The sequence below is a fragment of the Pyrus communis genome, chromosome 9, assembly GCF_963583255.1.
Source record: "Pyrus communis chromosome 9, drPyrComm1.1, whole genome shotgun sequence".
Taxonomy (NCBI): domain Eukaryota; kingdom Viridiplantae; phylum Streptophyta; class Magnoliopsida; order Rosales; family Rosaceae; genus Pyrus; species Pyrus communis.
In genome coordinates, this window is record NC_084811.1 from 22770100 (window position 1) to 22889767 (window position 119668).

The 119668-nt window shown below is 37.1% G+C and overlaps 9 protein-coding genes, 1 non-coding gene and 4 pseudogenes across 10 annotated transcripts; 7 read left to right on the top strand and 7 right to left on the bottom strand.

The window, feature by feature from the left end:
• The first annotated feature begins 5735 nt into the window (after positions 1 to 5735).
• LOC137746258 (carbon catabolite repressor protein 4 homolog 1-like) lies at positions 5736 to 12013 on the top strand. Its single transcript, XM_068486333.1, has 12 exons — positions 5736 to 6400; positions 8274 to 9027; positions 9371 to 9457; positions 9568 to 9651; positions 9735 to 9821; positions 9923 to 10009; positions 10169 to 10222; positions 10321 to 10412; positions 10505 to 10619; positions 10747 to 10894; positions 10988 to 11142; positions 11560 to 12013. Exons 1-11 carry the CDS (start codon positions 6243 to 6245, stop codon positions 11131 to 11133), a joined length of 1812 nt encoding a protein of 603 aa, XP_068342434.1. The 5' UTR covers positions 5736 to 6242; the 3' UTR covers positions 11134 to 11142; positions 11560 to 12013.
• Positions 12014 to 20244: 8231 nt separating this feature from the next.
• On the bottom strand, positions 20245 to 25264 carry LOC137746259 (F-box protein At3g58530-like). Its single transcript, XM_068486334.1, has 13 exons — positions 25007 to 25264; positions 24809 to 24868; positions 24369 to 24452; positions 23476 to 23606; positions 23304 to 23379; positions 22927 to 22997; positions 22494 to 22580; positions 22340 to 22412; positions 22169 to 22236; positions 22002 to 22070; positions 21468 to 21573; positions 21292 to 21383; positions 20245 to 20593 (listed from the first exon to the last, which is right to left on the bottom strand). The coding sequence occupies exons 1-12, from the start codon at positions 25181 to 25183 to the stop codon at positions 21318 to 21320; spliced, it is 1068 nt and encodes a 355-aa protein (XP_068342435.1). The 5' UTR covers positions 25184 to 25264; the 3' UTR covers positions 20245 to 20593; positions 21292 to 21317.
• A 4182-nt stretch (positions 25265 to 29446) lies between these two features.
• On the top strand, positions 29447 to 31093 carry LOC137746336 (protein WHAT'S THIS FACTOR 9, mitochondrial-like; annotated as a pseudogene).
• A 1520-nt stretch (positions 31094 to 32613) lies between these two features.
• On the bottom strand, positions 32614 to 38001 carry LOC137746003 (DEAD-box ATP-dependent RNA helicase 37-like). Its single transcript, XM_068486046.1, has 7 exons — positions 37759 to 38001; positions 36460 to 37260; positions 36293 to 36376; positions 34358 to 34600; positions 34039 to 34206; positions 33816 to 33929; positions 32614 to 33221 (listed from the first exon to the last, which is right to left on the bottom strand). Exons 2-7 carry the CDS (start codon positions 37210 to 37212, stop codon positions 32718 to 32720), a joined length of 1866 nt encoding a protein of 621 aa, XP_068342147.1. The 5' UTR covers positions 37213 to 37260; positions 37759 to 38001; the 3' UTR covers positions 32614 to 32717.
• A 1796-nt stretch (positions 38002 to 39797) lies between these two features.
• LOC137746139 (serine/threonine-protein phosphatase PP2A-4 catalytic subunit) lies at positions 39798 to 46188 on the top strand. Its single transcript, XM_068486219.1, has 11 exons — positions 39798 to 40060; positions 41299 to 41355; positions 41540 to 41623; positions 42336 to 42407; positions 43146 to 43217; positions 43495 to 43535; positions 44534 to 44600; positions 45004 to 45195; positions 45331 to 45420; positions 45516 to 45623; positions 45764 to 46188. Exons 1-11 carry the CDS (start codon positions 39968 to 39970, stop codon positions 45827 to 45829), a joined length of 942 nt encoding a protein of 313 aa, XP_068342320.1. The 5' UTR covers positions 39798 to 39967; the 3' UTR covers positions 45830 to 46188.
• Positions 46189 to 46726: 538 nt separating this feature from the next.
• On the bottom strand, positions 46727 to 49702 carry LOC137746138 (lipid phosphate phosphatase delta-like). The gene is made up of 8 exons (XM_068486218.1): positions 49402 to 49702; positions 49197 to 49292; positions 48982 to 49056; positions 48759 to 48889; positions 48309 to 48412; positions 48094 to 48222; positions 47445 to 47560; positions 46727 to 47241 (listed from the first exon to the last, which is right to left on the bottom strand). Exons 1-8 carry the CDS (start codon positions 49561 to 49563, stop codon positions 46831 to 46833), a joined length of 1224 nt encoding a protein of 407 aa, XP_068342319.1. The 5' UTR covers positions 49564 to 49702; the 3' UTR covers positions 46727 to 46830.
• A 1495-nt stretch (positions 49703 to 51197) lies between these two features.
• On the bottom strand, positions 51198 to 55571 carry LOC137744532 (fatty acyl-CoA reductase 2, chloroplastic-like; annotated as a pseudogene).
• TRNAG-UCC (transfer RNA glycine (anticodon UCC)) lies at positions 55006 to 55077 on the top strand. The gene has a single exon. It is a non-coding gene; the product is annotated as a tRNA-Gly (tRNA).
• An 860-nt stretch (positions 55572 to 56431) lies between the features above and the next one.
• LOC137746119 (histone-lysine N-methyltransferase ATXR4) lies at positions 56432 to 60415 on the bottom strand. Its single transcript, XM_068486188.1, has 7 exons — positions 60030 to 60415; positions 59876 to 59931; positions 59270 to 59396; positions 58766 to 58835; positions 58480 to 58659; positions 57999 to 58070; positions 56432 to 56850 (listed from the first exon to the last, which is right to left on the bottom strand). The coding sequence occupies exons 1-7, from the start codon at positions 60393 to 60395 to the stop codon at positions 56732 to 56734; spliced, it is 990 nt and encodes a 329-aa protein (XP_068342289.1). The 5' UTR covers positions 60396 to 60415; the 3' UTR covers positions 56432 to 56731.
• A 519-nt stretch (positions 60416 to 60934) lies between these two features.
• Positions 60935 to 66509, bottom strand: LOC137746263 (uncharacterized). The gene is made up of 3 exons (XM_068486338.1): positions 66191 to 66509; positions 64900 to 65244; positions 60935 to 61600 (listed from the first exon to the last, which is right to left on the bottom strand). Exons 1-3 carry the CDS (start codon positions 66419 to 66421, stop codon positions 61076 to 61078), a joined length of 1101 nt encoding a protein of 366 aa, XP_068342439.1. The 5' UTR covers positions 66422 to 66509; the 3' UTR covers positions 60935 to 61075.
• A 10307-nt stretch (positions 66510 to 76816) lies between these two features.
• On the top strand, positions 76817 to 79074 carry LOC137744221 (4-coumarate--CoA ligase-like 6; annotated as a pseudogene).
• A 9181-nt stretch (positions 79075 to 88255) lies between these two features.
• Positions 88256 to 89575, top strand: LOC137745781 (F-box/kelch-repeat protein At2g44130-like). Its single transcript, XM_068485793.1, has one exon. It carries the CDS (start codon positions 88348 to 88350, stop codon positions 89371 to 89373), a length of 1026 nt encoding a protein of 341 aa, XP_068341894.1. The 5' UTR covers positions 88256 to 88347; the 3' UTR covers positions 89374 to 89575.
• A 6639-nt stretch (positions 89576 to 96214) lies between these two features.
• LOC137744791 (rRNA biogenesis protein RRP5) lies at positions 96215 to 114887 on the top strand. The gene is made up of 40 exons (XM_068484588.1): positions 96215 to 96560; positions 96665 to 96876; positions 97172 to 97312; positions 97431 to 97604; positions 98060 to 98159; positions 99528 to 99646; positions 99741 to 99863; positions 100008 to 100079; positions 100817 to 100909; positions 101893 to 102006; positions 102107 to 102229; positions 103412 to 103597; positions 103751 to 103825; positions 103933 to 104069; positions 104970 to 105104; positions 105536 to 105675; positions 105752 to 105817; positions 106439 to 106545; positions 106687 to 106767; positions 106859 to 106933; positions 107030 to 107131; positions 107366 to 107534; positions 107632 to 107777; positions 107974 to 108057; positions 108152 to 108252; positions 108398 to 108548; positions 108725 to 108799; positions 108941 to 109088; positions 109735 to 110386; positions 111013 to 111073; positions 111192 to 111337; positions 111433 to 111616; positions 111916 to 112014; positions 112347 to 112714; positions 112818 to 112994; positions 113402 to 113504; positions 113605 to 113760; positions 113873 to 114103; positions 114196 to 114279; positions 114371 to 114887. The coding sequence occupies exons 1-40, from the start codon at positions 96392 to 96394 to the stop codon at positions 114476 to 114478; spliced, it is 5787 nt and encodes a 1928-aa protein (XP_068340689.1). The 5' UTR covers positions 96215 to 96391; the 3' UTR covers positions 114479 to 114887.
• A 967-nt stretch (positions 114888 to 115854) lies between these two features.
• On the bottom strand, positions 115855 to 118346 carry LOC137744534 (cleavage and polyadenylation specificity factor subunit 2-like; annotated as a pseudogene).
• Between the last annotated feature and the right edge of the window lie 1322 nt (positions 118347 to 119668).

Sequence of the window (119668 nt, forward strand, 5' to 3'; positions counted from 1 at the left end):
TACACACTCAAGGGGAAGTGTTGTGAGCTTTCCTAGTTTAAGTGTGTTAATGCACAAAATCGGCGAGGGCTTTGATACAACAGAAAGTGTCAAGTTTGTGACATTCGCTAGGTTGCTCTGGTCATTAGTGTGGATAAGTACGTAAATGAATAGAGACAGGGAAGCAAACAACACAAGATGTACGTGGTTCACCCAGATTGACTACGTCCACGGAGTAGAGGAGTTCTCATTAATTGTGAAGGGTTTACACAAATACATAGGTTCAAGCCCTCTTTTAGTGAGTTCTAGTGAATAGTTTAGTACAAATGACATTATGGATTATTGTGGGAAAATGATCCCCTTTTATATAAGAGAGTTTCTAGTTTTGTTGTGACATTGATACGTGTCGTGTTGTGATTGGCCTCTGATATCAACACGTGTTGCGCTGTGATTGGCCTCTGATACCGACACGTGTTGCATTGTGATTGGCCTCCTAGTTGGAGGAAAAGTCTTGTGGGTCCTTGACGGTATGCTGTTAACCGGTGCTTAGTAGTTTCGGGATTGGTCAAGTATGGTACAAACAGTGCTCCCCTAAGTTCCCGAGTGAGGGAAACTCCTCGGTTGGGGACTTGCAAGATCTAAGCCATTGAGTAATCACGAAACTTCCAAGTACCGAAGTATGGTGTCGCCTTCACTTGCCTTCTCTGTCCTGTAAGTAGATGTGGCATCTTCTCTTGGAAGTACTTTTCCTTCATCCAGGAGTGGTATCTTTGGTTGGCGTTGACGCACAAGGTAATGTATCATTTTCATTTAAAGCTTACTTGTAGTTTCGGGTTTGGTCAAGTGCGATACAAACCATATAGTAGGAGTCCCCCAAGTCTCTAAGCGAGGAGATTTGCCGAAGGAAGTGACAGACAAGGTAAGCAATCAAGGTTCCAAGCAATCAGTCTCAGATCGGTAGGTTGATCTTGGGTTTCGGCTGATTGTACTCATTCTCTCTGTCTCTCATTCAGCAATAAGGATAAAGAGAAGAAACAGGGAGAAGAGATGATATGATGTACTCTTGTTTTTGGAGAAAACAGACTAATCGGCACGTGCTTTGTTGTACTTGACTTTCCACATGTGTATTCTTGAACTGGGCTGGAGGGTTTTCTGGTTTCCTCCAAAAGGAGCGAACCGACTCTAAAATTTGAGGGTCAAAACAAGTCCGTCAGGCCTGGAGTATACTCGATCCTGATGATATGGGATACTTTTGTTGTTTGACAAAGTAGTAGATGTGGTATGGTGAAGCTTTGTTCTTCGACGACGGTACGAGCAAAAGGCTGTTGAGGCTTCTCGATCTCTTGAATTAGAGCAATGATGCCGAGCTTGGATTTGACTTAGACTCTTCTGTCTGGATTGTGTGGTTCCACAAGAAAGACATCGTGCTGTAGTGATCTGTTCTAGCTAGCCGTTGAACCTTCTACTTCAATCTTTTGTATAACAGAAATAGTGCACAACCTTTGCATTTAAATGGTCCTTCAGAGCACGACTTCTCAGTGACTCATTCATGCTTGGTAGCTTCAATGTAAAGAGTCAATATCGTACCAACTGTTCTGAGGTATTTGCCGAAGGATTTCATGACATTGACAACAGTTGAGGATGAGTACTCGAGAGCAATGCTAGGCAAGCGACCAGGCAAAGGTTCCGGGCAATGAGTTCTAGATCGGAAGTTTGATTTCAAGTTTCGACTGATTGCATTCTTTCTCCTTATCCTGTAGGTAAGAGCAAGGGCAAAGGAAAAGACAGGGAAAAAGCATGATATGGGATACTCTTGCTTTCAACCCTGATGATATGAGATATTCTTACTCTGATGTGGCTGGTGGGCATGGCTATTATCGAAGGAGAAGAAAATAGAGTATTTCGAGAGGCTAGACTGGAAGTGCCATTTCGGATGTGAGGAAGGGTTGAGCATTTTTTTTTATTTGGCAGGTATGCCTGGCTGTGAAGGATGGAGGTCGACATATATAGGAATTGTCCCAACAGCGAGTGGTAATGCTGTTCCTTTACCCTTCTCGGTCAAAACAATGTAGTGGTCGCTGCAAAGTTCACGTGTTTTAACTTTGTCATAGCACTTTGAAAAAGTGGTCTGTGGTATCCAAAAAGCTGATGTTGCGTGTAAGGATTGTGGACAAATTTTATTCAATGAAATCCGACTTCTCGAAGTTCGGGGAACGATGCCTCTTCGATTTCTGAGCAGGCAATCTTGTTGGGGATATGGTTCTCGAGATTCAGAGAGCGAGGCCTCTTCGATTTCTGGGCAAGCTATCTTGTTGGGAGTGTTTTCTCAGATGTGAAGAAAAGTTGGGCATTTTTGCAAGTTTGCTTTGCCATAGAGCACAGAGGTTGACACACATAAGGATTTTCCAATAATCAAGTAATGGTGCTGTTCCTTTATCCTTGTGGGTAATAGTAGGGTAACTGGGCCTTCAACATTTACCTGTCTTAACTTTGTTAGAGTTCTTTGGCAAAGTTATCCTCGGTATCTGAGAAACTGATGTCGCGTGTGAAGATTGCTAATAAATTTTAACCTAGGAAATTCGCTTCTTGAAATTTGGAGAGTGGTGCCTCTTCGATTTTTGAACAAGCAGCCCTATTGAATATCTGGCTCTTTCTTTTATAGGAGCACCAATAAAGTTCAAGGAGTTCATTATGAAAGTTATTGCTTGTAGGAATTTTTTTCTTATTTTCATACTTCTGAGATTTATTGTACTTCTTTTTTTCTTTATCTTTTATTAGAATGTTTGGCCCGTCCGACCGTCGTTTAGACTTGAATGTTGTAGAAGATGTAGCCATGTTTCCTCAAGATAACATATGGCGTCCATCCTTCTTATCTCCTACTAGTCTTCTTACTATTGGGGACTCTGTGATGAAGAATGATATGATATCTACGGTGGTGGCCAAGAATCTTCTTACTCCCAAAGACAACAGACTACTTTCCAAACGATCCGATAAGTTGGCTGTTAAGGATTCTCTGGCTTTCAGTGTTCAGTGTGCAGGTTCTATGTCTAATATGGCCCAACGCCTATTTGCTCGAACCCACCAAGTTGAATCGTTGATGGCTGAAGTGATAAGTCTCAAACAGGAGATCAGAGGGCTTAAGCACGAGAATAGACAGTTGCACATGCTCGCACATAGCTATTCTACAACCATGAAGAGAAAGCTTGACCAGTTACGGGAATCCGAGGGTCAGATTTTAAATGATCATCAGAGGTTTGTGAGTTTGTTCGAAAGACATTTATTGCCTTCATCCTCTGGGGCTATACCACATACTGAAGCTCCAAATGATTAACCTCTGGTACCTCCTCTTTCTGGGGTTCTGCCCAGTACTAAGGCTCCAAATAATCACCCTCCGATGCTTCCTATTTTTGGGGCTTTGTCTAGTGTTGAGACTTCTCCTGAGCAGCCTTTGTGAAGGTGCCCTCCTGTTTGTTTTGATTCATGTATATGCACGTATTTGTAATTTATTGAAGATATCAATAAATAAGCTTTACTTCATTCAACGTGCTGTGTTAAATACATTAAGGTATCATTCACTAAGTTCTTTGAATTTTTTCTTTTGTCGAAGTTTGTATGTTGAAACTTCTTGGGTGGATCTTGTGGGTTGAAGTAGTGCTCCCTTAATTTCTTGAGTGAGGAAAACTTCTCGGTTGAGGACTTGAAAAATCCAAGGCACTGAGTAGTCGTGAAATTTCTGAGTACCAAGGTGTAGTGGTATATGGTAGGAGTCCCCCAAGTCTCCGGTCGAGGGAGTTGACGAGGGAGGTGTCTTGCTAGTAGGCAATTTTCCAAACAAAACTTCACCATTTTCCTTTCTAAGTGGTTGCCCAAAACTCCTCATTCATATATATTTAGTATGAAAGTTGTTAGGCCTAAAGAAGGGGAGGCCTAGGCTCATTGTTTTTTTTTTTTTTTTGAATTTTTGAATTTTTGAATTTTCGATATATATTTGGTATGAAGATTTGATGTTGAAGTTTTGTAGGTCAAGCTTTGGTGTTGAAGTTTTTGTGTTGAAACTTTGTAGGTGAAGCTTTTGTTTTGAAGTTTTGTTGGTGAAGCTTTTGTGTTAAAGCTTTGTTGGTGAAACTTTTGTGTTGAAGCTTTGTTGGTGAAGTTTTTGTGTTGAAGCTTTGTTGGTGAAGCTTTTGTGTTGAAGCTTTGTAGGTGAAGCTTTTGTGTTGAAGCTTTGTAGGTTAAGCTTTTATCTTGAAGCTTTGTAAGTGAAGCTTTTGTCTTGATGCTTTGTAGGTGAAGCTTTTGTGTTGAAGCTTTGTAGGTGAAACTCTTGTATTGAAGCTTTTGTCTTGAAACTTTGTAGGTGAAGCTCTTGTATTGAAGCTTTTGTCTTGAAGCTTTGTAGGTGAAGCTCTTGTGTTGAAGTTTTGTAGGTGAAGGTTTTGTGTTGAAGCTTTGTTGGGCACCATAAATTGATTTTGCTTCACACTATCTTGATCAAGAGTGTGTGAAGCTTTTGAGAATTGTAGTTGCCCTTCACTTGTTGAAGCTTTTGTTGACACCATAAAATGATTTTGCTTCACACTATCTTGATCAAGAGTGTGTGAAGCTTTTCAGAATTGTAGTTGCCCTTCACTTGTTGAAGCTTTTGTTTGATGTTGAAACTTTGTAGGTGAAGTTTTTGTGTTGAAATTTTGTTGGGCACCATAAATTGATTTTGCTTCACACTATCTTGATCAAGAGTGTGTGAAGTTTTTGAGAATTGTAGTTGCCATTCACTTGTTGAAGCTTTTGTTGGCACCATAAATTGATTTTGCTTCACGCTATCTTGATCAAGAGTGTGTGAAGCTTTTTGAGAATTGTTGTTGCCCTTCACTTGTTGATGCACAAAATCGGCGAGGACTTTGGTATAACAGAAAGTGTCAAGTTTGTGACCTTCGCCTGGTTACTCTGGTCATTAGTGTGGATAAGTACGTAAATGAATAGAGACAGAGAAGCAAACAACACAAGATGTACGTGGTTCACCCAGATTGGCTATGTCTACGGAGTAGAGGAGTTCTCATTAGTTGTGAAGGGTTTACACAAATACATAGGTTCAAGCTCTCTTTTAGTGAGTTCTAGTAAATAGTTTAGTACAAATGACATTAGGGATTATTGTGGGAGAATGATCCTCTTTTATAGAAGAGAGTTTCTAGTTTTGTTGTGACATTGACACGTGTCGTGTTGTGATTGGCCTTTGATATCGACACATGTTGCGCTGTGATTGACCTCTAATACCAACACGTGTCGCGTTGTGATTGGCCTCCTAGTTGGAGGAAAAGTCTTGTAGGTCCTTGACGGTATGCTTTTGACCGGTGCTTAGTAGTTTCGGGATTGGTCAAGTATGGTACAAACAAAGTGTGATTGTGTAAATCATATATTAGATTTGATTCTAGTTATTTTTTCCTATATAGACTTGTATTTCTTAGGATGAATGATTTTTTCTCTCATTTTACTACTATAAATAAAGACACTACGTAGGAGGATAACACATCCTCAATACACAATTCTCCTACGATTCTACAAACATATCTCTCCTCTCTCTACCCTTGTCGTTGGCCCTCTGTTCCTTATCAGATAAAATAGACTACAACAAAACACACACACACTCAAAAAATGAATAATTAAAAAAAATTAAAAAAAAATAAATAAACAAGAACAAAAACTCGAGAGAGAGAAACCAAAGCCAAAGCCAAAGTCGTAGAGAGAGACTCGTATCGTATGGTATTAAAGAACAGAGCCAGAACCACCTCTCCTCTCTCTCTCTCAATTCAGGAAATGGAGTTGGAGCCAAACAAGATTACTTTCACTTCCTCTTTAAAACCCTAATTATCGATCTCCTCCCTCTCTCTCTCTTTCTTTCTCAAGAAACCCAACGGTCTCTCTCCATAATCTTCGATCCCTCTCCGCCAATCGATCCACTTCAATCACTTCTCAAACGCAGAGGAAGAAGAAGACCCATTCTTTCCCTCTTCGCCCTCACCGGGACCCCACAATTTCCCAATCCAAACCTCTCGATCTGCGGCGCTCGATTTCGGCGACTGATTTTTTCTTTTAGGGTTTTTGGGTTCTCGGGTCCGTCAAGGCTGGCGGGGATTCGGGTCAAGTAAATGGCGGATCCGCCTGGTATCCGCCGCCATCGTTCGTGTGTATTCTCTCGATTGGGTAGGATAGGATTACGTTGCTGTCAAGATTTTTCTGCTGCCTAGAGTGAGAAGCGAAAACAAAGCATGCTGAGCGTGCTACGCGTGCACCTCCCTTCGGACATTCCCATTGTAGGCTGCGAGCTCACGCCATACGTGCTCCTGCGCCGGCCGGACAACGCTGTCACGACAGACGATGTGCCAGAGTCGGCCCCTCTTGATGGCCACTTCTTGAGGTACAAGTGGTAAGTGAAAATTTCCCCAATCAATTTCAGTTTGTTTTTGTCATTTCTTATTTGCTTAATTTGGTTTTTGGGTTCTTTTCAGTTTCTGGTATTGTGGGGGCTTTGAGCTTTGTTTGGGCTTCTGGGTTGGTTTGTTGGTATTGTTGTTACATGGGTTTTCTCAAAGATTGTAGCTTTATTTTCGTTTATAAGGAAAATGTTATAGGTGTGTTGAATTTTAGGGTAATGTATCTTTTGGTGTGTATGTTTTAATTTCATAACATCTTTGGTCAGTTTGTGTATTTGTAGTTCTACATTCACCACTGTTTAATTCTGTTCTTAAATTTGAATTCTGTGTAGTTTTTTGTCAACTGGTGCAGTATTACTATACTAATTTCCTTGAATTACGTAATAGAATTACAAAAATTTAATGTTCTCAATAACATCATTTACTTAAAATGAAAGGTGAATTATTTGTCCCTGACTCAAAGCTCAATTGAAACATTGCAACCAGGCCAAATTGGGTTACGAGCTAGACTTTACAAGTCTAGAATAGTTTGTTATAGCAATAATTAATAGGAGAGTGATGAATGCTGCAACAAATGTAGCAGTGCTAAATGTCAAATTATTGAGACCGGTTTGGAAATCCAGGTTGCATTACTACCTTTTTGGTTGCTAATACTCGTGTTCGGAGCACATATCCGCCCAATGGTATGTAATATAAAAGTATTTAAACCTTTTATTCTGCTTCTGAACTTGGGGTGAAAACTAGTTGCTAGGTTGGGGCTTATAGCTCCACTTATAGATATCCTGCACCGGTATAACGCTTGCCTTGCACCTAAGACCAGAATTTGAATTTTCCCATTCTTTTATTGTCAAAAAAAGAAAGAGAGAAAACCTGACTACAGAATTTTGTCTGACTTTTAGTTATCTATTCGTATTTCCTTCTGGGTTTTTTTTTTTCAATAATAGCCAGTTTTTTTAGGTCCCATTTGAGAACTAACCTTTTAAACAAATTAAAAACTAACCTGTTTTGGGCTGAGTCACAATCAAGATCAAGTTAAGATGTGGGCTGAGATTGGGGTTTATATGTTCAAGATCTCAATCCACATCTTGACTCATATATTGATCACCATTTTGGTGTTCAAGTCCAAAGCACATTAATCTTCTGAGTTTGTTGAAAAAGGGATAGTTTTCCAGTGGGCCAATGCGATAGGTTATTTTACGAAGAAATCCTTGTTTTGTTTTCCATTCGACCTAAATTCTTATTCAAGGGTTGTGCTGTTTTGTGTTATAGTTGTGTCACATGTCAGGGGACAAACTAACTTCTTTTTTTTTTTCGGTCATTGTGTGGATAAATAATGTTACCTACTTCTTTAAGCTTTGTGTTATGCACTTAATGATGAGATTCTATCATTCAATGATAAAATATTGTTTGCTTAATTAATAGTGCATGTATTTACAAGATCTTTCTGTGACGCCCTTTCTTTCTTATACTAAAATTGATGATAATTAGTATTTATTCTCGGATTTCACATACCTATGTCACTTGAGTGCATGTTTGTGTGCTTTTATTTTTTTGGGTGGTGGTGGTTTGAGTTGGGGTGGTTTTTTTTTTTTTTTTTTTTTTTTTTTTTGTGTTAGGGGAGGGTGGGGGGGGGGGGGGGGAGTGCTTTTTAGTGCAGCGAATTAGAGAATGCTTAATCAATTGACAATTTTTTTTTCCTTCTAAGTACTTAATTGACCCCTTCCATCTGTGGAGTGAGGGAACTTAGGGGACTAGTGAATTCAGCACGCTGATTGATGTTGAAGCTTCAAGATGGACTGAATATTTTATTGTATATAATGCCGGCTTCTGTGATTTATGTTCGCCCATTCTTGATCTTGATTGCAGGTATCGTATACAAAGTGATAAAAAAGTTGCTATCTGTAGTGTACATCCATCTGAGCAAGCCACATTGCAGTGTCTAGGTTGTGTTAAGGCCAAAATACCTGTTTCAAAAAGTTACCATTGTTCACCTAAGTGCTTCTCAGATGCATGGCAGCATCACCGTGTTTTGCATGACCGTGCTGCTAGTGCTGTAAATGAAAATGGAAATGAGGAAGAAGAGGTGTTTGGACGCTTCAATAGCTCTGGATCTGGAGTACTTAACACTAGCTTATCTGGTTCCGTGTCAAGCACGAGTTTGACGAATGGTTCAGCACCTTTATATCCTGCAGCTGTTACACAAAGGAGTGGTGGTGAAACATGGTTTGAAGTGGGCCGCTCTAAAACATATACACCAACAGCTGATGATATTGGGCATGTTCTAAAGTTTGAGTGTGTTGTGGTTGATGCTGAATCAAAAGCACCTGTGGGACATGTCAATACCATATTAACTTCCCGTGTCATTCCAGCACCCTCTCCAAGTCCACGCCGTCTGGTTCCTGTCAATGGAGTTGACGTGATGGGGCATTTAGATTCAGATGGCCGTATTTCATCTTCTGGAACTTTTACTGTGCTTTCATACAACATTTTGTCTGATGTGTATGCCACCAGTGAATCATACAGTTACTGCCCTTCATGGGCACTTTCTTGGCCATACCGCAGACAAAATTTGCTGCGGGAAATTGTTGGTTATCGCGCAGATATTGTTTGTCTCCAGGAGGTACACATTCACGCTTTATTAGTTCTCTCACGGTGATATTGATAATTAGAGCATTACGAGAATATCTTGGTATGCTCAAGCCAAATTTTTTATTGAATTCATGACGATCAGGTTATAATTAAGGTTTGAAATACTGGCAAATGACACTTAAGAAAGTGGCAACAATTTTAAAGAACAATGACAAATGTTGCTTTAATTTCTAGCCATATTTGAAGGTATACCTGTCAACTAAATATTTGGAAGCATTGAATGCTACATGTCATAAAGAACTTATTCATTTCAGTGTAAGTTATGAAATAACTATGCATTTTGTATTAATTGAACTGATCATTGTCCCTTTCAGATTCAAAGTGATCATTTCGAGGAATTTTTTGCCCCTGAGCTGGACAAACATGGTTATCAAGCACTATACAAGAGAAAAACAAATGAGGTCTCTTAGCTCATCCTTTATACATATTATGGCTTGAATGAACTTCATTTGCGTTATGCTCATGGTTTTTTAAATTCTTCTGGCCTTTATTTTACATTCTCTGGCTTCAGGTTTACAATGGAAACACACAAACAATTGATGGTTGCGCAACATTTTTCCGTAGAGACAGATTTTCACATGTCAAAAAATATGAGGTTAGGAAAGTGCGATATATAACAGTGGATATGTATTTATGTTTTATTTGGTTCTTAGTGTGAAGCAATTTGTGTTTATGCAGGTTGAGTTTAATAAGGCTGCTCAGTCTTTGACTGATGCCATGATTCCAAGTAATCAGAAGAAAAGTGCTTTAAATCGATTAGTTAAGGTGGGCTTGTTATTTATGGATTATTTTGGGTTGAACCTGATCTTTTTGAATTGGTCTTAATCTAAGAAGCTCATCATACCTGGAACTCAATATGTCTGTAGGATAATGTTGCGCTCATAGTGGTTCTGGAAGCAAAATTCAGCAATCAGGGAGTTGATAATCCTGGGAAACGGCAACTTCTTTGTGTGGTATGACATATTTTTTATACTTTTAATATTTGAATGGTCTTGTATGTTGAATTTGTTTGTACTCTTTGGGATTTGTTATCTTTTCAACTGCCCCAATATCAATGCACGGGCATCTTTCAAGGCATGTTGTAACACGTTTTCTGATGGAATGGAGTACAGGCAAATACACATGTAAATGTCCACCAAGACCTGAAGGATGTCAAACTCTGGCAGGTAACTTGTATTTTTTGTTCTTCCATATACATTAGTGTATTGGTTCAATCATTTTTAAGATGGCATTCAATTGTTTGTTTTCTTGTGTTTCTGACCAGGTTCATACTCTCTTAAAAGGACTAGAAAAAATAGCTGCCAGTGCAGATATCCCGATGCTGGTGTGTGGGGATTTTAATTCAGTTCCTGGAAGGTCTGTTGATTGTTACTGATGATCTTTAGTTGGATTCTAGAATTTATTACCGGTACATTGTTTGCTTAAGCTACTGCTGAACTTTGTTGCAGCGCTCCTCATACACTTCTGGCTATGGGAAAGGTAGATCCATCGCATCCAGATTTACAAGTAGATCCTCTTAATATACTGCGCCCTCTCAGCAAGCTGATACATCAGCTGCCACTGGTAATACGTGCTTTCTGTTGTATTGGCTTCTTGATCATCTTTTTGTTATTATTGTTGGGAGTGTGGAATATGCATATTTTTGGGTTATAGGGCTTGTGTTGATCTGAATTACTAATCCAACTCACAGGTTAGTGCATATTCATCATTCGCAAGATTGGGGGTTGGTCTTGGGATGGAGCAGCAGAGAAGGAGAATGGATCCCACCACAAATGAGCCGTTATTTACAAATTGCACTAGAGATTTCATTGGTACCCTAGATTACATATTCTACACTGGTAAGTTTATGGATTACAAGTTTGTTTGATATGTTCATTTTGATGCCTCACTTTGTTAGAACATTATTCATAAAAGGTAACATGTGGTTGCAGCTGACTCCTTAACGGTGGAGTCCTTGTTGGAGCTCTTGGATGAGGAAAGCTTAAGGAAAGACACAGCTCTTCCTTCTCCAGAGTGGTCATCAGATCACATTGCACTTTTAGCCGAGTTTCGCTGCAAGCCTAGAATTAGACGTTGACACATTCAGGTAGTTATTCAAGTCATTGTTGTTTTATATGCCTGTATGTATATGGTCTTGTTTGAAATTCTTGTTTGTTGGGCTTCATTTGTTTTTGTTTCTATCTTTTCTGTTTTCACGTATGAGTCGTTTTCTCAGAGATCAATTTAGGAAGATTTTTGGCATTTAAAAAGGAGGGGGAGAGATCAGATATATTAATGAAGTACAGCCAATGTAATTATGTATGGCGGTATTACTAATTAAATTTGATGTGGTGGCATCTGCTTAGTTGATTCAGGGCTAAAAGTAACACTTTCTACTTCAAAGAAACCTCTCAATTTGAATTATCAAACATTGTCATTTCTTGTGTTGGCATGAAAGAATGATTGCATAAATGTGCGCCCGCTTATGTGGTTTTTGTGCTGATTGTAACCTCGATGTGTGTAGGAGAGAGCTCCAGAGACATCCATGAAAAAGGCTGAGAGAAGCTGTTGGATGAAGTTAAGTTATTGTAAGAATGGTAGATCATGCCCCACAGTTCTTTCCAGGTATCTCCTTGCGGGATCCTTGCTATGATCTGCTTTGTATTATGCCACCGTTGTCTTTATAGAAAAGCTATTATGATCCCTGCTCAATTGCCGATCTCGTTTTTGCCTATAGAATTTTCTAGATGCTCACTGGTTCAGTATATCTGGTCTTAATCCTGTAACTCTAATCCCTCAAAAGGCAAGTGGTTAGTAGGCCGGCAATTGTTTGCTCCTTTTCTCTTTTATACCTTGGGGTTCTCCTGTACTCCTTAGGATCCGGTCACAGGCGCCCTCTCCCCTTTTTCTTCCATTTTAATTTTTGGTAAGGAAACACAAAGGATAAGGAATAAGATTTTGAATTTTTTTTGTTTTTCTTTCGGGTTCCCTAAAGTAGCTCATCTTGTTTGCAACTGGACTGCATTTTGTTTTCCATTTCAGCACTAGTTTGAGATGAGTTATGCAAAACAGAGGCAGTTATTATAGTCCACCTGAATGCTGGATGCGAACTGTTAAGATCAATCCTTACTGGATAAGAATATGTGCATACTTTACACAAATTGATTGAACCGGAATGCCTGTGCCTGTGTGGTTTATTCGTTTTTTTTTTTTTTTAAATTTTTTATTTATCGCTTTTGGAATCGGAGGGGAATATGAACGTTAATCTGGAATTGAGTTTTGTTTCTGAAAGAATGGGCACGTTTGCTGGCCCGGTTATGGGCTCAAAAGTTGATGGATCAAGCATATGATATTTAGACACGTAAAATTGACACATTCTCTAGTGTAGGTGGGTTTTTCGTGTAAAGGACTTATTTTTGTTTCTAAAAGAATGGGCACGTTTGCTGGCCCGGTTATGGGCTCAAAAGTTGATCGATCAGGCATATGATATTTAGACACGTAAAATTGACACATTCTCTAGTTTAGGCGGGTTTTTCGTGTAAAGGACTTGAATTTTGTTTCTAAAAGAATGGGCACGTTTGCTGGCCCGGTTATGGGCTCAAAAGTTGATCGATCAGGCATATGATATTTAGACACGTAAAATTGATACATTCTCTAGTTTAGGCGGGTTTTTCGTGTAAAGGACTTGAATTTTGTTTCTAAAAGAATGGGCACGTTTGCTGGCCCGGTTATGGGCTCAAAAGTTGATCGATTAGGCATATGATATTTAGACATGCAAAATTGACACATTCTCTAGTGTAGGCGGGTTTTTTGTGTAATTGTCGGGACCATCTTCATCAGAGAGCCAATGTGTTACTATTGTCTAGATGGTATCCCATTGGCAATTCGGTTGCTTGCATTGCGTTATTTCATTGCAAATGGTATCCCATGGGGCCAAAAGAACCTTTTCGAGTAGACTTTCTTCGCAACCAATGCACCGTCGTAATTGTTGCTCACAATTGAGGAAAGACGACACTGACGAGAGAAAGAGGATATGATCTAGGCATGGAACTGTAATCAATGCCGTGCCGGCGATAAGCAGAAGCTCCGGCCAATGAAACTTGACTTTCATCAAGATCTTACTATGAGAATCGTCGCCTTCTCTCCTTCTATCGCCGACGCCTTCCCTCCTTCCTCTTCTGCATCAGCTCTCCTCCTCCTCCATCTTCCGTCAACTCGGTCTTCGACTCGGATTGATCACTTGATCGCTCTCTCACCGAGTCCACCCACCAACTCGGATGAACTTTTCATCTGTGTTTTTTCCAATTTGTCTAATTTCTGAGATCTGCTGGAGAATTGGATCGAATTGGGTTTATTTCCAACTGGGTGTCCTGGATTCGAAGAATTGGCAATAAAGATCGATTCTTTTGATATTAAGGAGCATAATCCAGATCTTGGGATTTTGGAGTGGAAAAAGTTACTGCTCGGATCTTCTTTGCATGTCGATTGGAAATGCATCGCTAGGAAATTTGGTTTTCCTGGGAGTGTGAGTGAGTAGGATACGGGATGAGTTGGCTGGGTTTCAGAGTCGCCGCGCTTCTGCTCTCCTCGCGCTTCTGCTCTCCATCTTCCGTAAACTCGGTCTTCGACTCGGATTGATCACTTGATCGCTCTCTCACCGAGTCCACCCACCAACTTGGATGAACTTTTTCATCTGGGTTTTTTCCAATTTGTCTAAGTTCTGAGATTTGCTGGAGAATTGGATCGATTTGGGTTTATTTTCAATTGGGTGTCCTGGTTTTGAAGAATTGGTGATAAAGATCGATTCTTTTGATCTTAAGGGGAAGGTGGCAATGGAGTCAGAAGGAGAAACTGCCTTGAACCACACCAGAAACTGGTAAAGGGAGCAGCATCCTAGTGGGATAAGATGACATACCGACATTTATCCAGGGATTACAAAGTCGAGCAAAAGGTTTTCATCTTAGAGGTGGAAGATAAGTCTTTTGGTGAAAGGATTATGTTAACAGAGAGAACTAGATACAGAGGGTACCAGATTTCTTTCGATTTGGGCTGCGCTGCTTGGCTCATTGATCAGTTAAAGGAGACGGTAGTTACAAATGGTCAGATTTTCTTCAGAAAATATAGAGGTCATAATTATCAGTTTTGGGTTGAAAGATTCCACAACAAAAACGGGGATTTTCTTGTTCTGTCCAAATCAGAAAAGGATGGTTTTGTCAGGAATATCTTCGTTCCTAAAGGAAGTAATTTTTTCGGCTGGAGAAGTCTGGAGGACCTACTGTCTGAAATTCTCCGAGGGGGAAAGAGAGTCGCGGCTTCTCAGAGGAATGTGAAGAGGGATGGAATTGAGCCTTTGAGCAGCCACTCGGGGTTTGGCCCTCAGGCTTCGTATAGAGACGCAGTTCTTGGAGGCAAGATGTTGACAAATGGGGCATCCCTTCGAAACGTCAGAGAGGAAAGTTGGATTAAGAAAAACTGGAATATGAGAGAGAATTCCACGGAATCCTATAGTTGGGGGAGTGTAATCGTTTGTGAGAGACTTGTTGTGCATCAGCCTTGGAGAGTTGTGGAGGCCTCACTTCAAAATCTGCTGGGAAAGAAAATTTGGCTTTCACCGTTCCAATGCAACAAGGCTTTGTTTGTTTGTCAGAACGAAGAGGAAGCAACAAAAATTGCACAACTTGGAGTTCTAGCCATGAATAAGTTACCAGATGTGGTGCTGTCTGGATGGTGGGACAGTATCAAATCAAACGACAGAAAGGTGGTTAGTTATGGTGGATGGGTTGCTCTGGAAGGATTACCACCGCATCTTTGGACCAATGATTTTTTCCAAAAGATTGGCGATGCATGCGGTGGTCTGGTAGAAGTTGATCGTAGAACAGCTAACTTTGGTTTTTTGATTGAAGCAAAGTTAAAAATCAAACCCAACAACATTGGCTTTATTCCAGAGTTCGTAAATGTGGTAGATGGAGAATCAATATTCAGGGTAAAAATACGTCAACTTTCGCCAGCAAAGAGACCTAATCTTTCGGCTGCAGATTGTGGAGTAACCACAATATCAAATGGCTCTTTGAAGACTGAATCGAAGTTACAAAGGATCACCGGAATTATCCCTCCGGCGAAAGCAGATTTTCAACAGACTGCCCCTATTTCAGGGACACGTGTCTGTTTTCAGATTGGAGATTTTGAATGCCCTGTCACTGTTGGTTCTGAAAGAAAGCAAGGAGAAAGCATGCACGTGACAGAGAGTGTGCGGGTTGAGAAGCCTGTAATTAATGACTCTACTTTTTCTGTAAGAAAGCAAGGTGAACAACAGAGAGTAGGAAAACTAACAGGAGCGGTGGAAATGACAGAAGCGGTGGATGTCACAGAAGGAGCAGAAAAGGCAGTTGCAGGGGATTTTTTTAATAATTCATTAGAGAAAGGAAGTCAGAAAGAAGTGGTCTTTTCGGATGTAGGCAAGGGCTTGGAGTTATGTGGGACAGTTGGTGGCGGTGGTTGGTTGACAAGAGGAAGCAGCACTTCAATGTATTCAACAGTGAACAATTCTCAATATTCTTCGGCTATGAAAGCTCATCACAAGGGTGTTTCAAGTAAAACTCCAATGTGTTTCAATTTGAATTTCCTTGGGAGATTTGGCGATTCTGATATTTGTGGAAAAAGACTGAAGCTTGTTCTTCCAGACGAGTTCGGATCTTATCTGACTCCTTTTGAGAGGCCTAAATTGAAGGAAATTCAATCTCCCAATCTCACCTTCTTAATTAATGATTGTGAACAGATGGATGAAAAGGAAAGTGATGTCGATGATGTTCCAATTAGGCCATCGGGCAGGTTGATTGAAGAGGAATCATCGGAACAAAGGATGAGGTTGACAGAGGATCTTGGTCTGGATTATTCTCAATTATCAGATTTTGGTGAAGACGAATACATGTCACAATCATCAGTTTCAGAGGAGGAGTTTGGTGATTCTTCACAAGACGAAAAAGAAACCTTCGATGTTTTTGATCGCTTTAACGATGTGTTTCACAATCTCTTCACTGATACAACAATGGAAACAAGGACGACGTTGGATGAGGTACCTTCTCAGTCGCATCATATAGCAAATTTAGACACTGTGGAACAAGTTGAATACAAAGATACTGGAAAAAACAAGAAACTGTTAAAGTACAGCAGAAGGAAAAGGTCGGCTAGGGTATCAGTCAAACGTGAAGCACAAACTCGAACTACCAAATTCATGTCAAATATGAAAGTTTCTTTGGTGCCACTGAAAATGTCTTTATTTCTTGAGAGGAATACTGGGAAAGTCATTGCTAGCAAGCCTGTGGGTGGAAACAAGGCAGAAAAGAAAATTCAAGGGGGCATTGTCAGATTTAATGAAGATAATTAGCTGGAATGTTAGAGGATTGGGAAGTAGGCAGAAGAGGTTGATTTTGAAACAGCAATTCAGGCGATTAAAGCCCGATATTATTATCTTACAAGAAACAAAGAAAGAATCAATTGACAGATCGCTTGTGGACAGTGTTTGGGGAAGCAGATTTAAAGAGTGGATTTACGCCCTTGCTCAAGGAAGATCTAGGGGTATAGCTGTGATTTGGAACACCAAACACATCTCGGTTATTGAATCTTTGGTTGGAGGTTTCTCTGTCTCCATAAAAATTAAAGCCCTCAATGGGTTGGATTGGTGGTTATCTGGTGTCTATGGTCCCTGCAAAAATAGAGAGCGAAAGGAGTTCTGGGAAGAAATGGCTGGCCTTTACGGTATTTGCGGACCAAGATGGTGTGTAGGATGAGATTTTAACGTGGTGAGATTTGTAAATGAGAAATCAAATGGGGGAAGAATGACTACAAGCATGAGGAATTTTAATGATTTCATCCAAGATACAGAACTCAAGGATTTGGAGTTGCTCAATGCTCAATTTACTTGGTCAAACTTCAGAGAAGAACCTGTGTGTCGGAGGTTAGACAGATTTTTGATCTCGGTAGGCTGTGAAGAGATTTTTCCAGAGGTAAGACAAATGGCTTTGGCAAGGGTCACTTCTGACCATTGTCCAATCCAACTAGATACTAACAAGGTGAAATGGGGGCCAAGTCCTTTCAGATTTGAAAACATGTGGCTACAGCACCCAGATTTCAGGAACAAGTTCAAACAATGGTGGCAATCTGAGCAGGTGGAGGGTTGGGAAGGTTATAACTTTTCGTACAAGTTAAAAGCTATCAAAAGAAAGTTGCAAAGTTGGAGTAAGGAAAGTTTTGGTGATGTTGAGAAACAAATTAAGGATGCTGAGGCTAGCATAGAGGATTTAGATAGGAGAGAAGGGTTGGAAGGGCTAGATGTTGCTGCTAAAAGAAAGAAGGAAGAGTTACTTTTCCTTGTGGAAGATCTAGCTTATAAGGAAAAAGTGAAGTGGAGACAGAGAGGTAAAGAAGAATGGGCTAAAGAAGGGGATGGTAATACTAAATTTTTCCATAGAATAGCAAGTGGAAGAAGGAAGAGAAACTATATAGAAAGGTTGGAAGTGGATGATAGGGGAGTGGTAGAGGATGCAGAAGAGATAGAAAAACATATCGTTAACTTCTTCAAGTCCCTGTTTAGTAGTAACGAAGAGGTATGTTGGGGCTTGGAAGGCATCAATTGGGCCTCAATAAGTGAATCTGAGGCAGCTTGGCTTGAGAGGCCTTTTGAGGAATCGGAAGTACAAAGAGCAGTCTTTGATTGTGGAAGGGATAAATCGCCAGGACCAGATGGTTATTCCTTGCAAATGTTTCAACACTGTTGGGATTTCTTGAAAGTGGATATTTTGAAGGTCATGGAGGAGTTGTTTGAGACCGGAATAATAAATGCGGTGACAAATGAAACATTTATTTGTCTAATTCCGAAAAAGTCAGATTCTTTGAAAGTGACGGACTATAGGCCAATAAGCCTAGTTACTGGTTTATACAAAATTGTGGCGAAAACCCTAGCTTCAAGATTAAGGGAGGTTATGGGCAGCACAATCTCTCCACATCAAGGAGCCTTTGTTAAAGGCTGACAAATTTTGGATGCTGTCCTTATTGCAAATGAGGTGGTAGAAGAGGTGAGGCAGAAGAAAGAGGAGGGATTGGTGTTTAAAATTGATTTTGAAAAGGCTTATGATCATGTCGAGTGGAGATTTTTGGACGAAGTTTTACAAAGAAAAGGCTTTGGCATTAGATGGAGAAAATGGGTGCAGGGATGTCTAAATTCTGCAAATTTCTCTGTTTTGATCAATGGGAGGCCTAGGGGAAAATTTCATGCTTCAAGAGGTTTGAGACAAGGCGACCCACTGTCACCTTTTCTTTTTACCTAAGTAGTGGACGTCTTGAGTAGATTAATGGAGAAGGCTCAAGAAAATCAGCTAATCAAAGGTTTAGGCATTGGGCAAGAAAGGGTGGAGATCTCTCATCTTCAATTTGCTGATGATACTATTTTCTTCTTGGCGGATGATGAGGAAGTTTGGAACAGTTTATTAGAGGTGCTCAATTTATTTTGTACTGTTTCAGGGTTGAAAATCAACAAAGCAAAGTGTTCTTTGGCTGGAATAAACTCAGATTGTGAGAAATTAAAAAGGTTGGCAGATTCTTGGGGTTGTGAGGTGGGTAGATGGCCAATAAAGTATTTGGGTCTCCCTCTTGGGGGTAGGCCAAGAGCACTTACGTTTTGGGATCCAGTGGTAGAAAAAATGGAAAAAAGACTTCAAAATTGGAAGAAGGCCTTCTTATCCAGAGGAGGCAGATTAACTTTGATTCAATCTGTTTTGGGAAGCTTGCCAATCTACTACATGTCCTTGTTCAAAATTCCTTGCGGGGTGATTGGACGCCTAGAAAAACTAATGAAAGGATTTCTTTGGGAGGGGGTGGAGGAAGGAAAGAAAAACCACCTGGTGAAATGGGAGATAGTTATTAAAAGTAAGGAGGAAGGGGGTTTAGGAGTAGGGAATTTGAGGAATCAGAATGAAGCGTTATTGGCTAAGTGGTTGTGGAGATTCCCAAAGGAACCAAATTCTCTCTGGCACAAGGTGATAAGAAGCAAGTATGGGCTGCAGGATAATGGGTGGAATGCAAACCCTCCAGTGCGGGGTTCAAGTCGAAGCCCCTGGAAAGATATTTCGTGTGGTCTCCAATCATTTCTACAATGTTGCAAGTTTAAGGTGGGCAATGGGGAGAGGGTGAGGTGTTGGGAGGATGTTTGGTTGGAAGGGGGACCATTGAAAGAACAATTTCCTAGATTATTCTTGCTATCGAGAATGCACAACCAGAACATCGCAAGTTTTGTGGATCTTTCTATCAATTCTTTGAGCTGGAATTTTGATTTCAGGAGAAATTTGAACGAGGTGGAGATAGAAGAGGCGGCTAGATTATTACAGAAAGTGGAAAATGTTCGCTTGTCTCAATCAAGAGCGGATGATAGAAGGTGGAAACTGGAATTATCAGGATTGTTCACCTGCAAATCCTATCGCTCTTTCTTGAGCAACAATGGGATTGTGCAACATTTTCCACCCTCTTCTCAGATTTGGAAATCAAAAGTTCCTCCGAAGGTCAAAGTTCTTGTGTGGCTAGTGGCTATTGGGAGGCTCAATACTTGTGATCAAATTCAAAGGAGAAGTCCTTTTATTTGCATCTCTCCCCATTGGTGCAGTTTGTGTAAAGCAAAGGAGGAAAGTGTTAACCACATTTTTCTTCATTGTTCTTACACGATTCAACTGTGGTGGAAACTGTTTCAGGAGGTTAGAGTAAGTTGGGTCATCCCAAAGGGTTGTTTCGAGCTTTTAAGCACTAATTTTGAGGCTCTAGGAATTGGGAGGAAAGCTAAAGCTTTGTGGGGTTGTCTGGTGTCGGCAGTTTTTTGGAACATTTGGTTGGAGCGTAACAAAAGAATTTTTGACGATTATACTGGTGTGGGGGTAGCAGATCTGTGGGGAAGAGTAAGATATTGGGCAGCATTATGGGCTTCAGTTTCAAATGAATTTAAGAATTACTCTCTTTCTCACATACTGTGGGATATGTTAGCAGTGGTAAAATGATTTTGGTTGAGGTTGTCCTACTTGTAATCTGATCCTCTGGAGAGATTTTCTTGTTCTGTTCTTGGTGGATTTCTTATCCACTTCTGTGTATTACATTTTTCTTTTTTAATAAACTGTTATAGTTTCTTCTCAAAAAAAAAAAAATGACGTATACAGCCGCGGGCCTCTATTAGTTTACCGGATCAAACTCTCGTCCAACTTTGATTCATCAAATTCGAATGTCCAATCAGAACGATGCTGCTCGGAAAATCCTAGGTATAAACATAACACAATCACAGTTCATTTGGTTTGTGTTACCCAGACAAACAATATGAACATGAATTATAATGTGATGCACATTGCACCATTCCAAGTAAAGCTCAATTAGCGCAACGCAGACCCGTATCATTCTAAGGTTAAGATTCACCGAAGATCAGAGTATAGTCAAGCTGCATGAAATACCGAAAGTCTGCACTAACTCTTCCACGGTTCCACCCTTGCATGTCTGTCCATTGACTATCAATGCAATTTCGAAGAGTAATCCTGAAAAACATACAAACTGGCAATCATAAGTCCAAAGGGTTTAAAGATATTCAATTGAAAAGAAACGAATGCAATAGATATTGCAGTGAACACAAGTATTTTCCACCAAAACTTGAACTGGCGGGGACTTTCGCGAAACATTGGTGAAGCTCGCTCCTAATTTGCCTCAAACTTACAATCTACGAGAGAATCATTAGCATATAAAGACTGGAAGATGAAAGGGTGAAAGGATGAAAGAAAAAGGGCAGCTATAGACACACCCCACCCCACCCCCCCACCCACCACACCCCCCCCCCCCCCCCCCCCCACCCCTCCCCCCTCCCCCCTCCCCCCTCCCCCCTCTTTTCCCAAACTGTGAAAGCTTCATGTTAAGCATTTTCACCAGAATGACTACGTCGGAAGATATATCTGCCTCAGTAATAAATTATAAAACAGACTCAACGGATAACAAAATGTTGGTACTCGAGCTTTAATAGCTTGATTATCATTCCTTCCTTTTTAAAGTTCATATAAGTATACAAATGCATGAAGTAAACCATAGCAACACTTCAGTAAGTTGTTTGCTCATATGGAGTTCAAGAATCAGACTTCCTTTTTAATGGACAGATTGTGATTTCTTATCTGTTAAAAGTTGAGGTTTGTCCGCTCATAAAGGGTACAGCTCAGAGATAGTATACGTTAATGGAAGAATACCGAACCTGTTCATCTGCAAGTTTCCAGAGCATTAGCTGTGCACTTTGAAGCACCGCAACTTTGGAAACATTTGAAGCAATTCATCACGGCTCCGTTTCTACAAGAGAGTATTGATACAGTAGAAAAATTGGTCAAAGATTTAGTAACTAAAAATTGTACCAAATATTAACTAGATCATTACCTTAATTCCAATACATCCATTAACATCAAGAGTCGTAAGTGTGTTTGAGCAGGTCAGTGAAAGGGACTCCAAGCATTTATCAGTCACCCCAACTATCCCAAATAAGCTGCATTGTTTCATTCATAAGTCAGTAAGATCACTGAAATGCATGCAGGTTTCATTCAACAGCATGGGAACTCCATAGGTTTACTTAAACAAAAAAGTATCAAACAATGTTTCTTTTTCTGTTTCTGTGCATGTACTCTTTTGCCATGGTATCAAAATAAACCGTGACATTTCCTAACTTCAGCTCAATCCAATGTCTTCTTGCTCTCTAAATGGGTTTTAAATAAAGAAATAAAGAAGAAAAACAACAATAGTGACTGCTCTTGCAGACCCGCCAAAAGATTTCCACCCTTGTGATTCCATCCCAGCTGTCAAAGACGTTCCATATATTGTAACGGGATAAGTGACCAGAGTTTGAAATTTCTCAAGCCAAGAATGCACAGGCCAGCATCAAGTAAGTTCTTCAAAAAAATTCTTATCAAGACTTACCTGAGAAATTCAAGCGACGTACAACCCTGCGCAACAGCTATGACCCCCAAATCAGTGACCCGTACACACCTATTAGAAAGTGAAGATTGGTTTTGTAACTGTAGTTAACGTGTCTCCTTTGCTTCATATGCATGTTTAAGATTCAAATGCTTCAGTTACCAAATTACCATGTCAAATTGAGAGACAAAAGGCTCTTGCATCTAGCTATACAAGACACCCCTTCATCCGATAGATTCTGAGACGTGATTTCCATAATTATTTACCATCAGTTTAGTATAGTGTTTAGTAAAGTGTTCCAAAAGAGTTACGTCAGCAAAACTAAGTCTAGTTAATGTTACCTGAGCACCGCATAAATCCAAGAATTGAAGATGGGAAAGAAGTGATATTTTCTTGTAAGCTTCATCAGTGAAGCTGAGCAAACAAAATACAGCCAATAAAAATACAGGAAGAAGAACATAGCTCAACTTTATATATAAAGACGTTATCAAATACCTTGACAGGGCATACAAATTTAGACTATGGAGACAACGACAACCATGCAATATCTGCTGCAAGCCAGAATCTGTTAACTTGACACACCTGCGCATAAAAAGTTATAATATGTAAGTGTGGAAGGGAGCTAATGGCTTTTTCATAGGAGAATCAGTTTCATCCCAGCTTTGTGTAGAAGGTAAAGTGTATTTTAAAGGAAGGATTCAGGATGTCGGGTTATAACTATACATTTCCACTTTAACCAACTCCACTAGCATCACCATGTCATGTCAACTACCAATTTTCAGATAGGTCATAACCCGGAAACCACACAATTGAAAAATCATTGGTGTGATTCCCTGTTGTGAGTGTGACACATAAGCAGATAAAATATTTTAGTTTCTCACAAATGAACTATTCTCCAGATGATATAATGATTCTCAGCGTTTCCTACCTGGTCAGGTTCAACAACTGTAATTCTGGATAATTCTCAGCAACTAATTGCAAGCTTTTGTCTGAAAGATTCTGCAGTTTCCACATCAAAGTAAACAATTGAAATAAATCCTTCACCAAAAAAAATATATATATATATATAAAAACTTAAAAGGTTGACTAGCCAATATAACATATAATAGTAACCTACGCTATCTACGTAAATAAGGGATGCAAATGAAGCATACCATAACGGACCTACTTCAGGACACTAAAACCCAATCTTTGCAGAAGATTGAATAGAAACTATACAGACTCTGCATATATGTTTCAAAGTGTATAGTTTGCAATTCACAAAGAAGTAAGCACTGAAATAGGATGGGACCCAATGACAAGTACCTTACAGCCACTTAAATTCAGATCAACTATATGCTTGCAGTTTTTCACCAGGTGCGTTATACCTATATCTGTTGCCCTGAAATTCAATTCAAGTTCCGAAATTCATTGAAGGAAGAAAACATTTCAACTAGAAATGAGATTTGAAAGACAAATAAACTTAAACTTTAAATACCTCACATTCCAATAGATTGAAAACTCCTTCAGATTGGGGCAAGAACTGGTTATAGCTTCAATTCCCTTATCAGAGATCTTCTGGCAGCCATTAAGATTCAAAACCTCCAGGTTTTGAAGAGAATCACGACACTGTGGAAATGCGTAATTTTCTTTTACATAATCAAAGGTATGCAAAAGCATCTATCTTGAACAATTGAATACTTCATCAAGTACTCATAGTTCTTTGATACCAGAATTATAATAATTATGTTTAGCTAGCTCCTCCAGATTCCATATTTTGAGGGGAAAAGTGAGAATAATAACAGGTGATCTACTGTGTAAGGGATAGAGGTTGTCAAAAGCTAGGTCTCCATTCACAATATCATGTAACACAAACATGTCTTGTGCTGTAAGATCCCACAACTCATGAAACCACAAATAACTTAAAATATAAGGACATAAGCTTAGTTGATTCTACAAGTGGAAAATTTAAAATCATGAGGGTTAGCCCAAAAATTAGACTTAATCACAAGCGTGATTAGTCCTAACCCTGTCATGCTTCTCAATGTTCTCATACTTTACAAATGCTAACAGTACATATGTAAACTGTTTTATAGTATGCTTTCTATGTAGCAAGAATGTTCATAAGAGTGCAAGTGCCCTACATTACTCATTAAACCTATTATAATGCCGTGATGCTGGAAAATAACACCTTCTCTGGTGTTTTTATTAGTTAATATTTTAATGCAAAATGGAGCAAGGAAAAAATTGTTACAATTATTAACCTTCTAATATTCACTAGCTTTATTATTATAATTACAATGTCCTTTCCTCTTACACCCGAAAATCAATATCTTCCTAGTTCTTTGAAATATGAATTTTGCCGCAAGCTCTTACTAGAATGAATGTTACCTTGCTCTTTACGAGTTCAAGATGCTTGTCTTCAATGTCTTGTGAAAATTCAAGGTTTATCTGCTTCACATGCTGATACCTCGCCTTGACACATTGCATCAGGAAACCATATCAATATAACAATGAATACAATCATCCACTTGAAGCATTTTTTAATACTACAAGAAGCAAACTCAATCATTTCAAAAATCCCATTTATTGCATCATTGAAGAACAATTTTTTATTGAACTTCCAATTTAATGGACAAACCAATCATCATTTTCCCCTTCTTAAAACTTGAATTAGGCACAAAATAGCCGCTATTTTGCGCCACATTCGAAGCTATGATCACCTAAACAACATTATTTCGGTATTTTTCCCTAACAATTACCCCTACATCATCGAATGCCGGTATCAAACAAATTAGTTTCAATCAAATTTGCTATATCCAAGCTCTAACCAATGAAAGAGCATCCACAAGGCGATTCCCAGCATTATTCATCTCTCGAAGTTCCAGAAGCTGAAACAAGAACCAAAACCCGGTTACCCATGTCACAGAAACACATACAACACACATCACTCAAAAACCCATCTGAAATTTTGAACTTTTAAGCAGAAAAACAAAGTATTAAAGCGAGAAAAAGGGACAAAACAATACCAGCCAAAGGGAAGGGTAGGAGATGAGAGTTGCGTTGAGCCATGGGTTGACTAGCAAGAGAGAGATGAGGTCCCTCTGAGGCAGCCTTGTGCTAACTATTTTCAGAACTTTGGGAATGGTTTCTCTGCTCCAAGCCACCTCCTCCCCACCTGCTTCTTCTACTTGCTTCTCTTCCATTTTTTTTTTTATTTTTTTTTATTTTTTTTATCAGCAGAGTGTGATTCTGGTTTTGCGTTCGGTGCTTTTTCTGCCAAAAACGTGTTAGCAGGGAGGAAACTTTTGCAGCTATGTCTGCGTTCCATCGGTGTTGGGCTATTGGAAGGGCCCCACTTGGAGAATTTTGTCCACATGGCAATCTAGTATTGGACCGGAACGCCACCTGAATATGATGTTTGCTAATTGGAAGGACTTTGACAGATTAGTATTGGATCCGGACGCCACGTACTTTCAACTTACTCATCAGCCCAAGTAGTAATAAGTAACAACGAATAGGCGAGGTATAACAATATTCTACAAGATTTGAGACCTACAAAGTATAAGTGGAGAAGAATATTGTGTTAAATTTTTTTTCTTAATATACTTCAGAAGTAAGCTTCAACATACTACATAAATTTTAGGATAAATTGTACAAAATTACCTTAATTATTGGGTTAATCACAGTTTCATACCCTATCTTTAAAACATTTCAATATCATACATCATCTTACAAATTTGTTACAATATCATACATCCGTTAGGTTTTCTGTCAATCTCTCTGTTAAATGCTGACGTGACTTAAGACGGGGTCCACTTCCAATTCCAACTAGATTAATTAACTAAATATTAAAAATCAAATCATTTAAATATTTTATAAAACAAATATGGGACCTTCCCCTTATCCCCCTCACACTTCTTCCCCGCTCCTGTCTTCCCCCAACCCAAAACTAGAACCACCCCACCACAACCCTCACTTGCCAATCACCCAGCTCGAACTCGTATCTTGCCTCCAATCCCAAATGATTTTCGCCATCGTCCCTACCTCCTAGACCCCAACCCCAATCGTCCCTACCTCCTCTCCCAAACCCCAAACCCACACCCAGGAATACCTGATCGAACCCGCTCTCATTCAACCCCAGAACCCAAGCACAATTGCCTTCCGTCCCTTGGGCCAAAACCCACAAACCCATGAGCAAAGCCCAAAGCTTTCTCCAAAATGGGTGAATTCAAAATTTAGGACTGGGACCATGGGCGACAACAGTGGTGGTGGAGACTAAGGTCGCGGGAGACGATGGTGGTGGTGTTGTGGACATTGTTATGGGGATGATTAGTGCTAAGAATTTGAAATTTCGGGTTAGGGTTTGGATGGAATTGGGGTATTTTGTTTGAAATTGGTTACATGGATTAATTTGGTGAGGGTGATGGGTGTGTCGGAGGAGGGGGAGGGGGAGCAGCGCCACGGGAGGGAGGTGGAGATGGAGGAAGAGAGGGTGGTTGTGGGGTTCTAGTTTTGGTGGTGAAGGAAGGTTGGGGGGTACACAGGTGGATGGGGAAGAAGGGGTGTTGGGTTTGTAGGGGTGGGTTCCCCATTTTAAAAAAAATTATTAAATGATTTATTTTTTAGTTTTTAATAATTAATTAATTTTTTAATAGGAAGTGAGCCCTGCCTCAAGCTACGTCAGCATTTAATGAAGGAATTGACAGACAAACTGACGGAATGTATGACATTGAAATGTTTTAAAGATGAGACAAGAAACTGTGATTGGTCCAATAGTTGAGGTAATTTTGTAAAATTTATCCTAAATTTTAATATAACAGACGGGAAAATTGAGGACTCTTAAAAGCATTAAGCATCATTTCAAAGGACATTAGTCAATACGACAATAATGTCTTTTTCCTTGGTTGGTAAATGAGAACGTTTCAACCACCTGATTTTGGATTTGAGGGTCATCCATTACGAAAAGAGTTCTCTGAGTGAATATATGGAAGTAAGCTATCATCCAAAGAAATGTGGGTTTCCCAACCTATTGAGATTACTCAAGAATTTCGTTATTTCGATTTTGCTATTCCTTGGGAACAATGTAGCGATGTTACAAGGAAGCCTTGACCAAGTAGGCAAGATGAAGTCTCTTCGTCTCTTGCTCTCTATTGCTGAGGAATCAGAAGGTCTCTGTTACCATTAGATGTTCTAAACGCCTTCTTGAATAGGGATTTACAGCAAGAAGTTTACTTTAGCTTCTGCTACCTCCATCTATACTCTAGCTGGCTCTATATCAATAGAATAATATTATTCTTCATTTATAAATAAGAGATCTTAAATTCGACTATCATATGTCATAGATTTGCATGATACTCAAGGATGAAATTTTGAACTGAAGGGCGTTGGTGGAGACAACAAGAATGCTTAACGATAATAATAAAATGAAACTACAAAAATTAACATGATCAAGTTAGTTTTGTTCCTGACAGGCACATCTCAAATAATATTATGATTGTTCAAGAGATTGTCCATAAATTTAAGTGACCTAAGGGTAAAAGGGTTATTTTAGCTTGGAAAGTGGATTTTGTCTAAAGCATATGACAGGTTGAATTGGTATTTTCATTGAGCAGACTTTGACTAAACTCCTACTCTCATTTTCTCTGTTCAAGCTTATAAAGCATTGTGTTGTAAACTTTATGTGGTTATATAATTAAAACACAAACGAAGGAGTTAGTTGACTTGATCATGAAGCGATAGCCATTGGAGATCAAACGGAGAAGATGAGGGATGCGGCAACACCAAAGTCTTCTACAAAGCACCTAGCCGGATACAACTACTTTATGGGAAGCGTTTGTTGTGTTTTTAGGGTTTGCAAGGACCTTAGTATTTATACTGGCTAAGGTATTAAGGTTCCGTCCATAAAGGAATCCCAAATCCCACCTTTTTAGCCTATCAGTTAGGTATCATAATCACTTAAAATCAAGGATTCCATCAATCTTACTTGTATTACAAGACACCTAATATAAGATTGATATCTTTAGGAAATCAAATCTCAATATCTACATTAATCTCCAATATTACATTCCTATTATATGTTGTAGACCATTTAAGGTTGATTTACATCTGAATAAATCCAACATGTGTAACCTCTACAAGCATTCAAGTTTGTCTTAATGGTGAATTGTCAGACAGTTTTAAACATGGATGGGAGAATCACCCTTATTCAAGCTGTGTTTATCTTCTGTCTATTTATGCTATGTAGACTGCATTGCTTCCTAGTCAGTTCTGTCATAAACTTGATATATTAAATCGTGATTTTCTGTGGTTAGCTCCGTTAAAAAGGTCCATTGCCTTCCTCTTTGGAAGCTGCACGTACCACCAAAGTTAAAGGTCTTTGCTTGGTTGGTCACTCAAGATAAAATTCTAATCAATCAACAAATATTTAAGAGGAAGATGGCATTAGATACTAGTTGTCCCATATGTGGTGGTTTTGTTGAAATTTTTTTGAGGGAGTGCTCTAGCTAGAACTGTTTGAAATGCATTGAAGGTTCCTAGTAATATTCTTTCTACTTTCAATTTAGACTTGGAGGGATGGGTTGTTGCTAAATATACACTATAAAACACTCAGTCATGAGGGTCGGAATGGTGTAATCTTTTCTGGTTTGCATCTTGGCATATTTGGAAGTGGAGAAATTATATATATTGTCCTCCCTATCAACTTCTCTTTGATCTTGTGAAGGCTATTTTGAAGTATGCTTGGGAGTGGACTGATGCTAATAAGGTCAGTCAATCTAAGCCCTGCAGAATTATTGAAAAGTTGACTTGGATTTCTCCAAATGAGGGATGGATGAAATTGAATATTGATGGGGCTTGCTAAGGGCAAAACGGTGTTATGAGTTCTGAAGGAGTACTTAGAGATCATCATGGCTCTTGGATTGCGAGTGTTTCAGCTAATATGGGAGTAGGAGAAGTCCTTGAAGCTGAGCTACGAGGTCTCCTTTTGGATTTGAAATGGCTTTGGATAAGGGTGGTAGGAGGATACTCTTAGAATCTGACTTTGCTATTATAGTTTTACTCTTTAAATGTATTGTGCATGATCTGCATCCCTTGGCTGCTTTGTATATGAGTGTCATCACTTGATTTCTCAATTTGGTCAATGTGATTTAAGCCATATTTATAGAAAGAGGAACATTGTGGCTGATGGTTTGGCAAACTGGATTTTTCTTTGAACTTGAGCTGTATTATGTTGGATGACCTTTCTCGTTAAATTGTTGGTTTAAAACTAGATGATATTTTCGGGACTGCCAAAACTCGAATTATTTGTGCATGCCCGTTGGGCTGATGTCTTTCTTTGTTTAGCAGTTCTGCTTGAATTTTGATCCCCTTTGTATCTGAAAAGAAAATGAAAACGTAGCAAGAAAAATGTACAAACGAATGTGAAAATCCAAATAAACTACGGGGACCGTTGCCTACTGTTGCAATTCATGATGTACTCGGCACTCCAATGCTTCATCGCTCAGAGTCACCAATGGCCCCAAAAGCCCCCAAATAAAACCCAGAGGAAATGAAAGCCTTCCTCTTTTCTCTCCTAAAACCCCAAACCCCGTCCTCCTCACCCACCAACCTCCTCCTCCTCCACTGCCACCGCCACCATCAACGGCGGAGCATAACCAAAGTCCACCTCAAATGGTGAAAAACCGAAGCATCGACCACATAATCGAGACTGAGACCGACCTCAAAGCCGCCTGCCTCCTCAAGGACGCAATCAAGCGCTCCCCCACCGGATTCCTCACCGCCAAGTCCTTCGCCGATTGGCAGAAGCTCCTCGGCCTCACCGTCCCCGTCCTCCGCTTCCTCCGCAGGTACCCAACTCTTTTCCAAGAATTCCCACTCGCCCGTTACGCCAATTTGCCTTGTTTTAAGTTAACAGACACTGCAGTTTTGTTGGATTCATAAGAACAAAGTATTCAAAAAACCCATGAGAGTGACAATGTGGAGAGGTTCTGTAGAGTGCTTATGATGACAAAGTCTAAGACTTTACCTCTCCAGTCATTGTATAATTTGAAATGGGATCATGGGATCTGGGTTTGCCTGATGGTTTTGAGAAAGTGTTGGTTCCGAAATACCCTGATTGTTTTCGGATTGTTAAGGCCTCAAATGGGGTCTGATTTTTGAAGGCCATACAATGGCCTAAAGAGTATGCTGTTTCGGAATTGCAGAGGAGTAGAGAGGGTGGTGATTTAGGGGATGAGTATAGGCAGATCAAGAGGGAGCAGACGGTGTTGGCATTTCCGATGAATTTTCCGAGGGGTTATGGTACGCAGAAGAAGGTGAAGGCATGGATGGAGGAGTTTCAGAAGTTTCCATATATTTCACCATATGAGGATTCTAGACATATTGATCCTAAGAGTGATCTTATGGAGAAAAGGGTGGTTGGGGTTTTGCACGAGTTCTTAAGCTTGACTCTTCATAAGAAGACTAAGAGGAACTACTCGAGAAGCTTGAGGGAGGAATTGAATCTTCCTCATAAGTTTACGAGAATCATCACAAGGTATCCCGGGATTTTCTACCTCTCGTTGAAGTGTAAAAGCACCACTGTTTCCCTCAGGGAAGGGTACCATAGAGGGAAGTTAGTGAACCCACATCTGCTCACACGTTTGAGAGAGAAGTTTTATCACGTCATGAGAACAGGGCTTCTTTATCAGGGTAAAGGTGTGAACTTGCTATCCCCGGATGAGATTTTGCTTAACAGTGTGGAGAGTAAGAGTGGGCAGGAAGCACCTGAAGAGGAAGAGGTTGGAACAGGTGATGAATGTGAGGATGAAGTATTGGATTCAGGTTCGGAACGGTCTTGAGGAAGATTGATGTTTGTATCAGAAGTTAGATAGTTTGCTTACATTCCATATCAATTGCACTCACTTCCAAGTAAGAAACTTGACCAGAAAGATTGATTTCATAGATTTTTCTTAGTCAACAGATTTTTTCTGTCTTATCGCTGTACTAAAAGAGTTTCATTCTCCGGATTGCTGCTAGATGTTTGAATTTTCTGCACAAATATGGTAATGATTATTAAGTTTAGGTCAGCCTTGTGACGAATTGCAACGGTAATGTTTGAAACATTGCAAATTAGCTTTCTGATGGTTTTTTACTTTAAACAAAGTGGAATTATCAAAGAATCCAAGTTTTGTTCAAAATGCTCCCTGTTTGTTTACAGTTTTCTTAATTCATATCTCATTTTCCCATTTGTTTTGTAATGTAACCTTCAATACATTGTTATAATATCAACTTCAAATCGTTGTACGTACTTTCAGTCTCTCAGTTTTCAATCTGGGAGCTTATGAACTGGTAAATGAAATGATTATCAGATATTGGAAACCATAACGGGGAAAATAAAACTATTATTGCATAAAGTTAGGGTGAATGAATTTCGAGTACCCTAGCCTCTACGATGGCGTTGAAATCTTTACAGTAACTTGTAGATTTGGTTGTCTGTTGTTTGAGATAAAACCTAGGATCATCTGGTTCTAATTCTGTTGACCAAAAGACTTTTCCTGTCATCCTCCGGTTCAGTAGCCATCATTACTTGCCCTTAATTTTTGTTCTTGTGAGAGACATCAGATTATGTTATTTCTTCTTGTTTCTTTCGAGTCGTTATGTCTAGATAAGTTGTAAATATATTGATCCAAAATGTGTATGAAGAAGAAACCATTAACATTCTGCACACTTGCTTGAATCTCCCATTTTCTGACTGAAAACTTTTGCTTCTTGTACATGAGCTGGCCTTTAGTTTAGATGAGGGGAAAGAAAAAAAACCTAGGGCGAATCTGGAATGAACGGTTTTGCCTGTATGAAAATATTGCTTCTCTTTTTTGTATACACGAGAAAAACCGTGACATGTGAACTATAGACTAAATGATATTTTCTTTCTAGCGCAATGGCGTTCTAGGATTCATATAGCCGACCCCACTTAGTGGGAAAAGGCTTTATTGTTGTTGTTGTATTCTTCCAGTGGTGCAGCGTTTCAAGTTTAATACGAAGATGATGTCCCAAGGATGTAAGAAGACGACATCTCTTCAAGGTACCTGATTGAATATTTATGTCAGACCATGAAATAATAGTATGGAGTTGTAAAGTTATATACCCACAGAAAAACACTATGATTTCAATAGAGGCTCCGAGGGTGGGTGATGTAACGAATCTCGGTCGCGGTTTTGAACCGAGAAGGTTTTCGAGCAAAGTTTTGTGGATGGCAATTATTAGTTTGATTCCTTTGCATTGCAATGTTCCTTATTCCACTAACGTGACATCATTTCACCGTACATTAAGGATAGTCAAAACCATACATTCTCTTTGTCATCAAAATCCTATGTAAAAATTCTTTCGATTGAATACCGTTTAGTTGTCCAACAAATCAAAAGTTATAATAACAAGTAACATCCTTTATAAGTAATTTTTAAATGATGATAAAAAGAACGAAAATTTTTTATTATAATGTTTGTACGGTAAAATGATGTCAAAACCCTGACAGACAGCAAAACTCTCTATGGTGCTTTCCACCAAACGTAGTTACCTAAGGTCCTCTCCTCAAATATCAACACTTAAGTTCCCACATCAGAAAAAATTAAGAACCACAAAATCAACAACAATGGAAAAGAAAACGAAATGTGTAATCCATTAATTTTCAAGAGAAACAATATATATACTTGGTCAAAAACGAAAAAAACCAGGAACAACATCCAGTATTTAACGGAAGCACTAATCCCAGGCACTGGTCATACCGCCATTACCCGGACCATAACCCCCAGAGCCGCCACCATAGCCACCAGAATTGCCATATCCACCACCACTGTTTCCTCCACCGTAAAAATCTGAACCCCTACTGAAAGAGCCGTCCCTTCTAAAATCACGGCCACCAAACCGAACCCCAGATCGCCGGTTTCTGCCTCCGCCGCCATGAGAAGTCCTTGATGCATAACGAGTAAGCCAAGCAGGTACTTCCTGATTTGCTTCTTGCATTAGATCAGCGAGTGGTTTTGCCAATGAGAGATTGTTCTCGTTAAAGAAAGCAGTCGCCAGTCCTGATTTGCCAGCTCGCCCTGTCCGACCTATCCGGTGAACATAATCATCAACGTCATTTGGAAGATCAAAATTTACCACATGAGCTACATGGGGGATATCAAGACCACGCGCTGCCACATCTGTTGCCACTAATATTGGTGTATTTCCACTCTTGAATGATCTCAATGCATGTTCTCTTTCCTGCATACAAGCACATCGTATCATAACAATATCAGGATTCAGATTAATGCTAAACTTGCATGGCCGTCATAAAACACCAACGGGAAAAAAAAGGATGACAATTTCAACCAAGTGAAGCTTTCTATTAAGAATCGTTATTTCATAATAATGACGTTACTTCCAGTTTGCCCTTGGCATTAGCTTAAGTGGCGGAGGGTGGATAATGAGTTAGGATTAGGATTCGTCTAGTATTCGGGTCCCTCTAATATAACCAAAGAAATTCCTTCCAGTTCTACCCAAGCTGGAAATTTTACATATTTACCAGACATGAGAAGTCTCAAAGGTTCAAAGAATGTTTAAAACATGACTAAAAAGAAAATGGATGGTTCAGAAACACTAAAACTTGCTACAGGTAAAGTACAAGCATAAATCGCTCGGTTATAGCAGCTCAATAGCTCCACAAAGTTCCTTTTAGAGAGAGAGAGAGAGAGAGAGAGAGGGGGTTTAAATTCCTTTTTTCACAACAAATTTTGTCACTAGAAAAAAAAATGACACAACATTAGGAAAAATATCACTTCTCATAGACTATAAGATCAATTTTCCGAACAGTTTTACCTGTTGTGTTCTGTCACCATGAATAGTAGTTGCCGGAAACCCATTCATGCACAACCAGTGTTCCAATGCATCAGCTCCCTTCTTTGTCTCCACAAAAACTAACGTCAGAGATTGCTGCAAATTGAATGACAAACGACTATTAATACAAAGCAGGATACTGATATACCGATTCTTCAAAAAAAATCAACAGAACTTCAACAAAGAGCCTTCCTTTCCATGTTACCTTGCCATGAGCTCCATTTTCCCTCTGTGCATGAAGGAGGTCCATGAGATGACTTCGTTTATCAGACTCATGAACAAATTCAACTCTTTGAACAATTAAATCAGTACTTGAACCAACCCTTCCAACAGCCAAAAATATATAATTTGAAAGAAAATCTGATGCCAGTCGCTGCATTCCAACAAAAATTTGCAAAAGCTATCAGATACTTTCAGTTTGGAATTCCACTATTAGAATGTTCATATTGCATTACTATGACTACATACAAGTCGATAAGTAAAGAAAAATCCAATAGGAAACCCAGCAAACGATTAAAACAAACCTGTATCTCCTTTGGAAACGTAGCACTAAACAGCATGGTCTGTCTCAAACCTGGCCGAGGCATGTCCATCTGTTCCACTATTTTCCTAATTTGAGGCTCAAAACCCATGTCCAGCATCCTATCTGCCTCATCAAGAGCCAAATATCTGATCATCTGCAACGACACTCTTGCCCTCTCAAGCAGATCTACCAATCGTCCCGGAGTTGCCACAAGAATATCAACTCCTCTCTCAAGCTCTCTCAACTGACACAATATAAGAAAACAAAAGAGTGGGAGGTGAATCATCAAAACAAAAACAAAAACAAAGTGAAAGAGGCAGCACGAATAGGCACCAATAATAAATTGTTTGAGGTGACAATATTTTCCACAATAGGATTGAGTCAATCAACATTTTATGCTTTTAAGAAGAGATCAATGAAGAGAGATTTAAGCAAGTGGTATTGACATTAGTTCAAGAGGAAAATTGCTTTATTAACTTCAGTCAAAAAGGGGAATTGCTTTAATTGACCTATGCTAGAAAATGAAATGATCATTGATCTATGCCTATATATGAAATTACTTATTGACCTAAACCAAATTTCCTATAAGTTTAATATTTTGAATGGGATAGAAACCAAATTGAATACAAGTCATCCAAAAACATATCCTACAGTAAAAACCTATAACCACGGCCTCAAAATTATGATCATTGATTTGTTTGCAGACTCACTATTTCCCTCTCTGTTAAAACATATTAACCTAACACCAACCCATCCTATATAACTTGAGCCTTCATTCTATAATAAGGAAATATCATTACTTAAATAAATTCTCTGAAAAATGAACAAATAAATAATAAAAAGTGGAAACGAAGAAGAAGAAAAAGAACGAATGATCTAGCATATAAACCAGAACTAAATAAATTCTGTAATGTAATAAACATTTACTGGTTTGAAAAAGATGTATATCACTCTGTATCATCATCACTAAAAGAAGAAAAAAGTGGTATAACCTCTTTGTCGAGTAATTGCAAAAGATGAAACAGATACATACATACATATAGATATGGGTTAGGATCAAGAGAGAAATATTTTTACACTTCTTTTGAATCATTATATTTCATAACATCTAACGATCCTAATTATGAGTGACGTGGAAGCTTTTTAATCATCTAATGACATGGACACTAATGTGGCATTATATAACTAATGAAGGAAAAAAAGATTGAAAAGAATAAGAAACTGAAATAGGAAGAAAATCATTGCTGCTGCAAATCCTAATTCATCGCAGCTGCAAACTGTAACCTATTGCCGCTGCTTCTTCATCTTCTTAATTTAGACATAATAAAGGACATGACGACCAAGTATGTTCCAATGATGTAAAACCAAGATGGCAATCAACTGGTGGTATATTCATGTTGGGAAAAAAACATTCGATTGGACTGAACGAAGTTAAAATTAAAGAATAAAATAAATAATCTTTAGCCCATTAGGGTGCGATAATCATCAACCGATCTAGGCGGTCAACTAAATGAATGTATTACACCCTGTTTCTAGCATATATGTACTTGATTGATGATGTCTTGTGATACTTCTCTATAAAAGATGCAAGATGAAGCTGCTTGATGATGATGTCCTGTGATACTTCTATTTAAAAGAGATGCAAGATGAAGCAGCATCAATGGAGGGGCAGGACAGGGATAACTTATTAATTTACGTTTGGATTCTTTTCTTAATTTAACTTTCCACGTCAGTTTCCAAGTCATTAGATGATTAAAATGCTTCCACATCACTCTTAATTAGAACCCTTGGATGTCATGTAATCTAATTGCTCAAAAGAGTGTAAAAATATTTGTCAAAATGGTTGTCCCTAAACCTAACACTATATATGTACATATGTAATTAGACATGGATCCAAAGTATCAGTAAGCCACAATCAAAGTCAAGTTATACAAACCTGTTGATTTATTGGTGCACCTCCATAAGCAACCACCACCTTGACACCGGTTTGATAAGCAAACTTTCTAGTTTCTTCATGTATCTGCAAGCCAATCAAAACAGAAACAATAAGCTTTTGCCTTTAAACCACTACACGTTATGTGACTGACATAAGCACAATCTAACCTGGCAAGAGAGTTCTCTGGTAGGGGAGAGAATAAGAGCAAGAGGATACACAGCACGTGATCCACGAGGTCTCTGAGCATACTGCCCTAGCATGATTCCACTAATAATTGGAAAGCAGAAAGCAGCTGTCTTCCCTGAACCCGTCTGAGCACAAGCCATCAAATCCCTACCTCCCAGAGAAATAGGTATTGCATGACGCTGAACAGGAGTTGGCTTCACATACCTGCACCTTCGAATATTTAAATTCAATGCCTCCCCTAAGTCTATCTCTGCAAAAGTATTCACAGCTGGTGGCACATTATCCCCACTAGTTTCCACTGGGATATCCTCATAAGCATCAAAGTTAATGCCTGTGTTTTCTTGATCACTAAATGTCGGTTCTGAGATGTCTTCATCGCCAAAAGGGTTTACTTCCCGCCCCCTCCCACGGTCCCACCCCCCACTTCTATTGTTCCAACCACCACCACCTCGACCACCACTGGAAACATATCCCGGACGCCCAACATCATGCCTAGAACTGCCAGCACCCCAGGCAGGACCAGGTGCAGGCCCATTGTAACCTACGCGGTCATTGGGTGGTAATGGGGCAGGATGTGAAGGAGCCGGGGCATCAGAAGCCGGCGGCCTATTACGAAGATGTGGCGGGACATAACTTGATCGTGCAGGGCGAGATGAGCTGTTATTTGCAGATGAACCAATAGTCGGATTCTCTCCTTGAGAATTTGCGACAGAATCCGCCCATGAAGTTGTCATAATTGTAAAAACGTGACCCCTCCTTTTCCAATAAATTTAATTCGTAACCTAATGCACCAAACACACAAAAAAAAATCAGACTCTAAATAAAAATTTGTCCAATGAATTATCTCTAAATATCTTGCAGATCAAAACCCTGATCATTCTTACCACTATACCATTCGAAAGGGGATTCGTCTACGAAACATATCATTAAAAACTGGTTAACATGAAAATTTTAGTTACAATTTACATAACACTAACAGTGAACTCTATTAATTTTGTTTAAAATAACGCGATTAATTAAACACATAAAAAATTACAAAATTTGGATTTAGCGCAATAAACATCACGCGGAAAACTTCAGCACAAATCTGAGCAAAAATATCAAAGTAAAATCAAGCAAAATAAATTCAAAATTCAAAAAAATAAACAATGTCATACACGAAAAATCGGAAGAAAGAACAGACATCAAAATTCGAAACGAAAACTACAGCATGCATTCGAAAAGCAGATTAACACATGCAAAAACGCTTAATAATTACAGAGACTGAGAGAACTTCGAACCTCGATAAGCAGTGAAAGCAGCAGAATCGGATCGGGAACCAGAAAAAGTTGAGAAACCCTAGCTTTTCTGAGCGCAGGAATGGCAGGATCGGAAGGTAGGCGAAGATATCGCTCTGGCTTTTCGCTTTCTTCGTCGATGAGAAATCCTCTTCTTTTTTTCTCCTGAGATATTTTCTTCTCCTATTCAAATGGGATCAAAACTCTTTCTTCTCCTTTTCGTTTTCCTTTTTCTACGCAGCCGAAACGTGTTACGAGGAAATTATTTTTTCTTTTTGAAATTTGAAAAAAAAAAAAAAAAAATCTTTAAATGCATTGCCGTCCGTACAATCCGGGGGCGAAAGGTGGCAGCCGTCGTATAAATAACCCCGCGGTGAAGCGTGAAATTGTGAGGGTTACAAAATCTGTATGCTTTGATTTTGAGGTCCCTATTATTTCTCTAAAATCATTCTACGATATAGGGACTCAATTTCGTGTAATTAATAATCACTTACGATAGTATTTTACTTTAATTGTAACTAACTTGTCTTACGTTTGATTCTTGTCAAAAGTAAATTTAAACGATTCTCGTCAAAGGTAAATTTGAACCATTTTAATATTGTCGATTGTGAAATTTGCTCACCCCCACTCCATGGTGTAGGTAATATTTTTTTTTCTTTTTTTTTTAATTTTCATGTAATTGATAAATTGATTGTAATTTTTTTTTTTTATGCAAGTGTCATCTCTTGTTAGTAATCATGTTGTACTTATTCATCATCCTTTAGATGTGAACAATACTTGGTTAATCAAATATGAGTAGGAATTTATACTCAAAACTCTTAGTATTAAACACGGAGTTTTATACTTATGATCAGAACTGTTCATACTTTGAATCACACTGTAAAAATCATCTCTGCAAAAAATAAATTAAAACTAAGATCGTTTAGGTAATCGACTGTAGCAAATACATAGACGGTTTGTAACGCTTTTACCAATATCATTCATTTGTTTTTAAACAGTTTAATGACTAAACGACTTTAATTTTAATTGATTTTTTGCAAAGGTGATCTTTATAGGGTGATTTATAATATGAGCGGTTCTGATTATAAACACGAAATTTCATAAATTGACAACGAACAATTTTGATGAATTTTAAGTAGGAGCTTCTACTCATCTTTATGTAACCAAGTATTATTCTTTAGGTGTCGGTTAGTACGGTTTGATTCTAATGTCTAAGTGGATATTTCGACAGGGTGGGTCAGTTTGTTAGGAAAATGGGGAAGCTTAATAATAATTGGTGTTTGTATGTATATCTAATATGCATCTTTCAACCTATTCAAACACTATATATTGAGTTGAAATTGTGTGTTTCAATCAATCCAAACTCGACAAGTTGGGTTGAAAATTGTGTCCCCATTAATATTAATATACTTTCATTAAGCAAAACAATCATTATTAGTTTACATAAAATAAAGTTAATTAGAAAAAAAAATCTCTTTAGGGAATTGGATCCCATGAGGAGAGGATCCTCTTGATCAAAGATCTTGGACCGTTAGATGAATTATTATAACTTTAAAGGATCTCCTGTTTGTAGCTGTTAAATGAAAATCTAACAGTCCAAGATCTTTGGTCAAGAGAATGCTCTCCTTAAGCTCAAGAAAAGATCCAATTCTCTTTATTAGGGTTTAGTCCACTGGAACTTTGCACTCCTGCCCATGAAAAATATATTAAATTGTAATAAAAAAAATTAATTTAGAGATGTGATATCCACACACTTCTTTTTACTTCTCACATACTTTTTTAATTTTCAACCGCTAAATTAAATGAATTTGAAACGATCAAAAAAAATATGTGGATAGCATATCTCTTATTTAAACATATTAGTTGTGCTGATAGCATGGGTTTGGGCAGGGCCTGTCTCAATTCCAAGAGCAAGCCCACACGAACAAAAGCGAATGGCATGAAGTATAAAAATGGAAACTGAAGGGGGACAACTACGTAATTCAACAAATACGTGGCAGTGGATGGTGTGTAATCAGAGCCTTCAAACCCACTCGCTCCCGCCTCACGCGCTCTTTCGTTCGATTTTTGTCTCCGTCCTCTCCACCTCTGCTTTAAGCACGATCAGAGAGTGAGGACCGGAACCAATATCTTAATCTGGGATTAGGGTTATCCCTAATCCGAATACCTGTAAAATCCCCAATTCGATTTTTTAATTCGAAGCCGAGAGAAGATGGGCGTGAATTCGGTATCGACGGACACGAACAGCGATCTCAACGAGCAGATCGAGCAACTCATGCAATGCAAGCCACTCTCAGAGCAACAGGTTTTGCTACATTCTTCGTTTTCTTGAATTGGTTTTTGGTGGGTGATTGAGTGGTGTTTGATTGAGAAATTTGGGGATTAGGGTTGTTTTGGGGTCTGTTTGGTTGCCTGGAAAGTTTGGGAATGAAACTGGGGTCATGGGGTTTCTTGGTATATTGTTGGATTTGTAGGAATTGCAATTTCTAGGTGAAATTTTGGTGTGTATTTTCTTAAGGGAAAAAAAAAAGTTCTTTACTTTTCTTGGTTTTCTTAGCCACCAAATGGGGAATTTTTCATTTTCTTTTATGTGTGTTTGTAGTGATGTAATTCAGGTTCTGTTTATTGTGATTTTAAATCAAATGCCTTACTTTGTCTCAATTTTTTGTGCCTTTCATTTGTTTGCCAATTTTGGGGACAACTCATGAACTCTATTAGTAGTGATACAAAAGTTTCTGAATCATTTTGTCATGATTTGGAGCGAGATGCCCGGTATTTTGAGTTTTAATGGAAAGAGGGGAAACTCTGGAATTGTCACAATTGATACACTTGCGGAGAATGGTAGATTGGCGATTTCTGGAATGACATGAAATTAGTTAGATTGGCATAAAATAAGGGGGTACTTAATAGTCTCATAACTCTATTTCAGTCGAAGAATGTATTTTGGCTAGGGGACCTTTGAGTTGATTACGTGAAGAACCAAATTGTCTTATAACAAGCTTCTCATTTGTTTTAAAAATGGATGGGATTCCTATAAATATTTTAGCGATTGACTATAGATAAGGAAGTTGTAATTTTCAAAATGAATTATCTTATACACATACAAAACTATGTGAAATGGACTAAAGTATAATCTGGGACTTTTACCTCAGTTTTAAACTTGGCTATATGCCAGAATGGTTTATTTATACACCTTTTAAGTTATCTTCCCCTTTTTTTTTTAAACTATCTTGTCTTTTAGTATCAGAACTGCCCCTCGTCAACATCCACTTCCTACTCTTTTCGTTCTGAAGTTTTTGTAATGAGTGTGCAAATAAAGTTCTCAAATTGCTCTCTTCTCCATTTTCTCTTGTAATAAAGTTAGGGTAGTGCTATCCACACACCCATTTTTACTTCTCACACACCCCTCTCAATTTTCAGCCGTTGGATCAAATGAATTGAAGAATATCATTGGCCAAAAGTTAACAAGGGTGTGTGAAGAGCACTATCCTAAAATTAAACAAAGTATCTGTACATGATCATTTTTTCATTGCTTCATTGTAGGTGAGAATGTTATGCGAGAAAGCAAAGGAAATTCTCATGGGAGAAAGCAATGTTCAGGTGAAGATTTTGCTTTCTTTAGTCTCTTATTATATTTGGATTACATTACATATTTCACTGTTTTTGCATTTTGTATGGGGAAAAGGCTTTTATTTTTGTCCTTCATTTGAACTGGTAACTCTGGTGTAGATCTTTCAAATTACATGGGTAGACACTTATATTATTTATTTGCATGTACTTACAGCCTGTGAAAAGCCCAGTGACAATTTGTGGCGATATTCATGGGCAGTTTCACGACCTTGCAGAGCTTTTTCGAATTGGAGGGAAGGTATCAGCTTTGACTATGACCTTTTTGTATTTAACTCTTCTATTTCAGTTGATGGAATAAAATATCTAAATAAACTAATTGAGATCTGCAAATGAAGATTGAAGTCTTGCTGAGGTATTGTAGAGTAAATTGCCTAATGGGAACTGCATCTAATTAACATCAGTTGGATATTATTGACTTTGTCAACACCAGTTAAATACTGACTTTGTCAATGATGCTGCTTGTTATATTAATATAACTTTTTCCCCTGGACCCAATCTGTCATTTTGTGGTATCCAAATTTTTTCAGTTACTAGTTCTGCTTACCCAGTTCTTTTTCCTCCCTTTTTTTCTTTTGATGTTCTATTAACAGTATTTCATCGAGTCATGTCTTTTTGGTGTAGTTTGGTTTGTTTTCATCTTGCATTGTGTTGTTTAGAAAAATATAATAATAATAATAATGGGAAGAAAACTCATATGCCTTGTCAATTGATTTCACAATGATTAATTTTAGGGAAGTGATTTTCACACACCCTTTTTAGCTTCTCACACCCCTCTTTATTTATGGCCATCGGATTGAATAATTCAAACGGAATCAATAGCCAGGATTAAACATGAGTGTGTAAGAGGCTAAAAGGGGTGTGGGATACTCACTTCCCAGGATTATTTTTCTATTTTTGTTGATTTTATTGCCAAAAATCTTATTAAGGGTTGTTATCAATTTCTTTGACAGTGTCCTGATACCAATTACTTGTTTATGGGAGATTATGTGGACCGTGGCTATTACTCTGTTGAAACCGTGACGGTATGTAACTATCAATCTTTTGGATTTTCTTATGGTCATGAAAAAGCATCATGTGTGATTTCCCCAGAGTTTAGCTCCATCAAGTACTGCTGTAGAGTTGTTTTTCAGTTCGCATACTAGCATATGCTCTGACAAGTACAAGCACCAGTACTAAAGAGATATACATGTGGCCTTTTTTACACTTTGGTTCGTATTACTTTGATGTTTAGTTTGTGAAAAACTTGGCACATTTTTCGTTTTGCATAATTTTATTTAGTGTGTGCCTGGGTTAACCAGGGTAAGTTGTTTGCCTCTCTAACTCTTGGGTTTTAAATTCTACTTCTTATGTGCACTGGCTAAAATTCCTGGCATAAAATTAAAAATACTACTGAAATGATTCTTATATGTGGGTGTATATACACTCATGTGAATGCTTTACATTTGATTAAAAGTCACTATCTGTCATTTTGTCAGTCAATCCATTTTCCTTGAAACTTTGAGTGACAATCTATGAAATTCAGGCTAGCATTTGGGGTGATATATCATATAAGTTTGACGGTCACGATTTGGAAAGACAGTTCCTTTAGGGGCCAAAACCAAATTGTTTTAAATGGCAATGTTTGGTACTTTGACTGGCTTCGGATGAAACTGGGTCTTTCCCCCTTTAAAATGCATGGCATCTAAAATTTGTTTAAGCAATTTTATATTGTTTTCATGCTTTCAGATTTATTGCTGATAACGGCTTTTTTATTTATCTAGCTCTTAGTGGCTCTGAAAGTGCGTTATCCTCAGCGAATCACTATTCTCAGAGGAAACCATGAAAGTCGTCAGGTATTTTACCTTTTGCCAATTTATGTTGTTTGATTTTGCTTTCAGCAAATGTCATAAAGCTTGTGTTTTGTATCTTTTGTTACAAAGAATAATGAGCGTGTTGGAAAAAAGAGGACATTCTTTTCAATCTTCAAATTTCTCTCTTTTTGGTTGATTGCTGGTTCCATGCAAAATTGTAATGGACCCTGCATTTATGAATTTCAAATTCTGGTGGAACATTGATCTGGAAGCATTATGGTGGTTTATAACTTCTTACTTGTTTCGTTTTTTTCCGCAGATTACTCAGGTTTATGGATTTTATGATGAATGTCTCCGAAAGTGAGTGTCCTGCACACTAAAGAAGTATTTTGAAAAATTTACTTACCTTGAATGTGTATGACTGTATTGGTTTTCATGTTGGAAGCATAAACACATCCATAATGGGCAAATGATTGGTATCAATTGATGAAGGTGAATTAAATTAGTTAATCCAAATAAAAAAAAGGATTGAAACTTAGGAACTATTGGAGTCGTTATTGCCATTGGACAGTTAGATTCAAACAAACTGAGTATGAAGATGTTTTTGATTTGGATGTAAACTCCATGTGATTCTGAATACTTCTTCTGCCTGAGATTGGAGAAAGTAGAATCAGACTTGAACTGAGGTCAATTGCAGGCAGTACCATTTCATGGTTACAATAGAAGGCATATTAGTACCACTCCAATCAAGGTTTACGAAGCCTTTCATTCTCCTGGTTAGCATAAGATTCATGTATGACAAACAAACCAACTGTTGTGCGAGCTCACAAATTATGCAAGATCTTCTCGAAGATTATTAACAAGTTATCAGACATGTCATTGAGATGTTATTTAGCCATAATATTGCTTGAAACACTCTGTCAGGAACTACTTCTCCTTAAAACATTTGGTTTGTTTCTTATCATCATCTGAACAAGATGTGAAGTCTTGAGTTCTTATAATTACAGGATACTGCAGTTTTTGAAGCTTCTATTAGATTATGCTGAATCATTCCTACTGTAGTCTGTTTGTGTATGTGGCATGGTTCAACACCTGATGCAATAGAGCATGAGGTTATCACTCTCTTTCTCTTAAGGCCTCTTGTTTGTTCGTCATTTGGGTACTGGTTTGGCATTTCTATCTAATATTGTGATTTAAAGACGTACCTTTTGAGTTGTTTTAGTTTTAGTACTTTGGCCTTTTAGATTAAATTGTACTTTTTTATAGTGGTTTCTTACACTCTTATGCAAGTAGAACAATCTGCTTCTAGCTCCTCTGGCAAATCAATGACAGTGCATTGTCTGATAATCTAATTACAGGTATGGAAATGCCAATGTTTGGAAGATCTTCACTGACCTTTTTGACTACTTTCCACTGACAGCATTGGTGAGTAAAAGTTTCCACCAGGTTGACCCGTGTGATACTATTTTGGATACAGATGGAAATAATTTTCTATGGGTTACTTTTGTGGTTTTCTGTAGCTTAAATTCACCTTGCTCATTACCTCACTTTAGCTGTAACGTGATCAGTGAACAACTCTTCACGATGTTTTTCTGTGTGAAGAGAGGAATAACAATGGTTCAAATTCAAAACACTGCAAGTTTTAGCATTCTTGATAAAAGATAAAAGTGAGAAGAGATTTACGTTTTTCAAAATATTTCTTTTGATAATTTGAGCTGATTTCCTTTGTTTCCTGCTTCTTTCAACTCACTTTAATCGTTGATGGGGCTGAAGTACTCCCGTTGATTACCTATTATGATACTCATATGTGCTGATCTCTCCTTTTTAGGTTGAGTCAGAAATATTTTGCCTGCATGGTGGATTGTCCCCTTCAATTGAAAACCTTGATAACATAAGGAATTTTGACCGTGTTCAAGAGGTTCCGCATGAAGGGCCGATGTGTGATCTGTTATGGTCTGACCCAGATGACCGATGTGGTTGGGGTATTTCACCTCGCGGTGCAGGATATACTTTTGGCCAGGTAACTTCAAATATGTTGTTGGACTCTTATTTTTTGAAAATATTACGATGACTTGTGTCTTAATATATACTATATACGATGTTTGCATTGTGTCTATGTAGTCCTTATTGGTCAAATACTCGTTCTTTTTTGCAGGATATATCTGAACAATTTAATCATACAAACAATTTAAAGTTGATTGCAAGAGCTCATCAGTTGGTTATGGATGGATTCAACTGGGCACATGTAATTTTCTTATCTGTAAAATTGGGATTTTTTATCGTCTACTTTGGCACGCAGCAGATAAGGTCTATTGATCTAACATTGTTTTGTTTTGACAGGAACAAAAGGTGGTTACCATATTTAGTGCACCCAATTATTGCTATCGCTGTGGGAACATGGCTTCTGTTTTAGAAGTCGATGACTGCAGGGGCCATACCTTCATTCAGGTGCTCATTCTCTCTCTCTCTCTCTCTCTCTCTCTCTCTCTCTCTTACGCACACACACACACGCTCATAAGTAATAAGAGTTGAGGCATAGTTTGATAGGCTTTGTGAGCGCTTCAAATATATGCTTTATGCTTTCGCAGTTTGAGCCAGCTCCAAGGAGAGGAGAGCCGGATGTTACCCGTAGAACACCCGATTACTTTCTGTGAAGCAACTGCATTGGTGTCATTTATTTCCACTCTTCCACACTTGGGGTAGCACATTGTTTTTGCACAAGATGACTATTGGGTTTGCAACCCAAGTCTTCCTGTCGGGTTATAGGATTCCAAGACCGATGTAAAATACACAGGTAAGGTGCCTGCTGATTTGTCTTACATTAGAACGTTGCTGGATCTCCCATCGAATGGTTTGCCTAGCTGTTGACGCACCGTAATTATTGTATCATATCCAGCAGAAGATGTGGATATTCTTATTGGTTTTGTATTTCTTTTTCGTCCTCGTACATTTTGCTCACCCTCTCCATGGGGATCGTGGAACTTTATTATTAGTGGATGATTTTGCTCTTTTATTCGATTACTCAATGTTTCGCGAAGCGATGGGATGGTTCTGTAATGCTCACCCACTTGAACAAGAACGCGGGATCTTGTCTTGAGAAAAGCCAAGTGCTTGTATATGCATATTCTGAACTTCGAACTTTGAAGGATACCAAGTGTGTCGAACTAAGAGCTTTGAGTTTTGGGGTCACTGCATGGCTGTATGGCATTGCGAGGAAGGCATCAACACCGACTACTTTGCTATCGTCTGAAGATGGCCAACCCCACAAGGGGATCGTAGTTTGTTTGGTCACCTGAGGTTTTAGGTTTGATCCTCTCCTTGCCCACTATTGCTGTCAACACCGTAAGAAACTTCTAGTTCAAGTAGTTAAGAGTATCTAATTCAAGTAGTTAAGAGTATTTGTCCTTGCATGCACACGTCTCGAAGCTTGATTCCCCTCTCCCAACTATCGCCTGTAATAACAAAAACAAGATACCCGAAAGTGGGTGGAGGAATTATCCTAACAGTAATACAAACAAATTCATGTAACTGCAAAAGGGTTTCCCCGGAAATAGCAAAATCGATTTGGTTCATTACTGCAAACATAATCTTTTTACAAACTGGACAGGTAGCAAAATTTGTATGTGCATATTCTAATAATATGAATAATGAAGCACTACAATCGTAGATGAGAGAAAAGGGAAGGAACAAGATCAACGACGGACCATGCCAGCCCTGCATATTGAAGAAATCTTATACCAGTATCAACGTCAAACGATTCTTGGCCGGAGAAAAAGAACAGTTTTTGGACATAACCTGATTGCTTCAAGCCATCTGATTTTTTGCCATCATCTGATCCCCTTAGCGACGCGATGTAAGTGGTTGATCTTATTGGGATACCCAAGGTGTTGGCTAGCACTGGAAGAATCCATTTAGCAAGAGCTTTGCTACAGAACTTCACGATAAGTATGGTTGGTATTCCCACAAGCATTCTTCCCATAAAGCCAGGGGCGGTTAATTGTGATGTAAATACACGTGGAACGGCTTCATGGTGGAACTGATGGTACGTCTGCTGGACCCCAGATACCTGGATAACATTGTTGTTTTTGGTGGAACTTATGAGGAACGGAAAATAAACTTGGACAGAAAAAAATTCATGAATATAAGATTGGAGATTAATAAGTATTAACAGGATAATATAAAGTTTGCCTGATTTAAGATAAAGCTTGTGTAATAGTAAATGAATATGCAAATTTAGCAACGTCTGTTAAGGGATCATTGATTACTTACAATTCCTAATGCAACACCATTGAAGGCTGTGTGGTACTCAAAACTTGGAGTCGGAAACTCAGGAGTTGGATAAGCAAAAAGCAGTATCAAGCTTAGGCCAGCCCAAAAGGATGTTACTGCAATACAAACAATGTGCATTAAGAATATATACAGACTTGTCAAGTTGTAATTTCCATAAATGATTTCTCATTGCATTCCAAGAGTGTTGAGGTACAACCCCGTTCTACTTATCGCAAAATATGTCCAAAAGGTTTCATGTTTCTGCATTCTTCTTTAATCTGAACCTGATTCACAATACCCGTTTGATGGTACAACTTCGGTGCATCACAAAAAGAGGCCCCATTTCTAAAGGGCGGTTCTCCTCATTAGATGGAAAAATTTGTCCCATCCTTGCTTTAACATGATACTGAAAGCATTTCTAGAAACCTTTTATCCATGTCAGATGCATCAGACCGAGTTCCATGCTTATTTCAATCCTAAGAGAGAGTGCGGTGGTCATATCTGTATATATCCTGTATGCTCACCACCTTTGGGCTCCCACCTGACTGTTGCAAACTTCTTGCATTGTTAAGTTCTTTAAAAGCTTAGGTTTGTGCTCTAGGTTGTTTCGACCACAATATATGAGTTAAATGACTTGTAGTGTGCTTACCATTTTGTCCCAAGACTACAAAACTGTCAACATATTTGTAAACACTGAGCCAGAACCAAAGAATCACCAGTCCAATAGCAAGCCCACTTATGATATCAATAGCACTGTGCATGCCGAGATATATTCTTCCTATCAATAAAACACAAGTTAGGTTCGAGATTAAACAATAAATATAAAGAAGCTGTCAAACAACTCATAGAAAATGATAAGCTCACCTAAACCAATGAAACCCACAAGCAAGCAAACAAGAGCGAATCCAGCAATTTTAACATGGGCATCTTCATTCTGAGTATACGATAGGATGTAATGCAAAAGGAATCTGGAAACACCTAACCGAAAAGCAAACGGTTAGTACATACACGACAGTAATTCATACAGCATGCGCTTGACTGTTTGACACATGTGTTGACAATTCATGGCTAAAATGCTAGTTAGTCTTGAATAACACAAGTTTTGCCTCAACTTGAGAAATCAAGAGTTTGGCGACATAAGCGTGAACTATGTATCCTGGTTCATTCAGAATATATGTTCAAAATCAAGACCTTCATGAGCAAGCAGCACGCAGTTTATAATCTTGAACTAAAATTAAAACAATTTATCATTAGCTCTGCCTCAATGTTTATGCTTGAAAAACAAGCTGCACGGACAAGAAGAAAAGTAGTTACCCGGATAAGCATACTGTGTTTAGAGTGTGAGAAGATGGCAATCCATATTCCAAAGCATTATCTTCCTCATCTTTCGTAGCGGTTATTCTTCTAACAGGTGGGCAACAAGGTCTAGGAGCTGATACCACATCCTATAAACACACAAAGACGAAAAATATGTAACTTGAAACCCGAAATCACTTAACCAATTATAAAAACTAAACAGTAAGGAAGAAGTGGTTACCTTTATGCAGTTCCCCATATAATCACAGAAAGCCATCAACAGAGTCATTTGCCTTGCCAATTTGCCATGACCGCTCTAAAAACCGTCAACGAAAAGCAACAATAACAAGAAATTCCCAGAATTTCGGTTAATACAACAAACATACAGCTAAAAAATGACATAAAAACAATCACAGGAACTAAAATTCACCATTAAAGTGAGAACAAAAAGCTTACCCAGAAAAGCAAAGGAAGAAAAGCAGTGTAAAATGGCACAGACACAACACAGGACAAGGCAGAGAAGAAAGAATCCAAGGATCTATGCTGGTAGTTCTGCAAAAACCCAAATTCAAAAAGTTAAAAAAGTCAAATAAAAATTGAAATTTCATGGAATTGAACAAAAATGATCATCTGGGTCGGGTTGGATTTGACGGTGTGGAACCTGGATCTGGAGGATGAGAGGAGTGCCGGCGGTGACATGGTGGGCCACCCATGGTTGCAGGAAAGATCGAAGCTTTCGAGTCACATCGAGATATGAAGCTACTATCACCCATGACACAATCCCGCAGAGTGTTGCCCCTTGCCACACTGCTATGCTCTCCATTCCCTTCTTCTCTCCTCTCTCTCTCCTCTCTCTCCGTGTTTCTGTCTCAGAGAGAAGAACAAGGAGGAGGCTATGAGAGACGCAGAAAACAAAGAAAACCGAACCTTTCTTTTTTGTTCAAATCAAAGATAACAAAAACGGAAAATCCAAGATAACAAAAATGGAAAACAAATACTAGGACTTGGACTTCTTGGCAAAATAATTTTTTAATATATATGGACATTAAAAAACTCTCCCGAATTTATTTTCTGAGATTACCGGCTCTGTTTTGATGCACCGTTTAATTAGAGAACATCAAAAATATATTTTATGTGGTCACTTATTACTATAGTCTAATACTATATACTATATCTCTTTACTGATAGATTTTATATTCGATTTTCGTCAAAAATGAATTCACACCACATTATTGCTGACTCATTATGAGGCTTAGTCTACTCTCCTATCCCTTAGTGTGAATCATATCGTTTGTTGAAAAACACGTCCCATTTGATTCAATGCAACATAAAAAAGATTAGTTTGACGTCAATATGTGGTTGCGATGTTCAATATTAAAACAATAAATAATAAATAACGTTTAATAGTATGAAGTCTTATTTGTCTGCCTGGTTTGTTCGTTGGACAGTTGTCGTTAGATTTTGACTGCCGGAGAAATGTCTGCCGCTCAGGAAATTACATACCACTTTCCAAAACCAAATATTGCAAGATCAATAAAGAAAGGGTATTTATTACAAATGGACCTTAAGATTGACTTAAGTTATCAAAACGGTCCCTCAGTTTCACAATCAATCAGCGTTGTTATTGACATTATGTGTTACACATTATGTAGTCATTATTGATAAAATCCGTTAAATTTTCTGTTAATTTGTTGATGTGGCATACTTGAAGTCCACACAGCCAATCATTTGACATTACATTGATTGATTTTAAAAGTGAAAGATCATTTTGATGACTTAAGTCAATCTTAAGGACTATTTGTAATAAAAATACGTTATTCACAAATCGTGAAATATGTACTTTCCCACGAAAGGGTGCAAGTATTATCCATTAAAAATGGTGTGAAAATGTTGTTGGCTTACCATTGATTCCAAAACCTAAAATTATTAGTGTGGAGTCTTATGTTCTGAACAATATTCCTCGTAACTCATGAGCTAGAGGGCCCAAAAACTGGAATTATAACTTATTTTGGAAGATTGCAGTAGCAATAATTCAATCATTCCGATCAATAATCATTTGGTCTCCGCTCATTGCAGGAAGGTTGTGAATTAAAATATCATATTGATGATCGTCTGTGTGTATAAATTCAAATACATTACATTGTAAAAATTATATTAATGATTGTTTGCTTGTATAAATTCAAAATCTTAAATATTTAACACAACATTAATCTGTGCGTATAAATCCAAGATCCTAAAAATTTTACACAGCACCAATAGTATATATGACATCTATAATATAATATCGCTTGCAGTGAGACGGTCAGGCCAAAAATTATGATCGAATATTTATATTTCTTTCTTGTATCATAGAAGTTTAATGAAAAATGGAAAATAATATTTGGCTTATTACAAATTAGTTGCATGACTTGAGATAATTTAATTAGGGCCACAGGGGTGGGAAGCATTTTGTTTCAACTACAAACCTCCTCTGCCCTTCAAGACATGCCTCTTAAGTCCAGGAATATGAACATTTGTAATATAGTCCTTCCAATCTATGCTTCCAACATCAAACCCAAACTTCCTCTTTTCTTCTTCTGACGTCCTCTCCATCAGTCTCCCAATGTTGCTGTTGTCAAACCTGCACCAATCAATGAATTCAAATTCACATGTTTTTCGTTTATTCGGGCGGTATTTTAATCTAACCTAAATTACGGAAATTTCAAATTACGATGGAAATGTCAGAGGATACTGCTCTAGCCAACTTGAATAAGTCGAGGTTTATTTGATCTTAAATTTAAATGAAAGACGTGTAGAAGTGGGTTGGGCCGCTTGGAACGTGCCCCTCTTGCACCCGAGTTTGATCCCCACTTCATAAATAAGAGTAGTTTCGACTATTGCTTATTTCAAAATATTTAAATGGAGAGCCACAATGATATGTTCCACAGTGCAATGCAATACCATACCTTCCACCATAGAAAGTATATGGCTCATAAATGCCAGCCAAGTACTTTGCTTGCTCAACTGATTTTCTGCAGATCATTTCCAGCTTCTGAGACAGCTTCCCGTTTGACGAAGACAACGCTGTCAACTCTCTCCAAATGTGGGCAGAGAAATCCTCCATTGAGCTGAAGAGCTTCATCGATGGAACATGGATTGGCCTGCCTTTCGCGTCCATGTACGGCGAGGAATTGTAATGCTCATAGAGCAGTTCACTCAGTTCTTGGAAATCTAAAGGGTTTGCAACTGATGAAGTTATCTGGTAGATGTTGATTTCTTGTTTCTGAGCCATTCCATGATTTGCAATTGCCGCCAACATTGCGTTGGCAACCATGTCTGCTGAAACCTGCTAGCAGTCATCCCAACAATGCAGCTACAATTCAGTGAATAAACACGTGACACACTCATATATGTATACACGTGTATATATAGGTGCTGCATACTTTTCTGCTACATATTTTTCCATGTCAATGTCATAAAGCCAACATAACGATGCCGAAGAGCCAAATGGAAGAAATAAAAGCGAGTAATTACCACGTCGAGTACTCCGTTTGGATCAACTAGAAAACCTGTGAGCTGCCCTTTTCCATAGTGCAAAACAATCGGATCCATCATCCTGCGAAAATTGGGACAGTAGAGGTTTATCTCAAAGCAGATGTAAATCTGAAAAATGTAGATGAAATTTCTGTTTCAAGGTAAAATACACACTTAAGATGTACCTATTTCCTTCCACCCAACCAGGAAATGGCTCTTTGCAAGTGCTTTCGATGACACTAAGGCCGGATTATGACTACCGGTGTGTCACCTCTCATGTTATTAATCATCATTTCTCCCATCGCCTTGGTGAACACGTACGTATCTTGCCATCCGTACTTTCGTGCCCTGATAAGATGATTGTTTCGTCGTGTTAAAACAATAATCAATGTGATTCAGATCCTAGTTTTGTCATGGTAAAAAGGTGAAGCCATTACCTTTCTAAACCCAACTCTTTCATCTTTTGAGCAACCTCATTGTTTTCATAAGCTCCCTTGGAATTTAAAGCCAAATTTATTTCATTTTCGACATCAAGGGGATAAAATCCTGGTGGGATTTCAGATTTGTGTTTTTCGCCCGCTATGCTTTCGCCAATAAAAAATGGCTTCTCCATAATTCTCCCTTGCCTTTGTCCATTAACATAAGCTGAAAATGAGAGGACAAAAGCACCAGTTTTTAAGTAAAATTAGAGTTGGAAAAAGCAGTTTCGTAGAAGCATATCACAGCTTTCTGTTACTTACCGGTCGAAACTTGCAGGAAAAGCTTAAGTTTCTTGCACTTCTTTGCGAAGGCCATAAGGTGAAAAGGTCCTTTTGTGTTTATATCTACAGCTACATCATATCTGCAAAGCAGAACGGTATGGAAATCCATCATAATCTGAAAGAAAAAAATTCGGAGAAATTCATATACATGTAGTGAAGAGAGAGAAACTTCCGGAGGTAAAAAGCCGTCTAACCTTTCATGAAACGTTGTGTTGGCTGCAGAATTTACAATTACATCAACTTCTTTCGAAATCAAACCGGCTACATCATCTTCTATGCCAAGATCTGATTCACATACATTTCCAACCACAGGAACCAGCTTGCTCAACATTGAGGATTGATAAGATTTTCCGTAAGTTTGTCTTAGGCACTTGAACAGCTCTGCATTTATGATCTGCGCAACGACAACAGCACACACATCAGAATTGAAAGTAAGAGGCAGGAAATAGAAGAAATATGAATAGATTAGAGAACATATCCAGCGCTGTCCTCAATATCTTCTCGATAAGAACTGGATGTTCTTAACAAAAAGAACAGAAACTTATGCAACACATCAAAAGGGTCTTTACTATATTCATGCAGTTTTCGTCGAAATTACTTGTTGATCAAAAGAATGATCAAAGACACATTTTCGGTTTGTCTAGTAACTATTTTTACCTTTTGCTAGAAACCCGGTTGCACCAGTTATGAAAAACCCCTTTCGTCTAAGAAATTTTACAATTCCAATGCCATCATGCATGCCAACCAAAGAGGTGGATGGAGTTGATGATGATCTGCCAAAAGGCACCAAATCCTTCACTGCGATGTTACTCTCTTTCGAGCTCTTCTGGTCATTCGGAGTTAAGACCAGGCTTCCGGCATCCATCACAGCTGCGGAAGAAAACCCGCCAGTCTTTACAACATTGTCACTACTTGACCCCTGACACAAAACCACACTCCTTTTTCTCCTCAACAAGCACCAATTCCTCTTATGATCATCACACACTCTCAAGACTTTATCCGGCGCAACTGCCGACGGCGGTGAGAAAGAGTTGAGGAACACAGCTCCGATCACTGCCAAGAAAACTGAAAAAGAGAAAGAAAAACACAAATTAATCAAATGAAAGAGGGAAAAGAAAAAAAAGATAACAAACAAAAGTTGTTGCAGTAAAAAATGCATGGTTGGGTTGAAACCCTAGCTAAACACTTCCTATCCCAAAAGAGAAAAAGAAGTAAGTAGTAGTTTTTATGAGGTAAAAAGATTGGTAGTTTGGATTTGGTTTTTGTAAACTTGATATTCTAGAGAGAGAAAGGAAGGGTGGAGGTAGGAGTGAGATGGGAGTTAGGTGAATGTGTGGAAATGGAGTTGGTTGTTTTTGTAGGGAGGATTTTGGCACAAGAGGGAGGACTCTTTTTATGCCACCCTTTCACACATTTTTTTGCCAACGGCAAAGTAGGCGGGAACTCTCTTGGCATCTCCTCCATTATGTTTTTTATTAGTGGTTCTTTGGGTGGGGTGGGGTTTTTATGACCATTTGTGATTTTAACCCCCAAAATAATCTAGGGTCAAAAAGGGTGTGGATGGAACAATGAGAAGTAGGCCAGTCGTCTATTGTGTGCGATTATTCTCTAATTATGAGTATATCAGTTGATAATTATCTATTAGAGAGACATAGTTAGTGTTTTTATTGCCAAACAACCACTTGGATTGACAATCGAACTTTAAAATTTGTTCTTAAGTTAATCATCTCTGAATTTTGGTGAACAAAGCTTATAAATCTCAATCAACATTATATATTATTTATCTGAAAAGAATAGCATACAAAGCAAAATAAAGACTAAATTTTACCAAGACTAAATGATCGTCGTGCTCAATCGGCGTTGTATGTCAATTTTTCTTTTCCATAATACAATATGTAACTAGTTAGCCATGAAATCCAACCAAAAAAAAAAAAAAAAAAAAAAAGAATGATTTATTTATAACTCGAGAATGTGCTGGATTGTTACCTCAAGCGTTTGTAGTCCAACGGTTAGGATAATTGCCTTCCAAGCAATAGACCCGGGTTCGACTCCCGGCAAACGCAACTTTTACCCTATTTATTCTTCGCATTACTTTTCTTTACTCCCCATCCCCTTAGGCCTCGTTTAGCACACCGTATAAAGCACCGGATAGTATTAATTATACGGAGTACAGTGTGTATTAAATAGCCATCAGATTAAATAATTCAACCCACCTATTTTCATCCAATGAAATACCCGCTTCCTTATACTTTCCGATAGTACTAATTATACGGAGTACAGTGTGTATTAAATAGCCATCAGATTAAATAATCCAACCCACCTATTTTCATCCAATGAAATACCCGCTTCCTTATACTTTCCAAAACCACGGGACAATTTAGTTGGGGCTCTCTCCCTCCCTCTGTTCTTCTTCTTTGTTTCCCCTCTCTCTTCTTCTTCCCAACCGTTGTCTCTGCTTACAAAAACCAACCACACTCCCTTCATTTTCCCAATCAAAACTTCTCTTCCTGCATCTTCTTCTGTCTACTGTAGGAGTTCCCTCCCTCTTCTCCGACATTGCATCTCTCTCTGTTTCCTCCACCGCACACTCTTCGGCGCTCCGTCTCGAATCTCAACAAACAAAGAAACAAAGATTTGTCAATTTTTTTTTCTTCCCTTTTCTTATCCGTTCAATACCAAACACAGTATAAATAATACGGTTATTAGTCCGATACTGCACCAAACACCCGACTAATTTAATCAGTACTATCCAGTGGCTATTTATCTTATCCGACAGAAATAGTCAGTACAGTCCGAGCTGCCAAACGAGGCCTTAGTGTAGAGAATATCGTCTATTCAAAAAAAAAAAAATCTTGCATATCCAAAATAATCCTTACGCAGCCAATATGAATATTGTTTGTTTGTTTTCTCTTTTTAGGAGAATTCTCATTGTAGGATTTATTCATTTTGAGCGACTAATTCAGCAATAACAACTCATGTTAACAACAAAAGTTTTAGTGGAGTTTTCATTTGCTAAACTCAGATTGTTCAAAAACCACTTTCTCGTTTCCCTTTTTGTTTGTTTGTTTTTTCTTTTTAGGAGAATTCTTGTTATAGGATTTATCCCGATACCTTACAAGACAACCTGCGCAAGAGTGTCACAATTTCTTTGGGAAGGTAGAGGCCAAGGATATTAAGCGACTGATTCGGCATAACAACTCATGTGAAGAACGTGAGTTTTAGTGGAGTTTTGATTGCTAAACTCAACTTGCTCAAAATCCACTTTCGAGTATGAAGCACACAAATTTTTAAATGCTTCTCTAACCGCATGCAACTTGCAAGAAGACTCGGTACATAGCGCTTTCAAGCATGTCAATGTTGGATTAGGCATCTAAAACAAAAGCCTTGTATGAAACAGATTTATCGTCAAGTGGCGTTGTGATCAATAATTCAATGTCATGCGTTGAGAAACTTATACATGTCATGTGTTATTAGAACATAATGTTACGATGACAGTAAATCCATTACATGTAAGTCCTAAAATAGAGTGCTGAATTATTAATTATCATGCTGTCATTGCATCCCAAACTTATTAGACCATTAAATTTTCAGGGCATCTAACATGGCGGGTTATAAAAAGGTTGGCCCAAAAATATGGCTTTGAAACCAAAAACTAAATATGAAACCAATCAACAAACTATCTTGAAGCGAATTTTATGGCAGATGCAAGAAATACCATTAATCACCGGACAGACACCGAAGGCAACTGCACTGAAAACCAAACCCCTGGGACAGTATACTCTGCCGGGCACCATGATCCATGCTTGCATCGATGTAGCAGATCCGGAGCTCTTCACCTGAAAATGCAAAACACCCAATAACGTACTTTTTACGGACCCTGTGTAGTATTTTGCATAAGCACGTCTTTACCATATCTACCTAGCCCCAAACTCATATATGGTACGCTAATAGACTATACCTCTTGTGTAGCTCAATCAATTTCCAATGTTATATGGTTATCACAAAATAAGTCTTTTTGAAGCAACAGCTTCGATACATTACTTTCCATTTGCTTGACTCTTAGCATTACATGCATATGCTGTTAACATTAAGATTGTGGGACGGGGAGAGGTATTTTATTAACGAGTGTTTGCCAGACGCAAACGCTATTCACCAAAAGATGGCGGAACAGGTATTGCATATGATGAAGATAATGAATGTGGGGATGTAAAGACTACTTATGAAAAGACTGGTGCCCTTGGACCTATAGAAAGAAGAAAGAACTTGGTTTGTGGAGAATAGAATTGTTTTTACTTTATTTCATTGAGAAAGGCTACAACTTACAACTATACAGTATATACAAAATGCAGAAAGTCCATGAAATGATAGATCACTTAAACCAAGGCCCACAGTCACCCTTCGAGATCAGCCATCATCCTCAACTCCAAGGGATTCTAGGATTGTCGTACAGTAATTTAATCATTCACTGTAGTGTTCGATAGTAAACAACCAGCTGCAACATGTATATATAGTTGTAACCACTTAATGCAACAACAAGTGAAAACAACCTTCCTTTCCAAAAACGAAGCAAACAGGAGTCCTATAGTTGGTTGGGCTAAATGTCGAATATAGTTTTATGTACTATTCAGCCTGTCCGGTCCACCTAAAAAAAAATTTGGCTACAAAAATAAGTTTAGGTCACCTGAATGAAGACTACACATACCCAAATGAGAAACCACTTCTCCAGGCATATGACAGCCTGAAGGGTCCACGTGAGGGGAAATCTTGAGCACACATGCCACATTGGTTGGCTAAGCATCCATGGCACTCTTGGAAGCTAAGATTTGGGAATTTAAGGATTTTTTTTTTTTCTTTCTGTTTCTTTCCTTGCAATATTTATTTCTTATTTGTGACTATCTTCAGTATGCTTAAGAATTTGGTTTTCTATTAATGCAAGTAGTTCTTTAGCATTATCAAAAGAGAAACTATTGCACAATACACATACCTGCATCCACATTGCGTAGGGCCTTCAATCTTGCATCTGTGTTCTCTATCCATATAATGTGGGCATTTGGATCTGAAGGTAAAAAATAAATAACAGCTGATTCAAATTTCTCAAAGCAAACATGAGGTGGATGATAGAGCCGTACAGGTGTCTACGGGAACATATGCACAATTATCAGCTTCTCCTACCGTGCGAACTACTTTATTCAATGTCTTATATCATGTAAAATTAAATTTCATTTAACATCTTGACTAAATTAGATTAACATCTGGAAGATACTAACTGGACCTAGAACTTTCATTGCTTTTGTGATAACCCCATGTGCTAAGCCTAAGCTGAATATGCCCAAAACACTTATGGTTTAGTTCTTAATTTCCATATTCCCTCTCCCGAGAAAAGTTGCAATTTCAAATAATTAAAATAAAGGAGGGAGAAAAGTTTTACCAAAATAGTGCAGAAGCAGAAGACAAGAAGAGCTTACCACAATCATGATTATAGAACGATGGAAGGATATAAACAGCATTCCCGACAGCAGCTTCAGCATCTATAGATGCTGCTGCTGATGACAGGAGATCATCATACAGTCCCGCAACCAACTCAATTCGAAATGCATTAATGCGAATGCGTGCCAGTATGCCAATATACCATTGCTTAGTTAAAACTTCTAATGTCAAAGAAAAGTATTCTCCCAAATGCTGATGCCAAGTACACATGATCTGAAAACTAAGATGGAAAGCAATATTAATTTTCAGTCAGTTGAAGGATACATGACATCTGTTCATCCGTGATATTTGAGTTTCTGAAGATACTCCTTAGCAAGCCAAACCCCGCTTCCATCTGAAAATTGTCACCTTGATGCATAAATAAATCAGTAATTTATTCTGGTAATGCCTACTACAAAGTTGTAGCAAGAAAGAGAAAAGGCAGGGAACTTTGATGATCAAAAGAAATACAAACTGTCAAGTATTCAAGCTTTTCAACAACCCGAAGAAGGAACCAGAATAAGCTATGCATCCCTAATTTTTAATATATTTGATACTCTTCTTAAGACAAAGAACCCAAGAAAATTACGACATAAGGGCTATAATTGTTCTGAAAGCATGACAAACACGCCAGGTACAAGTAAGTGAAGTTTGCTCACTAGGGAAGCGGGAATAGAATTCAAAGCTCCTTCTACTTAGTGGAACGTATATAAAGAAAATAAAGTCATGATACCATTTCAACGTTCAAACTCTAGCGTCATCAACATAGAATAAAGTCAATGTACTAACCTCTGAAATCATCTCTGCGGATAAGCTAGCAGGTTGGAGTATGTCAAGAAGATTGGCAGGTGCAGCTCCCGACATGACCATACAAGCCAACCGCTTTACAAGAAGTGGGTATTTCAAACCATGGGACCTTTAGTAAGAGACAATTACAAGTAACCAAATTAATACGTATATCACCATCAAAGCTAAAAGCATTTCTGACTTGTCAGACCAGGTATAAAAACCAAGCATAACTAAATATGTAAAACAAATTTGTGCAAAATTTTTATTTCCCTTTCATGTGAAATACTTAAAACAAAAATAGTTTTGACGCTCATCAACTAAAAAAGTATTTGCATTAGCAGTTGCTGTTCTTGTTTTTGTTAAGCCCTGTTAATGGGGCAAAAATGTCGACTTAAGAACCAATGACACCGGAAAGAGGCAAGGAAACTCTCTAATGACTTCCGTTAGATCACAAACCGCTTTAAGATGAAATCTTGATGGTTTTCCTACAATACATACATGATAAAGAAATAGTAGAAATAACAAAATTCTGCAAATACAGTGTGTAGCATGAGTAACTTCTGTACTATAAACTATATTGTTCCATTGTCTGCAAAACAAGCATACCTGCAATAGTCATCATAAACTGACCAATCTGCTCTCATCTCAACATCATAAAAACCCTAAAAAAGAACAATAATGCAACCCAAATTAAGCAATTTCTTTAAGAGATAAAAGCTCGAACACTTGGTGCGCATAACCCAAAATTCGAACTGCCCACCTTAGCTTGCTTTTTGCAATCGTCGCTGCAAAACGAAACACGTTGGGGTTGGGAGGTGTCCGTGTTTCTGAGCTTTCTGAGGCAAAAATAACAGACCCGGTGGACGGTGGAGAGGGAAGGGTGAGACAGGACGGGCTTGGCTGTGTGTATGAGCTCGCCGTTCTCGATTTTCCGGGCAGCGAAGACGCCGCGCCCGGATGACTCTGTGAGCGCGACTTGAATCGGAGGCGGTCCGGGTCGACCTGGATTCTCATTCCCGGCTGTGGTGCCGGAGGAGAAGGAGGAGGTGGCGGAGAGGAAAGGCTTGCATTGGGAGTTCAATGTTTTGAGGCGCGAAGCCCAACGGCTACAACGGACCAGTCCCATTTTTCACGCGCTCGCGAACTTTCAAACTTTCAAAGCTTTCAAAGCTTTTGTCCTGTATTTTCGCACAAAAGCTTTTTCAGTTAATTACATATACACTTAACCGTGATTTGCATATTCGTAGTAATAGTCAAGTAGTGTTCATTAAATAAAGCTCTTAAGTTCAGTTCTTCTTAAGCAACAACAGATTTATAATTCTAATCTCTAAGGTTACAGAGTAAAATTATCGAAACGTTTTTTTTTTTCAGCAAAAACTACACTTTTAGCATCACAAAAAAAAAAAAAAAAAAAAAAAAAAAATTCAATAGACGCCGACAGCTTCCAAGTAAGTTTGTTGAGTGTCAACAGATGCTAATGTCAATGTTGTCGACACATGCTGTCGAGATTTGTGGAGCAAGCATTTTATCGAATAACCGAAAGAAATAGACCATCTACTACTTTCTATAGTAAAAAAACAAAAAAAATTAAAAACAAAACAGTTATCAAACAAACTCTTAAATAATTGTTGAAAAAAAAAAAAAACAAAGATGAACACAAGCATGTATGAAAATAACTGTATCTACACTTTGTATATGAAGAGACAAAAATATTCAACTGTTCACACAAGGCATGGATCAAAACATATAATGAAATCCTTTTGTTATCAACTAATCTTGATCAAGATCATCACCATCATTTCATCATCAATCCAACGGTGATCTCCAATCAAAATCTTTCTTAGGGTAATCTTTCTGTACTTCTTTAGGAGGAATGAAGCAATCCATGGACAAGCCGGGGACGTTGAATGCAACATCATCAATGGCCCATGTTTCTTCCAGCCGCGTGATCGCGGACCCCGTCTTTAGATTGTCCCCGAACCGTGTGATGATCACGCTCGTCTGACCGGCGTGCGCGATCATCACACCCTCCACGGTCCGGTAATCCTCGATTTTCGTCGACATGGTGGTCTCCCAGTAGGTAGGGTAGGCGCCAGGAGAGTGGATCCTGGTTAAGTATGAGTCCTCTAAGTACACCAGCAGTCCATTTCTTTGGCTGAAGTAGCCAAATATTACATGTTTGATCATCTCTGCTGTGCTATCGCTTCGTTCAGCCAGATTCGTTTGATCGGCTGACAATTTCAACACGAAGCAATCGACGCCTGTGATTTGCTTTTCTCCCATGTACTGTGCTGGGGCAAATACAGCTGATATAGCCATTGGATCTAATCCCTACTAACCAAAAAAGAAAAACATTTCATCACTGATATAACGTCTTATATTATACGTAGTATGTTTACTTGTGGTAATCTTTTGACGAGCACAAAGATCATTGGATATGTTTAACCGAGGTTAAATAAGACATTCAATAACTTTGTGTTCGTCATAAATCGAAATGAATGCAGGTGAGCTCGCACACATATCATAAAAGAGATAATACATAGCCGGTTACTATGTTAAACAAAAAAACAACCATTGCATTCGTTGACTGTGAACGCATTCAATGGTTTTGGTGTTTGTCATGAATCTCAATGAATGCAAGTAAAAGAAAGAAAAATTCATCACATGCATGCGAAGCCCACATATTATACGTGTGTAAATATAAATAAGGGTAAAAACTGTTTACTATCCTCAAGTTTCATGGTTTTCAACATTTAGTACATCAAAATCTCAATGAATGCAAGTAAAAGAAAGAAAAATTCCTCACATGCATGTGAAGCCCACATATTATACGTGTGTAAATATAAATAAGAGCAAAAAACAGTTTCCTACGCTGAAATTTCATGGTTTTCAATATTTAGTACATCAAGTTTTTTTCTTCCCGGAGTCATACCTAAAGTGTTAATTTTGGGACAGTCTCATACATCCGTTAGTCAAACTGTTAAGTCTGCCGTTAACTGATGATGTGACGCTTATGTGAACAATGACTGGGCACCACGTGTCATTAAGGATCCACGTGGATTTTTTTTTTCTTTTTTCAGAAGGTGTTAAAAAAAAAAAGAACAAACCATCTTCTCCCTCCCTCATTAAGGATCAGGTAGGTTTGATTTGTTTGGTGGGATTCGATCAAGTTGGGTTTTATTTTACTTTTTCTTGAATTATTTTTTGGTTTTTTGGATTTTTTTTTTTTTGTTTCGTTGGGTGGGATAAATTTGTTGGTGAATTTTTGTTCTTGGTGGTGTGCAAAAAATGATTAAACTTTAGCTTGAAGAGAATTGAAAGATGGAAACTTGGTGAGATCGAGAACAGCGAAATAGTGGGTTATTGCAGATGAGAGAATGGAGGGATAAGAGAGGGAGGAGGAGAGAAGGGAGGGTGGTGCAGGTTGCAATGGAGAGAAGGGAGGGAGAGGGTGCGGGGACGAGGGAGGGAGAGTACGGTTTTTTTTTTTTTTTAAATCCCTTCTGAAAAAAGAAAAAGAAAATCCACGTGGACTCTTAATGACATTTGGCGCTCAATCATTGTCCACATAAGCACCACATTTATTAGTAACAGTTTGATTAATGGACGTATGAAACTGTCCCACAATTAACACTTTAGGTATGATTCTGGAACAAAAAAAAATTTGATGTACTAAATGTTGAAAACAACGAAACTTCAGGATAGTAAACAAAATTTAACCCTATAAATAAATTATTAAAAGAACAAAATATATAGAAAAGAGAGAAGCTGGAAAGATATGAGAGAGAGAGAAAATGTGAAATTTTTTATTTTTTTTTAAATTAGATTATTGTCAATGATTTTATTTTGATAAACGACCGAATTATCTTTTCATTTTTTTTTTATTGATAAAGAAGATTAAAAAAAAAAAAAAAAAAAAAAAAGCCTGGAGCAATCCACACAACCATTTTTATTTTTTACACATCATTTCCATTTTTTACTGTCAGATTGAATGAATTGAAGAATATCAATAGTAAAAAAATTAACAAGAATGTGTGAGAAGTAAAGATGAGTATATGAATATCATTTTCCTTTACTAATAGGTAATTTAGATATGCAACTCCACCAAAAACATACTATGAAACAATAAATAGAAAAAATAAGTAGATAAATAATATGATGCATATTGTACAATTGCTGACTTGGTAATGCTAGGAAGACCCTTTATTTAAGTCATATTTTGTAAACAATATGATGTAATTGTTGATAATTAGATTATTAAGTGTTAATTCACATACTTATTTTTTATTAATAACATATCACATAGTTTACAGATTTAATTTAAAAAATTAATTTATCTGACATTATTTTTTCCTGAAAAGCACATTTCGGCTTATTGGTATCGTGGGTCTGAGACCATTCTGTTTTCTTTGGGGTCGTTGCAGATCTTTCCTTATAATTTTCCCTACAGATCAGTTGTGTATGTAGAAGAAGACGCAAACTTAAAAGGGAACTTGTCAATGCTACCAATTATGGTGTTTGAGGAATCTTCTAAGTACAAGAAGAGTGCTTTGCTGGTGTCTGTTATTTTCTTCTGCTTTTCATGTGCTTTTCTATTTTCATGTGCTTTTCTGTTTTGAATACGCTTAAATCGTAAAATACATATAAGGTTAATATTGTTAAATTGTATAGTTAAATTACACATTATGAGGTGTCTTAGATTCGATTCTCGCTAAAAACAAATTTAAACTACATTATTACACATTATGACAAAAGTTGACGTCAATGGTCTAGATTCACAATCTTTCGAGAGTACATTGCTCTACTTCGTACTAGCCAACTCTAGCTTCACTACAAAAATTTTGACAAAATAATGTTTTTAGGAGCTTATTTCTTTAGGAGCTGTTATATGCACTCCAAAAGAGTTGTTTTGCTTCACCCTTTTGTATGTATCTTTTACATTAGGGAAGAGTGCATCTAGAGCGCAAGATGACTTTGTAGAGTATTATAAACAATTTCATTTTCTTTTCTCATACACTTCAACTGTAGATGCACTTAATATTTTCTTGTCAGATGTATGTTATCAGACTAATGCGTACATTGTGAAATTGTGATTTGGAACTACATTCTAATTATAATCGATTGGATCAATAGTTCAAATTTACAGTCTAACCCTCTTTGAAATTGGCTTGCTCTTGCTAAATATCAAGCAACTTATTTCTATAATTTTGGTGACGCCTCTCTCAATTAAAGTGTGACAAATGCAGATGGCAGTTCTGGTACAAAAAGTTCATTATTTTCATACTACCCTACCTAACATGTACCTAACAAGCAACACTATATTTATTGGAAAGGATCCTCTTTCCGGATCCCTTCCAGTAAATCCACCAATCTGGTTCCTTGAAATTTGATCCAACAGCTAAAAACATAGACCCCTTTAAAAGTTATAATAACTCTAGCCGTTGAATCAAATTTCAAAAGTCTGGATTGATGGATTTGGTGGAAGAGATGCGGAGATGAACATTTTTCATATTTATTTGCCCTTGTTCCCCTCAGACACATTTTCCCAGTGCAACTTTCTTTGGGACCAAACCACGACATTTAGATGAATTAATTCTAATTCAAAAAATATTTAGTTAAGTAGGACTTGCCTGAAGAGCTCGCCGGAGAGGACGAACACCACCTTTGGCAGCGTGGGCGCCTAGCCAGGGCGTGTGGCGCCAAGCGACAAAGCCGTCGCTTCCAGCTGCCACCTTGTGACCACCTAGAACTAGCTCAATGAGCCACTTATTAGGAACCATCTGCCACATCACAAAGCATCCTTTTTCCGAAACTGTGGTGGCTCCGGCAGCTGAGCTGCCACTGGGGCCGGGATCATTCACCATTGCCATGATCACTTTCCCGGTTGCGAATATGTTCTTCACTTTGCCTTCTAGCTTGCGACAACCAGTAGCAGCTGTGAAGTGTTGTACGATGTATTGTGCAGTAGAAGACACCTGCTTAAGAAACCCATTAAAAAATAAATAAATAATCAGAGGATAATAAAAACTTCATGAATTTGTTTATTGTTTAAGATTTTTTTTTTAAGTACATGTTAATTATTTTTAAAAATTAAATTTCATACAATCATTCAGTATTACGATCTGGTGGTATTTTTCTTTATTTGTAAGTGAGAGATCTTAAGTTCAAATCTCGATTGGCATATTCGATATCAAATCGGATTGTCATTGTGTAATTTAGCCGAATTTCCTTCTTCTTTTAATATAAAATATGTCGTTGTACTAAAAAAAATATTAAATTTCATCCAAAATTAAAGGTGCTTCCTTTTTTCATGGTGGGAACAGGTGTGGGAAGCAACTTGCCAAAAAAGCTGAGCAAAAACACAAACCAAAAGAAGACCCATAACACCACCACTTTGCTATCTCTTTAGCCCATTGTCAGTCGTTATTTTCTCACATGCATGGGAACCCACTCTCCCTCAACAAAAGTAAACCCAATAAAACTTTTAAACCAAAACAAAAAAAAATCATGTTAAAAGAAAAACACAACTGGTTTGTAGCTTAAGTGATTATAACAGTTTTATTTGTGATCGATTATGTATTTGATTGCATCCTCCTAAATATCAGTTATATTAATCATATTGATGACCGCTTTCGCACTTATATGTGGAACCCATTTGTATTAGAGAAGTGATAAATTATGTTTAATCAACAATGTAAATAAGTTAATCCGACTTTTAACTTATTTGGTTAAGAACGATTCCTTTAACACCTTAAGTTACGTACTTGATTTCTCCTTCTCCAGTATGTTTGTATTAAAAAATACTAAACAAGAAAAACTAGATACTCTGTTATGCATACCGAGGTACCAAATGATCCAAACACATTATGTACTCATGATCAAATCATGATAACTAATTACAAAAAATGAAGGGATGAGTACCTCATTGAGGGGTAGTTTGGGGAGCGCAGAGACAGGGAAGAGAGGGCAACCCAGAACGCTGAGAAGCACTTTGAAGTCCGACCTCTTGTGGAAGAGCACGAGGGGAGAAAGGTGGGTCTTGATCCAGTTCCGCCACGGCTGAGTGCTCCGCAGAATGCCTTTGCTCGACCGGTTCGCGGCGCCTTCTCCGTTGATGATCGGCTCTTCCGACAAAGGTGCGAGCCGGCCCATCTGTGTGTTATGAACCTCTGAGCTTCCCCTGTTTTTGGTTTGCTCTGCTTTTGGAGAGAAGCAAAAGGAAGCTTATGTTTGGTTGAAGCAGAGCATAATGAAATGAGGGATAGAAGTAAATAGAAACAAGTGCTTATAAAAAGAGAGGGCAGTTTTGTATTTGCATTTTCCACTCGCCCTTTTTGGTGCGTGCTACTCAATCTACTTCAAACACAGTTGGTATTGTTAGGCTCGTTTGGTGCGTAGGATAATTTATCATTTTATTTAATTTATGTTTAATCTACAAAAGTAAACAGTGATATGGCTTAATAATATTCTTTTTTTCTTATAAGTGAGAGATTTCAAGTTCAACTCTTGAAAATAACATTTTAATATAAAATTATTGCTTGCTTGTGACATCTCACATCACCCAGGGGAGTGATCCTTAAATGTATATTCTCATCCCTACCTAGCACGAGGCATTTTGGGAGCTCACTGGCTTCGGGTTCCGTAGGAACTCTGAAGTTAAGTGAGAAAGGGGCTAGAGCAATCCCATGATGGGTGACCCACTGGGAAGTTCTCGTGTGAGTTCCCAAAAACAAAACCGTGAGGACATGGTCGGGGCTCAAAGCGAACAATATCGTGCTACAGTGGTGGAGTGGGCCCGGGAAGTGGTCCACCCCGGGCCGGGATATGACAATTTGGTATCAGAGCCTAACCCTGGCCGTGGTGTGCCGACGAGGACGTCGGGCCCCTAAGGGGGGTGGATTGTGACATCCCACATCACCCAGGGAAGTGATCCTTAAATGTATATTCTCATCCCTACCTAGCACGAGGCCTTTTGGGAGCTCACTGGCTTCGGGTTCCGTAGGAACTCCGAAGTTAAGCGAGAAGGGGGCTAGAGCAATCCCATGATGGGTGACCCACTGGGAAGTTCTCGTGTGAGTTCCCAAAAACAAAACCGTGAAGGCGTGGTCGGGGCTCAAAGCGGACAATATCGTGCTACGGTGGTGGAGTGGGCCCGGGAAGTGGTCCGCCCCGGACCGGGATGTGACATTGCTCCCAAGCCTCGACTTCCTTGTGACCCTAGACCAAAGGCCTGGCACTCGAGACTCAATCTAGGGACTCACGAGTCAGACGCTCGAATGGTATCATGAAGCCTTGAACTTGGCCTGAAAAATCTAATAACCGAAAGTGCAGACCCTAACGCTAGAGATTCAACTTCTAGAGTTGCAGATGCTAAAGAGATGAAGACACCAAAACCTAAGACACAAACTAGAGACTTCGGCATTGAAACACGAACCCGAGACCCTAACGCCCAAGACTCCATAGCATATCTATCCAAGAATCAAGCTAATTTATCCAAGATGCACAATGCAAAGATGACATTATCTTAACAAATGAGTCACATGCAAGTCGCGTGACTCAATTTGACGAAACTTTATCTTAAAAGTTTATTTTAAAAAAAGTGATAGTTGAGGAATAAAACTATAGTTTACTCGTAATTTAGAAGGATTATAATTCTATATGTTTTGATCCAATCCATGTCTGATTGTCCAACACAAGTGAGATTTTGGTAACTCCCCAACATTTTTCTAATCCTAAATTAGTGAAAAATATGCGTTTGCAGGAAAAAGCTAAGAAGAATGAGTTGGAAGTAAATGACAATTATCTATTCTAAAACTAGGGAGCAATTGACTGTTCATTGGGCTACAGTTAATTGTTTGCCCCTCGATTTCACGCTATTTACAACAAAACCATCAGATCTGGGCTGGGTTAGGAAGGTAATTCCCAAAAGTTAGGGGGTAATTTTGTCCGTAGGATTGAGCCGAATTTCACTTTATTTACAAAATTGCCACCGCCTTTTCTTTCCCTCTTTCTCTCTCCCTGCTCTCTCGATAACCATCCATCAAATCCCCCGTTCTTCCCTTTTCTCACTCTGTAACCCTAGCACCGTTTCTCTCTCATTTCTCTCAAATTCGAGACTTCTCTCTCCATTCTCTCAACCTAGCCCCAGCGCTGTTCACCCCATTCCTCTTCATAATCTCAGTTAAATCCATCGTCATGGGACCTTCTTCCTCAGACCTTCATGTGTACGTTACCTTTTCATCTAAATTAGGATCAGGGTTCTGAAATTAATTTCCCCCCAATTTTCCCTCTCTCTTTGCAATGGAAGAACATCCATCGTCTTCCTCATCTTCTTCTTCTGCTGCTGCTTCGACCAGTAGGAATACTTCAGGCGGTGCTGCTGTTGCTGCCACTGCCGCTATGACGCTTCTCCCTCTCTCTCTCACCATTTTCAGCTTTTCCTTATTTTGGAGCCTAGGTTTTTTCTCTCTCCCACGCCTTCGTTGTTCTCGCTATCCGTCCTTCGCGGCTTTGTCTCGCCGATTATTCACGGCCGTTTTCTTCTCGGAAAACTAACGATCTCTGGTGAGTTTTTTGCATTTCTTGCCGTGTCTAATTTCAATTTTTTTTTTTCGTTGTTTGGGTGTGTGTGGCTGTGCGATGCGATTTGATTTTTGGTTTCAGGAAAAGTTATCAATGCGATCTAAGGTTTTTTGGTGAGTTTTCTGCTTTGCTGATTGTATGTTGTTTGATTCTTTTTTCGTGCTTTGGGTCTGCCTTTCTGATCTGCTTTCATATTTGGTTTCAGCAAAAGAAGTTGTTTGAATTTTGGCCTTTCTGTCTGCAACCTGGCAAGCTGTTTGCGATCAAGGTATTTAACTTTTTTTTTTTTTTTTTTGGTGCTGGTTCTTTCTCCGGTGATGGTTTGTTTGATTGGTCAAAAAATGAAATAAATAAATTATGAGATTTACTGAATTATGCTTCATTTAATTAAATCTTTGGTTTTGTTGGGTTGTCATTGTTTGGCCTGTTCTAAACTTATGTCTTGGGTTGTCAATTTTTTTCGGTTGTCATTTTTTCCTTTTATTTTCTGCTGGAAGCACTATTATATTCATGCTAATTTTGATGAAAAGGAAATGTGTTCAATTGAAGGGTTAAATATGTATGAAGCAAGACATAGTATGCTATAATACATTTTTCCTTTTATTCTTTGTTTCTTCGTTATCGATTTCATAGGATTTGGGTTTGGGCAGATCAATCCTGCAAACCGCTTCAATAACATGTCTTGGAACTCAATTGGCCACTATCAGCGCAGCCTCCATATTCTTGGTAATACACCAGATGCAATCATCTCATGGCTTGAAAAGGATGGAAAGACGAATCCAGGGCAATCACATAGCATTAACTCATCAGACATAATTTGGAAATGCTTTGTCTTATTTATTTATTTGATTAACAATTCAAACTTATCTTTGTATTTATTAGTATCTTGATTTCCTTGACAATTCATGCATATCTTTTTTGTGTTTCTTTTTTTTTCTGAGTGTTTAATTTTATTTGAATTTCTTAATTTGTTCAAAGGATGCTTTGGTTAGTAGCCATCTTATTTAATGATTTTTTTTTTCTTTTGGTTTTTGAGCACCAGTGGTATTGGTGAATGGTGAAGAGGTTTGTATGGTTTCATGTATCTTAAACATGTAGTGAGAAGTGAGGGTTTTGCTTTAGTATTTTAGATAATTTGAGGAACATGTAGATACTAAGATTTGTGGTTGCTTTCTTAAAACATGATAAAGCAGTCCATGTAATTTTAACATAGATATAATTTTTTATCTAATGCATGAGTATGTGAAATGTTAATACGATAATATATTGGGCAACACTATGTGATTTAAAATGCGAAGAGAGACAATGAACCATGTTTGATATTTTATTTGTGTTGGTTGTTTTAAATTTGAGCTTTTTTGAGTTGGATTCATGTGTTTTGTTTAAGATATCATTTTTGGTTTATGAATGGTTTGCCAGTGTGAAAGTTTGCATATTTTTTATGGTTGGATTCATGGGTTTTCTTAAGCTTAGAAGTTCTTAGTTTTAATCAAGAAATTTAATCTGGGTTTCATTTATTTGTGAAACTAGCACTTTTTGTGAAGATTTTCAGTAAATGATTGCTTATTTGGCTTTAAATTTGATCTCTTTAAATTTCCAGGTTGTTCTAGACTTTGTCAACAGTGCAGAGTTGTCTTCGGCAGAGCTCGATAGCAACTCTAGGTCAGTCTGAATTGCCAGTAGATATGATTTTTCTTTAATTTATTCATCTTCTTTCAAATTTATGTGCAAATATTTTTGAAGCCCAAGTGATTCAAAGTTCAAATTTATTTGTAAAGTATAAGTGTGGGTGTGGACACCCAATATAACTTTTACATGGTGATGCTATCTGGTATTTGATAGAATTATATTGGGGACTGTCTAAATTTTGGTTTTAGCTGCAGATGAAGCGAAATAAAAAGGTTATAAATTAGAGGTATAATTTAATTAAATGAATACAGTAGGAACATTGATTTGACGTATGTGCTTTCGTATGGAAAACTGAATTTTTTGTGTTTATAAGTGCGTATATACTCAATATTTATTTTAATTACAATGGAATTGACTGAAAATTATGGAGAATTAGTGTAAGTTTACACACTTGAAGAAATAGAATGAAAATGTAAGTAAAGAAAAATTAGAATGTAATACATAATATCTTTGTGTGTGTGTGTGTGTGTGTGTGTGTAAGGGATTGATGACTAAATGTGCTACGTTAAGAGATTGCTTATTTCGTTAGTTAAGGGCAGCAGTTGATAGAAGCATAACCAAACCCAGGTAAGAGTCACATTTTGGTTGCCTTCCTATCCTTATTTTTTGTATTTTTCACTTAGCTCTATGTTGTTAACTGCAAATTTTGGTATTTTGTTCCCTTTAGTTTTATCTGCTAATTATTGTTCTACGAATTGTATTCTTCAGTTAAATAATGATTAACTAGAATGTTCCAAAAAAATAAAAATAAATAAATAAATAAAATCAAGCATTGCAATGTTCGGGATGATAATTTATATCCAATATGATCATTAGCCAGTCGAGAACCTAATTTGGGAATTGGGTTTTAAAGTTTTAATAGTTTTGTTGTGTGTAAATTTCTTGCTTTGCCTACCAAGAATCTAATAACAAAAGGCTTAGTTATTTTCCCCAAATGGTTTTCAATTTGTTGTAGGTAAACAAGAGCTACTGGACTATGCACAGGGGAATGGAAGGAAAGTAAAAATTCAAGCTTTTAATACAAATTGGAAATTGAGCGGCACTAAACAAACAATAGGTAAAACTAACCACTACTTTCTTTCCATTTAAATATAAATCAATTGATTAAGTCTGTGTTTTAAAATGAAGTTTCAATTGTTTTCAAATTCTAACAACGATCTCCTACACGTTAAGATAATCTATTTAGAGTTTTGATCCACTTTTGATTACGCAGAATTTCAATTTTTTTCCATATAAAGTTTCCATTTTTCTTTAGAGTAAGAGAAGAAGCTTTAATTTGGGTTTACAAGTTTTCCCTTTGTAGATTTTCAAAGTAGGACCAAGCTTTCAAAAGGCACTTCAGGTTCTGGAATTTTTTATTTTTTTTTATGTTATGCTTTTGTTATATCAGGTTCTAAACTGCGCAACACAATTTTTCCCTTTGTCTAATCTACTCCAAAGACAAGCTGAGCAAAAGGAGGAAAGGTTTAAGCAGGTATGTGTACCGTGTGGTTTCATCAATACTTTCTCAGAATGTGCCTTCATTGTTGGTTTCTGTACTATTTTTCTGTCTAAAAATTTGAAATAAATATGATCTTTTCACTATCGCTTCTCCTTCCAAGTTTTTTCCACATATAATAAAACAACAAATAAATATTTTGTTTCCCTTTCTCTACTTTATTCTTTTGCAGCAAAACAAGCATGATTTTGTTGGTACTGCTTATTTAGTGAAGCAAAGGTTTCATATTGTGAACTGTTTTGCGTGTTTATCACTTTATTCTTTATGGTTTCAGTTTCCTAAATGAAGTTTGACATGTATGGAATATGACAATTTACAACCATAAACTTCATTTCGCCCATGGACACCTATTTTGTTCCTTTTTGTTGATAAGAGTTGTAAATAAATTTGCACATGTATGTAAATAGTATTGTCAACTGTATATACGTATATAATTTTTTTAGAACTTCTATACGTGTTATACAATTTTCATTCCCGTAGCAACGCGCGGGCATCCTTGCTAGTTTTATCTAAAGAGGGCCACCAGCCACGAGCTACTATACCTTTATTACGTACTGTTAGTACTTGAATCCTTTTAAGTGGAACCATGATGTTACCCTCTCTAATCACTTTTCACAAAAGTATCTTTTAGCTTACTTTAAAAGCACTTTCAATGATGCTGCCAACTTATTGAGATTAACAGCTTTTTGCCATTCACTTGCAAGCCTAGGCACATGCACTTAACAGTACTAATATGCATACTTTAATTGGATTGACATTATAAACTTCATTAAAGAATGTGTAACGATTATATCGTCGCGTGACAGTGCTTTAATTCTTTCAGATTGACAGTACCCAACATAAGACACTAGCAGGCACAGACGCCGCAACCAATATGCGGTAAACCAGTTCTTCCTCACTATTCAGTATTTGCACGCTACAATATTGGGATAATAAAAATGTGGTGCAGTTGGCAAGCGAGTTACAAATATTTTGCATTGATTTTGTATGTGGTCTTTTTGTGACATCTATCATTGATTGATACGTGTTAATAAACTTAATCCTCCTTAATTTTGTTGTCATAAACTTAACACATGTCAATCAATAATAGAAACCACACACAAAGTAGCTGCAGAAAATTGAAACTCATTGCTGGTGAGGGGGCCTTATTTATATAGGTGTTAGATTAGGTTTTCAACCTATCATGGAAAAAACCTAAACCTAACCATCCTAACATAAGGTCATCTCCAACCGAGCTGGCCAAATGGCTATAGGCCAAAACATAGCCTGTTTTGATACAAAATCCATCTCCAATGGAAGACTTGGTCAAAAAAATTTGGGACCCACCAGACCAAAATATAGCCAAATGGCAAGAAGGCTGGGTAAACATAGCCAGCCAGCCTGCCTTGAAAGTTAGGCTCAGCTGTACTGCTAGCTCACATCATGTAGCCTTTTTTATTATGACAACATCAAAAAAAATTAAAAATTCTAATTTTTTTCCTATAAATACCTAAGCCATTTCTACATCATTTCTAACATCCTTTTCACCCTTCTATATTATCTTACCTTATTTTAATGTCTAAGTTGTTAACATGCAGTAAAATTAACATATTTAATAACATGAAACTTAAAACAACATTTAGCGACAAGTGGCCCTCAAAATATATCCAGAAACCTTATTTTAATATAGTAGTTTAATTCAATTAACAAATGAAATTAAAGAACAAACTTAAAATAATAAATTATTTAAGGGAATGGAAAATAACCCCTTTCGGTTGGAGATTGTATATAGATATGGTCTGACACTGTTCATTAAAAAATAATTTCTTATAGGGCTATAATCTAAACGAGGCCTAAACGTAGCCCCTTCGGTTCAAGATGTCCTAAGTTGATTCAATCCAAGTCCAAACAATTAAAGAATCCATAGGCACAATACGATACACAACCATTTTGATAACGGTCGACACGCTATTATCTTTCATATCGATGCATCATGATTTTACCTATGAGCAAGCACATAGCATTCACATGTGCTACTGAGTCGAACCTGAAAAAATGACAGAATAAGATTGCGATCGATTTGATAATGATCGAGTGATATTGCTTCTTCAGTCTGGCCCACTATTTCCCCTTATATTATAATGTTGGTGGAGGCTTCAAAAATATAACATATGATGGAGCATTTGCATGCCCTCTGCGCGTGAGACTTTCTTTCCACTACCAAAATACATTTCTCCTGCGGAGGAGGAGCTTCCAAGGGAGGCAATGAAATTCGAAGGTAACGTGTCGAAATCATGGGCTATTTGCAATTATGGCATATCTGATGGTTTGGTGCAAATTGGGAAACTCCTGTCCCCTCCTACCCTTTACTCCTTCTTGGTGCTTCTGGTAATCCGTAATTGTGTCAGCAAGTTTTTCCTGAGCTATGAATGTATGGAGGTAGATTCTCTGCCCATTTACTTTTCGTGTTCTTATGTTTAGTGTGATTACGGTTAAGCCACGTCAATATTTTATATTATTTTTTTATGAAGATAATAAGACAAAAATGAATAGTAATATAAAATGTTGACGTGGCTTAACTGTGACTGCACAAACAGAAGGACACAGGGAGGCACGAGAAGTTGGAGGACAGAGAATCTGCCTCCATGAATGTATAGGACAATACTTGACTACTCAAATATGAGTAAGAATTCTTACTCAAAATTTTTCAAAATTGTTCATTGTCAATTTATAGAACTTCGTGTTTATAATCAGAACCATTCATATTATAAATCACCCTATAAAGATCGCCTCTGCAAAAAACAATTAAAACTAAGGTCGTTTAGTCATCAAACTGTTTAAAAACAAATGAATGGAATTAATAAAAGCATTACGAACCGTCTATGTATTTGCTACAATAGATTGACTAGACAACCTTAGTTTTAATTTATTTTTTGCAAAGATGATCTTTACAGTGTGATTCATAGTATGAACGGTTCTGATCATATGCACAAAACTATGTGATTAAAACACTAAGAGTTTTGAGTATGAATTCCTATTCATCTTTGAGTAGCCAAGAATTGGTTGAATGTATATATCTAGATGGAAATTATTCCATAAAGTGTACACGTGTTTAAGTGGGGATTAAAGCCGTCAAGACGAGAGTTAGTGTCGGCTAGTTCTTGGTTTAGTGGTATATTCAGTTTTTTTTCTCTTTGACATTGTATATTGCAATTGAGAGTGAATGTATGTGTCATCACACGGTTCGATTTCTATATAAATTGTTTCATTTAAACTTACGCATCTTGAAACTCAATTCGAATCTTGCTCTTGTAACTCAAATTACGTCACTTAACCTCCTGAAACCCGAATCGTTAAAAGATGCGTCAAAACTCTCCATCGCTCTGTTTTTAATGCCTTTGCCAAAGCCTTTGACTTGAAAATGATGGAGAGATTAGCTAGGTCGCTCAATCAACGCACAACGCGACTTTAAAGCCATATCATATGTTGCTGGGCTTTTATGGTCGGCCCAGACCACACTTGTAATTCATGTGGGCTTATAAGATGGGCTGCTGTATGGATCACAACGAGAAATTACGGGCTTCATTGTCGTTTCTTATGTTGTCGTAAAGTGAATAGTACCAGAATTGACTTTTTAGTGTGAAAATGTGATTTTTCATTAAAGTGAACAGTACTGAAAGCTTTTCGTTAAAGTCCCGTATTTTCTAAAGTGGATCGATGTCATCTGCATTTTCTTACGTTGCACATCAATGTCATCTCTGACGTTAATTCCGTCTAATTTTCCTTTTTACCATATTTTTAAACTAATTTAATTTACGAAAAAAAAAAAAGATGTGATAAAAGAGAGCGAGGATCCTGTCCTCACCAACTGGTCTAATTTAAATAACGATATAAGTGGGTGTTTTATTAGATCAAGTTACGCATGTCTCGCCTTCATGATTAAGGATTCAGAATACTCCCATGTGGATTCATGTACATGATGATGATGGTATATGCCATAAATATTGTCTTGTGATCAAAATGTGTGACTTCAATGCTACGTAGCACTCGATGCTATAAATTTTTAGCGCTAAACTTGGTTTTCACAGCTCTTAAATTTTATATGCCATGTATTATTAAAGAAAACTTGAAGATTCGTGGATAACAAAATTTGTGTTCAAATTTGTCACGCAAACATATAAAATCATGTATAAAAAATTATGGGATGTGAATCTACGTCTGCGCCGCCCACATGTTCGGTTAACAATTTAATTACATATTAATTACAATTAATTGACACCTTCCTCAGTTAACCCCTTGATTATTTAGCCTTCCCTTCCAACCAAGTAAGACACAATTTCAATTGTAATTACTCAAAAACAATTGTAATTACTCAAAAAGAAATACACTAACCTCAAATTATCTATATCTTTTTTTCTTTTTTCTTTTTTTGGCAAACAATAGAATAATCTACACTAAAACTACAGAAGGGGATTTGAATATTGGACCTTGGGTGCAAGTGCGAATATTTTTAACTAACTGAGCTACAAACCACTTGCAAATGTTTTTATATTTTATACTAGAAAATCCTACAATGTATTAATTTAAACCAGTCAAAGGCAATTGGCCCTTTACCACAATGGTGGAAATGTGTTGAGCCCTTACATGATGGCGTGAGTTCAAACCTCATCGGTGATTAGTTTAAAAAAAGAGATTCAAACTTAAGTACATGGAAAATACACACTAATAACATAGAAACCTCTCTCTCTCTCTCTCTCTCTTTCTCTCTCTCTCTCTCTCTCTCGCTCTCTCTCTTCCCAATGACCATAACTACCTTAACCAACAACTTCAACTGCCATATCTCACAGAAACATAACACTCAGAATCACAACTACCCCTGGTGGTTTTCACCAGAAGTAGGAATTTACCGCAGTAAACACCCTGAAATTACCCTCCCCACAGACCCTTTTCTGGATGTTGTCTCCCCCATTTTTCACACCAGCACAATGGGGTTTCGCTTTCACCTGCCCTCATTGATTCCTCACATGGGCCCTCGCTTTCTTACTCCCAGCTCTACTCTTTTGTCAAAGCATTTGCATGTGGCCTCCCAAAAATGGTTGGGGGTTTCACAAGGTGACGTTGTTCTGATCCTTTTGCCGAATTCCATTTACTATCCCATTGTTTTCTTGGGAGTTTTGCATGCTGGTGCAATCGTCACGACCATGAATCCTCTCAGCAGTGTCGTGGAAATCAAGAAACAGGTTGGTGGTTTGAAAGCGTGTCGTGCTTTTACTGGACTTGAATACGTTGGTAAGCTATATGCATTGGATGTTATTGGGCCGGAAAATGCAGTTTCGGATTCGAAGAATGATGTTTTTTTTTTGGTTTTTTATAAGCTTGTTTATGGTAATGTTGATTTGGCTCGAGGCCGGTGATTAGGAGCAGGACACCACGGTGATAATTGTTGGATAGTGGCCAAATTAGGCTAGGAAACAAAACAATATTGATGAGGGAACATCATGATGAGGATTATGTTTCCTTGTTTTGTGGCTTGATTTGTTCCTTATTTTGTGGCTTGATTTGCTCCTTGTTTTATGGCTTTTTCAAAGCCATAATTATTTGGCTTTCTGGTGGAAGAAAGGAGGAGAAGAAAAGGGGTTGTTTTTTATTTAAATGCCTTGCCAAAGGAGAAGGAACGGATGAAGAGAAAAGCATCCAAAGAGATGGTGAGAGCATTTGGCTCTACCATGGGCACGGGTGAGAGAAATCAAGAGAGCTAGAGTGAAAGATCTCTTGTGAAAGAACTCTTGGGGTAGAGTGAGGCTCTTGGGAAAATTCTGTGAGTGGGTGTACAAGGGATATGGGATTGAGTTATGTCGATTTAACTCATGTGTAACTTGTACTGTTTTTCTCATAGTGAAGAGCAATATCTCTCCGAGGACGTAGGTAGGTTTTTGCCGAACCTCGTAAATTTCTCGGTGTCTTTATTTCTTGTATTTTAAACTATTCAACTGTGGGTTTGTATGTTAGTGAAGATAATCAGCCAAGGCACAACAATAATGTATTCTTCGGGGACTACTGGTGCGAGCAAAGGTGTTATGATGACACGCAGGAATTTCATAGCTGCAGTGGAGCTTTTCGTGCAGTTTGAGGCTTTGCAATGAGGGTTCGAGTTTGAGCAATGTGTATTTGGATGTTCTTCCGTTGTTTCATATTTACGGGTTCTCCCTTTTCGTGATGGGGTTGTTGTCTTTAGGATCAAGAATTGTTGTGATGAAGAAATTTGATGTCAATGAGGTGGTTAACGCAATTGATGAGTACAAAGTTACACACTTTCCGGTCGTTCCACCAATTTTAACAGCATTGACAGTAAAAGTTAAGGATGGTTTGGCCAAACAAAGCCTCAAGAGTTTGAAGCAGGTTTGTTCAGGTTTCTTCCTCATGCAGATTAGATTCAGGGTTATGGAATGACTGAGACCACGGCAGTAGGAACGCGCGGTTTCAACACCGAAAGCCTTAAAAAACCTTCTTCAATAGGGCTTTTAGCTCCAAACACGCATGTCAGAGTGGTGGATTGGAAAACAGGATCCTCCCTGCCTCCAACAAGTAGCGGTGAGCTGTGGCTACGCGGGCCTGCCATGAATGCATACTTAAACAATGCCGAGGCAACAATGTCGACAACTGATGAAGAGGATTGACTGCAAAAAGGGGACGTTGTGTGCTTTGATGAAGACGGATACTTAAACCTACAAGACCGGCTTAAAGACGCGATCAAATACAAGGGGTTTCAGATTGCACCGGCAGATTTAGAAAGCTCTGATTAACAATTCTGAGACACTTGATGTTGCAGTGGCAGGTATGGCGGATGAAGAAAGTGGGGAGATATAGACCAATGGCATTTGTGGTGAGGAAGCACGGAAGTCGAATTTCAGAGGAGAATGTGATGGATTTTGTGGCTGCACAGGTTGCTTCATACAAGAAGGTAAGGAAGATGGTTTTTACAGATTCAATTCCAAAGTCTGCAGCTGGGAAGATCCTAAGAAGGGAGCTTAGGAAGTTCTTGACTTCTAGACTCTAGATTTATTCTTACTCTAGTTTTTGTTATTATTGAAAATATTTGTAGATGGTTATCGGTTTTTTTATAAATTTTTAAATGTAAGCGATTTTGAGGGAGCGGGAGAATCAGACTCGGGACCTCAAGTGCAGGAGATGTATGTTCCTAACAAACTAAGCTACAAGCCCTTTACTATGGTTTTAAGAATATGGGTTTATGTGTTGGTGATTCCAAAGTTTTTCATATCTTAATATTATGATAATCATTTACCTTGATTTATCAATTATCCAAATCAGAAATGTGAAAAAAGAATGGATCTAAATTAGGACATATTAAAATCAATGGATTTATGTTTTTAATTAGTGATTAAATTCCTTTTCATATTAGGAGATGTGAGTTAGGTCTAAATTTGAAATTTTTTCTTTTTTTTCTGTTTAGAGAGGCGATCAACTGGTGGTTCCGTCACGGCAGTCCAACTTTTCACGGGCTAAGAAAACTCACAGAGGCATTCCAATCTCATCAGAGCTAAGAATCGCACTCAAAACATATCGTATGACATATGAGCTTGAAATTCGTCTCTAACTACTAAGCATGTCATGGTAGTTGTAAATTTACAAATATAAAAACCGATGTGACAATTTACAAACGTCAATGGGTGTTGTCAAAGCATTCAACTCTAAACCAACGTGAGTAATATGTAAATAAGTAAAGAAATGTGAAAAGAGAAAAAAAAATATGTGCGTTATTTGTTTTGGTTCGGCTGAAACGACGTGTGAAATTTGATGTTTGCCGAAAGCTTTAACATTTCCATGGAGATGGGCTTTTCTTGTATATCCCATGTGAGAGATACCAGATTCCACCATGCTCGCATACAGCCCCTGATATACAGATTTATTCGAGTACAAGCAAACTTAAGACGCTACACAATATATACTGTATATTTAGGCATAAATACAAGTCGAGTTAAATTATCTATCATATTTCGTAGAGAGATCGTTTTTTTTTTTTTTCAAAGAGGGACAAAATTTATTCGCATAGTTAAACACTTAGATTCTTCGTATAGTTAAGCTGTCTTTTTTCACAAATAATTTTCAAAAAATATACTAATTGATTCTATTAATAAAATATACAAAACTAATCGTACAGATAATTACGTTGTTACTTTCATTGATTTCTTGGAACGAGATGAAATTTATTTTTGAAGTTGGTTTCTTTGATTTTTGGATGGATTTAGTGTGTTGTGTATTTTTGTCTTTTCATACAAGGATTGAAAAGTACTGAAATTCTACGTAATATAAATTTTGTTTTTGTCTCTCCTTCCATATGACAAGTTTTGCAATCCCTATATGCAAGGTAGGAGTTATTTCATAAACAATTTAACTTAAACCACTAACAATTCACTAGGTAACGCCTAGTACATATAACTCAAAACGATTTTTTTTTTTTTTCAAGCTCATTTCTAATTACCAAGGAATTTGATAGGTGCCATTTTTAAGTGAAAATTTAGATTAAGATAAAAAAAATTAATGTATTTGAAACACAAGTCAATATAACACATACTATTTAGAAATGGTCTTAATCATTTCCATCACTTGATGTACCAGTGGTGAGCCACATGGAGACTAAATTTTTTTCTAATTTCTTTTTAATTTCTTTCATTAGCGTAAAGGCCCCTCTTGATTTGGATTTTTGGCTCTGCCATTACCTCGTACTCAAAGTTTGAATTTATGCATATTATTTACAAAATGGTTATTTTGTCGACTAAAGATCTTTTTTTTTTTTTTTTTTACACATATATCGTCTACATTAAGAGGTAGAAAAGTAGGTTAAACCTCATTATAAGTTAGCCATAATATTTTAATTCACTCCCTCGTTCTTTGTCTATAAGACATCTTATTTACAAAAGAATGAAAATACAATTTTGATCCGTAATCTTTACGTGTGTTATCAATATCTCTACTTGGGATTCGTTGATACATGGACATAAACTTTTCTCTATTTCTTCCTTTCAAGGAAAAGGTTGGAGTGGATTGAGTAGATACCACTGATGGCGGTCGGATTATCTTATGAAGATATCAAAATATCCTCTCAAAAGTGTTCCTTATCCAAATTGGGGACACATCAAAAATGCAGACCCGCTAACCAAGTTGTGTAGTCATGAAATATATTCTTCTCAGGCAGTCCCTACTCCCTCAGTCATATCATCCATATCCATGGATTTGGATCTCATCCAAATCTAGGGATTCTCACATTCTAGCTATTTATTTTACATTGTGTTGTCATAAATTTTAGGAATTTATGTATTTAAAATTAAATACAAATAATATCTAACAAAAACTGATCGCATGATATACGATGAATGGTCAGGATGTAAGGATCTTAGGATTCCCGCAAAGAAAATCCAGAGAGATCCTCATCCCAGATCCACTTCCACTTCCAATTACCAATTGAGCTTAGCGTTGAATGAGGATCCTGGGAATCTTCAAATCGTGTCCGTTTATCGTACATCGTGTAGTCAAAAATTATTTTAAATACTTTTATTTTAAATTAAATATGAATAGTAATTGACGAAAACTAGTAGCACGATATACGATGAACCTACACGATTTGAAGATTCTCAGAATTCTCACAAAGAGGATCCGAAGATGATCCTCCTGGCCTAGCGTCCAATCAAACGAGACCAGGTGGCACCATGTGGCAAAACAGAATAACATGTCGTTCGCTGGCACATCCACATCAGCAAGGCCAACAACTGAAATGTCAGATTACTGGACCTTCATTTGGGAAAGGTATCCTCTTCATATCCCTTCCACCAAATCCTACCAATCAACAAATCCGAGCCCTTGAAATTTGACCCAACGGCTAAAGTTATTATAACTTTTAAAGGGGCCCTCTGTTTTTAACCGTTGGATCAAATTTCAAGGGTCCGAATTTATTGATTGATAGGCTTTAGTGGAAGAGATCTAGAGATGATTCATTTCCCTTCATTTGAAAACCAATGACACACACAGTTTGTACTTAGTCAATGCAATGGGGCCTTTCTACCTTTTTTTTTTCTTCAATTGCTTTTTATGAATGATGGACATTGAAATATAGAGTAACTTACAGAAAGAAACAAATTTGGTGAAAATATATAATAATATTGTTGTTGAAACTAATTTTGAACAGTTTTAAAGAGAATTCGAATTTGGCACTTAACGGACTTTAGTCATTTTTTATTATAAATAATAGCATTAATGTGTTAAATTGTTAGTTTTTAAGAAAGAAAGAAATTGGTGAAATCGAACGCTCGTTAGTTTGCATGCATTATTGCTTTCCATCAATACGATAAAACATCATACGCTTTAACATACTTTAGTTTAGTAGTTTATTTATTTATTTGTAACTTGTAAGTGTACGGTTTTAAATTTAACACATAAGTAACAAGTTCGGTTCTAAATTATTAGTTTGGAAAAGAATAGAAAAAAGGAGATAATATTAGCGAGAGCAACACTTGATCATAGCACAAAAATCTTTTATTCAACAGGTTATTCATAGAAATCAAAGGTATTTGTATCTATTTAAATATAATTTTGAATATATTTAAAAGTTCTAATTAAAGCTGACATTTTTGAAATTAAAAATTAGGCTAAATTTGATAAATTCTGGTTTATAATATCAACCACGTCTCGTTTCAATAAAACAATAATATATGTAAAAAAATTAACAAATGACGGGCTATTGATCAAAATAATATAATAGTGATAAATCCATTTTACATAAGTTGATGAGTGAGACTTCTTGCCGGATCCTTTTTGTGAGGATTTTGGGAATTCTTAAATCACAATCATTCATCATGTATCTTACGGTCATAAATCATTATAAAGTTTTTTATTTAAAATTGAATATAAACAGTAACCGATGAAAACTAACCGTACGATGTACGGTTTACGGATGTGATTTAAGGATCTTCAGAACCTTCATAAAGAGAATCAGACGAGAATGCTCTCTCTAAGTTGATCTCTATCAAGATAACCAAAAGAAATGGATTCTATGAATTAATAATCCCAACCAAAGTCTCAAATTTATCCATATATCCAGCCTTCCACGTCGGATTTCTTCTAGAACATTTTGCTCCGAAACCCGACAATATGGGACCCAGGGACACTAACACTTGCCGTGATTTCTACACGTAGTCAACCCTTATCCTTATTGGCAGGAATGGACAGCTCTTTTTTTTTTTTTCCACCAGACATAACCTCGTCCCAACGTGCCTCATCCTAAATTTATTTTGTTTTTTCCACCAGTCATAACCTCGTCCCAACGTACCTCATTCTAAATTTATTTTGGGATGTGATATTCATACACCTCATTTTACTTCTCACACATTTTTTTAATTTTTAACCGTCGGATCAGATGCATTATAGAAGATAAATGGACAAAAATTATCAAAGAGTGTGAGAAGTAAAATAGAATGTGTAGATAGCACATCCATTTATTTTTTGCCATTTTTGTTGAGCAAATTAATTAAACTGCCATCTAAACCCTACAGTTCCCAACTCAAATCCATCGACCGTTTTGGTTATTTAACTATGATTTATTTATATACTAATTCGCAATTATGTGTGCTATGTATGTGCCCATTAAAATTTTTGAAAATAGAACTTACAAATAATAAGTTTTTTGGTGATGGCGTAACGGCGTTCAAACGAATAAGAAGACAGAGAAACCTACTTTATAGAGAGAAAAAGACAGAGGAAAGTGCGGGAGGAGGGAATTGGGAAGGAAAGAAAATTAGGAGGAGGGAATTGGGAAGGAAAAGAAAATTAAAAGGAGGACAGAATCCTGCTCTAAAATTAACCAACAAAGATATATATTATTTTGGGAACTGTTATTAGCACTCTAAAAATCTCATTCTACACTCCTCACAAGTGTATTTTTCTTTCTAATTATAGAAAGTTTGGAGTGCAAAATGAGATTTGTGGAGTGCCTATAACAATTCCCATTATTTTTTACAAAGAGAAATATATATTAATAGACGTGAATTAGATCAAGCTTGATAATTTACAAATGTCAACGGGGGTGTTGTTAAACTCTAAACCAACGTGAGTAAAATGGAAATAAATAAGGGGAAACTAATAAAAATGACTTGAAAACTTTGAGTTTTAACGATAAAGACAAAATAAGGGTAAAGTGAATAGTACCATAATTGACTTTTTAGTGAAAAATGTGATTTTTCGTTGAAGTGAATAGTACCGGGAACTTTTCGTTAAAGTTCTCAATAAATAAAGAAATGTGAAAAGAAGAAAAAAAAAATGCGTTATTTGTTTTGCGTCATTAAAAAACGACATGTGAAATTTGAAGTTTGCCGAAAGCTTTAACATTTCCGTTGGTTTTTCTTGTAGTTTTGAAGGCGTGTGAGAGATACCAGATGGTTGCTGTCGTGTCATGGACAGAGGGAGGTAAGGCCCAGTGGGGGCACATGCCCCCTCTCATCCTTTTTGTTTTTTTTCATTACGAATTATTCAATTAATCATTCTCATTTTTTTTGCTTTGCAGATTATTCAATTAATCATATTAAAATAGTGAAAATCCTTTTTTAGTTTTTAAATGCCCCTCCGTCTTGTATATTTTTCTCACGCACTAATGTTGTAGAATTATCAGAGAGACGGAACCTTGGCCCACTTCCAACAACACCAATAATGTCCCCAACTTGGTAATTTCCACATGTACAATCCATCGGGTGTGGTGTTTTATCACAAAAGGTCTCGGTGTTAGTTAGAGTGGGGTAATTATATTTAAATTGTTTTTCTCCTTTCCCTCTAGCCGATGTGGAATTCAACATGCTTGACGGGTTTTTAACGAGTTACTCAATAATGACCGAACTCGTTAATACATTGATTTAAAACCTCTAATTTTTGTATTGTTTCGTGTCGAATTAAGAGGTAATGTAAAAAATTGACAGGCCTAACTTGGAAGATGGAATTCCAACCGCTAACCACGAGTTCCAACTGCTAACCACATGTATGTACATGAAATTACTCTTCTAAGTCAGTCCCTACCCCCACATTAATCCAATGACCAATTGAGCTTATGGTCCAATCCATCGAGACCATGTGGCAAAATTAATTCACGTGTCAATTGTTGGCGCATCCACCTCAGCAAGGCCATCAACTTAAATGTTTTAAAACCAATAGGATCCTCTCTGGATTTTTTTGGTGAGGATTCTGGGAATTCGTGAATCGTATCCGTTTATCGTGCATCATGTGGTCAGTTTTTATCAAGTACTGTTTATGTTTAATTTTATATAAAAATATTTAAAATAATTTCAAACCACATAATATATGATGAACATATACGATTTACGAATTCTCAAAATCCTCATAAAAATGATCCGGATTCATTTTAAAATATTCACATTGAAAGGTTACTGGACCTTCCTTTGAAAACCAATGACGCACGGTTTGTACTTGTAAATCCAATGGGGGGCCCTTTCTACCTTTTATTTTTCAATTACTTCTTATAAACGTTGGATATTGAATCGTTATCCAAAAATAAATAAATAATATTTGGCAAAAATATATAATAATTTTCTACTTTAAATTAATTTTGAACAGCATTTAAGAGAATTCAAATTCGGCACTAAACAGACTTTACTCTTTTTTTTTTCTTTCACAAATGATACTGTTAGTATGCTAAATTTTAATTATTAAGAAGAGTGAACTGGCAGAGATCTTATTTGCACTAAGATGCATGCACCAATAAGGTAAAATGTCATCGTCTAAACATACTTTAATTTAGTAGTATATTTCTTCACTTGAAACTTGTAAGTAAACGATTTTAAATTTAACTCGTAAATAATAAATTTGTATCTAAATTACTATCTATAACCCCATTTTGTATAAAACCATATGCTAAGAAAAATTTTGACACAAATTTAATATCTTACGGTTAATATGGTAATTTGGCAAAAAGTTTGATAAATATTCCCAACCCAAGTCTCAAATTTATCCATACATCGATCCTTCCACGTCGGAATTTCTTCTAGAACATTTGGTTTTCTTTTTCGGTGTAAAACACGACAATGTGGGACCCAGGGACACGAACCCTTGCCCTTCTTTCCACACGTAGTCAACGCTTATCCTTAGTGGCATGACATCCCTCTCTTTTAAAACAACCAGTCATAACCTCTTCTCAACGTACCTCATCCTCAATTATTTTACCATTTTTAATTTAACTGCCAGCAAAACCTTACATTTCCCAACTCAAATTCATCGACCCATTTGGTTTTATCTTAATTATTATGGTTTATTTAATTAACAACTAGCATTTACTTACATACTTTGTGTGTATAAACATAATTTTTTAGAAAATGAGAAGGATAGAGGGAGAGGGAGAACGTGGAGAGGGTGGGAGGTTTTTGTTTTTGGTTTTTGGTTTTTTTTATTTTTTATATTAAAGGTATTTTAAAGTCACCTGTAGGTGAGGTTTCAATAAAAAACCAATAAAATTTAGACCTGTGAAATTACATTATTACCCATCTTTTTTTTTGTGTGATAGAAGACTAATTTATCTTTTCACTATCCTTTGGTTGACAAAAAATGTTTCAATAATTAGTAGAGATAATGCTTATAGATGACTAAGTCAAATCTCTACTTGTGCGCCTTACGTATATTGTTTCATCCATCACATGCGTAAGTTCATTATTCTGTGAATTTTTTTTATTAAATATGTATTAGAATGACAAAAATGCTCTTGGTATAATATAATTAGTCAAAATGATCTGACAAAAGTAGGGAGTGTTTATGTCATTTTGTTCTTATTTAATAAATGTTTTTCGCGAAATGACCTAAATGATTAATGGTGGACAAACTCAAAACCATTTGTATTGATTTCAACTTAGGAACCAAAGTAATGAGTTATGCCAATCTCATAAACTATTTTGACAAAAAAATATTTTCTTAATTAAGATTGCAATTTTTGTTCTTAATATTCAAATTTGGGTTTGACTAAGAAATTTAAATCATACGGTACCAGATTAAGTTTTTTTTGTTCCACTAAAAGAAAAAAAAAATTTGCGTTGCCATTTTAAATTTGACATTTCCAATACTGTAGTTCGATTTGGTTTGTAATTATATTCCAATCGTAAATTGTTATGTTTAATGTAAATTTTGTCCAATTAATGAATGAAAATTAAAGTGAAATTATGCCAAAATAATGTGAAAACACTTTTGTCTTTTCCCAAATTGTGGGTAAAATTGAAAGTCGCTTATTTTCAATAAAAAAACTATGTTTTAATCACGACAAGTGGCTCGGTGAAAAAATGTAGACAACACGTCTTTATAGAAAATAACGGAAGATCTTGAATTCAATACTTTGTAAACTGTGAATCTGCTTGATCTACCACATGTATTATGCAATTTCCGACTAGCCTTCTCCGAGTCCAAAAGGAATGAATAAAGGTCCACCACGGGCATTGTTCAATACTTTGTAAATTGCAACTGATTTCCCAAAATTTTGTTACTTATGAGAAATCAGCTAAAAATCATTTATTCTAGTTGTAAACTGTAACTAATTGCGGTACAAACAATTGATAAACTTTTAATCCACAACTAACGCGACAAAATTTAAGTTTTTTCGATAAAAGCCAACATTTGATTACATATAAACAAAGCATAAATCGCATTTTATTAAAACTAGTAAACTAGAGTCCTCTTTTCCTTTCACAATTACGTGTTACATCACTTGGTATTAAAATGTATTTTACTTTTAATCTTCTTCAATTTATTTAGTTGAAAATTAAAAGAGTCTGTGATAAGTAAATAAGGATGTGTTGATATAACACTCTTTTACTAATTAGTTCCCCTACCTTCCAGTGAGCAAATTTTTTTTTTTTTTTCAATACACGATATTATCTATACCAAGGGATAGAGGAGGTAACTAAGCTTCTTGACTAGAATAAAACTTAAAACTTTTCACTTATAAGAGAAGAGAATATCACTCAGATCGTAGTACAAAACTGCAACAAATTCTGTAATTTGGTTCAAGATTTGTTAAATTTTTTTAATTTTTATAAAAAAGGATAAAATGTAAAACCCTAGAAAATATCGTAATTTCCAAACTATGTGCGGCGCGTGGCAGCCGTTGATTACAACCGCCAGGACCAGCGTCCATTTATGAGTGTGGTGTTTGCTTATAAATACCCAACTCCAACTGAATCCCCACGCACACCACTATCCAGTTTCTTCTACACAATTACTTCTTTCATTCCAATTTTATCCCCAATTAAGATATAAATTTCCAAATTGCCATACGCAAATGGCCGAGTTACGAACCGAGTTAATACCCGGTCTGCCGGAGGAACTCGGCTACGAGTGTCTCACCCGTCTGCACTACTCGACTCACCGAGTCGCCTCCCGAGTCTGCCGCCGCTGGCAGGACCTTCTCCAAAACCGGGAATTTTACAATCACCGGAAGCAATCAGGGCGGACCCACAAGGCGGCTTGTTTGGTTAAGGCGCTTCCGGTTCCGACAGGATCGGACGAGGCCAAACCGGCAAAACCGCCCCGTTACGGGGTCTCGATTTTTGACTCCGTGAGTGGGAATTGGGACCGGATTGACCCGGTTCCGAAGTACCCGCACGGGCTTCCGATGTTCTGTCAGGTGACGAGCTCGGAGGGGAAGCTGGTGGTGATGGGCGGGTGGGACCCGGCGAATTACCAGCCGGTTCGAGACGTGTTCGTGTACGAGTTCACGACTCAGCGGTGGGCTCGGGGGAAGGACATGCCGGAGACCCGGTCGTTTTTCGCCGCCGGGGAGCTCGACGGGCGGGTGTACATCGCCGGCGGCCACGACGAGAACAAGAACGCGATGAAGTCGGCGAGGGTGTACGACGTGAGGGAGAACGAGTGGAGCGAGTTGCCTGAGATGAGTCAGGGGCGAGACGAGTGCGAGGGGTTCGTGTCCGGGTCGGAGTTTTGGGTCGTAAGCGGGTACGCGACGGACATGCAAGGGAGGTTCGTGGGGAGCGCGGAGGTCTATGAAACAGGGCCGGGTCGGTGGAGGCTGGAGGAGGACGCGTGGCGTGCGGGTCAGTGCCCGAGGTCGTGTGTCGGGGTTGGGAAAGACGGGAAGTTCTTCTGTTGGGGCGACTGCGACCCGAGAGTTCGGGTCGGGCCTTGCGCGCTCGGGTTGGGGAAATGGACCTTCCTAGCGGGGTCGGCTTACCAGGGCGCGTGGCAGGAGGAATTTTTGGTCGAAGGGCAAAATGGTAAATTGAAGAAAATGGAAACGCCTGAGGGTTTCTCTGGTTTCGTGCAGTCCGGGTGCTACGTGGAAATTTGAAATTATTTTTAAAAATTTTCAAATTCTGGAAAAGAAGTGAGGTTTCAATTTTGTTTTCTTTTTTGAAGAAAATATGAGAGTGTTTTGAGTAAAGTTGTAAGCAGCTTTTGCTTTTTGTTGGATCGAATAGTGCAAAAATATCATAGGTTTGACTACTGTATAATCTTCTGTTTAATTTTAATAAGTAATATTATGAAATCTTGATAGCACTAAAATTTTGCTTACATATTTACATTTTTTATTTTATAGATGTCAACAATTAAAATACTAAACTTTTGGTGGGCTTGGGATATGAACAGAAGTAAAATGGACCCAAAGTGTGTTTGTCGGATTGTAATGATTTTAATTAAGACTACAAATGCGCTCGGCTAATATATGAAATCTCACTCTTTTCAGTTATCTAACCTCAATACAGCAGGTTCCCACCATTTTATATTGGCCATCAACTAACCCCAGCCTTGGGTGTTCCCAACTGTCATTTATATGGAGTCGCATACTAACATTTTTTCACCTATCAACAAAACATTCGACGATGAAGTGAGATATGGTCAGTCAAGATGGGGCATTCTATCATAGTGACGCGAGCCGAGCAGGATCCAAGCACTTTTCGAGCATCTTTACGTCACATCTTAGGTCTCTGCCACTGACTATGGTCCGTCACGTGGCCTAATTGACATATAGGTGTTGTTCCTGAACACTTGTTCTGTAAAGTTGTTAGTCTGCTCACGTGCCTCCGGTAGTCAAGAAGCTCTTTACATGTCCTGGTTGGACTAAACTTATAAGCATTCGGCTATAGCGCTTGAGGCTATCCTATTTTAAGCCCTTTGGGCCTTGGACTTCTTGATCTCTATACTTTTCACAGCTTCTTTCCCCGTTTGCACCATCATGTGGGCCTAAATGTGTCTAAGATTAACAATAGAGAATTCAAATTCATGTGCACCACAAAAGCAAATCAATTCTAACTAACGTGGCTAAACAATAACTTACAAATGATATGACATGGAGAACATGAGCGTGAACTTTGGGTGATGAGTTTAGTTATTTGAGTTACAAGTTCCGTCACAGTAATTTTGATCATTTTTTAACCACGGTGTGAATTTAAAAGTTGAGTACAAAGCAATCTCTGAAAGTGCTTATATAATATAAGTGTACAAGTAAAATACCAGAGGTGGATTGTCTCCCCTTACATTTCCATACTCTCTTTATGCCCTTCTATTTATGTGATCACGGTTAAACCACGTCAACATTTTATATTCCTATTACTTTTCGTTTTATTATTTCTATAAAAAATTAATATAAAATGTTGACGTGATTTAATCGTGATCACACATCACAGAAGAACATGAGGAAAGTATGAAAATAAGACGGCAGACAATCCACCTCTTAAAATATCTCATACCTTTTCAGTTGTCCTCCACCACCGTCCCTCTTTCTCTCTTCCAATGTCTGCAAAAAAGACAAAGAGAAGAGTCCCTCACTTCACTTGCATCGTGACTTGCGAGTGGAAAACACAAAGTTGCGCCGAATTCAAGATAGCGTGACAAAAAAAATACTTTGAAAGTTATGGCCCCGCCACTGTTTCGACTTTGAACGGCATTAAAGCAACCAAAGGCAAGTATATGCTCATTGAGATGTTTCTCTCTGAGTTCTTTTTACGAGGATCTTCAGAATTTTTAAATCACATTCGTTCATTATACATCGTGTAGTTAGAAATTATTGTAAATTTTTTTATTTAAAATTAAATATAAACAGTACCTGACAAAAACACGATGAACATATATAATTGGAGGATTTTTGGAATCCTCATAAAGAGGATCCGGAGAGGATCCTCATTCTAATATCAGGCTTTACTACTTTTGGAGAAAGTTTTTCCAAGTATTAGTAGCGAATATTCAAGCATGTACTTTACCTATTGGAAAATAAGAGATAGTGTTGGACATCTATCTTTATTTTTTATACTCTTTTTCAATTTTTGGATGTTTGATTGAATGAATTGAAGATGATTTATGACTAAAAATTAACAAGGTGCTTAGGAGGAGAAAATTAGTGTGTGAATAACATTGTCCTAAAATAAATGGAAGGACACGAAAAAAATATATTATTTTCTCCATTTGTAATATGACACGTGAAGTACTACATGAATACTGCTACTTGGAAACATTGCTCCCCTTTTCGTTCCCTTTTTTTTTTTTTTCATTTTTTTTTTGTAGCAATGCACTTTTACAGTTTCTACTCCAATTGTGGAGAATAAACTTCTAGCATACCATGATTGTAATGTTTAGACCATCTCTAAAGAAGATGTCAAATATTAAATATAAAATTTAAATTTAATGGCTTATGTCGCACTTTGACATCTTTTTAAGTTTTGCTCTTCACCAAATATGTCAAATTAAAATATTATTTTATTATATTACTTCTTTTCATAATTTCTGTTTTATAATTATAAATTTGATTACATTATTTTCTTTTGTTATTTTATTTCATTATTTTATTTTCATAATTTTCCAGATAGCATGTACACCACAATGGGGCATCTGAATTGATACCCAAGACATAAAAAACTGAGGCCTCTGAGCTGCAAAGTAATTTAAGTCATCTCGATATAAGTTTCATACCTATATAACTTCAAGCCGTATGTTTTTCTTCTTTTCTTTTAAATTGGATTCGAAACAAATTGAATCGATACAATTTCGTGTAAGCCTTTTCCCTTTGATTCAAATGCATTGCAAGATTCAATGGTCAAATATGCAGTACTCAAATACACACCAAATCCTAAAACCATTTGCGAAAAAGCTCCATAGGCCTATCAAGAAGAAAATGAAGAATTACTGGCTAGAGAGAACGCCAAGCTTCAAAGATTTGTGGCGGAGTTGAGTTTTCTCTGAACCAAGAAACTGGGTTTTGCAGTTTGCAGACATATTTTTAGAGTTGGAGAGGGTGTGGGAGGAATGAGGATCCTGGAAATCTTCAAATCGTGTCCGTATCGCATATCGTGCGGTCATAAATTATTTTAAATACTTTTATTTTAAATTAAATATGAATAGTACTTGACGAAAATTAACCGCACAATATAAGATGAACATACACGATTTGAGGATCCCTAGGATCCTCATAAAGAGGATTGGAAGAGGATCCTACTAGGATGTGGGAGGAAGATAAATGTTTTCAAACAATAATAAAAATTAATAAAAAGTATTTAATAATTAATCAATAAACATTTGAAATTGCTGTCAATTTTTGACAACAAGGGTGAAAGCTGTCATTCTATATCATGCCACCTCAAATTTGGCTTTTCAGTTGGAAAACAATGTTGCTGCCTTTTTTTTTTACTCTTAATGATGATTTAGACATTTTGACATCTCCTTTGGAGATGCTCTGCACTTCAAAAGTCTTCGCATTGCAAACTTTCTATATTTAGAAAAAAATATATATATTTATGAGAAGTGCACAATGAAATTTTTGGAGTGATAACAACAACACCCGAAAAAAGTTTACACATTTTTGGTATCGTTAGCAAATGCATGCATAGTAATGGAGTCGCTTCTCTTGTGTGTAAACTATGAAAGATAGAGGAAAATGTTCCGTTCAAAATGCAGTTGTAAATATTGTTATAACTTCTTTGGAGTCATGTAATGAGAGGTATAGAAAATGAAAAATTATTCATATTAGAAGATGCATATAGTTGTCAATATTTGTATCTTATTCGAGATTCGGGTTAAAGATGGGCCAACACCCAAATGCAAAATCATAATCCACAATATGATCTTTTTATTTCGTTTTTAGGTACAAGTGATATTGAGGGAGGAGATATTCCACCATAATTCCTCGGAATTAAATTCAAACATAATACCTCATAATTTCAAACATAATACCTCATAATTGAATGCAAAGATAAATACTTTTGCCACTTGATTATAGTTGCTTTCCCAAACAACCCGACTTGCTGACAATGCCCCGTGGTGTGATCCGAACACAAAGCTCTCACCCTTTTTGTCGCCATGTTTGATTGGACTTGTGCCCGGCTCGCTGTTGAGGACACTTCTCTAAACTACGAATGAAATGCCGACAACACCCAATTCGATACAAAGATAAATACTTTTAACCACTTAATATATGAATTCATTTCAATTTACAATATGATATGCTAGAAACAACTCTTCTGAGACATATCCAATTGGAATTTCAAGGTTTCCAGAGTTGAAAGTCTTGGCCAAGTCCCCAGTTAGTCAACATTCCAATTGGTCTTGAGTTTAGTTTCAAAAAGTTGAAAAACGATATTTTAGGAACTTAAAAAGCAAAATTGTGACTAACCTTGATAAGGTACTTTTTGCACGTCCTGGCACTGGTGAATTGCACAATGGTATGAGTCTTCTTGGCCTCAGAAAAGATGGATTGTCATAACGAAACCACCATTTGATCCTAGTTTCAAAAAAGATATTGTACTTTTCGACCAATAAAAAGGGATATGGTACTTAAAAAGCTCTATGACACAAAACCAAATCATTTCAACACAATAGCTAGATTCGAAGATAATGACTTCATCATGTGAAAACGGTATTCGAGCAGGAAAAAGATTTTTTCCGGATCCCTTCTGTCACATCCCGGCCCGGGCAGGATGACTTCCCGGGCCCGACTCCACCAACGTAGCACGATATTGTCCACTTTGGGCTTACCATTCCCTCACGGTTTTGTTTTTGGGAACTCACGAGCAACTTCCCAGTGGGTCACCCATCATGGGATTGCTCTAGCCCCCTTCTCGCTTAACTTCGGAGTTCCTACGGAACCCGAAACCAGTGAGCTCCCAAAATGCCTCGTGCTAGGTAAGGATGTGAATATACATTTAAGGATCACTCCCCTAGGCGATGTGGGATGTCGCACCTTCCACCAAGTCCACCAAGGCCACAAATTCGGACATTTGAAATTTGATCAAACTGCTAAAGTTATTATAATTTTTAAAGTGGATCCCTATTTATAGCCGTTGGATCAAATTTCAAAGGCCTAGATTTGTGGCCTTGGTGGAGTTGATGGAAAGGATCAAGAGAGGATCCCTTTCCATTCAAGCAGATGACAGAACAAAGAAACCAAGAGTAGAACACCAAGGTAGACTTCTATCTCTAGGTGAAATCGACATGCATCCACATCAAAAACCCAACACACTTACCTCTTACTCATTGTTCTTGTTGGAAATTATCAACAATCTATGATAAATTTATATATGCTAATAAATAATAAATGTGAATAAATATTTTGACAGAGTATGACAAAATGAAATAATATTAAACAGATAAACTGAAGATCGAGGCTTGCGTACCGCAAAGTCTTTAAACATAATTTCTTCCTTACTCTGTGCTTGTAGTTCAAAAGACGTCTGCTTCAACATAATTCAATGATCTAAGTCAAGATTTTAGCATCGAGAAACTAGACTTCTGACAAATATCTTTGTGGTTCTCTTAGTAAGATGGTTTTGGAATTGTAGAGGGAGAATTTGTTTTTATTTTTTGTGTTATAAATGCCATGCAGATGAATGTATATATAAATTATATATGTTTGTTTGCAATAGGTATGAATATGGGATGGTCTTTTATGAGACATCTTAGATGAGTTTGTTGAATTAAGAATTAAATTAATTATTTAATGAATTTAATTATTTGCACACCCCAAAAAGCCCAAACCTAAGATTGAGCCTAATTTTACTCTTCATGTTCCATCACTTCAATCACTTTCTAAGAGGGACAAAACTTTATAAAGTCAGGAAACCTTTTGATGATGACCAATGTGGGACAATGAAATTTTTACTCAAAAAACTCCAACAGTTCTCTATGTCCTACTACATATAAAGTCATCACAAAGCCATTTAGTATTTCGGTCAAGTGCTATTCCTCTTTACTTGTAAGTAAGAAGTGTTTGGTTCGATTCTCGCCAAAAGGAGAATTTGAACCCGATTATTGCTAGTCCATTATAAGACTTAACCCACCTCTTAGTGTAGACAATATCGTTTGTTCATTAAAAAAAAAAACACAATATCAATCCAGGCCTTGCTCGTTTAAAATTGGTCTAGATAAAGCCTAGCCCTAAGACTTGGTCGGGCCAGCCCATAAACATAAACCGGTTAGTCGACCTTTTTGTTTATTGAGTGGGTTAGGAAGACAGACATCAGGGGTACTTACAACTTTTGCTTTTAATTTTCACGTTTGATTTTGATTAAACTTTTAACTCTCCGTTGTACCATCTTATTGTGATTCAATTAAACGCCATTCCAATAAAAAAAGAAAAATAAAAGTTTGGGATTGTACTTTATAGTTTTACCCTACTATTTTTTTGTTTTTTTTTGTCATATAATGTTACTATTCTAAGCTAGATTAATGATAATTTAAACTCAAGACGTAGTTGAAGAAATGCCTGATCAACCAAAATAATTCACCATCTATGCCATTAAACTTTTAATTCTCAACATAGCAAAACTTTAGAATCTTATTATTAGGATGGGCAACTTAGTGTTTCGATGGGTTAATATGAAGGGTAATTTTGAAAATTTGAAAATAAATAAGGGCATAATAGGAAGGAAATGTCTATTCTGATTATCCCTAACAATATGAAATTCAAATACCACCAAATTGTAGGAAATCCAATTCGAATTCCAAAATTTGCATGGGTCCCAACAAATATTTGATTTCTCAATACTTAGTAAACATTTGAGTATCCTGCAATTGGCATTCAATTCCGCCTTTTGATTTCGATTACCCCAAACGTGCCATTAGGGTAAACAAAAAAACTCCCAAAACGACAGCGTTCATAACGTAAAGCCCTAACCCCCACGACGCCGTTTGGCTTGATCCCCCTCTACCCCCACTCGCCCTAAACCCTCGCCGAGTTGCAGTCCCCGCTCTCAGTCCCCTTCTCCTTAAACCTCTAAACCCCAATCCCAGAGAAGAACCCAGACGCATATATACGCACACACGTATATATATATACACGCTCATCTCTCGTTGCATACGACCACCGCTGTCGTTCTGTGAAAATGGCACCGCCTTTCAAGAAACCTCAGGCCAAGAAGAAGCCCGGAGACGCTCCAAAGTTCAACAAGTCCTCCAAAAAACCGTTCAAACCAAACAAGGACCAAAACGACGACGTCAGGTCTGAAGCCGTCGCTTTGCAGCTCGAAGACGACGTCCCCGACTTCCCTAGAGGTTTGAACTTCTACAATTTATTTATTTTTATTCAATTTTGTGCTTTGTTATTTTAAATTATATTAGGAATTAAATGGTTTGTAAATTTTTGTTTTTAATTGAAGGGGGAGGAAGTGCTTTGAATCGACAAGAGCGGGATGAAATTCGGGCCGAAGTCGATGCTGAATTTGAGGCTGAGGAGCGGGAGCTGAAGAAGAGGAAGAAGAAGGGGATGCAGAAGAATAGTGTCGCAACGAAGGAGGACGATTTGGGGTCGCTTTTCGGTGACGGTATTTCTGGAAAGCTACCTAAATATGCAAACAAGATTACTATGAAGGTATCCTGAAAACATAAACCATTGTAATTTTTGGAAGAATGAAGAATCTACCTTAATTTTTGTTAAATTTTCAAATGTGTGTATATATGTATATGTATACCTCAGGTAAGATAAATGATGTTATTAGGCTCTGTGAAGTGAAGCCTTTTGTTATCGCCAAAGAATACTTACGAGCCATCCAAAAAGATTATATAAAGTACATTGTATATTTTTTCGAGTCAATGCATCATATGGTATTCTCAGTATTATTTTTGGTCAAAAGTTGTTGATGTACCATTCCTTTACGTCTGTCCAGAATATTTCTGCTGGAATGAAGGTCTGGGGAGTTGTCTCTGAAGTAAATGAAAAGGACCTTGTAATTAGTCTTCCAGGGGGATTGCGTGGATTAGTTCGAGCTTCTGAAGCTTTTGATCCTATTTTGGATGATGAAAATAAGGTAATAATAACTATTTTTTTCCTGTAATCTCATCGTTGTTATCATATTATATCCCATTTTTTAGTTGAAAATATTTTAATTTTTTTCTGAGCAATCTTTGTATTGTAATATTTACCAGGCTGTAGCAGATAGTCTCCTTCCTAGCGTATTCCATACTGGGCAGCTGGTATCTTGCATTGTATTGAAGTTAGATGAGGATAAGAACGAGAAAGGGAAAAGGAAGATCTGGCTTTCTTTGCGCCTATCTTCGTTGCACAAGGGCTTCACTTTGGAGTCTGTTCAAGAAGGCATGGTAAGATAATCTGATCACATAGTTTTTCATTTTCATTTCTTCTTATATCTAGCTTTTGCTTTTGATAAATGGTTTGAAAGCTTCTGAATCATAATATGAATTTCATAGTTTGATACAATGTAATAAGGTAACGAAGATAGCTGATACATCTCTAGTAGAAAAAAAGACATTATTGGTTATATTAGATATCAGTTTTCAACATGAAGCATTCTAGAAATATGCAGCAAGGGCAACCACATGAACGCAGACTAGCAATCTATTGCGGTGACTGTTCCATTTGTTTATTTGAAATGAGGCCAGTTCGGCTGTGCCTTTGGAAGGCATCACTGCTTTTAAAGTTGAATGCTGCTAATCTCTCTGTTTGGCTGATAAAGCAGACCTGATCTTTTCTAATTATTTATTTATTTTTTTCTCTACCATGTTAATTTTTTTTCTTTGTTATTTTTTAATTTCAGGTCCTTACTGCATATGTTAAAAGCATTGAAGACCATGGTTATATTCTCCATTTTGGTTTATCTTCATTTACGGGTTTTTTGCCAAAAAAGAATGAATCTGGTAAGTCCACATGTATAGGTTTATCCGTTTATGTGTACCAATTACTTTTAGTACCTTCTTCTTTACTCTTTCTAGCCCTATATAAATTTAAACCTACTCATTATTCTCTCAGAAGGTCCTTAAATAAGATCCTGAAGTGAGATCATATTTCCTGCTATTAGATCTGTTACATGGTGCGCCTAAGCTGTCCATATTTGATCTAAAGGTTGAGAAACATGACTATGTGAGGACCTGTATTTGTAGAAATATAATATTTACGTTTATGTTGTATGATTATTGACATTTTGCAAATGCCATGTAATTGATTAGAACTTTAGAAGTTAAGAACACTGTTGTGGTAAGAGCAAAAATAAGCAAGTCTAGGCTGCTTATGGGTGCTGATTAAGTACATGACAGTTCATAACTATCGAAGTAGTTGTAGAAATAATGAATTATAAATATTTACATTTATGTTGTATAATTATTTACTTTTTGAAATTGTCATGTAATTGATTAGAAGTTAAGAGCACTTTTGTAGCAAGAGTAAACGTAAACAAGTATAGGCTGCTTGTGGGTGCTGATTAAGTGCATAACAGTTCATAACTACCGAAAGGAGTTTCAGCCCAAAATCAATTGGTAATGGGTGGAGAAGCTCAAAATCTTTTTATCATTAGTATAATGCTTTCATTATTCTGTGTGGGATTCCACTCTAATCAATAAAAATATTTTTCTTCTTGTTGAAAAAGAAAAAGAAGTGAAGACGAATAGAATAGTTAGGGTGATTATATAAACAAGAAAACAAAAATAAGATGGATAGAGGTCATTAGGAAAAACATGCATGTAAGTTAAATGTAATATTTCCGAGGATTAGGTGGGTGAGACATGGCTCTTCTGTTATTGCTGTAGTATACCATATTCTGATGTTTGTAAAATGTTATGTCATAACTCTCGGTCTTCTGTACCAATAAAGAGTAAAAGGAGTGAACTTTCACATGCAACATCCAAAACTTTAGTATAAGATTCTGAAGTATTTTTTGAGGGTCACAGGATGGCTAATTGAATTTACAATAGATGAGGTTACATTTGCTTGTTTCTGTGTTCCTAATTTTTTGGTTTCTTAGAGGATCTTGGATAAATAATTAAACAGTTATCTTGTAATACTCCACAGAGAGTATAATTGCAAGAATCTGTATTTGTTTCATGTCTGAAATTCACAGTTGAGGTTTTTATGTGTTTTGTTCTATTTACCTATTATTATTCTAAATTTCATTTCTTTGTTCTCACTTGTTTTGGGATAAATTCTGACTAGCCATATGCTGCAGGTGTAATTTCTGATTTTGCTATTTAATATAAGAAATTTATTAGCTTTTCATTATGTTGTCTTTTCAGACACCAAGGAGATTCAACTGAAAGCTGGGCAACTACTTCAAGGTGCTGTTAAAAGTGTTGATAAAATCCGCAAGGTTGTGTATTTGAATTCTGACCCAGAAACCGTGTCAAAATGTGTGGTATGCCCCCCCGTGCTCTCATATGTTTTATGTTTCATTTTCACATTTTCCCTTCTTATTTATTATTATTTTTCCTTTCTGAAATCATATACAGACCAAGGATCTCAAGGGAATTTCAATTGATCTACTCGTTCCAGGCATGATGGTTAATGCTCGTGTGCTATCGACCCTTGAAAATGGGGTTATGTTATCATTTCTAACTTACTTTACTGGAACTGTAAGTTCTTATCTATGTATTCCTTTTATACGAGTTGCTTACACGAATCATATGAGCAAAAGATGACAGCAGGCTATGTCACTATGTGAATAAAATTTAGTTTTTTTCATGTTTTATGTACATTTCTTCATTTCAAATTTGCAGGTTGATTTATTCCATCTGCAAAATAGTTGCCCTACCATAAACTGGAAGGAGGAGTACAATCAACACAAGAAGGCAAGTGTTAAAATGCACGGTCAATTCATCTGAATAATTCTTACTTAGTGCCGCTAATGGTGTAATGGCAAATGGAAACATGAATATAATATGTATGTGCATTAACAGTGGACAGCATATACATGCATTTATATATATATATATTTATTTACATCTGATGCATGGTCTGTGACAACTCCTTAGTGTGGTGGCTTGATTTTGGTTCGCCCAAAAAACGAAGCTGCCTTCTGTTTTTCATTGGTCTTATCTGGTTTGGCTATAGTACAACATTAAAACTGCAAAAAGGAAATATCACAATGTTCATGTCTGTTGCAAGTTCTAGACCATGATCTTGTTGGACTAGATCATGTTCATGTTTGGCTATAGTACTCATTGGTCTTATCTGGTTTGCCCTCTTGTCAACTGTCTGTCCTCTCCTTGTATTATTTCTTTCATCTCTATGTTACAATATTTCTGTAAGTCATCCGTCTAATTTTTTCCTCGATTAAGTTTTATAAAAAAGGATGTAGATCTGAATACTATGTGATGATTTTACATCTTATGGTTATTTTTTTTTTTGCACGCATAATCTTCCAAGTACTGTTGATCTTGTGGTTTTTAGTAAGTTATTTAACGACTCCTCTTATCCAATTAATTTTGGTTTGATTGAGTACTCTGGGGTCTCGTTTGTTACTTCATTTCCTTTGAGTTGCGTGTTTCTAATTATTTGTAAATGCGTTTATACTATTTTGTTTTAGGTTAATGCTCGAATATTGTTTATTGATCCTACAACTAGAGCTGTTGGTTTGACGCTGAATCCACATCTTGTCCATAACAAGGCTCCTCCTTCAGTAAGTTATTTTGCATTCATAAATCTCTAATGTCTTGCACTTTATGCTCTGAGATAAAATTTTGGACTCAGAAGTTTATCTTTCCTTTTTAATTTTTTTTTATTGTGTGTTGCGCAGCGGTAGTCTGTAGTCCTATAACCTATCTGTGAACAAGATTTGACTTTGTATACTTAAATTTAGGATTGATGAGTCATTCCTGGTCCATATTACCATATGTGGGCACATGTTTTGGGTTTCACTTGTCTTGTTGGAAGCAGATGCTCAGCTGGGGTCCCTTTTAGTCTGTTTGTAGAATGATTTGTTTCTTCCATAAATTGATGCTCCAGTCGTTCATTATCAAACTTAGGATTGTTATACAACAACTGTTATTATGCTTTGTTTTTCGTTTAAAAATAGGCTAGCCATGGAGATATCTTTGGTCATCCGATATGAATTTAAAATTTGGGCTTTTCACATTTAAGTCCTTGATGAGATTAGGTCTAGAGAAAAATACTTCAAACTCAAATACTTTAGGAAAACACCCTTCTTACTTTGCAGTGCAATGGGAGGACACCAAGGCAATTTCTCAACTAAGAATCAATTGGATTATGTTCTTCTAATTTACTATTAATTTTTTTTCCCTTCAATCTATAGAGCTTCTGTTGAGTAACTATCAACATTGTGGACTGCTATCAAAACAGAGAAGTATCACCACTGCATGGAATTTTTTCCTGGAAAACATTTGTAGTTTTTTTTTTCTTTGGTACACACGGGGTTGAGAGAATAAGAAGATTAAATTTACCAAGTGTTTAGAATATTCGGACATTCTCCTTTTATTCTCTTCACCTCCTCTCCCACGCTCTCTCTTTTTCTCTGCCGCTATTGTGCCCATCTTATAACTGCTTGTGGAGGCTTTTTTTGTCAAAAACTAGTCCAGAAGGTCACTGGGAAAGAGAAGAACAACCACCCTTCTTGAGACTAACATCATTTGCTTTAATGTGTAGCTTGTTAAAATTGGAGACATATGTGATGACTCAAAAGTGGTGAGGGTCGACAAAGGATTGGGCCTTCTGCTTGAATTACCATCTACCCCGGTTTCAACTCCGGCATACGTTAGTGTACGTTCATTCTGTAGCCTTAATTGTGAGGCTACTTTTGCTTACATATTTGTTATCATATAGATGATGAATCTTTTTTTATTAATTGTCTTAATTATAGATATCTGATGTGGCTGAAGAGGATGCTCGAAAGCTTGAAAAAAAGTTCAAGCTAGGTAGTCGTGTTCGTGTCAGAATTCTTGGTTTTAGACACCTGGAAGGGCTTGCGACAGGGACTTTGAAGGTGATGTTTATATGTTGAACCTTGCTTCTGGTGACATATACTTGTTTGATTTTACACCTTGTGGCGTAGTGTATTGTAGAAAGGGAGCTGCAGAGCTTTTGCCTAAATGCCCATATTACCCTCGCTTGGAATGATCATTTACTAAATGACTTTGACATGAACTTTGAAGTTTAGGCTATTGTGCTGAAGAAGCCTGAGCCTAAGTGGCATCTAACATGTATCAAAAACATGTTTTGCAAACTTTGGTATACTTTTCCCTAAAATGTTGACTCTAAAACTCATTTAGCCATATGATGATATTAACCAATCTGAAGATTGATCTCAAGTTGTATGGCCAACTAAAGATGGATCTGCATCAGAGGACGGTCTCATCTCACTTTCAAATAAACTTATCTTGACGTACATATTTGAGTTGTCCACCATCGATCTAAGGAGGACTTTTTGGATTGACAGACCAAATAGGAACAATCTCTAGAGTCTTATGCAATGCTTAGGATCCCAGGGACAACTGGTTGATATAATTGTCAGCTAGTTTCTTATGTGCCAACTTCTCTTCAAGTTTAACATATGAAAGTGGATTATTCAGGAAAGAACAACTGAACCGAGTAATTTCTTATTTTCAGTATCTTGTATTTACCAAGTAGTGTTGCAATTAGAATATTTCTGATTTGGTTGGAATATTAGGTTGAGTTAGAGCCTCATCTTGTTTGTTTGAGTCAGATTTGATGAACCAGTTATCTAGTTTACCTCATTTTGTTTGCAGCTCCACAAAACTGGAAATTGTATTCTTCCATTTCGACAATAAATATTTTCTATATGTTAGTTGTAAATGCCACTGGTGGTGGTAACCCTCTTCCTGTTTTTGTTCACTGAAGGAGCCTTTTATTGTTAAGGTTCTTTGTGTTCTGTGTCATGCAAATTTTTTTGAGCTATATGTTGTGGATATCCTTGTGTCTTCTGAAGCAACCAAATTGCGCCTGTTTCTAACTGAACATAAGCAGATAGCTCTCTTTCTGTATCATTTCATACCCTAGCTTGATTTATACTTCCTTGGAAATTATGTATCACCATCTAGAAAAATTCAGGATTTACTCTCTCCCATTAAGACGATGCTGGTTATTCCATGTTTAGGTGTTGCCCTTACTGATTTACAAGTATGTCTATTGGATTTCTGTGAAGCAGGCCAGCGCTATGGAAGGGACAGTCTTTACTCATTCTGATGTCAAGCCTGGGATGGTGGTGAGAGGTAAAATCATAGCTGTGGACAGCTTTGGTGCTATCGTGCAATTTCCTGGTGGTGTGAAGGCACTTTGCCCTCTTACTCATATGTCTGAATTTGAAATTGCAAAGCCTGGAAAAAAATTTAAGGTATCTTATACGTGTACTCTTTTCGGCCATGATATATGTTCACTGGACTCTCCTATGGATTTTAGTTTTACAGGTCAATGATATTATAGTGATAATCGTTATCTGGAATTTAATTTTGAATCTTTTCATTCCATTTCCCATGTCACTCTGCAGATTGGAGCTGAACTTCTGTTCCGTGTGCTTGGTTGCAAGTCCAAGAGAATAACTGTTACACACAAGAAAACACTTGTATGTAATATTTTTGTTTTAAGTTTTGATTGTTCTATATTTTTTTCTTTGGTTGGCATAGTATCTTTCAATCTTCTACAAATAGTATTCATCTGGTTGATTTACAGGTGAAATCGAAACATGGGATTGTTAGTTCATATGCTGAGGCTGCTGACGGATTAATCACCCATGGGTGGATAAGAAAGATTGAAGAACATGGATGCTTTGTCCATTTTTACAATGGAGTCCAAGGATTTGCTCCAAGGTAAGGCCCTGACCACGTAGCTTGCAGTCTAAATAATCTCTTGACTTGAATGATGATCGTAATAAATGTTAGTCTATACTCTATATTTTGGTATATGGAATACGTCTTCTTATTTTGCAGTGTTAATCTTACTTGCATGTGTTGTTTTCCTGTCTTGTTGGTGGATTTCTTACCATAGATGATTCATTTCCTCAGCATAGATGTTTCTTTATATACATTTGTTGGCAATGTACTCATTGCTATGACCAGCTTAAATCTAAGGCTCAACCAATGGAAGGCTAGTACTTTTCTTTGGTGTTGAAGTTCAGGCACTTGCTCGACATGATTTAATTGAGCATTTAAACTGTACCTGAAGGCATGTGCATGTTAATACAGGGAAAGGCTAAGTAAAAGAAAGTTGTATTTCTTGTATCTTTAGTCTACAGAAGACTGTATGATCTGTGATCGGAATTACTCATATTTGTTTGACAAGGGAGATGAATGTATTGCATATATACAATCTATGGAAAGGTTTCTAGTTCATATATGAACATTCTAAATGAATGTCTTCCAATTGTTGTAAGTTTTTCCTTCAGTTTAAATATGGACATAGCCAAAGTAAGGGGATTTTCCTCTTGGCTATTGATTGGAAGTAAGATATCATTTATTTGACACGAAGATGTCAAAGTAAGGTGTAGCATGCATATCTTTGTTCTCCGTTTCTATTTATTCAATTAATGTTCTTAGAAGTCTTGGAAGTGACACATTGTTAAATACACCAAATCATTAAAATTGTCGGTTTATTTATGCAGAACATTAACTATTTGGTTTTTGTTTGTGTGGTATGTTTTGATTTTATTTTTATTTTTAATTGTACTCACATTTGTTTGTTATTGATTAATTGTTCTTATTTGAAACCAGATCTGAACTCGGATTGGAAACAGGATCTGACCCAAGTTCAATGTATCATGTTGGGCAAGTTGTCAAATGTAGAGTTATCAATTCCAATCCTACATCAAGGCGGATCAAACTTAGCTTCGTAATTAGGCCTCCAAGGTTTGTTTCCTTATGCTATGACTTATTTATTTATTTATTTTATCAACTTCTATGCACTTATTTGTGAGTTTTGCTTGGTTTTACTTTTGGGAGTGAATTCAAATGCCCTAATGTATTGTCTATTTTCAGAAAAATGTAAAAAACTCAAATGCTTTAATGTATCTATGCCTCTGAAATGTTAAAAGTATTTCCAGTTAGCTGTATGCTGTAGTTAGATCCTTGATGGCTTTAATGATTTAGATTTATATAGTGGGTTATGTTTTCAAATTTTTAAGACCAGAGCATTAAGTTTGAGTTTCAATTACCAAAGAAGAAGACAAGCCTGAATATTTGTTCTGCTGATATGATTGGATTTGAATTGACAGGGTTTCTGAGGATGATGACAAGCCTCAATATTTGTTCTGCTGATATGATTGGATTTGAATTGACAGGGTTTCTGAGGATGATGTAGCCAAGTTGGGTTGCCTTGTTTCTGGAGTTGTTGATCGAGTAACCCCCAGTGCTATTTATGTTAATGGAAAAGGTTACTCGATGGGAACAATTTTTACCGATCACTTGTCAGATCACCACGGTATATATTTATTTGCATTGATATTGATTATTTTGGTCTCTTGTTTGGTGCTCTCATTCTATCTCTTGCTATGCAGGGCTTGCTGCTTTGATGAGGTCAGTTTTGAAGCCTGGATATGAATTTGATCAATTGTTAGTGCTAGGTATGAGAACTTCATCACCCTTATTGACTATTGATCTCTCTCTCTCTCTCTCTCTCTCTTTCATCATTTTTGTTTTTATTTTTATACTTATTAAACCGACAATTAGAGAAAGTATTTTGAAATTTATTCTTTTACCTTTCCCTAAAATATTTCATGGACAAACAAAACAATAGTAAGAGAACAGTGAGAAGGGTGGATCTATGTGGGCTTAAAAAGGACACATTGGATTTAATGGAAGAATGTATGGGAAATGTTAAATAGAGGTGGAATTTTCTTCTAAAAGTTTTTATATTTGACGCATTTGTTCCCTGTATGAAATCTTTTTTTGTATTATTAATTAGTTCATAACCTTTTTCATGTTCCAATTGATTCGGGATCCTTTATCTCCAGCTTCATATCTTTTCCTATAGTTTTTTTCTTTCTTACATATCTGATCTTGGAGTGTCTAATTTAAAATTGTATTCATTTATTATTTCTGCGGTCTCTTATTCGTTGTGACAATTTTCTCTTTGGCTATTTCAATTTGGTATTCTCAATGCAATTTTCAATTTCTTACAGTTGGATGAAATCAATATCTTCTTTGATGACTTCTAATCTTGAAATTGTCTTGGATTGATGTAGACATTGAAGGGAACAATTTGATCCTTTCTGCAAAATATTCTTTGATTAATTCAGTTCAGCAGCTTCCCTCAGAACTCAGTCAAGTTCATCCTAACTCGGTAGTACATGTAAGCACCTGAAGTTTTCGATGTGTATGGAATGTTATTCTTTTGTGGGAACACTTTGTTCAAGTTATGTATAGTTGTTTATTGGTTGAAATGATTGCTTAGTACTTACAAGTGACAATTTTTGCTGTTTGATCGAACTAGGGCTACATTTGTAACTTAATTGAAACTGGGTGTTTTGTTCGCTTTCTTGGGCGTTTGACTGGTTTCTCCCCCAGGCATAAGGTTAATTTCTTCCCCTTCAAGTTTTCCATATTCTTCCCCTCTACCTCTGTTACATCTGAATCCAATAATTTTTTTCTTCTTCATTTTGTAGGCAATGGATGACCCTAAAGCTGATCTTTCAGAAACCTATTTCATTGGACAATCTGTTCGCAGTAATATACTAAATGTGGGTGAACTGTTTGAGACAAATTTTTTAAATTTATATTTGCTACGAGACTAGGAAGTGGCAATCAGATCCTTTAACTACTTATTTCCTCCCCAGGTCAGTAGCGAATCAGGTCGAATAACACTGTCGTTGAAGCAGTCATCTTGCTCTTCAACAGATGTGTCCTTTATTCAGGAGTATTTTATGTTGGAGGAGAAGGTAATGAACATCGGCACCGTTCTAAATTGAGTTGTCTTGAGTTGGTTTAATAGCTGTTTGTTCTCGAGTTATCTTCTTTAATTGATTATATTCCTATGTTAATTTTTATATGTTGTTTCATATGTATTCCATATTACGTAATTGTAAATTACATTGCAGAATGCTTTATTAAGATTTTGTTTCTATATTGTTTTCCTATAGTTCTAACCCTTGAAAGTGCTCCTTTTGGTGCAGATTGCTACGCTGCAACTGTTAGACTCAAAAGAATCCAAGTCAAATTGGTCAGAAGGATTTACAATTGGCAGTGTTGTTGAGGGAAAAGTACAGGAGGTAAAGGATGTTGGAGTTGTTGTCAGCTTTGAGAAATATAATGACGTCTTTGGTTTCATCACACACTACCAATGTAAGTTATTTCACTGATGGTTTGGTCAATTATTTGTTTTCTTAATTTTTTTCAGACAGTAATAAAATTCTATCTTTTTCCATTGTAATCTCTGCAGTAGGTGGGACCGTTGTAGAAACAGGCTCCAGCGTTCATGCAGTTGTACTTGATGTTGCCAAGGTGGAGCACCTTGTTGATTTATCTATGAAACAAGAGTTCACTAATAAATTCAAAGAAAGTTCTGACAAGAAAAGTCATAAGAAGGTTAAATGCTTTCCTTGTATATCTTCGAATTTTCTATTTTGATGTGTAAACTTAGTAATGAATCTGAGAGTAGTCTTTCGTAAAAAACTTATTTCTCACTAGTGAAGATTTTCATCATTCTCTGTTGTTGCGTTTTACGTTGTTGTAACTTCTAGCTTTCTTGTTTTGCTCTACTTTTTTTAAATATTGATTTCAGAAACGAAAAAGTGAAGCATTGGATGACCTGGAGGTACATCAGACAGTAAATGCAATTGTTGAGATTGTGAAGGAGAATTACCTGGTAAGTTTTGTAGTTAATCTAAGTTGTACCTTATATTTTGATTGGCACACATGTTCACCTCTTATTTATTTGATTTTTATATTCTTCATCGCAGGTTCTGTCAATCCCCAAGTATAATTATGCTGTAGGATATGCATCAATCTCTGACTACAATACTCAAAAAGTTCCTCAGAAACAGTTTTTGAATGGACAAAGGTGATCATGGTCTTGATTATCTGACATTTTTTTCTTTGGTTCTATATTCAATGTGTTTGTTGTCGCATATGGCTTTGAAAGATTGTGGTCTTGTTGTCTTAAAGAAATAGGCCAGCAATATGTATAATAGTTTCTCTTAATGCAGTGTTGATGCCACTGTTATGGCTCTTCCAAGCCCTACAACAACAGGTAGGTTGCTTTTACTACTTAAATCTATAAGTGAGTCCGAGACATCCAGTTCAAAACGGGCAAAGAAGAAGTCCAGCTATAAAGTGGGATCTATGGTTGAGGCAGAGGTAATATTCGTTTCTGGTGATTTTGTTTACAACTTGCTGCTGTTCTTCAATTGTATTGAGTTATCATGAGCTTTGGTTTTTTGTTGTTGTATTTGTTACATATTTATAAATAAACAAAAAATATCTTTTTGACTATTGTGTACTCATTGCTCTCATCACCTGGTGTCACCATCCAGATTACGGAAATAAAGCCTCTTGAACTAAGATTGAAATTTGGAATTGGCTTTCATGGGCGGGTTCACATTACAGAGGTACATCTTACGAATTCTTTGATTTAAGCCTTTTTAATTTTAATTTGTAATTTTGTATGCATTCACCCATCATATGCATGTTATTTCAGTGTTCCTAATTGTTGTCTGATACAACTACTTCCCTGATCCCCATTTGTGCAGGTAAATGATGAGTTTCTGGAAGATCCATTTAATAACTTCAGAATTGGGCAAACAGTGGCTGCAAAGATCGTTGCCAAGACCAATTATTCAGATAACAACAAAACGAGCTACCAGTGGGATCTTTCCTTGAAATCTACAATGCTAACCGGTAACTTGCATCTAATACATTTTTATTACACTGGTCTGTTTCTTTAGATTGTGATTTCTTGCACTATCTGATTGTTTGTTAAAATTTACCAATGCTACTCTAAGCATCCTCTTTAACGGAAGTTTATATTCTCTTCTTGCAAACAAGAAAATGTGTATCTTAATTGTAGTTATTCTATGGAGTATAAAATCTTGGGTCATAGCCTAAGCAACTCTTGTTCTGAGGAATTTCCTCAGCTTCTATGATACTGTCAATTATATTCAGCTGCTCTAGCTGTACTTATTCCTGGGATACCTTCCTTATGTGATGTTCAGCACCATGAGCATAATTGGCTGTGTTGAAGTTTAGTAGTCATCATCTCATGGATATTACTTGATAGCATAATGCAACTGTGATGTCAAAACTTGTTAGATTCAATCAATTGAAAAGAAATGGTTAAAATTTTTATATAGGTTTGTTCTTTTTATCTGGTTGAAGCTTCTAGGTCATGACATTTTTCTTCTGGAAATTCTATGTCCATTCAGATTGCTTGACTACTCTTAATTATTTAATTAATGGTGTTCTGGCTAAGTCTTGTTTCATTTATCTTACCTACTTGTTCCTCAATCGTTATTTGTCTTATTTTGAATTTGCAATTTCATTTCAGGTTCCTGTGAAATAGGGGAAAAGATTATAACTGAAGATCTTGATTTCTCAACTGGGCAATGTGTCTCTGGTTATGTTTATAAAGTGGATGGTGAATGGGTCTGGTTGACAATATCTCGAAGTGTTAGGGCTCAGCTTTTTGTTCTCGACACTGCTTGTGAGCCTAGTGAACTTCAAGACTTTCAGAAACGCTTTCACCTGGGAAATGCTGTATCTGGTTATGTCTTAAGTGTTAACAGGGAGAAAAAGCTATTGCGCCTGGTTCTGCATCCTTTTTCTCCCATCTCTGATAAAACTGTTGATCATGGGGTTCCAAAGATGGATGATCCACACATTAAGATTATGAATGAGAATGTAACTGCTCATATTCGCGAGGGACATGTTATAGGTGGGAGAATAATTAAAAAACTTCCAGGTGTTAGTGGAATGACTGTGCAAATTGGACCCCATCTTTATGGCAGGGTCCATTATACTGAACTTTACGACTCATGGGAGTCTGACCCATTGTCTGGATATCATGAAGGGCAATTTGTCAAATGCAAGGTCCTTGAACTTGTCCGCTCTGTGAAGGGAACTTTTCACATTGATTTGTCTTTGCGCGCTTCTTTAGTTGGCGGGCTCAGTCCAGATTCTGTGGAACCCCAGGATGACACGTAAGTCATGGCCTTCATCGCCAAAGTAACATAGAAGCAATGGACTTTTATTAAAACCGTTGTTGCTCATCGTGTTAATAAGTTGCATATTTAATTCATCTCTGGAGCATGAATTGTCCAAAATACTTATTTTTAACCTTATGTTCTCGTATGCTTGCAGTCTAGAATTTTATTGCTGTACGTTCTCTTGATGAAGGATATGCATGTAAACGATGTAATGCACATAATGAATAGGGTAGTGTGAGTTTACATGTGCCACACTGATGGCGTTCTTTGAAGCATCTTGGAAATTATTTTCAGTCATGATGAGTTATCATGTACTACAAAATCACGACATGTTCTATTAGTTTTTGTTTGACAGCTGCTGTTCACACTTCTAGTTTGTCATCATGCACTACAAAATCTATATTTAATTATTTCAACACATACACAGATGTGTGCAGAATGACAAACTGGGAATGTGAATAACATTTTATTTTGATATGCTTAACAAACTTTTACTTTGGCATTGTCACTTAAAAATTTTGCAATTAAGATTGGCTTTCTTCGGTTTTCACTGTTTGTTGCTTGCTTTGGCTCTTGCTTTCTCTGTTTTGCTACTAAACAGTAATATTTTTTCTGTTCAGACATTCTCAATCCAAACATGTGGAAACGATCGAAGATCTTAATCCTAACATGATGGTTCAGGTGTTCAAGATTTTCTCTCTGTCAAAGCTTTACTTGCAAGTTTCTTATTTTTATGTACTCTGATTTAATTAGGATATCGTAGTGTCATATTTGGCTCATGATTATTCTTGAATGATAGGGTTATGTGAAAAATATAACACCAAAAGGATGTTTTATTTTGCTTTCGCGGAAGCTTGATGCGAAAATTCTCGTCTCCAATTTATCCGATGGATATGTTCAAGATCTCGAAAAGGAGTTCCCAGTTGGAAAGCTTGTAACTGGCAGGCAAGTAATTTTTTTTTCCCATGTTGAAAAAAAAGTTCCATTTATTGATAGAATTCAATTCAGCGATGCACTGTTACTAAGACGCTATGGTGCAGGGTTTCATCTGTGGAGCCATTATCGAAGCGAGTTGAAGTCACCTTGAAGTCATTGAACGCAAGCAGTGTGCCAAAGTTTGGAAGTGATAATTTGGATAGCTTGCATGTTGGAGATGTTATCTCTGGCAGGGTAAAAAGGATGGAGTCATATGGTTTATTCATCACGATTGACAACACAAATGTGGTAATGGATGAGTCACATCAAGCAAAGTTCACTTTTTATATCTATTTATATGTCTCTGTGTGTCATTTGCCCAATGTTTTTCCTCAATGACTACATATATGGATTTTGATATCATTCCATTTTCTGTTTAAGCATCCTTTGATGAGCAACGTATGCTTGCAAATTTAAAAATAGAAAGCAAAGTTCTTTGTAATAAATTTCTCTCTTTTGTTATACATGTGGGAATGCATTTATAATTCGTGTACCTCTTTTCATTGAAAGGATTTCAAGTTTTTTTTTTTTTTTTTTTTTGTGCTTAGGTTGGACTATGCCATGTGTCGGAGCTTTCAGAAGATAAACTTGACAGTATTGAAACTAAATACAAAACAGGAGAGAGGGTGACAGCAAAAGTATTGAAGGTATTGTTTATCTATTATGGTTGTGAAAATTCCTACTCTTGGACAGTTGTTTTTTTATCTTTTTATAATTTATGCGATCTTTTTAACTACATAACACTGAGCTTATGAGAACATTTATATGAAAATACTTTTACCTCTATCTGAGGTAATTTCACATTGTGTTTTTGGTTCACTCTGTTTCTGTTGACACATTACCTTAAATAAAAAATTGTTTGGCTCCCCAGAAGAAAAGTGTGTTGTCATAAATAATTGTTCTGTTTACACATTTCATTAACTATAATGTTATGCATTCATGACAACTGTAGAGTTAATTATTCAACTTCTTTTACCAGGTGGACAAAGGGAGGCACCGAGTTTCTCTTGGGATGAAGGATGTTTATATCATGGACAATGATGACCTTGAGATGCTCTCAGAACAAGATCCTGATGAAACCATTGTGGAGAATGTTCTTACGGATGTTACTATGTCAGAAATATGTCCCGAAAGCAATTCATTTTTTACCCAGGACATGGATGTCAATAGTAAAAATGCAGAATCCCAATTTCTTGCACAAGTAGAATCTAGAGCTTTTGTTCCTCCGCTTGAAGTCACTCTTGATGACATAGACCAATTCGACAGTGAAGATAAAGAGCATCTTGATGTAGGCACTGTCAAGGAAAAGAAAATGCAGCCGACAAAGAAAAAAGCTAAGGAAGAGAGGTTGGGTTTTTATTTGTGTGTTTCCCTTTTCCTTATTTTCTAAGGCTGTCAACACACTCCTCACTTACCCTTCTGGTTCTAATTGGAAACAATTTTTTTTCAGGGAGCGCGAGATAAGGTCTGCCGAGGAAAGACTATTGGCAAATGATATACCCATAACTGATGAGGAATATGAGAAACTAGTTAGAACTTCTCCAAATAGCAGTTTTGTCTGGATAAAATATATGGAATTTGTGCTCTCTACATCTAATGTTGAGAAGGCACGCTCAATTGCTGAAAGGTACTCTTTGCAAAAAACACGCATTGCTTATATGCTAATGGGACAGTCATGCTTCTGGAATAATCATATAAATATTGCATGCTACTTGACCTGATATTTGGATAATTAATCTAGTTATGTAGTTTGCTATAGGGTTTGAAAACCTGTGTTTCGGGTACGGAACAAGAGGTTTCTGGTATGCTTAAAAGAAGTTTTGTAAAATAAGATTGTCATAGATGCTAAACTTGTTTGAACGAACTATTGTAGGCACTTATAACTGAACCAAAAGTTCCTGGTATATTTGGTGCTTATAACATTTGCTCTTAGTTCTTTAATGCGTGTCTGAGACACTACGTGTAGATATGTGCTGCTTATAATAATCCGTGTTTACATAATTAAGCTTGAAGGATTCTCTTTTCTCTCTGAAGGGCTCTGGCAACGATAAAGTTGGACAAAGAGACTGAGAAGGAGAAACTCAATGTTTGGGTGGCTTATTTCAATTTGGAAAACAAATACGGAAGTCCTCCAGAGGTAATAAAGTAGTAAAAGCAATCCTCGTCTTTCTTATGTGGATATGAAGCCCTTTAACCTGCTTTTTTTTTTTTTCTTTTTTTTTTTCTCTTTCCTTCAGGAAGCTGTAAAGAAAGTCTTTCAAAGAGCAGTACAGTGTAATGATTCCAAAACAGTTCATTTAGCACTTTTAGGACTCTATGAAAGGACTGAGCAACACAGGTTGGCTGATGAGCTACTTGATAAAATGACAAGGAAGTTCAAGACTTCCTGCAAGGTAGTGATTTCCTACATTTTTGTTCTCCTATATGGGTATACACGTGAGTGTGTAAAGGTTCAAAGGCTCTTTTGATGTATAAACAATATATTGATACTGAATGGACTTGTAGGTTTGGCTAAGGCGGGTAAAGCTGCTCTTAATCCGAAAGCAGGATGGGATTCAGGATGTTCTCAGTCGTGCTGAGAAAGTCCTTCCTAAGCATAAGCTTATCAAATTCAATTCCCAGACAGCTATCCTTGAGTTTAAATGTGGAGAACCCGAGAGAGGACGATCCATGTTTGAGAATATTTTGCGGAATTACCCTAAGAGAACAGACTTGTGGAGCGTCTACCTTGATCAAGTAAATGCCCATTTTCTAGCACTTGAGTATTAATTCATTTGTTGTGTCAAATTCAAGGCGGTAATTTACACTCTTTTGTACCACCGTGGCAGGAAATTCGACTTGGAAATAGCGATCTGATTCATGCACTATTTGAGAGGGCAACTAGTTTGAGCCTCCCAGCAAAAAAGATGAAGGTGTGTACGATTATATTCCCCTTTAACTGAGAATGTTTTGACTTTGTCTCCTGTTAGAGCTTATATGGGTGCTTCATTTCTGGATTTGCAGTTCTTATTTAAAAAGTATCTGGCGTATGAGAAATCGCAAGGCGATGAAGAAAAGATCGAGTATGTGAAACGGAAGGCAATGGAGTATGTGGAGAATACAGTAGCTTGATATCAATTGTTCCTCTTACTCAGAATGCTAACCAAATTTGCTGTTGGCCGCGTACACGAGAGATGGGGGATGGCCGATTTATTGTCATCGTGACGATCATAGTTCGCCCAACTTGCAATGTCGTTTCAGCTCAATGCGGAGGCTACATGGCAGGATGTAGAATGGTACCATGGATGAAACATTGAGAGATTTGAAGACTAATTGTCCCAACGTTGTAAGAAATAACTGACAACTATGTAAGATTTACGTTGGAAAGATTTTGGCGCTCTTGTTTTTTGTTGAAACTGAAACTTATCATTTTTGTTACCGGTGGCGGAGTTTTGATCTCAATTGTAACCCTTGGGAATTGTAAGTTAATAGAATTCTTCGGTTGAGAGTTTTCTAGTGAATTTGTCTGTGTTTTTGTTTTTGGTAAGAAGATTCAATATCCGACAATTTTACTAACATAATTCTTCGGTTGAGTAGTTTTTTAGATTTCATACAACCGACTCATTTAGTGAGAGAAGACTTTGTTGTTGTTGTATTGATAATTGCTAAGTTGGCGATGTAACTCTAATAACAAAATGCATATCTTTTTGAAAACCTTAGTTTGATGAGAAGACTTAGGGCTGGTTTGGTATTGCTGTGCTTTGAAAAAAAGCTGCTGTGAGAATAAGCGGCTGTGCTGTGAGAATAAGCGGCTGTGAAATAAAGCAGCAAAGTGTTTGGTAAATTTTTTTGTAAAAGTGCTTTTGGAAAAAAAAAAGCAGTATGATAGTGTTTGGTAAACTTTTTTGTAAAACAGCTGTGACTGTGTGAAATGACCAAAAAGGGTATAATACTAGATGTGCTATTAATTTAATTTTCTTAACAAATAAAAGTGAATTACTAAATATATTTTATTTTTAGAAGAAAAATATTTATAAACTTTATCTTAAATATTAATTAGTATGACAAACTACTTTAATAAAAATATTTTAGAGTGAATAGCTAGGATTCATTAGTACAATATTGTTAATGTACTTGAAAGTAGTCTAATTAGATGCATTCATCAAACTTGTCACTATTCTATTTCTTAATGCCTCTATCTCATGTGATCCTTCAACTTGATAATTTTGATATTCATCATCATCATCATCACTACTTTCGCTTTCTTCGCAAAAGTCCCTGGGATCATCAAAATGACGATCACGTTCAGAATACCTCCGTATGTAATTATGAAGAGCCATTGTAGCAATGACAATCTTCACTTGCTTATTGAACGGGTAATTAGGCATATCACTTGCGCTGAAAGCTTCAAATTACAAAGTTCAAAGGAATGAGTAAATGCTTTGACGCTCATTCTAAATAGAACATGTCCATTTAAAGAAAGTTTCTCAGATGCTTACAAGCATCGTTCAAAAGATTAGCAGGAAACAGAAATTGTCTTCAACCCTACCATCCGGCAAAGGATGTGTATTGCTAGCATCAATGATCATTGGATCACTCGTGTTGACATCAGCCCCATGAAAAGCTTTTGATTCCTCCTCTTTTATCAAACTAGCCTTTAGAGCTTCTTCCTTTCTGATTCGGTTCTGCTCTTCTTCATAAGCAATTAGTTCATCCCCAACCAAAGGGACCCTTTTGGATATGGTAACCTTAACAGCTTTTGGAGGCGGATCTGCCTGAAGCATGCGAGCTAAACTTCCAAACTACATAAACAGCTGAAGGTGTCAACATATGGTGCCTATTAATGCAAAAAAAGAAAAAAGAAACAAAGAATCTAGAATGCTAATCATAACATTTAACGCCTGAAAATGATAGTTATGTCCAGATAGGATACCTGGGCTCGTTTGTAAAAAGCACAAGATTCTTGGCATCATTTGCCCATTCAACAAATATATCATGAGAGAAACCAGCTTCTAAACTGGCCATGGATGCTAAAACAACCTGTATTGGAAGAATGTGTCATAGTCATTCAAATGGGTAGGCAAACTAGAGATAAAATACTAATGTATATATGCCTATATGGCAAACCTTGGGACCATCAGGAGCATTGTCAAGTTCACTCTTGTTAACTAAAAGTCTGATTTGCCTGCAAATGTTCGCAAACATACATGGTAAATTGTTCAGAAACAATAATATTCCACTTAGTGAATCAAAATTTCAAATAGTCAAGAGTGAACATATATAAAAAAGACCACTTACTTCAAATTAAAAACATTCTCACGTGTCTTCTCAAAGGACTTTGCTATAGCATCACTCATCCACTCAAGGAAACTTTTTACGTAATCGATTGTGCTTGATGCAACGTATGTTAGGAAGAAGATGGGATAGTTCAAATTTTCCTCTGTCCAACACTGCAATTGATGGGAAGAACCAAAATTAATAAATGCAACATACATGACAAGAGAAAACTGTTCTGTTGCTGTAATAAGGATAGAAAACAGCACTCATCTCCCCTACCGATTCCAATATCTGGACAAGTTCCATAACCCGCCCGGCAGTATCAACAGGTAATAGCACATTCCCATCAGATCGCAGAGTCTTCTTTATAGTATCTGAAATAATAACCAGAAACTAACAGTTAAAGAATAAAAGAACCTCATATAGATAGTTGTTTGTTCCATACATGTTCTGCAACAGGAAAAACAGAAATAATGAAGAGAAGAAAAAACTTCAATTCCTGGTTCGTAAGAGTAGTTAAGAGACCTGTAAATTCCTTGTCCTTTTGGCGTCTATAAGGCTGATTGTTCAAAGCATTGTAGGCATTTGTTATCAGAACAGCAGGGCGTACGAAGGCTGATTGATTAATTCCATTCAAATGCCTGATGAAAATCACAGCAGTAAGCAGTTCAAAATCATCAATCTCTATTCCAAAACATCATCTACACATACAACTAACCAAATTTCCACTGGCAGTTGAAAAAAAAAAGAGCGAAAATTACTTCTCTTTTCGATGGTTGAAGTCCACGGCATATATAACATCCTCTCCATCCTTTGTTATCTTCCAGACGGTACCACCCAAGAGATGTCCAGACACATGGGAAGAAATCACAATGCCCTCTCCTTTGCCTACAAACTATATACATTAATTCAATCATATCCACTCCACCAATACTTATATATTAATTATGAACAATGTATACTAATAATTAGGGTTTATGGGCATACCAGAAAGATGGTGATTTTGTGCATAGGTTAATCTGGTGACATTTTGGAATGCAGAATCAATGTCATCTAGTGTAAAAAGCTCAAAGTCCGATACTTGCTGCAAAATTAAACAAAAATTAAAACAAAAATAAAAATCCAAATACATCCAATCTTTGAAAGCGGCTTGTAGCTCCGTTTATCAAGAGCATTCACCCTTACACCCGTCGCTTCCGAGTTCGAGTCCCCCCTTCCCCAATATCGATTGTATGAATAAAAAATACATACAAACTTTAAATTAGCATCAATTGTGATTTGTGAATTGAATGTGGAGCTACCTTGCGAGAGGGGAACTGATCATACATATAGTGAGGAGACCTAATCTGTAAACCGGCTCGGTGGAGAAGACGGGAGCTGACAGGCCGAGCTGCTTCATGGCGTACGGAAGCGGGCCGAGGTGAAGTGTATCCGGATGCGACAGCAAGACTGCATCCACCGTCGAAGCTACCCTGCAAACACCGCATTTCCGCCATTGAAGCTCCGAACAGAAGCAGGAATGCGAGAAAGAGACTGAACTGGAGAGAGAGAGCGAGAGAGAGCGAGAGAGAGACCTGGAGAGGGGTTGAAGGAGGGAGGGGTCGAAGTGGTCGTTCCAGCCGCAGTCGATGAGGAAGTTGAAGCCGTCGATTGAGACCAAATACGACAGCGGATTCTCGTTATATACGCCGCACAGCGGCGTCACCTGAACTGAAGTTCCCATTCCTCCCCATCCCCAATTTGAAAAATCCAAACAAATAAATAACAAATTTTTACAAGAGAAGCTTACCTGGAGAAACCTGGAGAACGAGAGAACGAGAGAGATCGCTAGTGTTTGGAACGAGAGAACGAGCGAACAAGAAAGTGGTTTTCTCCTGGTTCGGGTTAATGTGCGAGAGCTCTGAAAGGTGAGAGCGTAGGCGAAGGGAAAGGAGGGCAGTTTTGGGTTATTCAATATTTCATTAAACAAACACTGTTCACCCGTGTGTTTTGAAAATAAGCTGTTTTTGGAAGCTGCTATTTGCAGCTTTTTCTCAGCTTCAGGTTTTGGGCTTTTTTTCACCCTAAACTTTGAAAAAAAGCTGTTTTTCAAAGTTTACCAAACACTAAAAATTTTCATAGCTTTTTTTCATAGTAGCTTTTTTTTTAATCACCTCAATCCCAAACTGCACCTTAGTAGGCAATAAATTTCCCATGCCGAATCTTCTTCACAAAACTGATGAGGTTTTCGAAAGTTCACAGTATCATCAAGTAGCATTTATAAGAACTGTTTCTCACAATGCTTATAAGTAGAAGAGCTATTTGATAATAATGGAGAGGAATTTTTCTAAAATAATGGATAATAGAGAGTTTTAGAATTCATTTGGAAGTTGTCTTTAAAATTGCTGAAGATGGTTTTAGTGAAAATGTTTTAGGGATCAATCTATAGTAAAAATGCAAGTGAAACACTTAAGTGCTTCTTACAAGAAGCACATAATTGGTGTTGCTTGCAAGAAGCACTTCTGGTGCTTTTGGAACTTAAAAAACAATTTATGAAAAAGTGCTTCAATCATTTAAAAGCGGTTCTAAACGAGCCATTAGTCCTTGAGAGAATAAGGTGGAAGTGGTTTTGTGAATCTTCACTCATCAGAAGTAGGTTTGGCAGATGCAGGTTGGGCTAACTGGTCAGGGCAGTATACTTCTGCTCTCTTGCACTAGAGTTTGAATTCCTCATCGTTACATGTTAGGGAAATAATTAATAGGAATTATTTGGTAATGGTGATGATATGTAGACACACATGGGACCACAAACTTCTCCTATTTTAGCTAATACCAGATGATCACATGTGTTCCACTGAGGCAAATCCGTTATTTTGATGTGCGAGCTGAAAAAAAAAGAAAGAAAAAGAGAAACAGTAAATTGGGGGCAAAATCATCATTCCACTGCATGAACAGTGTTTTTAGCACTAGGTTTTAGGAATAGAATAATTTATGAGCTATTTACAACTTGGGTAGTGCTAACAACACACTCATTTTTACTTCTCACACATCCCTTTCAATTTACGG

Excerpts from the sequence above, each read along its gene's own strand:
- LOC137746138 (XM_068486218.1), bottom strand. The coding sequence starts at position 49,563 with ATGGAGAGCATAGCAGTGTGGCAAGGGGCAACACTCTGCGGGATTGTG. Across the intron at positions 48,890-48,981 it reads ATATGGGGAACTGCATAAAG|GATGTGGTATCAGCTCCTAG; the intron begins GTAACCACTTCT and ends GTGTGTTTATAG. Across the intron at positions 47,561-48,093 it reads TGTAGTCTTGGGACAAAATG|TAACATCCTTTTGGGCTGGC; the intron begins GTAAGCACACTA and ends TTTGTATTGCAG.
- LOC137746263 (XM_068486338.1), bottom strand. The coding sequence starts at position 66,421 with ATGGGCCGGCTCGCACCTTTGTCGGAAGAGCCGATCATCAACGGAGAA. Across the intron at positions 65,245-66,190 it reads CCAAACTACCCCTCAATGAG|GTGTCTTCTACTGCACAATA; the intron begins GTACTCATCCCT and ends TTTCTTAAGCAG. Across the intron at positions 61,601-64,899 it reads CTCTCCGGCGAGCTCTTCAG|GGATTAGATCCAATGGCTAT; the intron begins GCAAGTCCTACT and ends TTTGGTTAGTAG.
- LOC137746119 (XM_068486188.1), bottom strand. The coding sequence starts at position 60,395 with ATGGGACTGGTCCGTTGTAGCCGTTGGGCTTCGCGCCTCAAAACATTG. Across the intron at positions 58,836-59,269 it reads CCGCAGAGATGATTTCAGAG|ATGGAAGCGGGGTTTGGCTT; the intron begins GTTAGTACATTG and ends GACAATTTTCAG. Across the intron at positions 56,851-57,998 it reads CCTACGCAATGTGGATGCAG|GTGAAGAGCTCCGGATCTGC; the intron begins GTATGTGTATTG and ends TTGCATTTTCAG.
- LOC137745781 (XM_068485793.1), top strand. The coding sequence starts at position 88,348 with ATGGCCGAGTTACGAACCGAGTTAATACCCGGTCTGCCGGAGGAACTC.
- LOC137746259 (XM_068486334.1), bottom strand. The coding sequence starts at position 25,183 with ATGGAAGAGAAGCAAGTAGAAGAAGCAGGTGGGGAGGAGGTGGCTTGG. Across the intron at positions 22,581-22,926 it reads CAGTTGTTGAACCTGACCAG|GTGTGTCAAGTTAACAGATT; the intron begins GTAGGAAACGCT and ends TTTTATGCGCAG. Across the intron at positions 22,071-22,168 it reads TTGTCTCTCAATTTGACATG|GTGTGTACGGGTCACTGATT; the intron begins GTAATTTGGTAA and ends ACTTTCTAATAG.
- LOC137746258 (XM_068486333.1), top strand. The coding sequence starts at position 6,243 with ATGCTGAGCGTGCTACGCGTGCACCTCCCTTCGGACATTCCCATTGTA. Across the intron at positions 6,401-8,273 it reads CACTTCTTGAGGTACAAGTG|GTATCGTATACAAAGTGATA; the intron begins GTAAGTGAAAAT and ends TCTTGATTGCAG. Across the intron at positions 10,223-10,320 it reads AGGATGTCAAACTCTGGCAG|GTTCATACTCTCTTAAAAGG; the intron begins GTAACTTGTATT and ends GTTTCTGACCAG.
- LOC137746139 (XM_068486219.1), top strand. The coding sequence starts at position 39,968 with ATGGGCGTGAATTCGGTATCGACGGACACGAACAGCGATCTCAACGAG. Across the intron at positions 41,356-41,539 it reads TGGGAGAAAGCAATGTTCAG|CCTGTGAAAAGCCCAGTGAC; the intron begins GTGAAGATTTTG and ends ATGTACTTACAG. Across the intron at positions 45,421-45,515 it reads ATGGATTCAACTGGGCACAT|GAACAAAAGGTGGTTACCAT; the intron begins GTAATTTTCTTA and ends TTGTTTTGACAG.
- LOC137744791 (XM_068484588.1), top strand. The coding sequence starts at position 96,392 with ATGGCACCGCCTTTCAAGAAACCTCAGGCCAAGAAGAAGCCCGGAGAC. Across the intron at positions 108,549-108,724 it reads GATCTATGGTTGAGGCAGAG|ATTACGGAAATAAAGCCTCT; the intron begins GTAATATTCGTT and ends GTCACCATCCAG. Across the intron at positions 110,387-111,012 it reads GTGGAACCCCAGGATGACAC|ACATTCTCAATCCAAACATG; the intron begins GTAAGTCATGGC and ends TTTTCTGTTCAG.
- LOC137746003 (XM_068486046.1), bottom strand. The coding sequence starts at position 37,212 with ATGACAACTTCATGGGCGGATTCTGTCGCAAATTCTCAAGGAGAGAAT. Across the intron at positions 34,207-34,357 it reads CGTTTCCAAAGGAGATACAG|CGACTGGCATCAGATTTTCT; the intron begins GTTTGTTTTAAT and ends GTTGGAATGCAG. Across the intron at positions 33,222-33,815 it reads ATGGTGACAGAACACAACAG|GAAAGAGAACATGCATTGAG; the intron begins GTAAAACTGTTC and ends GCTTGTATGCAG.